Raw genomic sequence first — 144179 nt, forward strand, 5'->3', positions numbered from 1 at the left:
GTGCCAGCCCAGGTGAGGAGCCAGAGGCTCAGAGACAAGTCACACGATGTGGAAGTAGCAGAGTCGGCTCCGAATCCTGATTTCTCCACCGCCTGTGCTCTATAAGGAGTCACAGAATGCTGGAGAAGGGCTCTTAGTAGTCATCTAACCCACTCGCTGGGGTGGGGCAGAGGAGACCTGTCCAAGGTCACGCGGCTCGTGAGTGACAGTGAATTTAGTTTTCTCATGACTCTCATTATAAACGTGCTGGCCTGCTGCCACAAATCCTGCTGGTTCCAAGATAAACAAAACTTGCATTTGAGATTGTGGTAGCCTTTTTTTAAAATAAAAACAAACACGTATTTGAGGCAAGTGCCTTCTACTGCAATAGGAGACCCACAAAGGGTATGAACGCTGAAGCCCCTGCCACCCCCCTCCGGGGTAGACAGTGGCTGGTGCCCAGGCGGCGAGCTCAGTGCCATGTCTTCTCAAGGACGGGAAGGGCAGGGGCTTCTTGGCTGCCTCTGTGGCAGCCTCTAAGTTCAGTTCAGCTCTAGTGTGGAGCTGGAGCAAGAATTGGGCATTGTGTATTCATACCAGCGTGAGTCTTCCAGCAAGAGATCACCCAGCTTGGGCGAGTTTCTCTGCCCTTTGGAGCATCCACGTACTTACTCATCGGTAAAATGGGATGGCAGGACCGTCACTGCAGAGGATGTATCAGGGTCAGTCAGCAGGGAGGTAGAGCCCCTGGTACAAACGGTGTGGACAAGGATGAGGACGAAGACGGTGGGGGGGGGGGGCGCAGAGCAGGGGAGACACCGAGCATGCAAGCACGAAGGCTTCAGGGAAGCCCTACTGAAGGGAACTAGGTTGTTCTGAACCTCGAGGCCAATGTTCACCACTCGCTTACTGCACTCCCCTCCTGACAGGAGGGGAAAGGTGGTGGGATTTGGAGCCTGATGGACCTGGGTTTGAATACAGGCTCAGCCACTTCTGTGCAGTGATCACCTCTGAGCCTCCACCCCTTTCTCTGCCATCCAGACTACAGCCACTAGCCACACACGACCATTTAAACTTCAGAATCCAGCTTCTTGGCCACGCTGGCCACATTTCAAGTCCTCAAAGCCACATGGGATGGTGGCTCCCACATGGGACGGTGCAGGATAGACCAGCTCCATCCTCAGAGAGAGTCCTGTTGGAGGGGGCTCACCTGTGACCTGCACTGGGCGGGGGGTGGACACCTGGCCGGGCCAGGGCAGAGGGCGGTAATGGACGCTCAGCCTGTCCCTCCTGGGGGACTCCGGCTGAGCCCCGAGTCCCCTCCCTCACCTGGGCCAGGTGTGCCCTTCCTTGCAAAGTGAAGGTAATGCCGGTCCAGCTGCTCTGACTGCGTTTCTGCTACTGACTTCCCACGGGACCGAGTGACGTCACCTCCTGAAACCTCAATTTCTTCATCTGCAAAATATTCATTCAAGCCCTTCCAGCCTCAGGGCGATGCTGCCCAGAGTCAAGCAAGCCAATGACTCCAAGTCATGAAGTCACTGGGGGGACCAGAGCATCACAGGGCAGCATGGCGAGGTGGGGAAAGACTCCATCTGGTATCCAAACCATCTCACTAGCTGAGGACCCTTAGGTCCTCAGAGGAGGCTGCATCTGAATTCCTTCACTGGGAAAGGGTAACCGTGAAGATACTGACTCTACGCTTTCACGTCGCCGTGAGGACGGGTGACACAGATGGAGGTGATCTGACAGCAGCAGAGTGCGCCTCAAGCGTAAGGCGTTACGGGTCCGCTGCTCTTGCACACCCCGAGGGCGGCCTAGTCTCCGGGCCAAGAACCTGCCACCTCCTCTCTTTCTGTGCTCCACGGCCCCTCCCCTCTACCCACTCCCCACCCACCCCAGGGCTCTCCTGCTCCAAGCCAAGAGACCAAGTTGGCACAGAAATGGGTCGAGATGACCTATTCTGCTGATGCCAGGACAAGACAGCGAGCCCACTGGGGCGAGCTTCTATCCAGGAAGTGTGCTTGCCCCTGTGACCCTTCCCTTGGGCTGTAGGATCTCGCTCCAGGTGGCCCTGAGGTACAGCAGGGAGGAGCAGCAGGAGCGCGGTTCCAGGCATCCAGACCCCAGCCCTGGGCTTGCTGCTCTCCAGTCTTACATAAGGTGCTCCCTGGACACCAGACATCAAGGAAACGGGGAACGGAGAGACGCCAAGGCCGGGCCCTGTCCTCCAGGGACTCTGTCCGGCTGGCCCTCTTTTTCACCTTCCACTCCCCCACAGAAGTCTACCCTACTTGAGCTTTGGAAGCACCCCGTGGGATCTCTGCACTGGCGCAAGGACATCCCCAGGCTTTGGGTCTCTTGATGAATGGTATCATTTTTAGGGAGCACTTCCTACATACCATGACCTATGCGTGCATGCAAAGCCACTCCGGTCATACCTGCCTCTTTGCGACCCTGTGGAACGGAGCCCACCAGGCTCCTCTGTCCATGGGATTCTCCAGGCAAGAATACTGGAGTGGGTTGCCACGCCCTCCTCCAGGGGATCTTATCAAATGCAGGGATCGAACCGGTGTCTCTTAGGTCTCCTGCATTGGCAAGTGGGTTCTTTACCACTAGCGACACCCGGATGACCTATACCAGAATCTCACAGGTGTTCCTTTTCATCTCCACGATTACCTTGAGATTCTCATTACCTCCAGTTTACAGAGAAGGAAAACAACCAGGAATAGACATGCAAACATGCCCAAAGCACACACCTATCAAGGGACACAGCGGGGATCTGAACTCAGATTTGAGCAGCTCTACAACGGGCTCTGAACCACTGCAGTCTCCACTGTCTCCTGATCCTGAGTTCTCAAAAACAATGACTGCTGTTCTAGGAAACACTGCCTCCTTCAGGATCCCAGGATAAGAGGAGAGATGGGGAAGGCAGAGAGGCTGTGAGGGGGGAGGTACCCTCACACACTCATGCCCGACCCCAAGCTGGGCTCAGCGGGAGCTCAGACAGGGCCTGGATGGTCCTCTGATTTGAAGGAAGAGCCCCGGCTGAGCCATCAAGGGTCCACTGAGGACTGGTGACACTGTGAGAGGTAGCAGGGGCCCCTCAAAGTGACAGTTCCTAGACCTCAAACGATCAGTCCCAAAACAAGGCAAAGGGCATGACTCCTGTTGCTACCAGACACATTTCCAGCTGATAAAAGCAGAGTTTCTGGCCTGGTTGGCTGTCTCAGGCAGGAGAGACAGAGGGGGCGGTCAAGGAGAAGGCAGGTTAGGGGATGCGGTAGGTCTGTGACTGTCCAGGTAGCCCTGACCAGCGGCCCAAGGGCTGAGAAGCTGGCGGCCCGGGTCTCTTCTGGCTAACTGGGTGTCAAGTAGGACATGCCTGGATGTAGCCTGGTGTTTAGGAGTGAACTCTGGGCTGCCTGGATGGGAGCGGGGCTTGGGGGAGAATGGACACATGTGTATGTACGGCTGAGCCCGTTGGCTCTTCACCTGAACTATCACAACATTGTTAATCGGCTATACCCTAATACAAATTAGAACGTTTAACAAAAGATCGAGCTCTGGAGTCAGGCAGGCTGGATCACGTCCCAGCTGAGCTGCTCGCTGGCCATGTACCCGTCAGGCGGCTTTCCTGGTGTGGGTGTCCTTGCCTGAAATGTGGGGCAACAACAGCCCCTACACCATGGTGCTGCGGAAGTAAAACTTACATGAAGCTCTCCATCCAGTGTCCGTCATGTGCTGAGCACTTACTAACAGCAATTATTAATTATGAGAGCATTTCTGGAAAATATTAATCCCCCACCACCACCAGTGAAAAAGACAAAACTGAAAAATAAAAAGGAGACAAAGGAACATACGTTTATGGGCATTTAGGCTGCGCATCTGCACCGGCTTGCTGCTCTTCATCCTTGTTTCTCATACGCAGCGCTTGCCTGGCCGACCAGGTTAGCAGCCCCATCGGAGCAGGCATCGCACACTGTCTTAGCCTGTTGTTGCTGTTGTCCAGGCATGTTGACCATGTGGTGTCTGACTCTTTGCGACCCCGAGGGCTGCAGCACACCAGTCTCCCCTGTCCTTCACTACCCCCGGAGTTTGCTCAAACTCACGGTCCACTGGGTCAGTGATGTTATTTAACCATCTCATCCTCTGCCACCCGCCTTCTCCTCCTGCCCTCAATCTTTCCCGGTATCGAGGTCTGGGTCCTGGTTCTTCCCATCGGGTGGCCGAAGTATTGGAGCTTCAGCTTCAGCATCAGTCCTTCCAGTGAATATTCAGGGTTAATTTCCTTTAGGATGGACTGGTGCGATCTCCTTGCTATATTAGCAAGGTTGATCCATCCTCAACCTCCACAGCTTCGGGCATGGGACCATATACGCAGTAGGACCCCACAGGCTCCAGAACTTCAGCTTGAAGGACACCTGCTGTACCAGCCTGACTGTGTGTGTGTGAACAGAAAGGATAACACACAGTTCTTGCCCTTGAAAGGGTCACAGTTTAGCAAGGGAGGATCTCAAGTCATCCTGTGACAATCTACCAGTCCCATGCTCCCACGCCCACGCGCTCCTACCTGGCGTCTCTCTCACCCCCACAGGCCTGTGTGCACACACACACGTCCCCTTGGCTCCCTGGGCTCACAGGCAGCGCTGGCCGTGGCCTGTCTGGAAATGTGGGCTTTGGTCTGAACTCTGCGTGGAGCACAGAGGTTTCAAAATGGAGTGAGAAGCTCTTTGGTCCTGGGCCGGCCCCGCGGGCCCGCTTCCCCACCCCCTGTCTGTTTTTATCAGACCCTCCTGATGGCAGGTCTGTGAAATCTCTCCTGGAGGGGGACTGTGGGTCCCTGGACTGACCTTGTCCTGATGTGTTTGATCAGCTGTTTCCGGCCTGCACTAGGGGAACCAGTGCACGCAGAGCCGGCAGGAGTGGTGTTTGATCAGAGCAGCTGGGGAGCTCTGGGCTGGGCGAGCTGCTGTCAGCCTTCTGCCTGGCTCTTCTCAGAGGACAGAGAGAGGAGGATGTCCTGATGGACCCGCCCATAGGTAACCGGGACGGGGTGGGGGCCCACTCGCTGGCAGTGGGGAGAGGCGGAAGGTGGGTCCTGCCTGAGAGTGTGAGGGCAACTGGAGGGGCTCTGCGGGTTCCTGGCTGGGCAGGAGGGGCACCCGCCAAACTCCCAAAGCTCCCTATCTGGTGCCAGGCGTGTGGGAAATACAAGTGTCCAGTGGACGTGGGACCAACGCTCTGGTAGCACCAGGTGACAGAGCAGAAGGCAGGACAGACGCACAGAAAGGCCCGGCGAGCATTCACAAGAAGCTGAGCTCGCCGCCCCCACACCAGCCCCCCCAACCATGTCCTATTTCCTCTCTTCTCGGTAAAACCGTGAGTCCTGGAGTGCTTCCCAGCAAAGGTCTAGGGCAGGCATGTGGAGCTGTAAGTTCTTTCTTTTTTACCCAGACACGTGCTTGAGTACCAGCTCGTGCAAGGGAAGATGAACAATGAATCTGAGAGCTCCAGAGGCAAGGCAGAACGGCCGGACACCATCGCATCCTCGGTGTTTCTGCTCCCCGCCCTCTTGCTGGATGCGTGCCCACCAGAGCTCCAGTCTGTGCCCTTCCTCGGATGGGAGCCCTAGGCTGTGGAGCCAAGGAGCTCCGAGAATCCCGTCTCCTTCCTGGCAGGTCCTGTCCCCCTCTTACCGCTGTCCCCCCTGGCCTGAGACAGAGGCTCTGGATTGTTGTCTATAGTGCTGCCTGGGGAGCTCCACAGGCCCGTCTGGGTCTGGGTCTGGGTCTGGGTTTCCCCTGCCCTCTGCTCCAGGCCCTCCGTCTTAGGGCATTTCCTGCCCTTTTCTGCCTTCTTCCTTCAGGTCCAAGTACTAGAATCAGGAACAGACGTCATCTATGAAGCATCTGCACCATTTGGGCATTTTACAGATGTTGACTCTCCCCCTCCAGCCATGGTCAGGAATGACTCACCCAAGGTCACAGTCAGTTGGGAGCTGGGGCTGGGAAGCTGCACCACGGCTCTGCCTCCAGCAGCCGACCCCCTGGCCCAGACTGAAGGTGACGACACCGCTGGGGAATCGCTGGGCCCCTCTCCTACCTCTGCTCAGCCACTCCTGATCCAGAGCAGCACTTCACCTCTGTACGCACTCACCTCCACGGCCAGAGCCCAGCTCCTGGGGATACCCCAGGATCACTGCTCCAGACATGACCGCTGGCTCCAGCCCCTCTCCCCAGACACACTGCTCAGGCAGACGGGCCTACATCCTAGAGGCCTCGTGGGCTCTGGGCAAGGGTCAGGACTGCCCCAGACGTGAGCAGAGACCCCCTACCCCCGCCTCGGGCGGGCCTGAGCTTAGGGGGCTGCGGGGTATGATGGCCCCGCCTTCCCCGCAGAACTCTCACTGTGGAAATCATGAACATCCTGTCCGCGTGTCTACCTCTCGTTTCCATGTTGGCTGCCAGCAACGTGACATTTTCAGCTGTTCACCGCGAAAGGTTTCTGCTTATTTCACAGTTATCTGCTCAGCACTTTGCGCTTTGGGGGCAATTGAGGTTCAAGAGATAAATGGAAAGTGGTGGGTGTTCTCAAGATCCCCAAGGATGCAGAGACAGAGGGGAAGAGGTGAGAGGTGTAAAGGGGCAGGAATGAACGCTCTCCCCAGTGCTGGAAAATGTAGGGAACGGCTGACCTGTATGTGAAGGACTTATTAATAACAACTACAATTTTCAACACCAAATTCATTAAATCCAGGCTTTTAATTAGAACTACAATTCTGTGGGGTGAATACAATAATTTCCTCTATTTGTGAATGAGCGCTGGGAGGAGGGAGCTTAGAAGAGGGTAAGGATCTCACCAAGGTCACAGAGTCACAAAGTGACAGCGCTGGGATGTGCTGAGGCTGGTCTCTGTAAGCTGGACACCAAGCCTGCTCCCTGGGAGCAAGGGCCCAGGAAAAGGAGACTCCACCCGACAGGCGAGCTCCTGGCCGCCCCCAGGCTGCGCTCACATGGTCCACGGGTTCAAGAGCCCCTTGGAAGGCAGGCCTGTCCAGCCTGGTCCCATCTGACAGCTGCCCGCAACCACAGAGAACACGGGTCTATTATCACAGTCCATTTGAAACTCACACAGCATAATTCTTTCCAAAGTACGTATTTTATTTATATAGAGTAGTGCAAGTTGAATGCGAATTAATGGTCTGTAATCGTTTCAACAGCATCCTGTGCTGGCTAGCTGCCCTCACCACGGGTGGTAGCCGGTGTGGCTGGCCTTTGTAAGGCACGTGATCAAACATTTCCCTGATTGGGAAGAAATCTAAATTAGCCCAGGGGATAATTTTTTTCTTTTTTCCAACAATGTCATCCCCAAAGCACAACGTCTTCTCCCTTCCTCCCAGGCCGAGTCAGAGGGGAGCAACTTTCCGACATCTTTCTGGCTGTGCTGCTGAGCTTTGGGCCCAAGTCCTACCAGCCCCAAGGTTTTCCATGGCCTCAAGACACTCCCTTTGACCCCAGATCATTCTTTCGTGCCCACTTTCTCCCTGACTCCCCAGAACCCTGGAACACACTGGGCCCAGTGGAGCTGGGCAGGGGCTGCTCAAGCCCTCCTGTGATGAAAGCACCCCAGGATTTTCTCCACCGCTGCCCAACTATCTACCCCAATTTCACAGCGATACCGCTTGTCCCTGGAACCATTCTGTGTAAGGCTGGCAGTTCCTCCAGCCCTTGGTCCATTCGTAGACCTCAGGGATGTGAGATATAAACAATCCCCCCCCCGCCTCCAGTACTAATATGTAGTTAGCCTATGGTATGGCAGCTGCAGCAGCGCCTGGGATAGAGAAACTCTGGGCCCATCCTTTCTCCTTGGTGCTAGTTATACCACTGGCAGAGAATAGGCTCCTGGTCTCCCTGTGTGCCCTTGTTTGACTGGGTCTCTCCTTTGCCCTCAGCCCGCGGTCCTCAGGACTCTTCTCCAGGGGATGAAGCTAAAGAACACTCCTTGGTTGGGGAGGGGGTCGCGGGGAGAGTCAGACAGCTTCCTCAGAGAGGACTTGAACCACCAGGGGAACCTGCTTTCACACCGTACACTGTGGTGCTTTCTGGGCTCAGAGTTTCCCAAATGAAAAGCTTCTGAGACGGAAGAGACAGGCTTTATCAAATAAACAAGTATAGACCATTGTCTCTGCTTCACTCTCTTTCAGGCTGTTCACACACTTGCCTGGGCCCATCTTCCCAGGGCGGGCCTCGCTCCTGAGCATCTATTTGCTGTCTGCCTTACTCACTTGTGAAGAGCAAACACATTTCCATCACGGATCCCCCACTGTTCCCATGGAGTCAGACTCCAGCCTGGAATCTGCCTGCCCTTTCTTCCTCACCAGGTGCTTCATGAGCTCTGGGATTAGAGAAGGGGGATGGGGGTCTCATGAATAAATCCAAGTGTTCCAAGAAAGCCCACAGACTCCTGGGTACCATGGCCAGTGGCCCAAGGTTCAGCCCTGAGACCATCAGGGCAGCAACCCAGCAGCAAAGGCCACATGAGAGCCAGGACGTGGACAAAGGGACCCGGGTAGCAGCGTCCTCCCTGGCAGCAATCCAGAGAGTCTCTTGGGCAGACAGAACTAGGAAAGTCTTCCTACAATGGGATCCATGCTTGGGGGTCTCCAGGGAGCAACGGTGTAAAAAGTCACTGTTGATGCGGCATATCGCAGAGGTCCGCTCAGAGCAGAAACGACATGCCAGCTGGACCTTCCCCTCGTGCTGACCAGAACTAGCACGGGCCTCCTGCTCCCGCTGGCTGGCCGTGCTGGGGTTCAGAGTGCAGCTGGCGGCAAGGCCCGCTTCCCTGCCTGCTCTCGGCAAAGCAAGCTGCAGGTCCGGCAAGTCTGAGGCAAGGGAGCATCCTGCCTCCACCGGGGTCTCTGTCTGAAACCTGAGAAAAGGCTGTCTTGGTGCTCGAAAAGGATTGGAAAGTTGGGTCGAAAGTTTACAGCTTTCTTTATTCAGAGGACTTTTTCAAGAAGAAAAAAATCACTTTCCCCTACAGGTCCCCAGTCATTAATTTTTACATTTTTTCTTTTTTTGGCTGGAAGAAGTTTTGATGCTGCTGCGATTCCCAAGTAGCCAGGCCTTCTTATCTGCCAGGCTCGGCCTCCACACCCTGCAGGTTGAGCAGCTCCATAATTTCACTGGGGTTTTATCTGGTGCCAAGCGGAGGTTTGGTGTCATCTCGTCACTTGCTGATCAAGAGCAGTCCTGGTCTGACGGCTCACGGGGCTGAGAAAACTTAAGAAGACAGACAGCCCTGGCAGAGGCAGCAAGGGCCTCACAGGGAGGCCAAGTCTTAAAGGTTTGAGCACCATCTTCTGGTCAGTCATTGGCCTTTGAAAACTTCATTTGCTTCCTAACAGGAAGATCCCTGAACTGACAAGCTCAAGCGATTTGCACAGAAAATGAGCACACGGCTGGAGGTGGGAGCGAGCTGCCGAGCTGCCTGCAGAGAGCGGGCCGGTGGTGAGGGCCATACTATGGCCCTTCCGGCAAAGAGTGATGGTGATAAAAGGACCGACCGTGACTCGAATCGACCCCCCCCCCCCACCCCCCTCCGCTGGTGTCTGGTGATGTGAAATGTGCTTAGAGAGAAGCAGTGGCCTTGTCTTCGGGTGGCCTGTATCGTGAGGGTGAGGGATCAGACAGGGGGTCAGCCGCACAAGCTGGCAGGGAGCCGTGCTGGGCGTGGACACGCTGCCCTCGCAGACATCAACCTTCTGGCATCAAGGAAAGGAAGATAAATGCTAGCCATTCCCTCTGAACGGCGGGAACCTATATCTATCTAATTGCACTTCATAATGGATTCCACAAACCATTAATTATCGGATTATATTTTGGGAACTGAAGAAGAAAAAAAAAGCTTTGTGAAATTCAGACTCCAGAGGCCTGCTGGCCAGCACTCCCCATGGCAGCCGGGAAGGGCGCTGCGAGTGGGGCTACACACAGGCAGGGGAGACCGGGGCAGCAGGAGGAATCGCGGGCCAAGGCCTCCAGGCTGGGTGGAAGCGTGAGGCTTTGATTAAGGAAAGGGGATAAGGACACCACGGAAACACTGCGGGAACCAGCCTCCAGTATAGAACACCATGAGGAGTTTCTGGGAGGGCAGGCGTGGTTTGCAGCTACGTGGCTTCACACTGGACACCCCCACGGCTACGGGAAGGGCCGATGGAACCGACGGGGTGGGCCTCGGCCTGGAAATGAGGCCTTCCTGACGGGCATGCTGTTACCAGGCCTACGGCTGCCATGCAGAGGGGCTGTGAGGATGCCAGACATGAGGAAAGGGATCCTGCACGGCCTGACGGTGTGGTTCTCTCGCTTTTCAATGGCCAGAAGGCCTTGGCAGCATGTGCTGGCCCACTCCGCGGGCCACGGTCCCACCTGGAACTGCCCCTCCACATACTGCGGGCTGCCGGCATGTCACACCTGTGCCTCTGACCACCGGCCCTGGCTCCACTGCTCCTTCAGCCTCTGTTTCAGAAGCCTCGCTCCACCTGCAGGAGGACAGGGTCACAGAGGCTGCCGCAGGAGGCCTGTGAGGAGCGGGCCTGCTGGCCACGGGGGGTGGTCGTGTTGGCTGCCAATGACTCAGAAGCTGGTTTTATGAGAACAGCCGTGCTTCTGCCCCCTTCCCAAGGGAGACCACTTGGGTTGGTGCGAAGCTAAGATGCTCAATACTGTGCCAGGGAGGAAGGGCAACAGGCAAGTGTGGAGCTCTTCCTCCACTGCACACGCAGGACCCCCCTCGCCATGAGCAGCCACTCATTTGGCCTCCCCACAGATCAGGGTCACAGTCCCGTCCAGCAAGTCCTCCACGGTCACGGCCACGAGCTCAGAGCTGGTCTGGGCTGTCTGTGAATCCGGCAATGTCACGAACACCTGCGAGCCAGCAAGCTGGGTCTCCTCCAACGTGACCACCTGCTCCGTCGGGGCCACAGGCTCTGGGGTCTGGATCACCTGCAAGGGAAAGACCGTGAGGCAGCGCTGGGCAGTGTCCACGGCTGGCTCCCCAGAATTTACTTGGTTTTCCTCTCACGCTGTAATGATGGTATTTATGTTTTCACCTGAGGAGAGCAATTACATGTGCCTAATGGGAAGAGGCAAGTCTAACACACCCGTGATGCAAAAGAGAAGGCAGGCAAACAATTTAAATAACTCTGTGTGCTAAATTGCTATAATTTAGCTCAGTGCGCCATCTCAGGGCGCCCGGACTCTGTGATTACACACCAGTGAACGTGGGCTCGGTTTCTCACACTGGTTTTCCTGTCTCGGGGATTACACCACAGAGCTAAGTGCCATGTGAAAGGAATGCTACTGAACGAAGGTGGTTCGTGTCATGCTTGGACCAGGGAAACAGGGATGGCTGACTGGAGCCTCGGCTTGCCGTAGGTGGCGTGTCTGGGCCTTGATCAGGCGGAGGGCCTCACTCGGGAGGCTAGGTGGCTACAGGAGGAAGAACAGGTGGGCAAAATGTGGCTTCTGTCAGCTCCCCCACGCAGCTCCCCCGGCTGGAGGCACAGGCTTCTACAGGCCACATGCACCCCTTTCAGATGGGCATCAGCGCTTAGAGATGGCGTCCCCATCACCGGGAGAACTAGCCTGCTTAAGAGCGCCTGCTTCCTGCCTGAGCCTCAACCTTCTGAGCCATGGAGCTCGGAATAGCTGACACTGTTAATGCGGAGCGCCCGCAGAGGGCTCAGCCACCCTGATTCCTGAGGGGTGGCTGAGAGCGGAGAGTGTCCTCCTCTAGACAGGAATGGAGAGACGGGGACGCCAAGCTCAGCCACGTCTCTGCTGTGAGAGGGAAGAGGCTGACTGTGACGCTCAATAAAAAATCATCTAGGACAGCAGCTTTCAAATTGTCATTTTCTTTTAGCAACGGACTCTTCTCTGTTTCCCCCCTGCAAAGGACATCTTACCAAGAATCCTAATATATATATATTATATATATATAACATATATATTTATATATGTATATAAATAAATAAAAGCAGAGCTGGTCTTGAAATGGCAGCACGAGCAGCACCCAGAACCCTGGGCACCTGCCTTGCCCTCTGCTCTGCACAGAGGCCTGCAGGAACTCAGCTAAAGGGACTGCTCAACGGGACGGGATGGGGTGCAGCCCAGCCAGCTCACAGGCCCTCTCTGGTCCATCTGCAATTTACTGTCAATCAACAGAATGGAGCTTCATTTCCTCTTCTGCCCACCCTCTCTGGAGAAGATGGGAAGAACAGTAAGAGTTCCAGAGACAGAAAGAGGGGCAGGAGCAAACACAGCCTTGAGACCGAGAAGGGGCGGGTTTTCCCCCAGAAAAGCCCAGACATTCAAACATGCTCTGAGCCCAGCCCACAGGGGCTATCAAGCTTAGGGCTTTCAACCAAAGGAGCTCCCAACCGAGAGTTCACCCACCTCCTCCCAGGGTTCCTGCAACTCTGACCACACCCGACAGTGGTCCGCAGAGGGTGAGTGAGGGTGTGAATGGGAAGGACAGGCCCAGGTCATTCTGCTTTTAGAATTCTTTTTCCAGCCTCTCTATACCCAGGGGCCGTATCACAGGCAGCCACCAGGTGGTCCAGAGAAACTTCTGCAAGATCCTCCTGGCCATGAAGTCATCACTTACGGGGCCCCGTGGGAGTCCCAGGGAGAAAGGCCAGCTGTCTGAAGGGGCTGCCTCCGGAGAAGCCTCCAGACCCCTGGGTCCGCAACCCCGCATCCAAGGCCCCACAGTCACCTGCACCATCTGCGGCTGGGCTTCAGCGCCCAGCACCTTCGGGTGTTCAGACTCCAGGTGGCAGTCCAGCTGGGCCTGTGAGGTGAAGAGCTCCCCGCAGAGCTCACAGGGGAAGGTGCTCTCCGACTGCTTGAAGTGCTCCGTGGTGACGTGGTGCTGAAGGGCCCCCGGGAAGCGGAAGGTGGCCGCACAGTACAGGCAGCGGAAGGGCTGCGACCCTGCAGGAGGGGGATGGAGGCGTGGCTGGGGCAGCCAGAGCGGGGCGGGGCCGGGAAGGGGCGGGGCGTCCAGGGGCAGCTCTTCAGCTTGTGTGGGGCCTGGAGCTTGAACAACTTGGAGAGGTCTCTTTAGGAAAATGAGTGCAAATTTACACAAACAGGATTAGGGGCAGAGCTTTGGAAAAGTCCCGCCAGTGACAGGCCCCAAGTCCAGCTTCATTAGCATCCGATTCAAGCTAAATCTGCCTCTGCCAAAGCCTATTATTCATTCATTTAATGGTAATGACGCTATTTTGTCACTTTTAACATCTCTGAAATGGGATCAATGACAGCTACCGCTGCTGCAAGCCGTGGAGGTCGGGTGTAACTGTCCACAAGTGCCTGCGCGCACACGCCTGAAGGGGCAGCATGGAGACCTGCAGGATGCTTGTCCACTGCCTGAAAGAAAAGCCCTGAGATGGCAGCGGTGCGTGTTTCTAACTCACAGGAGCCAAATGTGAGTTAAATGAGAGGTCAGCGTTGGACGGTCAGCTGCATTCCCAAAGCAGGAATCAGAAGAGACTAGCTCTACTTTAATGCTCAGGAGATCAAAACCGCAGGCGCTACCACACGCTCCCTGACTGGCGCCCTCGATGGCAGAGGACAATCCCGTGTGGGATAACACGCATGCCAACAATCTCACCTGAGCGCTACTCTGGGAAGCTGAGTTCTTATGTTAATCAACTTACTTAATGGCAGACAAGAGTGCATAAAAATCTACGTCAAATTGAGCCCAGAGCAGAATTTAGGATAAGCAGTTTTTCTAATGGTTTGTTAAAAATGGTGCCTTTTAAATAACTGGCATTTAGGTTTGATGGGACAGAGCAGGAACGCTAATCACAGGTAATGCGTAAGATGCCTCCCTGTGCAGGGCCTGGAGAGTGTTCTGTGCACTAACATGTTCGGCTCTCACAGTTGCCCTGCAAGGTAGGCAGTACCGTCGGCCCTGTGCTGTAGCTGAGGCACAACTCAGCTGTCCCTTGGCCTGGGCTGCGCAGCTGTAAGGGCACGGGGAGGGGAACACCCCGGGCCGCCCTGCCCTGGGGCACCGACCTGAATGCTGGCACTTGATGTGGACCTGCAGCAGCGCTGGCGTGGGGAAGAGCTCCTTGCACTGGTCACACTCATGGAACTTCACGTCTGCACGGCGCATGAGCAGAGGCATGGAAAGAATGAAAGGAAGACTCGCAAGCTGGGGAGTAACGGGGCCGGGGCGAGGGCGCACAGTAGCGGGCATCTGCCAAGTGCTAGGAACCCGACACCTACACTAGGGGCTGCCCCAAAAGGTCGTTCAGTTTTTCTGCCCGATGTTGGCTGCTGGCCAATCCAATACACCAGCGAAATGAGTGATAAAGAGCGCCAGAATGCCTGGATGTAAAGGGGATTACTGCAGAATCAAAGGAGGAAACACCTGGTGCTTAGCGACATGCCATGCGCTCAGGAAACCCTCCCTGAGTGTGAGCTGCTGTCACTATGCCCCCATTTACCGGCCACACAGGTGTGAATAATTGCCCTTCTGAAGAGAAGGAAATGGGTTCAGAGCGAGGGGTCACTTTCCAAGGTCACACACTGGAGTCAGGATTCCCACCCCGGCCTGCGTGCCACCTGGGGATGGCGGGAGTCACGCTGCTCGAGGTTCCAGGACCTCTGCTGCTCAAGCCAGTGTCACGGGTGGACTGACTGATGTGGTGCCCGCGGGTGTGCCGGGGCACGACGGGGGGTCACCGAAGCACCCCGCGCTCCAGCACGGGGAGGAGAGATTTGGGGCTGGAGCCCAGGGCCCTAGGCCACCAAGCCCCTCCCACTCGCCAGCCCCCGCTCCCTGTCCGGGGCACCCCAGCTTCACCTGCATGCTCTGTTTTGATGTGCTTCTTGTGTTCAAGCGTGTTGGAGAAGGTTTTGTCACAGGAGCTGCACTGGAGGGATGAGAACTTGGAAGATCGATGGTTCTGAGCAGCAAACACGTCTGGGTGGTGGGTCCGATTGTGGTACCACAAGCCGGACAGTTGCTGAAAGGAATGTGGCAAGCGTCAGGTCTTAAATGTTCCGGCAAGCTGGAGGGTTCACAAAGACTCAGGAGAGGCAGGCGCTCCCAGGGAAGCTTATGATCTGGAGTTCCACTCTCTTTTTTTTAAGGAGTCTACTTGAGCAAAAATTGATTTGAATAAGGCAGCACCCAATCTTAGCAGACAGAAAAGGAGCTCCGAGGAGTGGGGAGTCCAGTTAGTTAGTCGACCTGGAGTCTCACTCTTACCCATCACCATGAGCGCTGACAGGCGAGGGGAGGCTGGTGTTCATGGGAACAAGGTGCCCGTGTATTTACTGAGGCCACTACAGGGCAGGGCTGGGCCCTTCAGAAACACAGCCTCACAGTAAGTCTAGGAGGGAGGTGCTAGGCTCTCTGCAGTGCCCAAGGTCACACGATTAGCAAACAGAAGCACCAGGAGTCACACCCTGGCCTGCTGTCTCTTGGAGGCCCAGGGTGCAGCCGGGAAACCTTCTGGAGAGAGGCTGCTGTGCCAGCTCCGAAAGCCAGTGTCCCTTCTTCCCAGGTACCGGAGCGGTGCTGTGACACTCTCCCCACAGTTCCAGGGTTTCCTAGAGACTCAGCCCAGGTCTCACCCGGCTCTGCAAATCCAACGTCTCAGCACAAGGCTCAGAACAAAGCTACCTGTCCATTTCAGTTGAGCTGAAATGAGCTGCTGGGCATCTCTCTGCACCCAAATGTTACAGATGCCAGCAAGGGCCATCCTCTGCTCTGTGGTCTCAGAGAGCGTTTCATAGACGCGGTTTCTTTTTAGATCCATAGGGGGTTTCACTTAGTTACATAGCAAACTCTAAGGTAAAAAACCAAAACAAAAACAGAGCTCTTCCCGGGGAGTTAAGGAAAAAGAAAAAGAAACCCACAAAACACCAGTAATTCTGCTAAACAAGATAATTCCAGCTATTGTCATCCTCACATCCCTTGACACACAGATCAATAGGTTCCAAAGAATGTTGAGTATCCGGGGGAAAAGCAGCATTCAGTACAGGACAAGGCTGAACTCTAACAGAAGGAGGGCAAGGACTCTTGGCTCCAATAAAAGCTCCTAGCCAGCCCCACTCTGACCAGTCACAGCAGAGGAGCTGGGTAAGCTACGAGCTGCATGCTTCGTGAGAGCCAGCCCGGTCATATCCTGGAGGCCAGGGGTGTCCCACAAGCCGCCAGCCCTGGGGGGCCGAGGGAGACCAGAGGGAGGGAGGGTTGTGGGGGCCGCCGGGCAGGCTCCCGCGGGGGCCAGGCTCACCTGGTAGGCCTTGTTGCAGATCCCGCAGCTGAAAGGCTTCCCCCCGACGTGGGTCACCATGTGCCGCTCCAGCATGGATGGGGCGCTGAAGATCTTGCCGCATGTCGGGCAGGGGTGGTACTCCTTGGAGTGCACCTCGTGGATGTGCTTGCGGTGGTCCTGCAGGGTGGGGAAGCTCATCCTGCACTTCTTGCAGTCGTATGGGTCTTCGATGTCTGGTGGGCGGGGGAGACACCACAGGCAACAGTCAGCGAGGAGCGGCTGGCTGTGTACAGTTCCAGAGGCAAGACTGCTCAGAGGTCACGTGGGGCCACGGAGCCAAGGGCCGGAGTCACTGCATTTACCGTGCAGCCACTTTCCACCCTCGTCCTGGGGCGGGGGTGAGGCTCCTCTGAGGCTTCTGGACCAAGCACCATTTAAAGACTGAGCATTTAAGGATGGATGCTGAAGCTGAAACTCCAACACTCTGGCCACCTGACGCAAAGAACTGACTCATCTGAAAAGACCCTGACGCTGGGAAAGATTGAAGGCGGGAGGAGAAGGGGATGATGGAGGATGAGATGGTGGGATGGCATCGCCGACCAATGGACAGGAATTTGAGTAAACTCCGGGAGTTGGTGATGGACAGGGAAGCCTGGGGTGTTGCAGTCCACGGGGTGGCAAAGAGTCAGATACAACTGAGCAACTGAACTGAACTGAGCATTAAGCAGTTTACCTCGATTCCTCACTTTGCATCTTACAAGTCAAACTTCATTTTACTGTTTTCCAGAAGTATGGCTCTTCCTTTCCCCTGACAGTGGGGGTTGCTGTGAAGTTTTCAAATTCTCTACAGAGACTACCCACACATCACTCCTGAAGCATCACTACTTCCTTTGCGGTCAGTAGGACGACTCAAGAGGAGGAATGCGTCCTTGATCCCCACTTTAGATTCAATGACAGAAACATTTTCCTAAGCTGTGTCTACTAAGTGCCATATGACGGGTGAGTTTTAAGTGCCTCCATGCCCTCATTCACTTAACCCTTCCAATAACCCTATGTGCAGATGCTGTGATCAGTCCTACTTTACAGGTTAGGAAAATCGAGCTTTAGAGAATGGCGTGAGTAGGATGCCGCGGAGCTGGGTAACCAGGCCCCCCTCTGCACTGCATGCTTAACCGGACAAGGCAACTCCTCGGGGGAACCTCAAGAACTAGAACTAGCACTGAGGAAGGCTTCATTTGCCAGCCCTGTGGCAGGAGACTTCAGTCCTTTCTCTGAACAGAAAGTAAGATGTTTTAATAATAAAATCCTTTGCCCACAAGAAAGGCCCAGCCCACAAGCCAATCTCCCGTGTGCGTTGACTCAGACTGGCTTGGGAATCCTGACATGCGGCAGCACTCGGGATCATCAACTGGTTTCCCCGCGGACATGAGCTCGTGAGATCTCAGAGTCACACTGTCTTCAAAGACACCTGATGGAATTTTCCAGAAGCAGCGAGGAGACCATGAAACAGGCAAAAACAGCCAACGAGAGAGGGGCCTGGATGCTGGACCTGCTGCAGGCGCCGTGTGCCAAGTCATGGCAGAGTGTTCGGGGTCTGCTCTACTCTGAAAACTGACGACGTCTGCCCCTCTGCTGACCCCGCGTAACGCTACTGGGACAACGTGACCGGAGCAGAAGGCCACTGAGAGAGGCTGGGAGGACTTCCCAGTTGCGGCGTCGGCTCTAAGCCAGATCTCACTCGTCTGCGAGCTACCGCAACTAGATCTGCTGGGCAACCTTGTGAAACTCCCTGGGGGGGATGGGGGTCGGGGAGGGGGGCACTTCATGTTTCCTGCCCTGCCCAGTGTCCAGCCGCATGCTGGGCACACGCGAGCTCTGGCCAAGTGCCTTGCTGGCCGCCTGACAACAGGCCTGAATGTGCTGACAGAAAGCACATGTTTGTGAGATACTGTATTTGCCAACAGCTAGAAACTGGTGAGTGGGGAACAGAGGCAGGGAGGGGAAAAGGGAAGAAGGGGATGCAAGGTGCGGGGTGTGAGAAAGAAGACGGGCTCTGACGGTGACAGATGGCACCGGAGACGGCTGCTCTCGTCACCAACGCTATCTGGCATTCACTGTGCGTTTTCTGTGTGTCAGGCGTGGAGCCTCACGCTTTATGTGTGAGATCTCTTCTGCTCTCCCAGCAACACGGTGTGGCAGCGTTAGGATTTCCTCTAGCTTACAGAAGGGGTGGAGCTTAGCGAGATAAGGAAATCTGTTTAAGGCTTGAGGAAGTAAATGGCAGAGTAGCCAAGATTCACACCCAGGCCCGTGTGATTTCAGACCTGGGCTCTTAAGCCCCTGCTGGACTCTGCTGATCACGTGCCTCCTACAACTAGAGCCGCTGCAGACGGGGTGACCGCCCGCGTCTCCTTGCTGAGTTCTTGATGACGCGCACATGCTCAGTTGCTTCAGTCACGTCCGACTCTTGGTGACCCCATGGGCTGTAGCCCACCAGGCTCCTCTGTCCATGGGATTCTCCAGGCAAGAATACTGGAGCGGGCTGCCGTGCCCTCCTCCTCCAGGGGGTCTTCCCGACCTGGGGACTGAACCTGCGCCTCCTGCGTCTCCTGCACTGCAGGCAGGTTCTTTACCCACTGAGCACCGGGGAAGAAGCCCTTTCTCGATGACGGAGGATCACAAAATCTCCTCTCCCTCCCTGCTGTGTGTGTAGAATGGATGTGTGTCTCTACCTGTAGCAGCTCTAGTCGAAGGGGACAAAGACAGGGCAGACTCCACTAACTGAGAGAACACAAGGCATCCAGAAGAGGATACTGGGCAGGCAGCTTTTAAGGAGTACTGCGAGGGGCCACACGCTACACATTACTTCACAAAGTGTCCGGGCTGCTCCTGGGGGAAAGGCAGGTTATGACCAGAAGGAGAGTGGGGAGAGGCGGGGTGGGAGGAGAAGAAAGCAGCTCACTGGGCAAATGGGAAATATTCTGGGGCCCTGCGAGCCTGTCTGTCACAGAGGCTCTTTCCTTCAAACAAAACTGGCTTCTGTCGGCCAAGCAGAGCCAGGTGGGCTAAACCAGAAGACAAGGAAATGGCCCAGACGGGGAAATGAGGCATCACACAGAGACACGGGAAAATGGGATTCTTCCGGAGGGACTCCAGCTTTTTGCAGGAGGACAGGGGAGGGGAAGGCACTGAGCAGGGGCCCAGGAGGGTGGAGAGACAGCTGCTGTGAGGACCACTGTGTGCCTTCCCAGGGCCTGGCCGGTGCCCAGTGCCTGACATCCGCAGCCTCCGTACGTACTGTGAAAGGTGTGCAGGTGGATGGAAAGGCCGTTGGCCTGCCGGAAGCCCTTGCCACAGTCTCTGCAGACATACGGCTTGTCGCCGGTGTGGGTCCTCACGTGGCGGGACAGCTCGATGGACTGGGCAAACACAGCATCACAGTACTGGCAGGCATACATTTTCCCTGGAAATACATGGGAGTCTATTAGAGCCAGCAGCGGACATGTAGGGCACTCATAAAAACACGATCACGTTCTAAGGCACACGGCAGGGAAATATAACCTGGGAGGTGACGGGAGAACATCAGGCAATGTGCAGCGCGCTGGGTGCGAGGTCTGCGCCATCCGATCAGATGGCACCGCCCCAACACAGCTGACGCACAGAGGGTGGCAGTGTGGTCTCCCTGCCGAGGTGAAGGACAGAGTTCTCACCACACCAGACTAGCCGTCTGTTAATCCGGCCACTGCAAGTGTGGAAGAGCTTATTCCATTCCCAGGAAACAGGTATATTCTCAAGCCCAGGAACACCTGAGTCTGGACCCCTTCGAAAACACACAGGGCAGAAATGCACATAAAAATGACAGACACGGCCTCAGAGAGGAATCAAAGTTTTCTGCCAGCAACTTGCTCTCAAGATTCTCTTGCCTTCTCTATTTTCTCATGCATGGAATGAAAATACAACGACCAGACTAGACTGCCAAAGAGTATTAGAAAACACTGGTAAAGAGCGTGTCTGGAAACCTGGTACTTAAAAAAAAAAAAAAAGCTAGAACATCTGTACCTCCAGTCTCCCTTATGGGCCAACAACAAAGGGGGAAAACCTATACGGTTAGGGTCCAGACCCCCCAGATCATAGGGTCGACCTTAACTAGGGGGATCAGCCTCATTTTCACTTTTTGTATGTTTACCCTTTGGAATAAAATTTTGTTAGGAAAGAAAAGGGTTTCTGGAACCAAGAGCTGAAATTATTTGAAGCCCAGGACTCAGGCTTAGGCCTTCTCCACCTCCACCTTCTGGATGATCTCATCTCAGAACCTTGCATTCCATCTGTACACTCACAGCTCCCACATTTAGAGCATCAGCTCCAGACTTAGAGTCACTGCCTACCAGTCTTCCTCCCCACTTGGAGGTCTAAGAGGTATCTCAAATTATCACATACTAAGACAGAGCTCCGGGTTCTCTACCCCCCAACCACGACACACTCTCCTTCTCCCTCTCCAGTTTCCCCCTTTTCCTTAAAGGGCAGCATCACTTGCCTGGTTGCTCCTGTCTAAACCCCTAAGCCATCCTTAATGCCTCTCATTCCCTCACATCCCACATCTAATCCATTCTCCACCCTGTCGCTTCTACTTTCAACAATACAGCCCCCAACTTGAATGTCTTTTTACACCTCCCCAACACAGCTCTCATCAAAAAGCCCATCACCTCCACCATGGATTAACCATCTCTTTAAAGCCCAGCACCTCCACAATGGATTAACCATCTCTAATTTGAAGCCCAGCACCTCCACAATGGACTCACCATCTCTTAAAGCCCAGCACCTCCACAATGGGCTCACCATCTCTTTGTTTATACTATACGCCTGCCTTGTTAGGGTTACTGTCCAGAGTGGTCAGAGTTCACCTGACAGACTGTGCGTCAGATCCTACCCCTCCGTGTGGTAGACAGAACAAAGGTCCCGAAGAGGTCCACACCCTCGCCCCTAAGGCTTGTGCACACGTCACCTTACATGGCAAAGGGACTTGGCAGATGTGACTAAGGAGATGAGGGCATCCTGGGTTACCCCAGTAGGCCCAACTGGAATCTCAAAGGTCCTTCGAAGAGGCAGGGAGGACAGGCAAGGGGGGGCACAATGACAAGGCAGAGACTGCAGCTACGGAACCCTCTCTGGCAGCTGCAAGAAGCAGGGAACAAACTCCCTGAGATCCTCCAGGAGGAACGCACTCCACTGAAACTTTGGTGCTAAGCTTCCTAAGACCCATTTTGGATTTTTAACCTTCAAAATGGTAAAAGATAATACACTGATGCTGTTTCAAGCCACTGTTTCTGGAAATTTTTTACAGCAGCAATAGAAACTAACACTCCTCACATTAAAAGCCAAGTCCTAACCTTGGCTCCTATGATCCTGTAAGAGCCGGCCTTTGGTGACCTCTCTGACCTTACTTCTCAACACTGGACCCTCGTGGACTGTGCTTCAGCCCCTTCTCGTTCGCTCGGGCCCCTCGCGCAGGCGAGGCTCTCTCACTCGCGTGCAGGATGTAGGGGGTGTGGTCCACACCGTGACGCCCTCGCAGCTCTTCCACTGGCCCCATCTCCACTGCATCTGGCTTTCTACTCAGCTCTCACCTGCCCTCACTGTGGACAGGAATATACAGGGCCCGACCCCCACCCCCACTGCTTGCTTGGCTCTACTTTCCCTCACTGCAATGACCACTATCTGACTTTATGTTATACACTGAAATATGGTCGGTTTTACCCACTGGAAGGTAGTTCCATGAGGGTGTGTACAGTTGCACTATCTCTAGCGCCTGGAATGGTGCTCAAGAAACTCATTCCCTCTGTAAACGTTTACTGAGGGCCTCCTCTTGCTGAGTGCTATTCTAAGCTCCACAGACACAGCGGAAGGAGGGGCCAAAAGACTGAGTGCTCTACAGCTTGCAGCTTGCATTCTAACAGGGGGGAGATCAACTATAAACAAAATAAAGGCGGCAGATGACAGACTGAGCCTATGGTAAGCTCTGTGGAGAAAACCAACACAGCGGGGCCGGAGTGCTGAGGGTTCCCACAGGGTGGGCAGGAGAGGCCTCACGGGAAAGGCGAGGCATGCGTGAGGACTTGCAGGCGGGGAGGAAGTGAAGCCTGGAGGCGTCTGAAGGGAAGGCCTTCCAAGAGGAGGGACAGCCAGAACACAGGCCAGCAGGAGGTGCCCCGCCGGTCAGAGGCCTCGCAGGGAGGCTGCGAAGGTGGAGCAGAGCGAGCGAGCGGAGAGCAGCGGGGGATAAGGTCGGAGGGGCATCTGGGGACTTGCTCAGGAGACTAGCAGGCTATCTTCAGAGTTCACACCAACTGGGGTGAAAAACCTCTGTGGGGCTTTGAGCAGAGACGTGGCCTGCTATGGTTTAGCTTTCAGAGGCTCACCTGAGCCTGCGCGTTGAGCATGCTGCCCAGAGAAAGGGGGTGAGGGGGGAGACCAGTTAGGACGCGACAACAGTGACCCAGGTGAGGTGATGGCGGCATTCGTGCTCACACGCATCTGCTCCAAAAGACGCACAGCCTCCTCCGGGAAGCCTTCCCCGACCACACACCTCCTCCCCTCCCACTGGACTAGAAACCCTTACGCCTGCCTTCCGTGTGTCCCTATAATGGTTTTATTCCACCTCACACCAGAGGTCTCTGTCGCTACACTAGAGACACTAGGGATTCCAAGGAAGACACTTAGCACCCACCACTGCCCTGCTTTTCTTATGCTCGACCTCCACCTCGAAGCCCATGGGATTCCTGGCTTTACGTAAATTCTGTAACCGTAAGGTCACCATATTACGTCAGCTGGCCACTCTTTAGAGACTCTCACCATAAGCATCTTACATGTCTGTGCACAAAGGTATTCCCATCGTCTGTGGTCCTGGAGATTCTGTGTCTGTTTCTGCTTTTGATCTACTTGAGATTTTTTTATCATGCCTAACTTCCAGTGGGTTTTTGGGCAGCTCACACTGTTAAGGTTTGCAGGAAGAATGAAGGCATTCTCCACGCCTTACCTTCTGAGTGCTTCTTCTTGGTGTGGTAGGCCAGGGCAGAGGCCTGGGTGAAGGTCATCAGGCAGTGCTTGCACATGAACGGCCGGTCCCCCGTGTGAAGGCGAAGGTGGTTCTTCAGGGTAGAATTGGCCGCAAACTTTGCCCCACATTCTTCACAGGAGAATGGCTTCTCGTCAAAATGCTCCGTCAGTTTGTGATACTGCATGCCTAGGGGAGCCGTGCAAGGGACCAGAGATACAAGTGATGAGAGCTCTGAGTCCAGCAGGACACACCTGAGCACTGCCGGGCCAGGCCTCGAGACAGAGCACGGCGTGAACTCACTTTTCTGTTTCATTAGGCCCCAGGCAAGGGAAAACAATCTACTTCTGCTGGTTTCTAGGACGCTTGTTTGCTCTCCAGAAACCAGTGATACTTGGAAGCCAGAGTATCAGGTCAGAAAGAGCTGGCTGTCGTTATGATAACAACAGCCACAGTTTACTGAGCACCAACTCTACTGAAGGCACTGCTCCAGGTGTTTCAGCTACACTGTCTTAAATCTCCATGAAAGCGAAACGTCGCTCAGTCGTGTCTGACTCTTTGCGACCCCATGAACTGTACAGTCCATGGGATTCTCCAGGCCAGGATACTGGAGTGGGTAGCCTTGCCCTTCTCCAGGGGATCTTCCCAACCCAGGGAAAGAACCCAGGTCTTGTGCACAGCAGGCGGATTCTTTACCAGCTGAGCCACCAGGGAGGCCCTAAGTCTTCATAACAATCCTAAACAGTGGGTGTTAAGCAGGGCACCTATTTCACAGAGGGGGACATGCAAGCTCAGGATGCCGAATCCCAGGCTCCTGCTCTTCTCAAAACTGTCCCCTGCCTCCGCTGTATTTTCTAAGCACTTACACAGTCCTTCCCATATTCTGGAGGCAAGGCCTGGAATCCAAACTACAACACAGTAAGTGCCTTACATACAAATCTTCGGGTCATGAACTTTCAAAGATGTGAACATGCCCCTGTATGCCAACTGCTGAACTGGACTACTGCATTTTTCAAGGTACTGTACTATAAGATTTAAGATGTTTTCTGTGTTTGTTCTTTATGTACTGTTTGTGTGAAAAGTATTATAAACCCATTATAATACAGTACTACACAGCCGATCCTGTTAGCGGGGTACCTAGGCTAACTGTGCTGGACTTAATGCACGTGCTCTCAGAACAGGAGTCGTTCGTATGCAGGGGGCTCACTGTGTTTGAATTATCATCCTCTGTGACCACGCCTTCCTGAACGTACCTGAGGCATGAGCAAATTCTCGTCCACAGAGGTCACAGGTCACCGGGAGCCTCTTCTTCTTCTTCTTGGGGACGCTGGGCTCTCCGCCCGCGCCGTGGGCCTCCAGCTGATGCTTCTCCAGCTCCTTCTTGGAGTCCTTGGTCTCGCTGCACTCCGTACACTGCACCTGCCTGCTCTTGGCCACCCGGCAGCGCTTCATGTGCACCTTGAGGCGGCAATAGAAGTGAAAGCTCTTGTCGCAGGCCTTACAGACGAAGCTCTTCTTGGCCGAGTCTGGGGAGGTGGACGCGTCTTTCTCCTGTTGTTCGGGCAAGGCAGCCGTCTCTCCTTGACCGTCCTGGTTTCCAGGCTGGCAGTCTTCTCCAGCTGGCTTTTCACCTGCTCCGTCCTTGCCTTCAGAGTGAAGTTTACCACTCCCTGTCCACCTTTCCTCCTCTCCCCTTTCCTGAGTGAGGAAACCTGTGCAGGAGAGAGACTGCATGGCTCTGGGAATTCTCCTGGCTTCTACTTCGCTTTCTAACTTTCCTTCTTTGGGGGAGACTGGAAACTACTTAGGACCCTCATCAAACTCTAATGAAATATCATTGTCATCGCTTCTCTCCGACAAACACAAATTAGATCTATGGTCTGTGACTTCTCTAAGTATTCACGAGCACACAGAATAAATAAGGTAGTGATGGATGAACTCGTCCTTGAACTGCTGCCTCTTCTCTCCAACAAGGAGACGAGCTGGGGGCCGAACAGGACCCCGCCCGCCGTTTCTTACCAGTGCACGCTAACTCCCGCATGACGGGCTGCAGGCCTGGGGAGGATCTGTGGATGCTGCACAGGAGCTGACATATTTCAGTGGCTGAGATGGATTTTTCCGCGGCTCTGCTCAGCAGTGCTCCCAGGGAAGCTTCGGGGCTGGCTGTCTCAGAGGAGCTGCTCAGAATCTAAATGAATACCACGAGACCAAGGTTTGTGGTTAACATCAGCAGATTTTCTCTATGGTTTTCAACTTAGAAAACAAAGCTAATTTCAGAGAGGCATTGCCCCATCTATAATAAATAACACATTTCTCGCTATACATATAGCAGAGAGCCCCGCCTCCCCTTTTCTCCAAGTGCAGGGAAATTCACAAAATTTAAACAAGGAGACACATGTGAAGACCACTGCGAAAATGCAAAGGTGCGAGCAAGGAATCGTTGAGGATTTTCTATGAGAAATATCTTCTCAGAAAGCAAGAGTCTCCTAAAGAACTTTTCTAGATCTCAGTATCAAATGCTTGGGGAGAGCTATAGGATGTGGCTGATGGCATTTCTGTCTTGAAGACTGAGATAATTTTTCACTGTATACAATGGTCTCAGTGTTGGGAAGCAATTCTGCATGATCAGTGCAGGCTTCACATTTTTAGATACTTAGATGTACCCTTTTAAACATCATTTTCTTTCATAAAGAAACTCAGCTTTTTAAAGAAGGTTCAAATAGGGGCTTTAAAGAGGCCAAGAATATTATTTCAAAGCCACCCTCTCAGAATGTTAGAGCTATCAGCAGAAAGAATCAGTATGCTGAGAAATAAAACTAAACCATCCGCAGATGGCCAAATGGAATTTTCATTTTGGGGGATATTTTATTTCTGCTCTTTTCAAGTCTGTCTAAATAAACCTGATGTCCCTGGAGGCAGGCATGAGACCAATTAGTGAGGCTAAAACTGATCAACGGCAGAAGCCCCGTCTCTGAAGTGCGAGGCATGCTGGAGAGGGTCTAGCAGACGGATCTCTCCTCTGAAGCCCCACAGAAACGTGTGCCATCTTCTGCCCATCTGAGAGTCAGGCCAAGGTGGGGCTGTCACCTGTGTGGAGGGTTAGAAACCGCCCTTCTACACACCACAGCCACGCCCATCTGGATCAAAAAGCACCATAGGTGAATCTGGAGCTAAATTTCATGTTCCTTTATGATTCTTTTGCACTCAAGATGCACACGATCCTGGGATGAACATCCGTGAATTCCCCCCGCCAGCCCCACCTGGTTTTTCTGGGATGCTGGCCACATTGCGAGAAGCCTTACAGAAAATGAGTTGGCACTATTTGCTACCCCATATGGGCAAAAGCTTTGTTCTTTCTATGTTTATTTTGGCTCTTTCTAGAAGCCAGAATAGAGCGTGTAATAAGACCAATTTTACTTTTCTTCCTCTGAAAAAAGTTGCTTTCTAGAACATGTGACTGGAGAGTATCACGGTTCCCTCTGAGTTTCCTAGGTCCAGTCTGCAATCAGACTCAACCTGCACCTGAGTCACCTGGACCCGCGTTCCAATCCCGACTGCTTCTCTGACCAGCTGGCACATCCTGGATCTGCCACCGACCCCTCGGAGCCCCAGGTCCCTTATCTGTAAAACGTGGGTGACAGCACCTGCCATGCCGAGTTGGGAGGATTAAGCGCAAAAGCGTGACAAATGCCGCTGGGCCCCGGCCCGCCCACGGCAGTCGCTAAACAGGAGCTGGTTTCTCCCCTAGGAGAGAACACGGTCCTGGGCACCAACGCTGTAGAACTCCCCCAGACGCTGCGTTTTCATCCCCAGCGCACCTCTTTCACGGTCTCTGCCAGCTGCTCTTCCTCTGAGGCCAGGCACTTGAGTTGAGCCGTTTGCTGGATGGCCTCTAGGATCAACCTGTGATGCCTCAGGATGGTCTCGAAGGCAGCACTTTCTGGGGTCATCACTGAACAAAGAAGGATTGAAAAATCATGAGCAGAACTCTGAGCTCCATTTTCCCCTTTCCCCTTTTCTCAACTCAATTCTCTAGCATGAGAATCTATTTTATCTGGCTCCCACCTTGGTGGGGGCCGGGGGTGGGGGAATGGCAAACAGCACTGAAGTGGGAGAAATGATATTATTAATAGCAGTGTAGAATAACTGCCCATATTTTACTTTAAAAGGTTTACAAACTCCCATTTCCTTGAACGAAACTGCTGGTCCTCACTTCTACTGGTTGGGATGTGGAAGACTGAAAGAGAGCTCTATTTTCTGGCAAGACTGACAACAACCTCTGGAGGGGCAAAGCGAGCACAGAGTCCCTGACACCCTACCTGCCCGGAAGAAAGCGTTGGCACCGGGCTCCCTTCGTATCTCCTCCATGAGCAGACTCAACGGGCAGGGCTTCATCTCCTGAGCCACCAGGAGCAGTTGCCAGATGGCCGCTGCAGACACCGTGTGCTTCTCCAGAACTGCTGACAGCAGAGCATGGAAACCACCAGAACCAGTGCCACGCCTCATGAGCTTCTCCATGACCTTCAGGACGCAGCACAGACACACACGTAAGGCCCTTTCTAGCCGGTGGTCCAGCTACAGAACTGCGCGTCTGGGCGCTGCGTCACAGTGAATGTTATTTCTTGGGAGTTTTTCAACATCCTTCACCTCCTTCAACCTGAGAGATGTTGATGCATGAGAAGGTTTTCCATTCTTCTTGGAAAGCCCTTCCTTTCACCACTGCAGACATTACAACTACCCTACTTGTCACTCTGCCTTAGAAACGGAATTGCCTTCTATTTCTCCTTCTCTACTGACTTCCTAACCCATCATTTCTCAACATGGCTGTGGTGCTTATATAGAATATGTATTAAACAAACAAACAAACAAAATATATATGTTCATCTTTTCCCTTCTCTCTCATTATGCCCACCCTTCCTCCCTCTCTCTTACCTCTTTTTCTCCAGGGACTATGCTCTTCACGTGTGGGATCATTCTTAGTAACATCTGGTTGTCTGTGAAAATCTCAGAGAGGTTCTCATGATACCGTCTCAATAGTTCAATCCCATAATCATCAGGGTTTGCTTGGGCTGTAAGGATATTAGCAAAACAACAACGTTTGATGCGACAAAGCCTCCTTAAGGGCTTCTTCCAGGTGACGTGAGGGGAGTTGCAAATGCGGGCGGAGGAGCAGATCGGTGTGGGAGCCTGGTCTCCTTTGGAGCACGACTGCAGCTCCCGGCGTGGGGCCTCACACGCATGTGCTCACGTCTCCTCTGGGCTACACTTAATCACGCACTGCTGCAGGGCCACAAAACCCACCAGCACTTTGAAAGTTAGCGCCCAGTGGGAGAAGCTAGTGATTGCTCAACAGGGGGGTAATTAGAAGGCTGCACTTGTAAGAGATTCAGATGTACAGATTCAAGGGATATTATCCATCAGGCCTGAGGTAAAGCATCCACGTGGTGATCCCAAGTATAGGCAGGCAGGAGTCTCGAGTGCGGCAGCGAAGCTGACCCATCCTTCTGTTTGGATGCCCTCGGAGCCAATCTGTTAGCGGCTCTCTTTCAAGAGGTCGTATTTATTTGAAAGCAAAGAAAAATCAAAACTATCGGGCATTCCCTTCAGCTCTGCAGATGCTTAAAAATTTATTCTCCTCTCTGGCCCAGTGACTCCGCTTCTGGGAATCTAGCCTTAAGAAATGATCTGAAGGCAAAAAAAAAAAATGTGTACAAAGACTTCTGTCACTATGTATATCTGTGGCTGATTCACGTTGATGTATGGCAAAAGCCAGCACAATATTGTAAAGCAATTACCCTCCAATTAAAAAAAGATATTTGCCACTAAGAAACTTGAGATGATGATGATGAAGAAGATAACTAACATTTACTGAGTGCCTATCATGTGTGTACTGAAGCCTGTGGTTTTCCCAGTAGCCTTGTACGGATGTGAGAGCTGGACCATAAAGAAGGTGGAAGTGAAGTGAAGTGAAGTGAAGTGGCTCAGTCGCGTCTGACTCTTTGCGACCCGTGGACTGTAGCCCACCAGGCTCCTCCGTCCATGGGATTCTCCAGGCAAGAACACTGGAGTGGGTTGCCATTGGTGCTGACGAATTGACACTTTCAAACTGTGGTATTGGAGAAGACTCTTGAGAGTCCTTTGGAAAGCAAGGAGATCCAATTAGTCAACCTTAAAGGAAATCAACCCTGAGTACTCTTTGGAAGGACTGATGCTGAAGCTGAAGCTCCAATACTTTGGCCACCTGATAGCAAACAGCCAACTCGTTGGAAAAGACCCTGATGCTGGAAAATATTGAAGGCAGAAGGAGAAGAGGGTAACAGAGGATGAGAGGGTTGGATGGCATCACTGACTCAATGGACATGAACCTGGGCAAACTCCAGGACATGGTGAGGGACAGGGAAGCCTGGCAAGCTGTAGTCCATGGGGTTGCAAAGAGTCTGACATGACTTGGCAACTAGACAAGGACAAAATTATGTGCTGAGCTCTGGGCTCAATGTTTACATATTATCTCATAGTAGCCATGAAAATGAAGGAGTAGGTACCATTCTCACCCCTATCTCATGGAGGAAAGAAGGAGGTTCAGAAGGGTTAAGTCACTTACTCCGCGTCACACAGCTACCAAAGAAGGCAGGATGCAAACCCTGGGAATCTTGCCAGACTCCGCCGTTAGGTTACATGTGCTCCTGGATACGGGCACAGGCAAAACGGCCTATGTATCCTGATAGTGGAAACTAAACAGCCTTAAAAAAAAAGTCCAGAACTCTAGGGAGTAGTCTGAAATCTGGAGAATGTTTAGGTTACACTGTTAGGTGGGGGAAATGATAAAATGCAGTAGAGTATCTCAACACTGTAAAAATAATGTGACAGAACGTGTTAATACTGACATCATCAAGTGGGATTTGAGGGTCTTTCCTTCTTTATTTTTTGAACAGTTCAGGTTTGTATAAGGACATGTTATTTCTATCAGCTAGTAAAAAAGTTGTCTCACTTCCCAAATCCCTTTTTCTGAAACCCATCTCAGTCTCAAATGCTCCGGGATGGGAGGTGGGGTGGGGGGGGGGGGTGAGAGTGGGATTGGCTAGCGCTGGGTTGTTTTTCTAAGGGATGGGATGTGGGCCCATTAACCCAAACTGGCTGGACACGAGGGGTGGTCCACTCTGGGCACTGCTGGAAGCAGCCAGCACTCCAGTGGGCGTGAGGGCGTCGGGAAGTGAGTTCGTGCTGCTCATGTCTGTGAGCCCATCTGCTCCACAGGCGTTCAGCCCCGGGAAAGCCGTACTTTCGTAAACCCTGAACCAGGGGAACATCACAGGGGAGTTTAATGGAGAAAAAATTCTCGGATTTCCAATCCTAACTGCAGAAACACTGAGAATCACTGATGGGAGATGGCAAGTTTCTCTTTCACAATGGCCTTTCCTAACACTGTCTTATCTCCCCAGTGAGGAGCCAAATGGGGAGTTTTAAGCTATCGTTTCCTGTTAACAGTGATGCCAGTCCAGAGAGTCAATAATGAACTTATACCTGTGGTGCTCGGCAAAGCGGCTGATTTCTGCAAGTTCTCCAGCAGAAGGCCCAAGTCGGGGAATGCCATCTTCACAGCCTGCAGCAGTTTTACCAGACTCTCAGCACTCAGGGTCTTCTCTTCAGACATTCTGTGCAACAAATTTTCTATCGTCTCCTTGGGTGTTCGGCCCTCACAGCAATTCAGAATCACCTGCAGTGGCGAGCAATCAACCCAACACCAGTCACTGGCAATTCTAAGCGTGTCTGACACACCACTGGAAAGCCCAGCGAGACCGCATTACAGGCTGCCCCGTCTCCAGGTCTTCTCCTGCTCATCTCTAGCGCTAGCTGTCACAGTCTCTTCCTTATTCTGTTTCAGTGAAATCCAAAGCATTCTCCAAGCAAACAGCTCTATGAAAATCCTTCTCTTTCAACTGCAGGGCTGTGCATATTCTTTACCTCACTGCATTGTGCAAAAATATTCTTAGGCTAGGCCTACGTGACAGAGCGAGCAGTTTACATCAAAGCTTTAGACCGGGTCTGTTCAGACACTAAGACGGAGAAATCGACTCCAATAAATAAACATGGCTACAGTGTTTTCCTGTTTTATTCAATAAAGTGCCCAGAAGTTGCAAGTTCAGAGCAATTCTGTTACTTTCCTTCCTTTACTGATACAGCAATTTGGACATCCAGATACTCTGTTCGTCTGTGGTCTCCGAAATAACAGATCTAAAGTGCACTTCCGGATTATTTTCCTTGTGGGTTCCTCATTGCCCCTCTCCTCCCCAGTGGCCACAGGTACCAGTTCCAGGCATCACCCCACGGTTCTACTCACTGGTTCTTCCCTGGTGTTCTAGAGGGTTCTCTGAGTCAACAGGGCACAGGGCTCCAGCAAAAGGGTGAAAAGCCAAATCCCTGACAGTTACTTTATAGCTATAGAACTAATTCTTCATGGGCTGCAATTCACTCTATATAACTTGGTTCTTGTGGATGACTTTGGGGATTATTTCAGTACATGTAGTCTATAGGTTCACAGTAACTGAATCCTGAGGTTTCCTTTGGGAAAATGCCAGCTCTCAGGGGAAAGAGTTAGGCAGATCAGTCATTGTTGCATGTCAGAGGATGCCACTATCAAATTACTCCCATTTAAAAAATAATAAATTCAGGTATAAAACCAAATTGGTGTTATATATGTAAAAGGAGTATTATATCTATGAAAGGCATGTATATATATTAATAAATTAAGTTGTCATATTTCTTGTCCATATAGAACACGAAGGTCTCATACATATCAGATTTCTATCTACTAAATGAGACATAATTTGAAATAAGGGCTTGTATCTAAAAGCTATTCTGATTTCCATGTTACCTCTTAGATCCTAAGCGATAACCTGATCCAAAATGAGGTAGGCGGATACTGGTAAGAGTGAGAAGGAACTGCTAAGCCAGACAGGCCTAGTTTAAAACCAAGTTCTAAAATGTATGGCCTCTGTGACCTTGGGCAAGTTATTTAAGTCTTTAAACCTTAATTTCCTCATCTGCAAAAGAAAATAACAATACCAACTCTTACACAGTTGTTATGAGGATTCTCTAAAATGAAGTTCCCATTTGTAGAGCCAAGCCTAACTCCTAGGACAAGAGATTGCTAGTAAATGACAGTGGTTACCAATATTAATAAGAACCAAGATGCACAGGGGTTAAGAGATATGCTTTGTTCACTTATTTATTAAAAGAAATTTTTTTTAATGTGGACCATTTTTAAAGTCTTTACTGAATTTGCTACAATCTTGTTTCTGCTTTATGTTTCGGTTTCTTGGCCAGGGGCATGTAGGATCTTAGCTCCCCAGCCAGGTATGAAACTGGCGCCCCTTCACTGGAAGGGGAAGCGTTAGCCGCCGGACCAGCAGGGCCGCCCCAGATGTGCTTTGTTTAGGAGTCTGGCTTCCCGTGCTGGCCCCAAGCAGCTGTGCCTTTGGGTGCACCGCTCACACTTCTAAAGCTTCTGTTTCTTCATCTTTAAATTAGGGTAATATGGGAAATGGCAACCCACTCCAGTTCCCTCACCTGAAAAATCCTGTGGATGGAGGAGCCTGGTAGGCTACTGTCCATGGGGACGCAAAGAGTCAGATACGACTGAGCAACTTCACTTTCACTTTCTTTCCCCCCCATAAAGTTACTACAAGGGTAGAATTCAATAAGGCTTAAAAGGTCCTCAGCATGTTGCTTGGCACACAGGAAACAATAAATGCGTGGCAGCTATAGTAATCACTATTTCTGTATCTGTCTCCAAGCCTGAAGTAAAGAAATGCCTATCCACCACTTCTTACAGAGCCCAAGGCATGTTTGCAGAAGGGCCGTGGTACTTGGGATTAGCATCACTCCAGAAGAGAGGACGTTCCAAAGGCCCGAAACAGCACGTTTCATACCATGAAAACACTGCGCCTATGTGATCGACGTCCACCTCTGCACTCCTGCCTTACTACACTCCTTCAGTTTTAGCGAGAAAGAGTAGCTTAATGAAGCTCTGGTGGAACCCCAATCCTAAGAAGCGTTTTTGTGATTTATAACTAATTTAAGTTCTTCTGCTTCAGCCCTTTCTGTCAAGCAAACTGAAAGTGACAGAAGACAATGGCGGGGTGGCCTGCCGGGCTGCGGAGAGCGAGGCTGAGCGTGGGCTCTACCCGGAAGTGCTACTTTACCAAGATAATGAAACAGCTCAGAGGACACATTCAATCTAGCTAATGAGGAAAAGGTTTGAATGAGTAACTGAATGAAATCACTAAACAAGGAATGGGGTACTTCTAGAGCTAGAAGCAACTTACCTAAACTGAGTGCCTAAAATTACACTTAATCTGAAGTCTAAGGAGAAAACAGGGGTTTAATCTTATCCTGTGTGCATATCATCTTTCTCAAGAAGTTCAAAGGAGTTAAATTTTTAAAAATATTATTTTTAAAATACAATTTTGAGATGAAAAGTTTTCCCATTGTATATGAAAAATATGGCAATGCAATATCGTCGAGAATCAGAAAATCTAGGATCCATTGCCTCACTGTCAATCCAATACTCAGCCATCACACCAAGGTTCATAAACATTTTTTCTCCTGAACAGTTAAACCACTTCCCACAGTTTGATGGCATGAAAGTTCTATCTCCCTATTTCTTCCTTCCCAATATCAAAACATTTTTAGCACAAAGTTGAAATCGATAACACCAACAAATACAGTTATCTAGTTGGCTTGAGAAGTCATGCCAGCAGTTTTATGAGGATTTTAGCAGCTGGTGGGAGAGCAAATTGGTACAACCTTCCTGAAGGGCAATTTGGCAATATAGATCAAACACTTGAAAAGCTTGACACTCTCTCTTCCGAAATCTCACTTCTTAGAAATTCCTCTGAGAAAATAATCTGAGATGTATGCGAAGACCTATGTGCAAAATGACCCGTGCAGCATCGTTTACCACAGCAAAATACTGGACCAGCAAAAAATAAGAAAAGGATTCCCAACAGGGAAGCATCAAAGAGTCATGGTATAGCCACTCGAACAGCATACAGCTACCATGATCCATACTGTAGGCATGGAAATACACTCACAATATATTCAGTTAGAAAATGAACTCACAAAACTATATGATACTCCCGTCCCAGCGTGATTTAGACGAGCAAAGCGGGAGCACGGGCTCCAAACTGTTAGCAGTGACGATCTCTGAGTGCTGAGATGCTGGGAGGTTTAGGTTTTCTCCTTTCTGCTTACTTTCCCAATTGTGACTTCTTTACTTATACTTACTTTAGTAAGTGACTACTTACTTTAGTGACTTTATCACTAAAGATGAACAGTGTTACCATTTCTGTAAAAAGTGTCATAATAATTAGAAATGTGCCTAAACACACACATACCTAACTCTTTTGGGGGCAAAAGAGTTACGGAGTCAGAATCTTACGGAGTCAGAGCAGGGACAGCCATCTGTCCATGCATCTAAAGATGCAGGGGATACAGGAGGCGTGAAGTAAGAACCCGAGCTTTCAGGCGCTTACCGTGTAGCATGTGAAGAAATACTGCAAGGGGAAAGGTGCTCTGTGCCACAAGAGAGGCTTAAAAATAAGTGTCACATGAGTTCAGGAGGGAGCAAGAGACACTGGACAGTTACCCTTTTCTCAGAGCCAGGCAGGAATTCCTCCTCCACTGTTTCCAGGAACTCCAAAATGGGTCTCAGCTGTGTTACACACCGGATCAGGTCCTCTTTGTGTTCCAGTAACAGAACAGACAAGGTCTTTCCCTCCTCTGTGCTCCCTGGGGGAGAAAGAGCTGGAGACGGACAAGGGAAGCTAGTCAATTTGAAGAAAATGACAGCGTGGTTTGTCAAGAGAGATCTAACAGAATAGTAAAGTGATTCTCAGCCTGTTCTGAGCACCCGAACACAGAATCTCTTTTTGGAGAGGAAAATACTTTATTATTCCGTTTAAACTCTTCTATGAAAGGGAAAATGTTTCATTTATCTGTCGAAACACAAAGCGGTAGAGCCAGCCAGAGGTTAACGCCTGGTCGGCAAGGCCACCGCTTTGTGCCTAACCCAAACGAGAAACCTCAGCCTTTACATGCTGTCAGGAAACCAGTCCACCCTGGGCATGCCAAACACTGATTTGGACGTGTGGCTTTTGAAGGGCAGGAGAACACGGATGATATTCTGCAACTTCAAGGTGTCAGATTTAGCTAACTAGGGGGCAGAAATGAAAACTCAAATTCAGTTTGTATATGTTAACACGCAGCCTCTGGAACTACAGGTAGAAATTTATGTGCAAATCACTTAATAATAAGCCACTGAAACATGGGATCGCTCGAGCAAGCTTTGTAGCATCTTCCCAGAACAAAATGCAGTCACTCGGGTGGGTGGGGTTCCTCCTACCTTTCGGCCGCACTGCTTCTATAGCCTCCGGCTCTCTGTCTGACAGTGCTGTCTCGACTGCAGGATTGGAATCCTGGTACAGCCGCAACAGGGACACAACGGTCTGAACATCCAGGCTCTCACTTCTCACTTTATCCAGGATTCTCTGAAATGCTGATTGTCCTTCTCCCTCAAGGCATCCCATTATGGTCTGCGGAACACAAGTGCCCAGAAAGTGATGAGGCAGGAATCCTACGCTTCTTGGATTGAGCAAGCAGGCCCTCAACAGTATGATCCCGGCTGACATGGCCTTTCTATGACATTTGATGTTACTATCGCTTCTGCAACACAATTCTCTGGCTTCCTGACATAGAAGTGTTTCGGAAGTGTTTTGGTAAGAACTTGTCTTTCTGAACTGAAGTGAAGTCGCTTAGTTGTGTCCGACTCTTTGCAACCCCGTGGACTGTAGCCTATCAGGCTCCTCTGTCCATGGGGTTTTCCAGGCAAGAATACTGGAGTGGGTTGCCATTTCCTTCTCCAGAGGATCTTCCCAACCCAAGGATCGAACCCGGGTCTCCCGCACTGCAGGCAGACGCTTTACCATCTGAGCCACCAGGGAAGTCCACAGCCCAGTGCCTTTCTGGACACTCTTTCTCTGCCTTCCTCGATGGCTCTTCTTTCAAATCCGTAACCAAAAGCAGTACCTGAGACTGGTCTCAACTCCGTTTTTTCTCCCTTATACACTCTCCTTTTGAAAAGCTCTCACACATGTCGCTTTATGAAGACAACCCTGAAAACCAGCGTGCTTGTCCTGAACTCTGTTTCAATCCAGAGCCACAGTGTCTGCTGGACGCAGCTGATCCTCCAGGGGTCTCAGCACTACATGCCTAACACCAAACCCACCTCCACGACTCTTTAAACCTAGAGCCCTAAAACGCCAACAACTCCAGGGGTAAAATAAACAATGTTAGCATTCGACTGAGCATCTCAGGCAGATGGGAGGAAGGCCAGCTGGAAGGCAGAATTAATATTTCTATCTCAGCAGTAATGAAAAATGTGGTAATCAAAACTTAATTTCATGTGGATAGCATTATGTATAATCTTTATATTCCTACTTGGCAAAACTACAACCTACCTCTGATGCTTTTTCATACTGATACGACAAAAGAAAATAGTTTTCTAAGGAGAGCCTTTAGAGAACAAAAATCTAAGGTTTTCTAGACACACACACACACACAGCAATATACACAACACAAAAGGATCTCATGAATATGTACACTGGCAAAGTTCACCCAGTTATTACATATTCTGACAGTAATTACATGTTTAAAATTATTGTTTAGAGAGACTTGATCTCCTTGCCTCCCAAATAAACAGGATTATAAATGAGTCAGACTCTGTGTTTCTTGAGTTTGCTCGAGCTTGTTTCCTGATCAGAAAGGACTGCATAAAGCTAACTTAAAAAAAAAAAAAAAGGTTCCTATGTTTTTCGGCCATCTCCAAAAGTAAAGAGATAAAATACATAATCCACACTAAGATTTTACTGGAATAAGCAACTTTCATGAACAAAATATAAATCATTTTGTCTCTATTTAAAAAATAATAAATAAGATAAAGATACCAGTTGAATGCCTAATTCTCTTTGGTCTCATTTATTCAGGCTTTCTGGCTTTCAGCAGTTGGCCTACAGTCTCTTTAGAATGGCTCTTCTTTGACAGCAGTAGGGACCTGTGGCAGGCAGCCTCTGAAATGGCTCCTAGTATGCCCGCCTCCAGGTTTTCACACCCTTGGCTGAGCCTCGTGACTCGCTTCTAAGAAAAAGAATAGGGGCCAGGTAGTGAGCAGGCAAGCGTGAGGCTGGGTCACTGTGGCTGCCATCTCGCCCCTGTGTGGACTCTCTCAGCGTCTTTGCTCTGGGGGATGCAAGCTGCCATGCTAGGAGGTGCCCAAGAGAGAGGCCCTCGTGGCAAGGAAGTCAGTCCCTGGCCAACAAACAAATGAGTGAGCTTAGGAAGAGACGTCCCCAGCTGAGCCTCGGCGTGTCTGCAGCCCAGGCTCACACCCTTAGGGCAGCTCCGTGAGGGACACTGAGCCAGGGACTCAGCTGAGCTGTGCCTGGATTTCTGACCCCCAGAAACTGTGAGGGCATAGATGCTTATTCTTTAAAGCTGCTGAAGTTTAAGAGAAATCCGTTCAACGTAGGAACATGGGAACAGGTATCTCCTAAAGACCCACGATTGTTCATACCCTTAGTTTTAAACTGGCTTCTTCCTCTTTATTTTCCACTTCCTCCCTCCCTCCCTCCGACCGACTCGTGCCCGTAGTTGATAACAGCCTACAGCTATCTCATTGTATCCTAGGCCACTTTTCGTTCACCCGAAGCTCTCCGGATATCCCAGGTCCGCCTCTCTCAGCATCCAATTTGTCTGCATTATCATTTCAGCTGGTGGGGAGGAGAAGCTTTCATCAATGGTGGGATCTGACGTGCTGCTCATTATCCTCACCACCGTCTCCTCCTCTGCCGAACTGCTCAGCAGTGAAATTAAAACATTTGTTAACTTCATTGCTCAGCAGTGACACTAGGGTGGCCATCTGGGAAGAGAAGCAGGGCTGGGCTGATGAAAGGGCCAGGAGTGAGCAGTCAGCTGCCGGGACGGCCCTGCTCCCGTCTCCTTCTTCCAGAACCTACTGCGGACCTGCATCAGAGCCAGCGCAGTTAACTGTTAGCTCCATCAGCGCCCCAGGCTGCCTGGGGCTCCACAGCAGAGTAAGCCCTTTTCTGGAAATAGGGAATCTGCCTAAACAGAAGGGTGTCACATATTGCAACAGGCTGGAACTCACTGATTGTTATCATGGAACAGAACTCTAGGAAAATGAACCAAAACAGACTTTTATTCTTCAACCAGACATTTAGAACCCCTTTGATTCTTACAGTTAAAAGCACTTCAATAAATTCATACCAATTCATGGTCACACAAGTACTCAAAGAACTTTAATCTATGAGTGAAATACGGGTCAATATATTTCAAGACGGCACAGTTTTCTTTCCCTCTATTGTCTGTGAAAAAAATTTTTCCCTCACACTCAGATCTTTTAATGGCATTTACTTATTTTCCCAACTGCCTGCCTACTGCCTTTGGACTTGTCTGGGTTACACCATACTCTTGCTTGCTCAGGCCTTCCCTGAATGCTGAGGGCCAGACAAGGGTAACAACGAGACACACCACGACAGCTCAGTGCCACCCCAGACGCTGCGCAATACGTGCCATCTACGTTACTCCTCACGCCAGAGCCTGCAGGCGTTATCACGACTACCTAAAGAAGAGTCAGAGAGGCGAAGTAACTTGCCCAGGGTTGCATGGCTGGTGAGCAGAATACCAGGATGAAAGGCCAGCTCACTTCACTGACCTGGCACCTCTTTCACAAGGTTCATCTTCCAGACTTTGAGTGTAACCATTCACTGGATTTTATTGGACTTATTAGGATCAACATCAGATGGAACACTGGTTAGCCTCCAGACAATCTATACCATTCCTCCTGGTCTCAATGATTAGTGCGGAGACTGGTATAAATAGGTGTTTAATAAATACTTGTTTAACTGAATGAAATTCCCTTCCCATAAGACCACCAGCCCTTTGAGCTATAGCTGCATATCTTAGACTTGATAATTAGCAGATATTTGAAAAAACAACTTATGTTTCTCTCTCATAGATCTGTAAAGTGAATCGTACCCCTTCACGTCTCAAGAAAGTTACCTAATTTTGTCAGTGAGCACAGCCCACAAAACACAGACCTGCACTTCTTAATAAACCCTTGAGGTCATGACACAGTTGAAAATACCAGGTTCACATAAGAGCCTTCAATGTTGTTTGCCTTCGAAACAAAGGTGAAGGAAAAAAGGATGCTACCAGGCCTTTGGTTTGGGAAGTCTTTCTAGAACTTTAGGTGAAAAGTAGATCAAACAGCAAGGAAATCAATAGTAGAAAGAGATATCTCCTTATTCTAGTCAGACTCACTTTGCTATATACACAATGATTTAAAAAGCAGGGCCATGGCTAGGAATGAAGAAAGCAGACAATTAAAGTTTTAGCATAAAAGCTGAAAAAAAGTGTAAGTTTCTGGTGGTCCCAGGCAGTAAAGAATCTGTCTGCCTTGCAGGAGACGGAGGTTCGATGCCTTGCTTGGGAAGATCCCCTGGAGAAGGAAATGGCTACCCACTCCAGCATTTTTGCCTGGGAAATCCCATAGACAGAGGAGCCTGGGGGGCTCCAGTCCCTGAGGTTGCAAATCGTCAGACACAACTGAGCAACTAACACTTTCACACTTTTCTTTTATTCAGCTCAGCCAGAAGCCCTTTAGGTCAGTACCTACTTTTTCTAATGGGTCAGAGATACTTCACTGAGATAAAGACAAGCGGAAGACACTTTCCCATCCCAACACCCCAGAGATTTCTCCTTAATCAGTGTTGGCTTTGGTTTCACACAAGTCAAGCTGCCCAGCCTCTTCTCATGTTGCTGCAATCACTGCTCAAGCAATGGCTTTGCCACCTTTCATCACTCATCTCAGGAAATAAAACAGTCAGGACACTGGTTCATGCGTCCTCCCTTAACTCAATCCAGGCCAACTGCCTATCTCGTATCTGTGTTTTAGGGAAAAAAAAAAAGGAACTGACTGGTCCATCTCAATCAGAATATCACTTATAACCTTAATAGGCCTCAAAATTACACATATAAGTGTAAATTATTTTTAACATTGAGCTATCTTTTTTTAAAAATTATTTTATTAATTTATTTTTGGCTGTGTTGGCTCTTTGTGGCTGAGTGGGCTTTTCTCTAGTTGCAATGAGCAGAGGCCACTCTCCAGCTGTGGTGCATGGGTTTCTCATTACAGTGGCTTCTCTTGTGGAACAGGGGCTCTAGGCTGCACAGGCTTCAGGAACGGCAACTCCTGGGCTCTGGAGCACACACTCGGTAGCTGCGGCGCACGGGGTTACATGCTCTGCAGCATGTGGGATTTTCCTGGACCAGGGATCAAACCTGTGTCTCCCGAATCGGCAGGCGGATTCTTTACCACTGAGCCACCAGGGAGGCCCAAGCTAATTTTTTTTTTTTTAATGTGATGATGATTAACCAAATCACCACCACCACCACCCACAAAAAAAAAAAAACAGTCAAAGCTATCTGGGAGCTAGAAATGTATAAACAGAACAACAGCAAACAAACTGTAGCTGAAATGCAGAATGCCTATGTGCCAGGATTTCTTTGTTGTCAAGACATTCTATAAAGATAGGGATCCAGCCTTATTTATGTTTTTTCCAAGTAACCAGCTCAATGCCTGGCACATACCAGTTGCTTAGTAAATATTTGCTGAATCAAGAGGAAAGCAAAGAATAACAATTGGGAAAATGGGTATTCAGCAACTCCTCAAAACACTGAGAGCTGTCAGCATCGACGCTGTGACATCTGCCATCACACATTAAGAATTTTGTAGGCCGTTAACTTCTCCAGCAACGCTTCTCAAAATGTAGTCTAGAGGTACCAAAAAAGCCATCCACGGGGAACTTGTTCAAGATGGAGATTCCCAAACTCTACCAGAATGTAAGATTCAGACTCTGGAAATGTGGTCTGGAGGCGTACATTTTAACAAGATCATTTTTATATACACTGAATTGTTATTCTAGAGACTGATGGCTTCATGTGAGACACTACACAGGCAGGTCAGGAAACTACTTTCAAGGGTAATGGCACCCATTTGAAAGCATGACTTGCAAATTAAGCTTAAACATCAACAGCAAACCATCTCATGTCAAACGAAGTGACCGCAGTACTAGGATATTACAAGGCATTAAGTGAAAAAGGAGTTTCAAGGCTGACTGGGTCCACAAACACTGAGTTAATGTATCAGCAAACAACAGCAGTCATCCCCTGTTGAGCTCCTTCTATGTGCCTGGCATTTTAGTATGAGTTTTACATAAATCTTAATTAATTCACAATGACCCTATGATGCAGGTGATAACACTCCCAAATTTTACAAATTAGGAACTCAAGACTTACAGAGATTAAGCTGATGAAGGTCACGAGGCTAGTAAACGGGGGGGTGTGTGTGTGCGTGCTCAGTCACTCAGTCCTGTCTGACTCTTCGCGGCCCTATGGACTATAGTCTGCCAGGCTGCTCTGCCCACAGAAATTCCCAGCCAGGAATACCAGAGTGGGGTGCCATTTTCTACTCCAGAGCTAGTAAATAGTAGAGCTAGATAAATAAATGGTATATACATACAATGGAACCCTGCTCAGCAATAAAAAGGAATGAATACGCAACAACCTGGGTGAACCTCAAAATAGTTACGCTGAATGCAAGAAGCCAGACCAAAGGAACACAGACTACAGGACTCCATTTATGTAACACTTGAGAAGATGCACGTTCATCGAGAGAGGAAGCAGACCAGCGTCACCTGGGGAAGGGTGAGTGGGAATGGGCAGGACGGCCAGATGGCCAAGGAATGAGTGGGAAGGGGCAGGATGGCCCGATTGCCAAGGGGCGTGAAAATATTTTTAGGGGGGATGGACATGGTCACTATCTTGACTATGATGATGATTTCAGGTTTCGAAACTTAGCAAACTGCAACCTTTAAATATGTGCACTTTGTTGTATGTCAATCATACCTCAAACTGTCTAAAAGAAATGAGAGTACAAGAGAGAAAGTGAGAGAAAGAAGCGTCCAGGGCCTATGCACAAGGCAGGGACTCCTAACTCTCTCCTGCTTGCTTGCTCTACATATATACACTTTTTTTCTTTTTTTTTTTTTTGGCCCTACCACACGGTTTTCCAGATCTTAGCTCCCCAACCAAGGACTGAACCCAGGACCCCTGCAGTGGAAGCGGCAAGTCCACCAAGGAATTCCTCCTCCAACTCTATGTTTAATTTAATTTAATCTTATGTTCTTACAGTATTTCCCCCTTTTTCTTTCTGTAGCTGAGCAATTTATTATAGAATAAAACAGAATAAGTTTTAAGTGTAGCCACCAAGTGTTTTGTAGAGCTCTTACTCTGACCTCTAAAACTGAGAAAGAAATAACATAATCCTATAAAGATCACCCAGGGAGAATCAGTGTTGTTGCAAAGTACTATTAACATTGTTGCCATCAAAGGATTAGGGCAAGGAGAAGGGGGGAAATGCTGAATGAATCCTTGTACAGCAAGTATTTTTTGAGCACCTGTTATGTGCCAGACACTTTTAGGTACCAGTGTTAAGAAAAAAAATGCATCAGACACAGTTTGAGTGAGTACACAGCTGGCACTAATAATTTGAAGACGACTGGTCTAAGGAGCGATGATGCCCCTCTGTAACTCAAGTTAGTGGACAGGAAGTCATGACAGAAAGCGAAGGTGTGTCTCTAAGCTATCGAGGTAACAAACTAGCGACAAAAATGATGGACTGGACCGTTAAGAGAACATCCAAGTGCAAAAATATAAAACCATCATGTCCTTCTGCATAATCAGTACAAAGAATACCAAGGATTTACAATCTGAAACCTCCCCTAAGAGCGTCATCAGGGTCCACGCAGTCTTGCAAACAGTTTATCTCTCAAGAAAACAATTTACAGCCAAATGTCAGTAAACCATGGTTGTGGTAAACACTTGACCTTGAATTTGTTTTTTCAAAAAAGTAACTTGTGGTGGGGCAGAGCAAGAGAGGCTCAAGAGGAAGGGGATATATATACACACACACACACACACTTAGGGCCAATTTGCATTGTTCAGCAGAAATCAACACAACACTATAAAGCAACTATCCTCCAATTAAAAGTTAAACAATAAAATAAAAAGCAACTTGCTATGAATTAGGGAACTATTCAAACAGTAGAAGGCATGCATTGCTTGGATGAATAGTAACTGGTGATCTAGTTGCTAAGTCGTGTTCGACTCTTGCGACCTCATGGACTGTAGCCCACCAAGTTCCTCTGTCTATGGGATTTTCCAGGCAAGAATACTGGGGTGGGTTGCCATTTCCTTCTCCAGGGGATCCTCCCGATCTAGGGATCGAAGCGGGGTCTCCTGCACTGCAGGCGGATTCTTTACCAACTCAGTCACCAGCAGTAACTAATGGCCACTAACCTGCCCACAGCACCAGAGGAGGCCTCCCCACCAGACCCGCCAGTCAGATGAGCAAGCCTGCAGGGCAGCGCCCGCCCACTCTGCCGGCAGCCCTCAGAATAAGAGGTGAGGCCACGAGAAAGGGGAAGCAAGGGAGTCCTAAGTGGCCATGTGGTCAATCCTGCACCGTCAGGTGTGAGGAGCCGGGTAGTGAGGGAGCCCACTGGTGGGGGCGCATCTCACCGAGATGATGAAAAAACAGAAAACATCAACCAAGTAACAGAGATGATAAGCATTTGCCAGTTTTCTGTAGGCAACACTGAACATTTATACATATGCAACATACACGTATCATTTTTACCCCACTGGGAGGCAATAACTCAGTGTGTAACACAAGAGCTCTAACATCAGAACGCTTAGGTTTGATTTCTTGCTCAGAGTTTAGTTTCATGACCTCTGCAACCTTGGCCAAGCTATCTCACTTCTTTGAGATACTTCTTCTCATCCATAAAACAGGGATATAAAATAATAAAATAGTATCCACTTCAATGATCTTTGTGAGGATTAAATGAGATAACTAACATATGTACCAAGCATAGCACAGGAAAAGTATTCAATGAAAGTTTCCGTTATTGTCTGAAAATAGCAAACGTATTCCTAAAAACTGGATGCAATTTACTATGTAAGTTTACATTAAATCCTTTTTGTATCATGTTTTCAGTATCTATGATTATTTTGTTTTCTGTTTTTATTATTTGATCTATGATTTCGGGTTATCTGTGACTACCTTCTGCCTCATTTTATCCCTGATTAATCAGGAGGAAATGGTAACCTCAGTTAAGTATCCCGGTTCAACACTGGGGATTCACCTAGGGATCAAAACGTGTCTTTGTTTTGAAAGTACCTTGCCTAGCACTTTTGTAAGATTGTCCTTTTAGCAGGTAAATGGCTCCCCCCGCCCCCGCCAAAAAAAAAACTTAAGGTTTGAAAAAAATTGAGACCCTGATACCTGATGCTATCCTGAGAACACGGAACCAGCAAACAAATAAAACTCATGTACCTACCTGCTTCTGCACATCTTTAATTTCTGAACACTCTTCTAGTCTTTTTAAAACATCCTGGGTAATCAAGAGTGCGTCTGAAAAGATTTTTTCATTTTCTAGAAGAAAATTCAGCTGGTAATGTTTCCCCTCATACTCTGAATGTAAAACAAAACAAAATTTAAACAATCAGTGGCTGATTACTTGAAATGATTTTTACAAGCATAAGCTGAGAACTTTTAGGTCACGCACTGCATTTATAAATGGTATCTAACATATCAATTATGAGCAGCAGAAAACACCATTTCTTACAGCTTCCTCCTTTGTGTCATCTTCCTCCTAGTTAAGATAATGGGTAAAAATAAAAAACGGTACATGGTTATTTCAATACAATACTGCTTTTCTGCTCCGTGGTTCACCTTCAGGCTTCCAACACTTAAAACCACAGACGTGCTTAAAAGAAGAATGCCCTAGTACGATTATTGCATTGGATCTTGGTTTCCAATCTAACAGTGGTCTTTGACAAGTTTATCAATGAAACAAAAAAAACTCATAAAGGTCACTGAGTCCATAATAGAAGGATAGGTTACAAAATAACGATTAAGTGAATATTACCTTGTTCTGCTCCCTTTGCCTCCCTAAAGGTTTGTACAACAGGGGAGGAGGGACAAACTTCAGCTGACTGAGCCACTGGGGTGTCTGTGTGCCCCTGAACCTCCTGGGCAGCGGAAGGATCCGCTCTCATCTCTTGCACCGCCGCATGGACCCCGTGTTTCACCTCCGCTCTCACGGGGCCCCCTGGAGGAGCGGAGACCTCCGGGGAAGCGGGATGCTCTCCAGTACCCTCGGAGGAAAGGATTTCCGTTTCAGGCTTCTCCGACTCCTTCCTGGATGGCTCTGGTGGTGCGGAGACGTCCCTCACTACCTGACCCTGGACAGAGCAGTTTACGAGGCTGGCCAGAAGGTTTTTACAACTAACGGCCACGTCGAACATCTGTAGGCTGTCGGCTAAGGAGATGATTTTGGAGAAGTTGTGCTTGCCCACAGGCAGTTTGCCGGTGTACATCATTTCCAACAAGAGGGCAAACTCCTCGGGGCTCACGACGGATGCATCAATGGAGATGGTGTCTGTGTTGTCCAGCAGGGTTTTGAACAGGAGGCTGGCAGCAGCCAGGACCAGCTTGTGGGCCCGGAAGTAAATGGTCCCGATGGAGATGGTGCAGTCACAGAGCTGCTGCTCCTTGCACAGTGTGTAGAGCCTCTGTAGCAGCTGCCGGCTGTAGTTGGGGAGCTCCATCGTGTCAGCTCTGTCCGAGGAACCCCCTTCCTCTCTTCTTCCAGAAACGCTTGGTGAGGGTCAGCACGCCATCCTGGAGGAACCCCCAGAAATGCCACGTTAATGCTTCACAAGCACACAGGGAAATGCCCTGAATGAAATATTAAGATGAACATGCAGTTCACTGGTTCATTCAGCAAATGCTGCTGAATAGGAAGGGCTGGGTGCACTGAATTAATCATTATGATAACTGGTATGGGTTTGACTGCATGAGAGGGACTCTGCTTGGTGTGCCATCTGGATGATCTCATTTGATCCTTACAAGATACTCTAACCTTCCCATTTCACAGATGAGACTGAAGCTCAAAGAGACTGAGAGAACCAGCCTAAGGAAAAACAGCCACTAAACGGCATGCCCATGTCTCACTGATTTCAAAACTGTCAGTCACAACACTGCCAAAGGTGTCTGCTCTCGAGCTCTCAGCCAACCGAGGAGACAAACACCCATGAACAGGTCTGCAGTGCAGCGGCCTGCCTGCAGCACTGGACACGGGCCATCACTCCCCGCCCTCTAAGATGCATCTCTCGCTTGCGCCTGCACTGCACAGGGGCCTCTGCACCGCTCTGGCCTCTAAAATCTTCTCTGCTCCAGGACTGTCATCTCACATCTTATCTTCTCTCCCATCTCATTCCACGCCTCTGAAACATGTACATGCTCAGAGCTTTCAGATTTCTCTCTTTCGCTCAGACCCCCCCCCCCGAACCCCAGATGCACACTTGCAGCTACCTACTGAGCATCTCCAACTGGAGGCCCGATCAGCTTCTCAAACTTAAACTCGAGCTCCCCTGCCATCTTCCCCGTACTTCACGGCAACTCTGTCCCTTCTTGTTGTTCAGATACAAAACCTGGAAATCATTCTGGACTCCTGCTTTTTCTCATGTCCCTTATCCAAGGCTTTATAAATCCTGTTGGCTCTATCTTCAAAATACATCCCAACTCCAACCACTAATCACCACCTCCCCTGGCTCTACTTTGGTCAGCCCACGCCATCATCACCTTTTATGTGGATTACTGCAACAACGTCCTAACTGGTCTCCGTGCCTCTGCCATTCCGAGCCCGACCTCTCTCTACCCAACCCTACCTTCAACCCAGGAATCAAGGTCATCGTTTAGCACAGTCAGGTACCGTCACTTTGTACAAAAGAATCCGTGGTTCCTGGTCTCAGAGTAAAAGCCAAATGCCAGCATCTGACGCTGGCTGTCATTAGCTCTCGAACTCATCTTCCGCCCCATTCCCCCTCACCCGTGTGCTGAAAGCACCAGGCCTTACTTGCTGCTCATGGAACACACGAAGCACACTTGTGCACAGGTTTCTTCACATGTGTGTGTGGTTCACTCCCGCTCCCATCAGGGCTCTGCTCAAAGGCCACAGATCAACGAGGCCTTCCCCGACCATGTTCTTTAAACAATAGCCTCTTCTCCAACCTCAGAACGTTCCATCCCTCTTCTTCTATTTTCCATCATAGCTACTGACACGTTTTTATTACTTACTTATTATGTACCTCCCTTCACTAGGAATACAAACTCCATTAGGAGAGGAGCTTTTCCCCCTCATTGTCTGTTGTATCCCAGTGCTTAAAATTCTGCCTAACACGAACACTGTTAGTTGGTGGATTGAATAAATGAATGAGAAAAAATGTAATGATAGAGATTTGTACCTAGAAGCCCAGCTTGGGGAACAGGGATATCCAAAAGTCAGAGTGAGGTTTCTGAGGAGGAGCTAACAGCTAACCTGCCTTAAGAAATGAATAGGCACTGATGAGGTGAAAAGAGAGGGGAAAAAGGCATTCCAAGCAGGGAAGCCTGTGGGAAGCACACAGATAAGAACACATCACACAGTGGCAGGAAGGAGGTTCAGGAGGCGGGAGCATAAGGACATCAGTGATAGTGGGACATAAAGAAGGGGACAGGGAGGGCCAGGACACAAATCTGGAGAGGCAGGCCGAGGTTTCGCCCACAGAGAGGCACACAGACCACGCTCAGGGGCTTGGATTTAGCCTAACGGCAGTGAGGAGTCGATAATGGCTTTGAGGGACTTTAACTAGGACAGTCACGTGGCCAGATACGCATTTGGGAATATCTCATCCAAGCGACACTTGTATAGAATATGAAGGGGATAATGCTAGAGTCAGGCTCTATTACTGCAGAAGTTCACGGAAAAATCACTGAGGGCTTTGACCAGCAGAAGCGGTAATAGAGGGGAGAGAGAGGTAGACAAAAATAGTTAGAAGTGTAACTGTCATGACTTAGGATCTGAAGAGATGTGAGGGAAGTCAGAGACAATCCCCAGGTTCCTGGTTTGGTGAGGGAGTCATCCAAAATGATCCAGATAACATGAAAGAGATAGTTTAGGGAAGGAGACATCCAGTTCTGTTTTGGGTTTGAGGATATTATGATGATAGCAAAACTATATAATCTCACTTGTATAAATTTTTTAAAAACTACAGAAAGGATGGAAAGACGTTTATCGAAATAACAACGGTGGCCTTTGTTAGAAGGAGAACGACTACCTTATCACTCTACCACTATTTCCTTATTTTCCCACATTTAAAACTGACAAATAGAAATGAAAATATCTCCAACTTCTGGCTTCCAGGTTTCTCGTCTGGCATGTAAGGAGATTAAAAGTCACCATTCTACCCTGACAACAAGTGAAAAGGTAAGTGGAAAAATCAACAACGCTTCTCAGCTCTGTCAGAGAAGCGAAGTCAGTGGGCAAAAGCAGTGCCCCCAAACTGGAGAAACAGGCAGAGAGTCACAGCTTCTCAGAGAGAAAGCCACCAGCAGAAGCTCATGGGAAACAGCACCAGGATAGGAAAACTAAGCTTAAGTTGACAAACTGATAGAGGCTCAGGGTGGACAAGTCTGAGAGTTAAAAACCCCAGAGGGATGGAGGCATAATTTTGTGAGTTTTAACTCCAAGAGTTCTACTGAGTTCTAACAGCATATCTTGGAGAAAAATTCCCTTCTGTTCTGGCAGGAGGAAGGAGAAAGTAATCATTTTAAAATATGACAAAGCATTCTGTTCTTCTCAACAAGGTGTAGAATCAGAAGAAAATATTTTACCAGAGTCTAACCTAACTGGAGGAGGGGGAACACCCAACTTCAGCCCATTCTAGTCATCCTGAGCCACTTAAAGGTGTGGCGGGCGGCGGGTAAAGTACTGCTGAAGTTCATAGTCCGGGGCACAGGCTTGCCAAAAACTGAGACCAACTGCCTGTAAAACACACTTCCTCCTCCTCGCACCTCACCACCTCAGTGTTCTAAATATGCCAGTTAAAGCAGACTGTCAGAGTGGACCAAAAGACAAGACCCATCTCATGTTGTCTATCAGAAACCCACTGAAAGACGCGTATCGATTATAGTCAAAGCTTTCTACCTAGGAACGGTCACGAGGCAGGGATGTCTCATTTCACCACTGCTTGTCAATATCATTCTGGAGAAAGTAAAGGTGTACATATGGGAAGGAAGGCACAAAACAGCCTGTTCACAGATGACATGGCGTCTGATGAGAGGGTGTACAGAAAATCTGAAGGAACTGAAAAAAAAAGTTAGTACTAATGACAGCAAACTTTAGGGTACAAGGTGAATAGAAAAGTTAATTGCTTTCCCCATCAGCAATGAATAAGTGGAATTGGAAGCTAAAACATTCCCATTTCAGCTGCACCCCAAAAAGTAAAATTTAAAAAGTGAAATACTTAAGAATAAGTCTAACAAAATATATATAACATGTATACGAGAAAAACTACTAAACTCTGAGGAAAGATATCAAAGAAAAACTGAGTAAACGGAGAAATATTCCATGTTCATGGACAGGAAGACTCAGTGTCAAGATTTCAGTTCTTCCTAACTTGATCTATAAATTCAAAACAATCCTAATCAAAATCTCAGCAAGTTATTTTGTGGATACTGACAAACAGATTCTAAAGTTTATATGGGGAGGCCAAAGAGCCAGAACAGCCAACTCAGAATCAGCGTAGAAGGGCAAAGCAGGAGGACTCACACTGCTCAGCGCTCAGCTTCGATCCTCAGCGGCAGAGCCACAGCAAACTAAACAGTGTGTGACCGGCGGAAGGGCGGGCAGACCCACAAAATACAGCCAGGTGACCTGTGACAATGGAGCAAAGGCAGTGTGACGCAAAGACAGTATTTTCAACAAATGGGGCTGGAACAACTGGATGTCCGTATGTGAAAAAAAAAGAAGAATCTATTAAATAGACACAGCCTTCACAAATTTAACTCAAAACGAATCACAGACTTAAAAGCAAAACACAATACTATAAAACCCCTAGAAAACAGCACAGCAGAAAACCTAGATGAACTCAAGTATGGCAACGACTTTTTAGATATACCGCCTGAGCCATGATCCCTGAAAGAAATCACACATAGGATGGATTTCATTAAACTTAAAGAACTTCTGCTCTGTGAATGATTATGTTAAGAGAATGAGAAGACAAGCCACAGAGCAACAGTCTAGGAGCAAATATCTGCAAAAGACACATCTGTTAAAAGGCTATTATCCAAAACATACAAAGAATTCTTAAAACTCAACAATAAAAAAAAACCAACCTGATTAAAAAATGGATCGAAGACCTTAACAGACATCCCACCAAGAAAGAGCTACAGATAGCAAGTAAGACTATAAAAAGATGTCTAACTTCATATGTTATAAGGGAATTGCAAAGAAAACCTATTAGAAACACCAAAACCCAAATCACTGACAACACCAAATGCAGGTGAGGATGGTTGGCAACAGGAACCGCTATTCACTGCTGGCAAGAATACAAACTGGTACAGCACTTCGTAAACGGTTTAGGAGTTTCTTATAAAATTAAGCATGCTCTTATCATACGATCCTACAGTTGTGCTCCTTGGTATTTACCCAAACAAACTGAAAACTTACGGCCACACAAAAGCCTGCACGCAGATGTTTACAGCAGCTTTATTCATAACTGCCAAAACTTGGAACCAATCAAAACATCGTTTATCAGGTAAATGGATAAACTGTGGTACATCTCAACAATGGAATATGATTCTGTGCAAAAAGAAATGATGTATCAAGCAATGGAAAGACGTCGAGGAAACTTAAAATGCATATGAGTAAGTGAAAGAATCCAACACAAAAAGGCTACTGTATGTATACAACCATACGATATTCTGGAAAACGTAAAATGATGGAGATAGCAGAAGATCAGCGGTGGCCAGTGGTTAGGAGTAGGGAGGGATAAACAGGTGAAGCATGGAGGGTCTTTAGAGCAGAGAAACTATCCTCTATGGTGAATTCATGTATCAGACACAGGACAAAATCCATAGAATGCATGAAACCAAAACTGTACCCTAATGTACAGGAGACAGGGATCAAGACTATCCTCATGGAAAAGAAATGCAAAAAAGCAAAATGGCTGTCTGGGGAGGCCTTACAAATAGCTGTGAAAAGAAGAGAAGCAAAAAGCAAAGGAGAAAAGGAAAGATATTCTCATCTGAATGCAGAGTTCCAAAGAATAGCAAGAAGAGATAAGAAAGTCTTCCTCAGTGATCAATGCAAAGAAATAGAGGAAAACAACAGAATGGGAAAGACTAGAGATCTCTTCAAGAAAATTAGAGATACCAAGGGAACATTTCATGCAAAGATGGGCTCGATAAAGGACAGAAATGGTATGGACTTAACAGAAGCAGAAGATATTAAGAAGAGGTGGCAAGAATACACAGAAGAACTGTACAAAAAGAGCTTCATGACCAAGATAATCATGATGGTGTGATCACTCACCTAGAGCCAGACATCCTGGAATGTGAGGTCAAGCGGGCCTTAGGAAGCATCACTACAAACAAAGCTAGTGGAGGTGATACAACTCCAGTTGAGCTATTTCAAATCCTAAAAGATGATGCTGTCAAAGCACTGCACTCAATATGTCAGCAAATTTGGAAAACTCAGCAGTGGCCACAGGACTGGAAAAGGTCAGTTTTCATTCCAATCCCAAAGAAAGGCAATGCCAAAGAATGCTCAAACTACCGCACAATTGCACTCATCTCACACGCTAGTAAAGTAATGCTCAAAATTCTCCAAGCCAGGCTTCAGGTATATGTGAACCGTGAACTTCCAGATGTTCAAGCTGGTTTTAGAAAAGGCAGAGGAACCAGAGATCAAACTGCCCACATCTGCTGATCATGGAAAAAGCAAGAGAGTTCCAGAAAAACATCTATTTCTGCCTTATTGACTATGCCAAAGCCTTTGACTGTGTGGATCACAAGAAACTGTGGAAAATTCTGAAAGAGATAGGAATACCAGACCACCTGACCTGCCTCTTAAGAAACCTATATGCAGGTCAGGAAGCAACAGTTAGAACTGGACATGGAACAACAGACTGGTTCCAAACAAGAAAAGGAGTCCGTCAAGCCTGTATATTGTCACCCTGCTTATTTAACATCTATGCAGAGTACATCATGAGAAATGCTAGGCTGGAAAAAGCATAAGCTGGAATCAAGACTGCAGAGAGAAATATCAATAACCTCAGATATGCAGATGACACCACCCTAATGGCAGAAGGTGAAGAGGAACTAAAAAGGCTCTTGATGAAAGTGAAATAGGAGAGTGAAAAAGTTGGCTTAAAGCTCAACATTCAAAAAAAAGAAGATCATGGCATCTGGTCCCATCACTTCATGGGAAATAGATGGGGAAACAGTGGAAACAGTGTCAGACTTTATTTTTGGGGGCTCCCAAATCACTGGAGATGGTGACTGCAGCCATGAAATTAAGAGACGCTTACTTCTTGGAAGGAAAGTTATGACCAACCTAGATAGCATATTCAAAAGCAGAGACATTACTTTGCCAACAAAGGTCCATCTAGTCAAGGCTATAGTTTTTCCAGTGGTCATGTATGGATGTGAGAGTTGGACTGTGAAGAAAGCTGAGCCCCGAAGAATTGATGCTTTTGAAGTGTGTTGGAGAAGACTCTTGAGAGTCCCTGGGACTGCAAGGAGATCCAACCAGTCCATTCTAAAGGAGATCAGTCCTGGGTGCTCCAGTACTTTGGCCACCTCATGCGAAGAGTTGACTCATTGGAAATGACCCTGATGCTGGGGGGGATTGGGGTCAGGAGGAGAAGGGGACAACAGAGGATGAGATGGCTGGATGGCATCACTGACTCAATGGACGTGAGTTTGAGTGAACTCCGGGAGTTGGTGATGGACAGGGAGGCCTGGCGTGCTGCAGTTCATGGGGTCGTAAAGAGTCGGACACGACTGAGCGACTGATCTGAACTGAATGCAAACTAAGGACTTCTGGTAATAATCATGTATCCATGTAGGTTCAATGATTGTAACAAATGCATCACCCCGTTTCAGGATAGTGGGAGAAGTTGTGTGGGGACAGGGTTATATGGGAACTCTCTGCACTTGACTCTCTATTTTTCTGTGAACCAAAAACTGCTCTAAAAAATAAAGCTCTTTTATTTAAAAAATAATTTCCAGTTAGGAATGTACATTTTTCAGTATTAATCACCCCAAACTGTATGTTGTATCTAACACTGCAGAACATACATGAATTCATATAACTTTTTTTTAAGTTTTCAAAAGAGCATCTTGAGAACATCCAGCTATACTGCTTGTGCACAGCTTGTCTGCACATCTGCATTATAGCAACACATACTTTGTGAAGACAGATAAGCTGTGGCCTAGGAGCTACCTGACTTGCTGAAATAGCAGTAGCAGCAGGAATAGGACCGGAATATTTCCTGATTCTTGAGGAAAACGGGGAAAAAAAAATCTGTAAGACTTGAAACAGGCAAACGTAGGAGCTATCTTCAGAAAAAAAAAAAAAGGGAGCTAATTCTGAAAATCTGTACATTATTTTAATATCTGAGAAAAAAAAGTCAAAACAGAATTTGATTTGCAAATAAAACAAAGTAAAAACTACCAAACAAGATGTGGTTTTTCTAAAGAACAAATGCTATCAAGAGAATGTGATTTTCTTCCCAAGGCAAGAAATAGGCCCTATGGATTATAATATGTCAAAAGTAATGCAGACATAAATCCTTTTAAACAAACATATTAATAAGGATTATATTTTTAGGATAAACTAAAACTTTAAAATGTTGCTTTGGAGGGCATTCTCCTGATCATTGTTGGTCAGTCTTTCATTAGATTAAAAAATACAGAGAGCCACCAATGATCCAGAGGGAGGCATTTTGAGCATTAACTACAGGATTTTTGTGGTCAGTTATATCATATTTTTGTAAACAACTAAATTAGATAAGAAAATAATAAAATAACTGTAATAGAAAAAGCAACTGAGCAGGGTTTAAAAAATTGAACCAATTTATGTCTATTTTAGTAGACACTAAAAACATGGTTATAAACTTGAACAAGAAAAGGAGAATGGGGATAGTTAAAGCAGAATAAATTCAAGGGTGATCAAAGGTTACTTAATGAATATGAGTTGGTAAAGTTGAAAGTTTACTGAGATTAATAGGAATACTAATTAAGGAAAGACTTTTGGCAAAATGGCACACTGAGCTGATGTAAATGGACCTTTTCCTCCCACTTCACACACAGAAATGCTAGATAAAACATAACAAAAATGCTTTTAACATATATAGTCAAACTTAAAAAAAAAAAAAAAAAGGAAATCCCCAGGCACCTGAAATGAAAGTAACATCAAAGTCAAAGCTGGAACAGTAAGTGGGATTTGAGACCACGGTGGCCCGTAGGGTTTAAACTCCAAATCAGAACTCAGGCTTGGAGGAGAAAGCACTAACGCTCACGTGGAGACTGGAAATATCGCTTCAGGCAGGTAGAATTTAGGGGAGTTGGAACTGAGACCCTTGCACAAAGCCCAGACCTCAAATACCTATTCCTCCTTGATTTGCAGTCTGAAAAACCTCACTGGCGCAGGGAAACGGCAATAAAAGTTGCTAATTATCTGGTTCTTGAATAGTGGAAAAGGCACTTCCAAGAAATCTAAAACGCAGGCCTATGACATAAAGGGTGAAGGATCCAAATCTATATTCTGTATCACACAAGAATCTTGAGCTGAAAAATTAACATAAAATCTGGTCTTTGACACGCAGGAGAAAAAAAACAGAATACTTTCATAACCCAAAGCACGGAGACACACAGGGAAAAAGAAAAACATAGACAGAAAAGAGCTCACAAACCATACGAGGAAGACCTGAATGTGAAAGGGAAATTTATAAAAGCGACAGTAAAAGGTATCAAACGGGATCTTTGAAGCAGGAGTAGGGAAACTTCTTAAACATGGCCCCAAAAGCTTTTAAAAAAAAATGAATTTGACTATACTGATATTAAAGGTTTCTGTCAAAGAACTCTAGCCTATAGATACGATTAACAGACAATGGACAAATCATAGAACCAGGAGATATTTGCAAAGCTTAAAGACAAGGAATTAATTACTAGAATATATAAGAAATTCCTGGAAACCTTCAGTGAAAAAAATTCAACGGGGAGAAAAATGGGCAAATGATGTAACTGAGCAATTCAGAAGAGAAGCTCACTTAACTGGCTAACAAGTAATAGTAGTTGGTATAGTAGCAGTACAGCAGTAATATTTATTATACATTCAGGGAGTACTTCCTATTCTCAGGAATATGCTCTACATATATTAACTCATTTTATCCTCTTAATAACCTAATGATGCAGAAGCTATTATTATTCTCTCTTACTAATGAGGACACTAAGGTCCAGAGAGGGCAAGTAATTTCTCTAAGGTCTCACAGTAACAAATAGTAGAACATAAAATTGAACCCAGGGTAAAAATTGGTGGTATATAAATTCATATAGCTATTCGGGAAAAACGCTATTAATATTTAGTGAAATTTTCTGTGCATATATGCCTTGTGCCCTAAGAATCATATTCCTGGATACATTTCCTTCAAAAGTTCTCACATAGGTTCATAAGAAAACATTGCCAGAAAGACCACTGAGCCATTGTTTTCGGTAGCAGGGAAACAGGAAGTAATTTAGATGTCAATCATTAAAAGAATTTAGTGATATGCAGATAGATGTGTAGAATATATGGGCTTCACGGGTGGTGCTGGTGGTAAAGAACCCACCTGCCGACACAGGAGACATGAGAGATGTAGATTTGATCCCTGAATTGGGAAGATCCCCTGGAGGAAGGCACGGCAATCCATTCCATGGACAGAGGAGCCTGGCAGGCTACAGTTCATGGGGTCACAAAGAGTCGGACATGAGTGAAGTGACTTAGCATGCACACACAGGCAGAATATCTACTACGCAATAGACAGCATTAGAAAGAAGCAAACAACTAGCTATTAGACAGAATAAATACCCAGTTGAGTGGAAAAAATTACAAACAGAATAAGACCTAGAGCGTTAATACCATGTATGTGAGTCAAAAACACATAATCGAAATAATAAATAAGGTAAAGTTACACTGCAGCCAAAGACACTTTATCAAATACATTAGAGTGGGTGCTGTAAAGGGGAGGGAAATGGGAGTAGGGGTTGGAGGTTAGAGAGGGGAAAAAAAATCAAACACGAAGAGCCTTACCAAGACAGACAGATGTAGAGTGTCACAGATGAGGAGGATTTCTGTACACCCCTAAAAGGCAAACAGTAAAAACAAAAAGTCAGATGAGGAAATGAACTGTCACATGGAAAGACATTAGATGCAGGAAAGAGCCCACACAGCACCCCCAAGAACTGAAAACCCTAAAAATTACAGAACACTATGAAAACACTATCAATTGTTTAGTTTTAATAAACAGGCAAAATGAAGGGAAGTCATAAAGAAAGAAAAAGATAATATGAAAAAAGAAAAGGCAGATGTGAAAAAGAACCAAAAGAACTTCTAGGAATAGAAGTCACTGAAATTCATCCATCAATGAATTAAACAGATTAGATAAAGCTAAAGAGAAAATTGCCAACATCCGCTGGATCATGGAAAAGACAAGAGAGTTCCAGAAAAACATCTTTTTCCGCCTTATTGACTATGCCAAATCCTTGACTGTGTGGATCACAATAAACTGTGGAAAATTCTGAAAGAGATGGGAATACCAGACCACCTGACCTGCCTCTTAAGAAACCTATATGCAGGTCAGGAAGCAACAGTTAGAACTGGACATGGAACAACAGACTGGTTCCAAATAGGAAAAGGAGTACGTCAAGGCTGTATATTGTCACCCTGCTTATTGAACTTCTATGCAGAGTACATCGTGAGAAATGCTGGGCTGGAAGAAGCACAAGCCGGAATCAAGATTATTGGGAGAAATATCAATCAATAACCTCAGATATGCCGATGACACCACCCTTATGGCAGAAAGTGAAGAGGAGCTAAAAAGCCTCTTGATGAAAGTGAAACAGGAGAGCGAAAAAGTTGGCTTAAAGCTCAACATTCAGAAAACGAAGATCATGGCATCTGGTCCCATCACTTCATGGCAAATAGATGGGGAAACAGTGGAAACAGTGTCAGACTTTATTTTGGGGGGCTCCAATATGTAGATGGTGACTGCAGCCGTGAAATTAAAAGACACTTACTCCTTGGAAAAAAAGTTATGACCAACCTAGATAGCATATTCAAAAGCAGAGACATTACTTTGCCAACAAAGGTCCGTCTAGTCAAGGCTATGGTTTTTCCAGTAGTCATGTATGGATGTGAGAGTTGGACTGTGAAGAAAGCTGAGCCCTGAAGAATTGATGCTTTTGAACTGTGGTGTTGGAGAAGACTCTTGAGGGTCCCTTGGATTGCAAGGAGACCCAACCAGTCCATTCTGGAGATCAGTCCTGGGTGTTCTTTGGAAGGAATGATGCTAGAGCTGAAACTCCAGTACTTTGGCCACCTCGTGCAAAGAGTTGACTCAATGGAAAAGACCCTGACACTGGGGGGGATTGTGGGCAGGAGGAGAAGGGGACGACAGAGGATGAGATGGCTGGATGGCATCACGGACTCGATGGACGTGAGTTTGAGTGAACTCCGGGAGTTGGTGATGGACAGGGAGGCCTGGCGGGATGCGATTCATGGGGTCGCAAAGAGTCGGACGTGACTGAGCAAGTGAACTGAACTGAAAGAGAAAATTACTGATTAGGAAATGAAGTGTGAGAAAATGACTCAGAAGGTAGCAGAGTTAAAAAAAAATCCAACAACCAAAAAACAGAAATATCAAAGAGGCTAAAGGACATGGAAAACAGAATATGAAGGTCTCACGTGCATCTAAATAGGTGTTCCTGGTAGAAATACTGAAGAACTCGTGGGAGAAGCAATTTGAATGTAAAATTTCTGAGACTGTTCAAGAATTAAAGTCAGACATGAGTCTTTAGAATAAAAACTTGAAAATATCAACAACACTGAGAAAAAGAAATTGTAAGCAAACCGAAAGAAAAGATTATTAACAAAAGAGTGACAAGTTGACTGATACAGACTTCTCATTAATAACAACAGATATCAGAATAAAATGGAGTTAACAGTTTCAAATATAAAGGAAAATAACAATTAACCATGTATCTATATACAGATTGAACTAAAATCACCTTCAAAGGTAAGAGGCTCAGAGACAGAATTACTGTAAGAAGGATACTGCACCGGAAAGAAGGTACAGAATTTAAGACAAAACACCAAGAAGCAAAGAAACTGCTAAACATATTCTTTAGCCACTAAAAAAGTTAAAATCAGAAAGACTGATAACACCTAATATGTGAGGATGTGGAATGCCTAAACTCCTGTACATTACAGGTGAAAGTAGAAAATGTTACAACTGCCTTGAAGAACTGTGTGGAGGTTTCTTATAATAAAGGATTAACCACTGATACTAGTAACGACATGGATAAACCCTAAACATAGTACGTTAAATCAAAGAAGGCAGGCATAAAAGGGTACATATCTAGGACCCAATCTATAGGAAACAGACACAGAGGCAAAGCTGATCGACAGTGACAGAAAGCAAAGAGCAGCTGCAGAGGCTGGGGGGTTGGTGTGGGGAAGGGAATTAAGCAGAGAGAGACACAAGCCAGCTTTCTCGGGGAATGGAAACATTCTGTGTCTTATTTTGGGTGGTGGTTAAAGAGTAGGTATTGGTCAAAAACTCTTCAAGTAGCATTCATGGTACTGTGTGTTAATCCTATCTCAATAAAAAGGAAATTAAGAAATGTGTAGGTATACCTAAAATATACCAGCTATTTACCCGTGGATAGGGAAGGGGAGGTTCAAAATGCAGGAGAATAATGACAACCATAGTAGCCGCCGCTTTCTGTGTGCTTCTCATGTGCCAGGCGCTGTTCTGAGTGCTTTGCATCTACTAATTCCTTTAGTCGTTTTAACAACTGTAAAGTAGGTGCTCTTATCATCCTCAGTTTACATAGAAGAAGACTGTAGCACAGGGCGGTCATATAACTCACCTAGGGTCACACAACTAGCATGTGGCAGATCTGGGCTCCAAACTCAGGCAGCCTGGCTCTGAGGTCTACATTCATAAAAATCCACAGTCTCCCTGAAATGAAAAATCAACAAGAACACGGAAGATGAGAGAAGAAGAATGAGAGTTAGAATGTTCTCAGGGCCAAGGGGATGACAAAAATAATGATCAACTTTAGCCCTAGGCTTGAGTGAAGGATGGATGTTAACAGGTAAGGAAATAAGGGAATAAAACCCGAACAAATATTTACAAATAAGAGACATAAAAATGAATTAAGAAAATATGATTATTACAATAGTAAGTGGAAGTGGAAACAGTGTCAGACTTTATTTTGGGGGGCTCCAAAATCACTGCAGATGCTGATTGCAGCCATGAAATTAAAAGATGCTTACTCCTTGGAAGAAAAGTTATAACCAACCTAGATAGCATATTCAAAAGCAGAGACATTACTTTGCCAACAAAGGTCCATCTAGTCAAACTATGTTTTTTCCAGTGGTCATGTATGGATGTGAGAGTTGGACTATAAAGAAAGCTGAGCGCCGATGATGCTTTTGAACTGTGGTGTTGGAGAAGACTCTTGAGAGTCCCTTGGACTGCAAGGAGATCCAACCAGTCCATTCTGAAGATCAACTCTGGGATTTCTTTGGAAGGAATGATGCTAAAGCTGAAGCTCCAGTACTTTCGCCACCTCATGTGAAGAGTTGACTCATTGGAAAAGTCTCTGATGCTGGGAGGGATTGGGGGCAGGAAGAGAAGGGGACGACCCAGGATGAGATGGCTAGATGGCATCACTGACTCAATGGACATGAGTCTGAGTGAACTCCGGGAGTTGGTGATGGACAGGGAGGCCTGGCGTGCTGCGATTAATGGGGTCGCAAAGAGTCGGACACGACTGAGCGACTGAACTGAACTGAAGTGGGCTTCCTTGGTGGCTCAATGGTAAAGAATCCACCTGCAATGCAGGAGACCCAGTTTCAATCCCTGGGTTGGGAAGATTCCCCTGGAGGAGGGAATGGCATCCCACTCCATTATTCTTACGTGTAGAATCCCATGGACAGAGGAGCCCAGTGGGCTCCAGTCCATGGGGTCTCTAAGAGTCAGACACGACTGAAATGACTGATTAGACACAACAGCAAGTAGAAAAAGGGGGAAAGAATGGCAAAGCAAGGGTGGTAAATAGAAAGCAGCTTAAGATGGCAGAAATAAGTCCAAAATGTACTAGTAATCCCGGTAAAGAAGCAGATTAAACTTTCTTGTTAATGGCCGAGATTCTCTGATTGGATTCTTAAAAAAAAACCAAAAACAGCCGTACGTTGCTTATCAGAGAATTAATGTGTGGGTGTATTTACACTTAAAACAGTGCCTAGCACACAGTAGAGACTACATGTGCTAGCTGTGTTAATATCAGCAAGACAGACTGAATTTTCCTCATCAAATAGTTTTGAAACTACCCACCTGACATGACAGCTAAAGTACATTTCTGCACATTAACAATTAAACTTTATAATCTTTGTAGATCACTTTCAAGTACAGAATACTGTTATTAAGTGAGTGTAATATATAATCATCAGGGATCCAGCAGCGATTTGGCGGCTACAGAAATGTACTACACAGAGAGGCTAAACTATATGGCCAATCTCACAACTAAAATGTAAAAGCCTTTAACACACAGTTTACTGTTTCCTCCTGACTCCACTTGCAAGGAAGTTAAATGGAGGGGAGAGAATACAGCACTAAATATAATGCCGTAAAAGTGTGCTTTTCAGAGTTAAGAAACTACTGTGGAACATAGTACGTTGAACTGTGTGAGTGAAGTCTCATAGATTCCTACAGAGAGGCAACCTCAGTTATGTTATTAAGCACTTACTGAAATTGCTGGGCTTTGGAAAATTGTCAGAGGTCCCAAGGGAAGAACACTTAAGCAACAAAAAAACACCAGAGAGATGGATGTTACTCAAAGGAACAATACGAAAGCCTCAAGAAAAGACTACTGATATGGAAGGCACTTAGAAAGAAAACACTTAATTGGCTGAACCAAGTGCTGCATAATGACCCAAAACACAAACGGGAATTCAACACAAAGTGGAAACTAGGCCAGCTTTCTAAAAGAAGCACAAAGAGTATTTATTTATTTATTTCAATTTTTATTCTGTCTACTTCCCAAAAAGGATTTCAAAGTTTGAGAATTCTTTAAGTTACAAAGAAACAACAGTCACACACACAGGGGAAAAAAAAAAAAAAAAAAAAACGACAACGGAAAAAACACAAGCTAAGTTAGAGCTGGTAAGAAACATGGAATCCCTGGTCAGGAAACCAGAGCCCATATGCCACAACTAAGACCCAGCGCAGCCAACTAAACAAACACTAAAAAAAAAAACACACAGAAATGAAGACGTAATAGAACACTAAAGACTTATAGTCTCAATATGCATCATTTAATCAAAGTAGATGTTCTGAAATCCACAACTGATGGCAACGTCCTTAGTGAGACTCAAACCAAGGCCTCCGCTGCCAGTGCTGGAGGGGAAAAGACTCTTCTGTGGGCCTCAGGAACTGGACATGCCATTCCCCAATTCACCGTACTTATTTCTCGGTAGGTCTTCAGCCAGCAATACATGTGTCAACCAACAACTATTTACGGGTCAATTGCCTACCATTTACTCAGCCCACTGTTAGGTGCCGTGTGGAAGCCAAGTGAAATATAAAACAAGGTCCTTGTCCACAGGGAGTTTATAATAGAGTTGACAGCTTATTTCGACTAGAATGACTGAAAACGGAAGGCTTAAAAAGACTCAATCCACCAGACACAGAAGAGGGGAAAAAACAGATTGATCTCAGTGAGTGGAAAGGAAAAGGGAAGGGCTGGAGTTGGTAAATGCAAGTTAAGTACAATTTCAACAGGCAAGGGTGAGAAGGGAGGGAGAATATTCTGGGATCATGTGTGTGTACAGGCACCTGGTACGGCACCCCCTAGAAAGGCCTCCAGGGAGTCGTCGTCGTCATTAGACACGAGCCATGGTGGGTCTCCACATGTAAGAGGAAATGTGGGGCACTAGACTGCCCAGGTTAGGGAGGCTGGAAAATGAGCAGGCAAACTTAACCTACACTGAGGGAGGAGCTTCTCAAACAGAAACAGCACAATCAAAGCAGAGCTTTTCCAGCGACGGATGGCACAGTCTAACAGGGAAAAGTGACCAGCAACGGGAAGGAAGAACAGGGATCCTGTATATATCGCCTAACAGTAAAGAAAGCTCCATGGAACACAAGTTGGACCCACCTCTGCCTCGATTTCTGTATCCCAATACCCAAGAAAGAAAAGCCATCTAAGACTTGGTCAAGGTCCTACATTCTGGTTCTCCTACCAATTCTGCACTCTCTTTGGGGAGCATCTTTCCCATGGTCTGAGATCTCTCTCTGGTCTGGCTCAAAGCAACCTTATCTGCCCAAAGTTCTGCTTTTACTGTTGCTATTGATAATCCCATCTCCAGAATAAAATCTTTACTTCTGTCTCAATTTCTGGGCTCTGCTGGAACCAGAGAGCTGGAAAGGGACCTTGGAGAGCCCTATTTACTGCTTTCAGCAAACAGAAGTTCATTACTTTATCTATCACGTATTCTTGTTGCACGACCAAATGACCTTAGTTCAATCCCTCCCCTTTCTAATGGAGGAAACTGAGGTCCTGGGAGGCTGAGCCGCTCTTTGATCCAAGTCAGCTTGAACCCCATGGCTATTTAGTATCTCACAAACAACCAGAGTCAGGTGAAATAACGGCACTCTCAACATAATTAGAGCAAAGATCACACATTCAGAGACAGAAATGGGGCATTTGCTACACACAAAAAGACGATTTAAAATGTAAGGTATCTAAGGAATCAGCTAAGTTAAAAGAAAACCACTAGCAATTATTTCTGAGAACGCAAGTAGGATTGGTGAGGTTACAAAAGGGTGACCGTAGCTTTTAGCGGGCCCACATTTCTCGAGTTCAAAAGCAGCTGTCATTTGGTCTCTTCTTACACTGAGGGCCTGAAAGGCAGCAATATATAGTGTAAGGGATGGAGATTTTATATCTGATACTCCTGGGTTCATGACAGCATCTTTTTATATGTATTGTCATTGCTGTTTCTAATATTATCATCACTATCATCATCAATCCGTCCCAAATGCTAGTCTACTACTGTTCCAAACTTTCAGCTTTGTAGCAATGCCTGAATGGCCTGTGTGCTTTCCTAAGGCACAATCTGGTTATTGGGAGATGCGGGTGTGGATTTGGAACAGCTCTGAAGAACTACAGTACAGCAAGTCCCCTATAGTTGAATGAGTTCCATTCCAAGAGCATGTTCCTAAGTCCAATTTGTAAGTCCAACAAAGTTAGCCCAGGTACCCAACTAACACAATTGGCTCTAATAGAACTGTACTGTAATAGGTTTATAATATTTATCATACAAATAATATACAACAAACACAAAAAAGAAAACATTTTTAATCTTACAGTACAGTATCTTGAAAAGTACAGTAGTACTGTACAACAGCTGGCATACAGGGGCATACATTTGCATCTTTGAAAGTTAGCACCTTGAAGGTTAGAGTGTAGGGGATTTACTGTACTGAAGACTCTAAAGCAACTGAATCAGGCCTAAGATTCACCTTTGGGGATTTGGGAGGCTGTCGAGGGAGCTCTATGGTACATACCAAGCAGGGATAGTATCTTGCTGTCTACTGTGATTTATACGTTGGCACTCCATTTATCTTTGTTTTACAGATGCAGACTAAGGCTCAGGGGTGTCAAATGGCTTGTTGAGGGCCACAGAGCTAACAAGGGGCATAAAGGAGCCCAAGTCTCTTCAGAAGAACTATTCTCAAGACATAGCTCTTTTCTCTATAATGTGAAGGGCTCGCTGGAGGCCAAGACTTAGCTACCACTTCTGCAGATTATTCTCCCTTCTAAGAGCTCAGTGGCCATTAAGAAGCATAGCCATCAACTCTTGGTTACTTAACAAGGACACTTATAGTAGCGCCCTGAGGGCAACTGGTTAGTGAGCCCACCACAGCCACTGGCCCGTCAGCTCAGGAGACCATATTCTCTAAACTGCCAACACGTGTCTCATGAACAGAGTTAGCGCTGATGGTACCTGCTCTCTCTCTTCATATTTTACCAAATTTCACAAGGATATTATTTATCAAATAATGACAAATAAGAGCTGCTAATAAAGTATCATACTATGCTTCTAAGCATGTTTTACATGTTAACCTCTTTAATACTAATAACCCAGCAAGATAGCTAAAGCCAATTTACAATTCAGTTCCAATAGCTGAGAGGTTAAGCAACAGGGCCAAATCAGTAGAAGAATAGACATTTTAATCCAGTCTGCCTAAGCCCTTTTAAAGCTCATGCCCTTCTGCCCACTAGAACAGTCTCTCAAACTTCAATGTATATAAGAATCACCTGGGATCTTGCCCAAAAAAAAAAAAGATTCTGACCCAGAAGGCCTAGGATGGGATCTGAATTCTGAATTTCTAATAAGCTCTGAATTGATTCAGATGTTGTTTGTCCAAGGAATCTTCTCTGACTAGCAAAACACTATACTACACCCTTCTCAAATCACATTTTTTCACATCTAATTATTATCAAATATGTTAATGCAACCCTTTACCCGTAAAGAGTTCTAAGTCATCCTCAAAACCTTCCCTTCTGCACCTGCCCTTTCCTCCAGTCAGGACAGCTCTAAGAACAAAACCTGTAAAATATGGAGGATTCTAATAACCTCAGGAGGATAGCTCTATGACCTGGGACCAACCCAAATTCCTTTAGAATGCATTCTAGAGACCTGGACTTCCAGGGATAGACAAGCCTCCTAGGCTGCTGCCAAAGTAAATGGAACTCAAATTGCTCCTGATCTAGAGTGAAGTGGTCAGCTGAACCTGGCTAAGCCTTGTCACGTCCTGGGATGGCACACCCAGTCCATAAATGCAGGCTGAACTGGACAGAGTGAACAGTTCTGGGCTCACGACACCATGTGTGACCTACTGTGATATTTCCATTCTAACTACTGCGCCCATCTGTCTTCTCCCACTGAACCAGACAACCGTGCTTGTCTTCCACGGCCTTCTACTCAAATCCCCTGAAAGCTGTATCAAACAGCATTTCAAGGCCTATATTCTCTTTTATGGTATCAAGTGTAAAGATCAAGGCTTAATAATCTCTGCTGCCTTGACATCTGGTAAAGTCAGGAGGGCCTCTAATGTCCTAACCACAAATTCCAATACCCATTTTGCTGCCGTGGGCACAGTCCCCTAGCCAAACAACCTTCCTTATCAGAGAGGGCAGGTCCTGTTTCTGTTTATTCCTGGGCAGTGAGTTTCAGTTCCCGGCCAGCCCCCAGAATTACTCAAACAAGCCAATCACATCTTCTGGCATAACTGAGAAGGATCCACTTTTTCGATGCTTGCAAGCCTGCCGCCCACAGCCCTCGGCTGTGCGCTCTGCTCCTGGCACACCCGCTGTGCCCTCCCTGGCTGTTAGTGAGAGTGGCTTCTACACACTGTCGGTCTCATCTGCTGGAGTCCACTGCCGTGTGCTCAGCCAGCCACACAACTCTAGGGTGGGAATCCCTCCTTCCTCAACGGTGGGAAGAGGAAGTGATTCAACCATTTTATTTATTTACTTTTTGCCCAATCCACTGGTCTCTGCCCTTTTCTCTATCCCTGAATCTCTTAATTGGCAAGATCATCAACTGCTCTATGACGATAATGATGCCCAGCATTTGTTCTAAGCTCTGTCCACAGACTTTCCCACTTAATCCCCCTAACATCCCTATGAGGTAGATCTCATTATTATCCCTAATACACAGATGAAGCTAAACTACCCAATAAGGTTATGCAAGACCTTGTCCAAGACCATATAGGTCTGAGCAGAGCTCAAATGCAGACCTACCTGTTCTTAACGACTACCTTAGTCTCGAGAGGATTTCTGGGCTCAATGCCACTGTTCCTCAACCCCTCTCACAGTCAGAGATGTGTGGCTGGAAGGTCCAACAGGATCACCTGAATTTGAGATGTCTTGTCTTTTGGTGATCTCTGCTAAAAAGATGGATGGAAATGCATATCTGGGGAAAAGTGATGCTGGAACAGACCAGCTGGCTTGCCAGGAAGAGACTAGCAAGGGACTTCCCCTTGATGGCTTGAATTTCATTTACCAAAGGTCTAGTTTGATTATCAACCTCACAGATACAAACACCCTAGGTCTCAAAGTTAATCAGACTTGGGGAGTTTGGATCAGTTCAGTTTAGTTCAGTTCAGTCGCTCTGTCATGTCCGACTCTTTGCAAGCCCATGGACTGCAGCACACCAGGCTTCCCTGTCCATCATCAACTCCTGGAGTTTACTCAAACTCATGTCCACTGAGTCGGTGATGCCATCTAACCATCTCATCCTCTATCATCCCCTTCTCCTCCTGCCTTCAATCTTTCCCAGCATCAGGGTCTTTTCCAATGAGTCAGTTCTTCGCATCAGGTGGCCAAAGTAATGAAGTTTCAGCTTCAGCATCAGTCCTTCCAATGAATATTCAGGACTGATTTCCTTTAGGATGGACTGGTTGGATCTCCTTGCTGTCCAAGAGTCTTCTCCAATACCACAGTTCAAAAGCATCTGAGAGAGAATTTGGATAGCACTGTCTAAACTTACAAGAGAAGAAATATAAATCAGAAAGTCAATTTATTAGTTCACTTATTAGTGAAATATGCCTACTCTTTGCAGTCATCTGTGAAAGAATTACAGCAGTAAGGACAAGTATAATGAGAAATCCCAGAAGACACTGCATCTCTCAACATCCAGTGGTGGCCTGGTGTATCTGTCTTTGCCATGGAAGTCAATGAGTGGGCCCCAGACCAGGCAGGTAGAGTCTGAGGGTCAATGTCCACTGCACAGCCACTGACAGTCTGGCTCGTCCCTTCCACTCTCAAGTTCCTCATTTCTACTGTGGCTCTAGCCTCTGTTCCAATACAGTTGAACTCAGCTTTGCCTTTGAGGTGACCCTGTGCAGGTATCTAATTTAGCACTGACCATGGGCTAATTTTTCAGTCTTGTAGAACACAGGGAGGGCCCTCTGGTCGCTCCCACCCACAGGCTTCTCTTCCGATGCTCCAAACCTCTATCCATAGCAGATCAGAACTACTCCTGCTTCAAGGAGGCTAGGCCCAAGGAAGTGCTCAACTTCGAACTCATCCACCTTCCAACTTCTATCTGGGTCATCTGCCTTACATCGCTGAACCAGATTCAGTGCTTACTCCCTTTCCCTTGGTCCACTCACCTCCTCCTTCCTCCCATGCACTTCATTCACCTATTACTCTGCATTCTTTCAGACCACTCTGCCACAAACCACTAAAACTTAAATATATATATATAAAACAAACATGAATGATTCCTGATCAGAAGGATAATAAAACAATCAGAGAATTTTACAACGAGAATTATCTGTAGAGACTGTGTAATTTAGCCCTCTCATGCTCCAGATGAAGAAATGGATAGAAATTCAGTGACCTGCCAAGTCATGTTATCTAGGCAATGGTAGGGTTAGAGCCAGGATCTAGGTTTCTGGGCTTTCAAGCTAGCACGTGAACCAAGTATCAAACTCCTAAGTGCATACAAACAGGCCCTCAGTGGGGAGGGCTTTCTGTGTGTCTGAAAAACTGGCAGCCGCTAGTAGTAGGCATGTTATTTGGTTTGCTATTTTTTTTCTTTGAATGTCGATTTAAATATCAATCATTGATAGCTCTAACAATGAGAAAATAGTTATTCTCAAGCCACAGAACTGCCCAAAAGTATCTCAGGGAATACATAACTGCACATTTCCCAATCTACTGCCAAAGGAAGAACTGTAGTAGGGTGGATTTGTGACTTAACAAAAACAAGAAAAACCAAAAAAATTTTTAAATGACTAAGATATTTAAAAGATATATTAATGAATACTTAACTAAGGTCAGGGTGGAGAAGGCCTTTCTATGCATACAAGAAACAGAATAAATTTACAAATGACCAATAGGTTTGACTACATAAAAATGAAAACTTCCCAAAAAATCAGCACAAGCAAAATTAAAACATAAACAAACACTTCATAGCACATGAAGTGAAAACTAAGCAGTTAATATTAGAATAGAAAGATGATACAAAAATAAGAAAAATCTCAACATTTATATTTCTTAATGGACAAAGAAAAATATAATTCACTAAAGAAATAAACAGTTAACAACGCAACAGAAAAGTTCACCCTGATGAACAAAGAAATGCAAATTAAAACATCAATACTATTTAGGGGCAATCAATTTGGAAAAGTTTTGCAATGATAGTATTTCAGTGGGAAGCAGTGGTTTTAGACCATGGACTCTTGATTTAGACTTTGGTTTGAAGCCTAACTTGGACACTCAATCAGTGATCCTGGGCAAGTCACTTCAATCACCGTGAACCTCAATGTCTCTACAGTTTTGGTGTGAAGATGAAATGAGACAATGCATCTGAAATGTTTTAACAAAGTGCCTGTCAACAGTAAATGCTCAATATGCGTTACCTATTATGATAAAAATAATATTTGTACTCGTAACAGTGGGAAGGGAGCAATGAGGCAGGTACCCATACAGTGCTGATGGAAGTTTAAACTGGTAAAAATCTTTTAGGGATGTAATCTAGTAACTAACCTGCTCCGCTAAAGCTATAAAAAATGTCCTTGGAGTGAGACATGAGAATTTGGGGAGACTGGGGAGAATACACTTTACATGCATTGTTTGAAAGTTTTCCAGGATGTGTTTTACAGAATATATCTGTAACATAAATCAGCTATATAATTACAGATTTAAAAAAAGATTGAGTCCCATGATATTAGAAGAAAAAAGGGTGTTTTTTTAAATGTTTATTCCTTTAGACCTACTTCTAGGAATCTATCTATAAAGACCTACTTAACAATTGGAGATATAAAATATTTCTGCACAGCAATAGATTTAATGGTAAAGAAACTGGAAACTTAAATGTATGAGATTTTTAAACTAAACATGGCATACAGGCACACTATGGAATATTATGCAGCCATTAAAAATCAGGCTCTGTATATGATACCTACAGATAGCATAAGTAATCGAAGGAAAAGTAAATTGGACTTCATCAAATTTTAAAACTTCTGTGGATCAAAGGGCATGATCATGAAAGTAAAAAGACAACCCACAAAATAGGCACAAATATTCTCAAATCATGTATCTGATAAGGGTCTGGTACCCAGAATATATAAACATAGTATATCAGAACAAAGTATCCAGAATTCATAACAACTCAACAATAAGAGGACAAATAAGCCAATTTTAAAATGGGCAAAGGATTTGCATAGGTATCTCTCCAAAGAAGACATACAAGATGGCAAATAAGCACATGAACAGATGCCCCACATCAGCAGTCACAGAGGAAATGCCCATCAAAACCACAATGAGACAGCACTCCGCACCTGCGAGGATGCTAAATAAAACAAACAGAAAATCTAAGCATTGCCGGAGACACGAAGAAACTGCAGACCTTGCACACTGCTAGCAGGAATGCAGTGGTGCTGCCACTGTGAACAGTTTGACAGTTCCTCAAAAAGTTAAAGACAGAGTTCCCAAACGACCCAGCAATTCCACTCCTGGGTATATACCCAAGAGAAACGAAAATATATGTCTACACAAAAACTTGTACACTAATTTTCACTGTAGCAGTATGTATAACAGCCAAAAAGTGGAAACAACTCAAGTGTCCACCAACTGATAAACAAATAAAATGGTGTATGGTTATACAGTGGAATATTATTCAGTCATTAAAAGGAATGGAATACTCATAGTGCTACAAACAGGGGAAAACCTTGAAAACCTTATGCTAAGTTAAAGCAGCCAGACACAAGAGACCACACAGAGCACGATCCCTTTATGCAAAATGTCTAGAATAGGCAAATCCACAGAGACAGGAAGTAGATTAGAGATTGCTGGAGGTCGGGAGGAGGAGGGATTGGGGAGTGAATGCTAATGGGTGTGCGGGTTCTTCTGGAGTGATGAAAATGATCTAGAATTAGAAAGTGGTGATAGTTACACAGGCTTTGAATTGTATACTTTAAAACAGTAAATTGTATGGTATGTGAATTATATCTAAATAAATTTTTTAAATTAGGCTCTTGAAGATTTTTAATAACATGGTGAAATGCTTTCAACATACTAAAAGGAAAAAAAGCAGCATGCAACTGTATATATAATTCCAATGTGGTTTTAAATTATATGTAAATGCACATATACATATGCATTAAAAAAGACAGAAAATATATTAAAATGCTAACAGTGGTTGTCCCTAGGTAGTATCACTATGGGGGACTTATTTTCTTCTTCACATAATTCAAATTTTTCTACAGAAAACATAAATTATTTTTATAATCTGCAAATTAAAAAACCCAGGTATGTTTGCCCAGCTTCAAAGCTAGTGTCATTTCCAACACACTATACACTCATTAGATATTTATTTATCTCCTACCAGGTACCAGGACTTTCCTGGTGGCTCACTGGTAAAGAATTCCCCTGTCAGTGCAGGAGACATGGGTTCAATCCCTGGGTTGGGAAGATTCCCCTGGAGAAGGCAATGGCACCCCACTCCAGTATTCTTGCCTGGGAAATCCCGTGGACAGAGGAGCCTGGCAGGCTATAGTCTATGGGGTTGCAAAGAGTCAGACATGATTGAACGAGTAAACAACTACAACCACCACCACCATGTACCAAGCAAAGTTAAGTAAGATAAAATCAGTGCCCACAGGAATTTACATACGTCTAGTGTGGGGTCTGGGCCCAAGTCCATGGATGAGGAAGGTGAAGATGCATCCATAGGCTCTTCAAATCACCTAACACGCAACAGTGTTCAGCTACAAACTTTCTGGGAGACGATCACGAGCAGCGGTGTAGCTCTCTGGTTACAGGCTGGAAGCAGAGTCAGACTACCTGGGTGTGAAGCCTGAACGCCCAGTTACAAGCTGTGTGATCTTGGGAAAATCACCTAAACTCCATGCGGCATAGTTTCCTCATCTACAAAATAGCGGTAATAACAGTACCTCTCTCACTGGGCTGTTGGAAGATCAAAAGAATTAACACAGCTAAAGCACCGGCATTATATGCTCGGGACATAGTAAGTGCTCAGTAAATTAATGAGCGGCTAGCTGCAGCATCAGCCTCGCTGTCAGCATCACTACCACCACCTCGCCAGCATGCTCTCAAGGAGGCAGAGGCACGGAAGACTAGGCACCCCTAGAAAGGTGGTTTTCCACATCTCAAAACTGGCTGCCTGCATCTGCTTCTTAAAGCCTATAGTAACTGTGACATTCAACTAATTTCTTTGTCCAGATTCTCTCAATCTCTAATGAAACTCTATTTTTGAGATGTTCTATAAAATACAACATCCAACTGTTCGGCATAACAAACTGCTTGTGTCCTCTTATCTTTTGTCTAATTCATAGAAACAAGCGATTTTTTTCAAGGCTATTGTAATGGAAGGCGGCTTTGAGAGGCTTATCTGCCTTTCGGGGTCACGCTGCTCTGATCCAGTAGTTCACCCAAGATGACTCTTCACAGGCCAAACTGCAAAATCGCCCGAGCAACACGTCCATCTAATGAGTGCTGGGGATTGTGACTGCATCACATCTAATGCCGACCCTCCCAGCCTGCAGAGTCTCAACAAGCAATCACCACTTCAGCGCTTTCACAGCCAACCTCTTAGGTGTTACAAAGGATCCTCGGCTTTGTCACTGTACTTCTACCTTGATCTGAAAATGTGGATGAGTTCTGAGTTTTTTGCCAATCTGATTATGAGAATACACTTTTCTGCAGTAGGGAGTAAGTCTGGACCACTCGGGAGCAAATTTCAAATTCAAAGATACCCATCTAATGTAAGAGAGCTCAGGCAGCTAAAGAACACCAAAACAAGCCATGTGACTCCAGAAGCTATGTGTTTACCAGTAAAGCTTTGGCGCACAGTCACAGTCCGGTCTCTCTTAACAGCTATACAAATTTAGGCCAGTTGCTTAACGCTTTGGGCCTCAGTTTCCTCATATGTAAAATGGGGATAATATCAGTCATATCTCATGGGATAGCTGTAAGCCTGGACTATACCCCACCAGGCTCCTCATTTCATGGAATTCTCCAGGCAAGAATACTAGAGTGGGTAGCCATGCCCTTCTCCAGGGGATCTTCCCAACCCAGGAATGGAACCCAGGTCTCCTTGACTACAGGCAGATTCTTTACCATCTGAGCCACCAGGGAAGCCCGAGCATTAATAAGTCACTGTTAATGAGTCAACAGACATGAAAGCCTTTCCCATAACATTGTAAACATTTAGTAAATGTTAAAAGGAAGCATAAAAATACACCTGCCAAATATTCTTTTTACAGTTTTTGGTTGTATGGTCAGTTCACAGAGTTACTTGTTTGTAATCACTTTGCCTCACCACTTGCATAAATCACACATGTATCAGTATCTTCTAAATGCTATATGTCAAATATTACATAATTTCTAAAAAAGAATTTATAGACAATCACATGGCTAGTTTCACAGCTGAATCAGCTAAGAAAGGGAGAGCGTTGGGCCTCTCAATAACAGCATGCTGGACTGTAATCCGAGAGATTTCACAGAAAGCCCTTAATTCACTGAAAATTAATAGCAGATACAAAGAACTGAAACCATCTGCTCTAGTTCTCTCATCTGCAGATGAAGAAACCGAGGGCCTGAGAAGTGTTTTAAGATCTTCCAGTTCACTAATGTCAGAAATCAGACTCTTCTGAATCCTCTGACTCAGATACGTATTTTTTAAGTGGAAAACAATGAGGAAGGCATGATGGAAAAGGGAAAAGGCTGATATAGTTTGAAAGGGTTAAGGCAGCAACCTAACAACAGGAGCGAACATTTTATGAAGATTATAGCCCAGGCACTGTGACAAGCATTTTGCATGGGTGGCCTTATATAATTTTTGCAAAACCTGCGAGGTAGTTACTATTATTAACTCCCCTTTTAACTGAGAAAGTGGAGGCCTAGAGAGATAAAATGACTGGCCCCAAATCACAAAGCCAGTGAGAGGGAGAGTCAGTAAATGAACCCATGCTGTCTGACTCTGGAGCCAGAACCTTTTCCACTGGATATTGCCCAAGTTTGAGAATTTAAAAAGCATGGAAGCTCTTGATCCTTGAGTCCTTCTCCTACTTTTTTTTTTTTAGTAACTTCTCTGTTCAGAGGCAGTGCAGAGACAGACAGCAAATGAAGTGGTTTTTTAAGGAAGAACAGATGACCTTGATTTAGAGCCTACTTGAAGTGAAAGTCACTCCGTCGTGTCTGACTCTTTGTGATCCCATGGTCTAAGCGTCCACGGAATTCTCCAGGCCATAATACTGGAGTGGGTAGCTGTTCCCGTCTCCAGGGGATCTTCCAAACCCAGGGATTGAACCCAGGTCTCCTGCACTGCAGGCGGATTCTTTACCAGCTGAGCCATGAGGGAAGCCCGTAATCCCTGCTATTTGAAGAAGCACCATACACACATTACTCTAGCCCCCTGACTTGTGCAAGGCCACATAGCTTGTAAAAGTGCCAGTGGAGGATGCGAACCCCATGCTGCCCCAGCGAAGCTCCAAGACCCATTTCTTAGACTCGTCAGTGGACAGTGTGTCCTTGTCTGACCAGCAGATCTTTACTGAGCTCAGCCAAAGGCCCGTAACCAGCTTGGAACTACACGGAGTAAGAGGTTCAGCACACTCCCTGCTCTCAAGGAGTTTACGGCAAAGCTGGGAAGGAGAGACCACTTTCAGCTTAAGATCCTTCTTTTCTTCTGCTTTGTAGTTCAGCAGCAGAAACACTGAAGAGACTGTGGAGCCCCAGCTTCCTGCAAGACTGTCCCATTCCGCTACTCAGGCCGCCCTGTGACCTGACACCGCCGTGTCTATTTCACAGATGAACTCCATGGGCCTCTCCTCTCAGTGCTGTAAGCCTTTTCTCTTGTCTTTGAAGAAGTGGCAATTATTTTCATCTCAATCTTTCTCTCACTCATCACCAAGGATTATGACAAGAGGGTTAACTTAAGGAGATAACTCAAAAAATAAAAGTAACTTCTCTATTATCTTTAACTTTTGTAAAGAGCCTATGGGATTCCATAATATTTGCTCAAAAATGTTCAAAGACATACATGGAAAATTTCATCCTCAACATTTTGCTGCCCAGGAAAAAAAAAAAAAACCAAACCCGAACTCTAGGGGCCAATTATTCCGCTGCCTTGGACTCTGACCTTAGAAAGTCTCCCTCAGGTTTAAATCTGACTGGAACTGAGGGCAGCTGACAGCAGCTATAAGTACCAGCTAGAAGAGCAGCTTGTGTCTAGGTGGTCAGACTTAATGACTACCGGGGCTTCTGAGCATCACTCGAAAGTTATAGCACCGCACCAAACCTACGAGTACGGGCTAAATGAGGAAGAGCAGCAACTTTCACTGCTACTTATGTTTTTACTATGTTCCAAACATCATGCTAGCAGCTAGGTACTCAAAACAGTGACAGGCCTTTAAAAATCAGCTAGTATCAACTGCACTAATAAGACTAGATAAAGAGAAGGCAGAGCGAAAGCAGAGAACCTAAGAGAAGCAGGAAAGAGGGAGAGAGAGGGGCCTTGCTGTTTGCAAACGGTGGACTGAGTGGAACACTGTGATGTGAATTAGAATGTAAAGAGGTAAAGAATCCACCTCAATATCACCTCTCAGTGGTAAAGAAACCACCTGCCAATGCAGGAGACAGGGGTTCAACCTGCGGGTTGGGAAGACCCCCTGGAGAAGACAATGGCAACCCACTCCAGTCTTCTTGCCTGGGAAATCCCAGGAGCCTGGTGGGTTACAGTCCCTCAGGTCCTAAGAGTCGGACATGGTTTAGCGAGTAGACAACAACTAGCAGGCGTTTAGAAGCGTGGCTCTTGACCATCTGCCTTGCTTCTGCTTTTCCCTGGCCGGTTGCAGTTGAAAATGTAAAAAACAATCTTAATAAGGAAATAAAAAGAGTTGGGCTCTAAGCCTGACCTTAGCTCTGAAACCATGAGTTACTTAACCTTTCACAATCTGTTTTCTCAAGTGCAAAATCAGTGAACATGTATATGGGAGCTCATAATGCTATACTCACTTTTATGGTTGAAATTTCCATCATAGTTTTTAAAACTGGGATAACAGTTTCTATTGCTTAGTTCCTGTGAGGACTGCAAGAAATAATTAGGTAAACACCTAGCACAGTGTCTGGCACTTTTTAGCTGTTCAACAAATGGTAACTCTATTATCAACATGGTATTTTTTTGTATTTTTTAAGTTCTGGGATGGGGATTAGAGGAGAACAAAATGCTATGAACCAGTGAATTAAGACTGGAGTTCAGTTCAGTTGCTCAGTCATGTCCGACTCCTAGCGACCCCATGGACTGCAGCATGCCAGGCCTCCCTGTCCATCACCAACTCCTGGAGTTTACTCAAACTCATGTCCATTGAGTCGGTGATGCCATCCAACCATCTCATCCTCTGTCGTCCCCTTCTCCTGCTTTCAATCTTTCCCAGCATCAGAGTCTTTTCTAATGAGTCAGTTCTTCGCATCAGGTGGCCAAAATATTGGAGCTTCAGATTCAGCATCAGTCCTTCCAATGAATATTCAGGGTTGATTTCCTTTAGGATAGACTGATTGGATCTCCTTGTAGTCCAAGGGATTTTCACGAGTCTTCTCCAACACCACAGTTCAAAAGCATCAATTCTTTGGCACTCAGCCTTCTTTATGGTCCAATTCTCACATCCACACATGACTATTGGAAAAACTATAGCTTTGACTAGACGGACCTTTGTCAGCAAAGTAATGTCTCTGCTTTTTAATATGCTGTCTAGGATGGTCATAGCTTTTCTTCCAAGGAGCAAGTACCTTTTAATTTCATGGCTGCAGTCACCACCTGCAGTGATTTTGGAGAAAACAAAGTCTGTCACCGTGTCCATTATTTTCCTGTTTGCCGTGAAGAGATGGGAGCAGATGCCATGATCTTTGTTTTTTGAATGTTAGGGACATCTAGCATCCGTCAGAGAAGGCAATGGCACCCCACTCCAGTATTCTTGCCTGGAAAATCACATGGACAGAGGAGCCTGGTAGGCTACAGTCCATGGGGTCACTAACAGTTGGACAAGGGTGAGCGACTTCACTTTCACTTTTCACTTTCATGCACTGGAGAAGGAAATGGCAACCCGCTCCAGTGTTCTTGCCTGGAGAATCCCAGGGACAGGGGCAGCCTGGTGGGCTGCCATCTATGGGGTCGCACAGAGTCAGAAATGACTGAAGCAACTTAGCAGCAGCAGCAGCAACATCTGTAGAAGTAAAACCTCCCTAGAGTAGGTCTTACAGGCTTCCTTTCCACTCTTTCATTCTCTTTCCTTTCCCCTACTGCTTTATTCAATCCATTCAACAAACATGCACTGACTGCCTACAGTATGTAGGACACAGAGCTAAGTACTCAGAGTGGGAAAGAGAGAGAAGAGGAGGGATTCTGAGGGGACAATATAATGGGATGGGCTTTTGGAGGAGGGGATCTATGAACCATTCAGAAATGACATGCAAATTTTTTTGAGTATGTGGGTGTATATAACTTCTCTGAGAAGTTTTGGAGGGATTCTAAAATGATTTTTTTTTTTAAAGAATGAAAAGTATAATCAACTGAGCAAGAAGCAAACAAAATTTATATAAGCAAAAACATAAAATGCTCTTGGAAATTCACAAAATTAGTCTTGAGAAAATAGAAAGATGGACCATGATCCTTGGATAGAAAATTTCAACTTCATAAAGATGTCAGTACTCCCTAAGCTACTTTATAAATTAAAACATAATCTCAATAAAAATACCACCAAGTGTTTCATCTGGAAATTACACAAACTTATTATGAAGCTCATATGGCAGAATAAACAAGCAAAACAGCCAGGAAAACTCTAAAAAGGAAAAACTAATCCCTCCAGATATCAAAACAAATTTCAAGCCACTAAAATTAAGATAGTTTTGTAATGGCGTATTAATTGACAATCAAACCAATGGAACAAAACAAGAAATCCAGGAGGAAACCCAAATGCACATAAGAGTTTAGTAGTGTCTGCTAAAGACAGCATCTCAAGTCAGTGAAGAAAGAATAAGAGCCTTTAATACCTAGTGTTACAATAAATGGCTGGCCGTTGGAAAAAATATAAAATTCGATCCTTCCTCAAACCAAATGCCAAGATAAATTCCAAATGGATCAGACTCTTAGATGTTTTTTTAAAAAAGGTGAAACCGTATATTTTTCTAGAAGAAAACATTAATGAATTCCTCATAAATTAAGAGTGGGGCAAACTTCCTAACTCTGACTCAAAATCTAAAGTAATACACTGTAGGATAATTAGCACTATATAAAGATGTAAAACTTTATAGCAGTAACACAACATACGTAAAAGCCAGGCACGTGACAAACCGGAAAAGATATTTTTGTAACTTATACCACAGACACTGGGCAGATATTCTGAACTCATAAAAGGAGAAAACAAATTAAAAGTATACTGAAATATTATTTCTTACGTATCAGATTGACAAAACCCCAAAAACTCTGGCAGCAAGACTTAAGAGAAAAAGAAAAGAAGGGTCAGGCATGAAATAAAAACTTCAGTGAATGTCCCTTGTTATATAGTTCTGATTTTGGAACCATGTACGTGGTTTTCACAGTTAAAAACACAAAATTAAAATTTAAAAGGCAATTCTTAAATTTTAAAACAAAAATCAGTCTGATTATCAAGTTGGTGGCATAACCACATAGAGAAAATAATTATATCAAGGGACTTTGGGACAGTGTTTGACCATTCATCTCAAATAGTGTATATTCGAAGGACAAAAGAAATCACAGAGAAAAGGAAAACATTCAGCAATCTAATGGTCAGTACAGATAACAGCATCGCTACTTGCCTGGTTAATAATGTGACCAGAGAAATCCAGAGTGAATGAATAGCCTCAAAGCCCCAGAGCATGGCCCAATGAGTGTTAATGACTGACGCTCAAGTAGAAAGGTGAGAGGTGAGTGGAGACAGTGCTAAGAGTTGAGGCTTGAGACAGGCACAGCCAGGGTTTGAGGGCAGCCCAAGCCATGCCAAGGAACAGTGCAGAGGAGTTTCAGCCTGGAGAGTAACATGTTCAGATCTGTGCTTTATAAAGATCCCGAGCAACAGTGTACAGATAGGCTGGAGAGAACAAAGCTGGGGAGTTAGCCGGCCAGCTAGAATACTGTTGTGGCAGTAATTCAAGACAAGAGATTACAGCAGCTCTGGCCCAAAGAGAAAGGGGGCTTCAATGGGCTTGTAGTGTAAACAAGTGGGTGCCATTTGTGGATGGGGAGTAGAAGGAGATGGAGAGTTGAAGAGAAGGGGAGGAACCCTGGCCGACTCCCGGGTTTCTACCTCTGGCAACCCTGTGGTGCCATCCATGAGACGGGGAACCCAAGAGAAGTGGCAGGTGAAAGAAAAACGGCAAGGTCACTGCTGCTGGAGCCCCTCGTGGGGGCAGGGAGCTAAGGAAGTCAGGAAGAAAGACCCAGCTGTCAGGCCACAGTCCTAGAAGGATGGGAAACAGGTGAAACTGGAGAGTTAATTACCTGCGGTAAAATTTTCTCAAAGTCAGAAACAGAACAATATACTGTTCACTTACAATTTTATATTTTTTAAAAAGTCAACCAACCAGTATCTAAAAAGCCTAAAAAGCTATTTAGCCTTGTGATCCTTTGTTTCTAATCTCCCTCAACACTCCTGGGTCTTTTCCTTCACAAAACATACTCTATGGTATGTCCCAGAATCAGATTCTAGCTACAGCAGAGGTCACTTATGCAAACACCTTCAGGGGTCACAGACATAAAATCTCTGATGTTTAAAAGTAAGCAACTAATTGGTAAACACTACATGGCCCAAACTCTGGCTTAAACTGTTTTCTACTAAGGTCCCATTAAATAAATATGTATCCTAACATACAGATGGGCTTTCCCAGGAGGCTCAGTGGTGAAAGAGTCCACCTGCCAATGCAGGAGAGGCAGGTTTGATCTGCGGGTTGGGAAGATCCCCTGGAGGAGGAAACGGCAAGCCACTCCAGCATTCAGGCCTGGAGAATCCCACGGACAGAGGAGCCTGGCCGGCTGCAGTCCATGGGGTCGCAGAGAGCCATCATGACTGAGCATGCACACACAGAACATAAAGATGTAAAAGGTATTTCCTTCTTCCCTGTTACCCACCCCGCTTTGGGTACTAATGAAACCAGAAAACATGTCTACAAGTTGACTTTTTCAGAGGCCCTAACAGTAGCTAAAGTCTGAGAAGAGTCTGGTTTCAAAGCAGCAGCTCTGCTGTCAGAGGAGCCCCAGGACAAATGCAGGGCGGCACCCTCTCCCCTCATGCTGCCTCTCTGAGTCTACCCTTCTCCTCCTCTCTCCCCTTTATCCCTGCTTTCTAACCCTGAGGAACTGACTCTATACGCAGAAAGTTGATGCCTAGAGCCAAAGCACTGGGCTTCTGTGCTCTTCCCTGCACCTGTCGGAAGAAACAACTGTTTTATCTGCTTACCAGGCAGCCGAGACCACACGTCCCCACTCACCAGGCTCGCGTGAAACAACGGCAAGGATCGCTAAGGCACGTCTGAAGCCCTTCGCTGGGTAAAGGCTTCTGCACAAACACTCAACTATGTTCAACCGGTTTAGACAGCAAACAAAGCCAGAAAAGATACTTTTCCATCTTTGAGGTCAAGGGCAAAGAAAAACAGAAAGTTCTGGTTTTAGGGGGATTCTCCTCGCTGTTTCAATTCAGTGGTGGATTGTATGTTCATTGTCGGCTCTGAACTTTGGAGGGGTCTAGGACCCACCCCTCTGAGATCTGACTAAAGTACAAGCATACCTCATTTTATTGTGGTCCAAAGAGAGTGCATTTTTTACAATTTGAAGGTTTGTGGCAATCATGTATTGTCAGATGATGGTTAGCATTTTTTAACCCTAAAGTTTTTATAATGCTATTACATACTTAACAGACTAGTACAGTGTGAACATAGCTTTTACATGTCATGTTTGAGAAATTAAGAATCAAAATTGAAAAATTGAGAAATCAAACAATTTATGTGACTCACTTTATTGCAATGATCTAGAACTGGACCTGCCGTATCTCCGCACTATGCCTGTAACAGGCTCTTTTCCCAGATATAAAAATGGCATTCACACAAGCCTGCAGGCAAATTCAAAGGCTTCATAGGTCCCCTGCAACCTGACCATCTACCCCAGATTAACAAGTTGATGCGGATCAGCAGTAACATATTTACTTTATCTATGGAAATGAAATACTTGATGTCATGATTTTGAGGATATGCACTTAAATAACATCATCAGGGCAATGTTAGGAAAGATAGTTTTCTTTCCCTACCCTTCTCTCCCTTGAGAGCTGTAGGAGTCTTAAAACTGCACTCTGTGTGAATGAAATACCGTACTCTCTGCACAACTTAAAGGAAGTGACAACCTCATCTCTGAATTTAAATGCCCTTAATATTTAATTCTTTCCTCTCTGTGGTTAGAGCTTGCTTTCTCCACATTATTAGGATGATGGCTTTAGAAGGCAGGCTATTGGAGATCCAGAAAACCACATATCCCAATTCAATTTCCTTGTGAAAATCAAAGAGCTCATGCTCTTGAAGAGTTGAAAGAGGCTGAAGGGTCACCGCCTCCCCCCAGGGTGCTGGCACAGGCAGTACTCCAGAAGGGTAATGTAAATACTCAGTACGAGGCAACAGGGCACACCAATTTGTTTTTCAATCTATTTTATTTCAGTTCAAAGCATCTTTGCAGACAGATAGTCCAAGAAAACAAGCCACACTTTGGTTATACTCAGTCTTCCTCAATCTCCAAAAGCAGGTGAGTATTGCCCAAGTGTGGCGTGTTTCCCTGCACTGCCTGTCTGCAATGATGCTTTGAACTGAAATAAAATAGATTGAAAAACAAATTGGTGTACCCTGGCTTTTCCTGCAGTTTTATATTGTCCTTCAAATAGTGTTACCACCTACTCTTTACTGAAACCCAACAGACCCAAATCACAGAGGAAAACTGCAAGCGTTTAAATGCGAAGGTCCCACCCAAACCTAAAATAGTAGTTTAATTCAGGGCTTGCTGGTTAACACTGCACTAACATGCCACTATCTGCTGGGTTCCCTGCTCCATTTGCTGGGCTGGGTTACATCTTCTGGGGACTTATGCAGTATGCTTACTGGAGAGAGTTTAAAAGTACAACTCGACATTGCTGATCTTCCTATATACTCTGTTTGATTTACTACTGCCTCTGTAAATTTTCATGTTTATGAGCCCAAACATCATCAGGTGTCTTTACCTGTGCAAAAAGTCTACCTGCTTTAAAGCATTCAACATTCTGCTCATAGTATGCAACATTATTTTGAAAACTTTTAGAGGAAACCCCAAATCATTTGCAAACAAATTCTAAAACTACTACCAACTACAAGAAGCCTATCATTTTCTTAGAAAGAAGGAATGCAAATATTTTCAAGCTTAAAACACCAAAATGATGAAATACACTCTAAAGACAGCTGTGCAATTTTATTAAAATAAATTAAATCCCATTTGGAAATGTTGCCCTCTTAACATAAACATTAAGAAATAAACGAGACCTGTCCCCACCCCCAAAGATAAAAACATCCACACACACACACACACACACCCACGCACAAACACACCCTCAAATTCAACTCTAACGCACTTCTGAATTGTTATTATTTAGCACTTCGAGTGAGCTTCTCTGGTGGCTCAGACCATAAAGAATCTGCCTGCAATGCAGGACACCCAGGTTTGATCCCTGGATCGGGAAGATCCCCTGGAGAAGGGAATGGCTAACCACTCCAGTATTCTTGCCTGGAGAATTCCATGGATAGAAGGGCCAGTGGAGTACAGCCCATGCCGTTACAAAGAGTTGGACAGGACTGAGCCACTAACACTTTCACTTTCCAGCACTTTAAGTAAGTTTCCATTTGGGGCCAAACTTGACTACTCTGACTGGAATTCAGCAACATGTGTAACAAAAAACACACAAGAGTCTTCTGGTACCATTATCCATTATCCACATGTATCAGATAAGATGATGACTTGCAACTGGCCCAAGAGATGGCCCTTTTTCAGCAATAAAGCTGGGAACAGGGCCAGGACTCAGAGCACAGGACTGTGGAACACAGCACAGTCACTGACTTCTTTCAGCCCTGTACTCTCCAAGTTGTTGCCATCTCACAGTGCTGGAACTGCTGAAAAGTTCTTCCTCTCAACTCCTTCCCCTTTCCCTTCTTCTGAACTGGATCCTGGTCACTGCACGAGTTTCAGCCTAAACTACCCAGAAGAGACACCTCTGGTGACAGGCGGTCTCCCAAGCCAGCATGGCTCTGCTTCTGTTACAGCAGCTGCCGCAGCCTGGAAGAGCTCGGCTATCCCTTTACTGTGTTAGGTCCACGTTCCATCCTGGTAATCCCAGTCGCAGTGCTGTCCGGTGAACAGCAGACACTCAAATATTTGCTCAATGAATGACCTGCATTTATTTAATATTTACTAAATGCCAGGTTGTGGGCACTGGCTAGCAGCTGATGTAAAAACAAGCAAAGTGTGGTACCTGCCCTTGAAGACCTCCCAAGCAGTAGGAAAGATAATAAACAGATGGCTAATGCAGGGTGGTTAGTGTGATCAGTTTAGGTTTAGATCCCAGCTCCCTTAGGCATTAGCTATGTAACCTTGGACGTCTCTTCTGACTGTTTCCTTATCTTTAAAATAGGACTATTAATACAACCTATGCCATAGTGTTGGTGTGAGGAGTAAATGATAGGCTATGGAAATAAAGCACATAATGTAGTTCTTGGCACACAGGAATCACTCAATAAAATTAACTACTAATTTTACTATAAAGATGCTCTGACAGCTGTATATGAAATTATCTTTGATTGCCTGTATGCCATCTGTCCAAGCCTCTACAAAACTTATTTCCACGGAACGGCAGAGATGACATTGATCTTGTTCACCATTGTATTTCTATTTCCAGGAGTCTGAATCATTGCTAGTATTTTGTAGGCACTCCACAAATACTGAATGCTTAACAGATGCATGCATACAAGCATGGGGTGCTCTGAATCTACTTGTTAGTTAAACTAGTGATGAATAGTTGGGTTTGGGAACAACTCCTATAAAAGAACAAAGTCTAAATTAGAAAGTGGGGGTGCAGCAGAAGTTTGATGGTTAGGCCAAGTAAGAGGAAATTTTCATTTTGAGGTTGTAATTAAAATCCACAAACCATTGGCTTCCACTCCAAGGAAGAACCAATAGTGCCAGGTGGACAGATCTAACAGAATAAAATCCAAAGAGAATGACATGGGTCCCCAGGCAGGTGGCTCCCAGGAGCAACTTGCCAGACCCGTACTCTATTTAGGCTCTAAAACAGCTTAACCTCTCAGAACCTGGGCTTTCAACTCAGGCAAAACGGACACATGGACGGACAAAAGTTGCTGGCACAAAAGCGCTGTGCATTAATATAAATAAGCATCTGGCTTGCTGCAGGTGCTCAGTAGATGGTACTGTTATTCTAAGGAGGGGAAACAATTCCATTTGGAATAATAAACCAATAAAACCAGAAGTAATGGAAGCCAGTGTGTGTGGTTAACTATAGAGCTCTGGGGTACACAGGGCAGTAACTCGAGTTTCCCACTCGCGTGAGAAGGGGCCTGAGGAGTCCCTGAAGCCTGAAGGACACGCTGACCCAGCCTACTTGTGTCTACAGCTGGGCCTGCCACACTGCTGCGAAAGGCCAAAGACCGCATCGGCTTTGGGGATCAAAGCATCACAGCCATCAGATTTAAGTCTTGCAACTACTCAAATTCGCTCTTCCACGAGGAAAGCGGCCATGCACAAATATAGAAACCACGAACACGGCTGTGTGCCAAGAAAACTTCACTGATGGACACTGGAATTTGATTTCCTGTTAACTGTCACAAGTCATGCGAAATACTTTCTCCTTCAACCAGTTAAAAAAAAAAAAAGTAAAACCTTCTTAGCTCCCGGCAGACAAAAAAAAGTGGGGGGGAGGGGAGTGGTGGCTTTCGGCCAAGGCCACAGTTCGCGAGGCCGGGGTAGGCGTAGGGATTTTAGGGGGGCGGGGGGGGGGAGTGCGAGGAGCAGCTGCGAGTAGGCCTCCGATCGCGCCGAGCAGTCGGCGATGCTGGGCAAGGGCAAGTCCCCGGCAGAGGGCGGGCCCCAAGCGGGGCCTAGGCCCGGACGAGCATCCCGGTTGGGACCCCGGGGCATACCCCTCGGCCGGAGACGAGAGCGGAGCCTGCGCTCAGGAGTGTGGGCCGCTCCGGGGGTGCGGTAGGGGAGTTCCAAGTTCCCCCAGGGGCGGGAACAGACGGCTGGGACACTCGGCAGGGCGCAGCGGGCTTCACCAGGCCGAAGGGTCTCTGCGCGCCCCTCGTTTGGGGCGCCTCCCGGCCCTCAGCGGCAAAAGGGGTCTCCAACGCGGAGTCCCGGCCCCGTTTCTATGGTTACCTGTTCAGGACCGATTCAAACTGCCGTTCTTTATTGACAGCGCCATAGAGGACACGAACACTCCTACCCGAAGGGAACAATAAAGCTTTCTCCATTCAACAGCGCTAGAGACGCCAGAGGGCGGCCATCTTGAGGCCGGCGCTGAAGGCGTATGAAGAGGGGGAGGGGGCAGCCCGGCCTGCCTCGCGCGCCGCAGTCACGTGCTGGGGGAGGGGTGGGCCTTCCGGGGGCGTGGCCTGCGTCACGCGCGCGCGTGCTCTCTACCAATACAGACAAGTTCGGACTCGCCGGTTGCTAACCCCTTCTCCGACCTCTGACCCTTGACCCTTCGCTCCCCTCCCCACACTCTCTGAGGAAATTCTAACGGGTTTCCACTAGCCTGGGTGAGGCCGCGCTAAGGTTCTCTGATTTCAAACCACGGAGAGCATTAGGCACCAAAGGTTTCTTTCCACTTTTCCAAAGACAAGAAGTTCACTTGAGAGACAGAAAAGTGACCCGAGCCGCGTCCCCAAACGCCTAAGAGGCCATTTTAGGATGCATGGGTTTGGGGTGAAGTGATAGCTTTGGTTTTGCTCTGTTTTTCTGTTAACATGCTGTCGCACCCTACGCATTCCAGTTGGGGGCTCCTCTTGCCACCTTCACGCAGCCGGACAGATGAAATCATATCCAAACTGTCAGATAACTGAAGTCACATGGATGCTGGCCCGCTGAACCCCACAGTGTCATTCTGTCACTGACAGGCAGCAAATCTTTCTTCCACTGCCAGTCATGCTGCTCGAATCTAGTTGTCTCAGTACAAGCCCAAGTTCCCGCTTTGGTTACAGCTCTTCCATCCCAGTGTCAATATTCAGTCGTTCTGAAGGATGTCAATGTTGGACCCACTCGCATCACCTTTTTAATCATAAATTCAGTCTACTGGGCAAAACTGTCATTTGCGGTGTTGCTGCCATCCAGTTCATTATCTTCTACAGTCACTGTCCAGTATGCGACCTCCCCGCTCGGTGACCACAAACTTCCAACAGTTCCTGTGCAGTGTAGCAATTGGAATGTGTGTTCAGCTGCCCCCCTTTCAAGTTGTTTTCACCATCATTATCACTCAGCAGACCCCAGCTGGATAGGTGAGCTTCCCTGGTGGCTCAGACAGTAAGGAATCTGCTTGCAGTGCAGGAGACCCCGGTTAGATCCCTGGATCGGGAAGACTCCCCCCCTGGAGAAGGGAATGGCTACCCGTTCCAGTAGTCTTCCTGCAGAACTCCATAGACAGAGGAGCCTGGGTGGCTACAGTCCATGGGGTTGCAAAGTGCTGGACCGGATGGAGAGACTAACACACACAACTGGGTGTACAGAGTCCTTGTTACTGCCCACTTAGTCACTGTCATTAGTATAGTCATATGGCACTATCACATTAAGAGTCAAATTTACTGTAGATGACAGTCACTTTTGTAATCACTAGACTCACACCTATAGCTATTGTGTCTCCTAATCACTTATTTTCACGATCTCTGCATTCTCCTTTGGTGGGAGCATTCAATACCACATTGTCAGATTTAACAAACACATAGAGTGGTGCTTGACACACAGTAGGTGCTGTTGAAATATCTATCCAATCAGTCAAATTTTTAAAGAGCAGTGTTATTGTCAAGTTACTGTATGGAAATGTGGATGGCTTGAGGTTTATTATTCTCAAGCAACAGGAATAAGTGCAGACACAATCTATGTTCACTATTTAAGATTGAATCCTACAGAGACAAGAAGAAGAAAGCAAGAGAAATGTGGATATGTTGAATTCCTGGGATTATGGTTATATGGAATAGGATGATGTTTTAAATAAGTTTTTGTTTCTTATTTTAAGGAGTATGCATTTGTTGTAAAAGTGAAGAGGAGCTAAAAAGCCTCTTGATGAAAGTGAAAGAGGAGAGTGAAAAAGTTGGCTTAAAGCTCAACATTCAGAAAATGAAGATCATGTCATCCGGTCCCATCACTCCATGGGAAATAGATGGGAAACAGTGGAAACAGTGTCAGACTTTATTTTTGGGGGCTCCAAAATCACTGCAGATGGTGACTGCAGCCATGAAATTAAAAGACGCTTACTCCTTGGAAGAAAAGTTATGATCAACCTAGATAGTATATTCAAAAGCAGGGACATTACTTTGCCAACTAAGGTCCATCTAGTCAAGGCTATGGTTTTTCCTGTGGTCATGTATGGATGTGAGAGTTGGACTGTGAAGAAGGCTGAGCGCCAAAGAATTGATGCGTTTGAACTGTGGTGTTGGAGAAGACTCTTGAGAGTCCCTTGGACTACAAGGAGATCCAACAAGTCCATTCTGAAGGAGATCAACCCTGGGATTTCTTTGGAAGGAATGATGCTGAAGCTGAAGCTCCAGTACTTTGGCCACCTCATGTGAAGAGTTGACTCATTGGAAAAGACTCTGATGCTGGGAGGGATTGGGGGCAGGAGGAGAAGGGGATGACAGAGGATGAGATGGCTGGATGGCATCACGGACTCAATGGACGTGAGTCTGAGTGAATCCGGGAGATGGTGATGGACAGAGAGGCCTGGTGTGCTGTGATTCATGGGGTTGCAAAGAGTCGAACACGACTGAGTGACTGAACTGATAGAAAATATAGAAAGAACTCTTTCCATCTAAAGGTTTGCTTATTTTTTTAAATTTTATTGAAGAATAGTTGATTTACAATGTTGTCTTAATTTCTGCTGTACAGCAGAGATTCAGTTATGAATATTGATGTATATTCTTTTTCATATTTTTTTTCATTAATGGTTTATTATAGGAAAATGAGTACAGTTTCCCATGCGTTATAGTAGGACCTTGTTGTTTATCCACTCTGTATGTAATAGTTTGCATCTGCTAATCCAAAACTCCCAATCCCTACCCCTACCCCCACCCCACTGCTCAGCACCCACGAGTCTGTTCTCTATGTCTGTGAGTCTCTTTCTGTTTCTGTTTCATAGAAAGTTTATTTGTGTCATATTTTAGATTCCACATACAAGTGATAGCATATGGAATTTGTCTTTCTCTTTCTGACTTACTCTGCTTAGTATGATAATCTCTAGATCCATCCATGTTGCTGCAAAAGGCATTATTTCATTCTTATTTATAATGAAGTAATATTCAATTGGATAGAGAAGGACATGGGAACCCACTCCAGTATTCTTGCCTGGAGAATTCTATGGACAGAGGAGCATGGTAGGCTGTAGTCCATGGAGTGGCAAAGAGCTGGACATGACTGAGTAACACTTTCACTTTCTTTCAGTATTCCATTGGTACGTGTGTGTGTGTGTGTGTGGTGTGTATACACACATATACACCGCATCTTCTTTATCCATTCATCTGTCAATGGACATTTAGATTGTTTTCATGTTTGGTTATTGTAAATGCTGCTCCTGTGAACATAGGAGTGCATGTATATGTGCTTAGTAGCTCAGTCATGTCTGATTCTTTGTGACCCCATCAGAGGATGAGATGGTTGGGTGGCATCACCGACTTGATGGACATGAGTTTGAGTAAGCTCTGGGAGTTGGTGATGGACAGGGAAGCCTGGCATGCTGCAGTCCATGGGGTCACAAAGAATTGGACACGACTGAGTGACTGAACTGATAACTGATACTGATGCCATCCAACCATCTTATCCTCTGTTGCCCCCTTCTCCTCCTGCTTTCCATTTTTCCCGGTGTCAGGGTCTTTTCCAATGAGTCAGCACTTTACATCAGGTGGCCAGAGTATTGGAGCCTCAATATCAGTCCTTCCAATGAATATTCAGGGTTGATTTCCTTTAAGAATGACTGGTTTGTTCTCTTCGCAGTCCAAGGGACTCTCAAGAGTTTTCTCCAGCACCATAGTTCAAAAGCATCAGTTCTTCAATACTCAGCCTTCTTTATGGTCCAACTCTCGCATCTGTACATGACTACAGGAAAAGCATGAAAGTAAAAGTCGCTCAGTTGTGTCCAACACTTTGTGACCCCACTACTGGAGTGGGTAGCCTTTCCCTTCTCCAAGGGATCTTCCCCACCCAGGAATCAAAGCCAGGTCTCCTGCATTGCAGGCAAATTCTTTACCAGCTGAGCCACAAGGGATGCCCACAGGAAAAGTGTAAAAAAAAAAAGGGGGGGGGGAAAGTTTTGACAGTATGGACCTTTGTCTGCTAAGTGATGTCTCTGCTTTTTAATATGCCGTCTATGTTGGTCATGGCTTTTCTTCCAAGAAGTTCAGTTCAGTTCAGTCGCTCAGTCATGTCCGACTCTTTGCGACCCCATGAATCACAGCACACCAGGCCTCCCTGTCCTTCACCAACTCCCGGAGTTCACTCAGACTCGTGTCCACCGAGTCCGTGATGCCCTCCAGCCATCTCATCCTCGGTCGTCCCCTTCTTCTCCTGCCCCCAATCCCTCCCAGCATCAAAGTCTTTTCTAATGAATCAACTCTTCGCATGAGGTGGCCAAAGTACTGGAGTTTCAGATTTTAATTTTGTGGCTACAGTCACCATCCACAGCAATTTTGGAGCCCAAGAAAGTAAAATCTGTCACTGTTTCCACTTTTTTCCTATATATTTGCCATGAAGTGATGGGACCAGATGCCATGATCATGGTTTTTTGAATGTTGAGTTTTAAGCCAGCTTTTTCACTCTCCCCTTTCACTTTCATCAAGAGGCTCTTTAGTTCCTCTTCACTTTCTGTCATTGGAGTGGTATCATCTGCATATCTGAGGTTGTTGATATTTCTCCCAGCAATCTTGATTCCAGCTTGTGATTCATCCAGCCTGGCATTTTGCATAATGTACTCTGTATATGAAATTAAAAGACACTCCTTGGAAGGAAAGTTATGACCAACCTAGATAGTATATTCAAAAGCAGAGACATTACTTTGCCAACAAAGGTCCCTCTAGTCAAGGCTGTGGTTTTTCCAGTGGTCATATATGGATGTGAGAGTTGGACTGTGAAGAAAGCTGAGCCCCGAAGAATTGATGCTTTTGAACTGTGGTGTTGGAGAAGACTCTTGATCCAACCAGTCCATTCTAAAGGAGATCAGTCCTGGATGTTCTTTGGAAGGAATGATGCTAAAGCTGAAACTCCAGTACTTTGGCCACCTCATGGGAAGCGTTGACTCATTGGAAAAGACCCTGATGCTGGGAGGGATTGTGGGCAGGAGGAGAAGGGGACGACAGAGGATGAGTTGGCTGGATGGCATCACTGACTCGATGGACGTGAGTTTGAGTGAACTCTGGGAATTGGTGATGGACAGGGAGGCCTGGTGTGCTACAATTCATGGGGTCGCAAAGAGTTGGACACAACTGAGGGACTGAACTGACTGACTGACTGACTGCATATATGTTAAATAAGGGAGGTGACAATATACAGCCTTGACATACTCCTTTCCCAGTTTTGAACGAGTCTGTTGTTCCACGTCCAGTTCTAACTGTTGGTTCTTGTCCTGCATACAGGTCTCTTAGGAGGCAGGTGAGATAGTCTGGTGTTCTCATGTCTTTAAGAATTTTCCACAGTTTGCCATGATCCACCCAATTAAAGGCTTTTGAGTATTCAGTGAAGCAAAAGTAGATGTTGTTTTTGGAATTCCATTGGTTTTGCTATGATCCGATAGGTGCTGGCAATTTGATCTCTGGTTCTTCTGCCTTTTCTAAATCCAGTTTGTACATCTGGATTCTCAGTTCACATATTGTTGAAGCCTAGCTTGAAGGATTTTGAGCATAACCCTGCTAGCATGTGTAATGAGCACAATTGTATGACAGTTTGAACATTCTTTGGCACTGCCTTTCTTTGAGATTGAAATGGAAACTGACCTTTTTAGTCCTGTGGCCGTTGCTGAGTTTTCCAAATTTGCTGCCATATTGAGTGCAGCACTTTAACAGCGTCATCATTTAGGATTTTAAATAGATCAGCTGGAATTCATGCGCCCATTCGTCATCTGTATATTGAAGGATTGCTTTAGACACAACAATGAACGCAATTCCCCAACATACTCACACACAGTCAATGGAAAATGGCAGCAGTTCCCACATAATTGTTCCCTTGAGGTTTTATATTATTAGAAATTCTCATGAAAATGACTTGCCTATAGCCCATGAAGAAGAGCATAAAGTGATGGAGAGCAGTGATCCTGGCTTCTGGCCAGCCATCATATGGGAGAATATGAAACCAAAGGTGGATTCTCTCAGGACCTCCTCTCTTGGGAGAGTCTCAAGAGTTTTGGAGAAATAACTTGTACTTCTCAATCACCAGAAAAGACATAGCTCTTGACCATGAAGGGAAAGGTGCTTGAGGTCTCTTCACTCTCCTTTCTACCTTGACAGAAAATGTTCCCAGGCCGATGCCTGAGGTGGCCCTAGTTAAACTGCCAACTGTCTCCAGAATGACTACTTCAGGCCAAGAACACTGAGGTAAGTAGAACATCAGCCTTGCCCCAGGAGGAAATAACACAGGCAGGACCACTTCTACCACTGGTAATAACAGTCATTATTTATCTCCCTCTTATTTGCTGCCAGGTACCATGCCAAGTTCTACCTAGATTATCTCATTTCATTCCCATAGCCACCAAATGAGGTAACTAATATCATTACCTCCTTTTATAGAGGAGAAACCAGACTCAGAGGAGCTAAATAATTTGCTCAAGGTTACACAGCGATTAATCAGTGGAGTTGAGATTAAAACCTAGGAAGTCTGACTCCAGAGCCTTCACTTCCCTCCACCCCCAGAATAATGACTTGTGGGTTTTACAAAATATATGTGTTTGTTATAAAGAGTTCAAGGATTACAGAAACATATAAAGAAGAGAGTTAGAAACAGAATCACTCTAAATCCTACCACTTAGCAGTAACATATCATTATAGATGAGTATTTCTCCATCTCTGAGCGAATATATGTAGGTAGGTAGATGGGGAGATAATGATGGTAATAAGGACAGTTTCCTTTCAATAAGCACCATGAGCTGGACACTGTTCCGAGTGCTTTCTGTGAATTAATACATTTAATTTACTCAGAAAGAGATGGATAGACATGATTTTATTAAAATGAGCTCATTTAACATATTCAGAGTTCATATCAGCAGCCAACCACCTGGTGATGTTTTTCCCCAAATCTGGTTCTTTACTCAGTCTTCTCTCCGCCTTCCAATCAAATCTTAAGCCCAGAGTCCTTGGGCTGCAAAAGCTGTGTCTTTAAATAGCACTCTCTGCACAGCTGCCGCCTGGTCAAATGTCTCTGCTGTTCCCCAAGGCGGTGGTGTTATTTGTAGAAGTGAAGTTTGCTAGAGGCTCAGCATATGCTTTTTATCTGCTAGAGTAGGTATCTGGGCCTTAGCCTTCTTTTCCCTGGCTTTCTAAGTGTTAGAATTCCACTACGCTTTTCTCCAATCCAAACGAAGCTTGTCTTCAGATCTTGCCCATTGGAGGCCAGAGAGTGTCAGATGAGGATGCTGTTGGAATTTGCCAAATGACTCAGAAAGGTCAGCTTGCTCATCCATCCGAGATGACAGAAAAACCAAGAGAAGGGAGAGACTACCTCGCTCCAAAGGGGCTCCCAGCCAGTAAGAGCCTAGGGTATTTCCATGGGGTCTGGTCTTCTTATGTCTTATATCGTGAATCTCAATTTCTCCTGAGACAAGAGGCTCTGTTGCATTCAGCCTCACGGAATCAACATCTTTGGAGATGGCTCACAGGCCCATCATATCCATCTAATCCAAAACAGAAGCTGTGATTTTCCAGCCCAGTCTGCTTCTCCCCTGCAGCTCCTGAACAGCCCACCCACCACTCTCTACCTGATCACTCGGGTTAGACAGCTGGGAATTGTCCTTGACACGTCTGTCACTCACCCTCAGCTAGTCACCACGTCTTGCTGATTTTACCTCTAAATATACTCTGTTTCCATGGCCAGAGTTTGAATGATTTTATCTCTCACCTATCCTCCTACTGCAGTTTTTTTTTTTTTAATTATCCTTTACTTTGTTCTGCAGACAGAGGCCAGTGTAATCTGTCATCTCATCAAGAATGGACTTTATTAAATATAATTTACATAAAAGAAAAAGTGTCCTCACTTAAAGTACGTGCATGTGTGCCTGCCAAGTTGCTTCAGTTGTGTCCGACTCTTTGCTACCCCATGGACTATAGCCTGCATGGGATTCTCCAGGCAAGAATACTGGAGTGGGTTGCCATTTCCTTCTCCACGTTTAAAGTGGCATTTTGGCAAGTACATACACTCATGTAACCATCACCATATCAAGATATAGAATATTTTTATTTTTAAGAGCAGTTTTAGGTTCCCAGCAAAATTGAGAGGAAAATATATAAATTTCTGGTGTTCCCCTATCCCCACACGTGCATAGCCTCTCCTACCATTAGCATCTCCCACCAGAACAGCGCATCTGTTACACTTGATATACCTACATTCACAGACCCTTATCACCCAAAGTTTATATTAGGGCTCACTCTTGATGTTGTACATTCTGTGGGTTTGGTCAAATGCATAACATGTATCCTACTCCAGGGGATCTTCCTGACCCAGGGATTAACTACTCCAGTACTCTTGCCTGGAAAATCCCATGAACAGAGGAGCCTGGCAAGCTATAATCCGTGAGGTCCCAAAGAGTCAGACATGACTTAGGGACTGAACAACAACAACCACCTAACATGTATTCACCACTAGAGCATATTGCAGAGTAGTTTCACTGCTCTAAAACTCCTTTGCTGTACTCTTGAAACTAACACAATATTGTTAATTACCTATACTTCAATATAAAATAAAAAGGTTTTAAAATCCACAAATGTTGCTTCGTCGCTGAGTCATGTCCAACTCTTTTGAGACCCCATGGACTGTAACCAGCTAGGCTTCTCTGTCCATGGGATTTCCCGGGCAAGAATACTGGAGTGGGTTGCCATTCCCTCTTCCAGGGGATCTTTTGTCCTCCGCTGGATCTCAGTGACTCAGGGATTGAATCTGGGTCTCCTACATTGGCAGGCGGGTGGGTTCTTTACCACTGAGCCACCAGGGATCACTGCTGCTGCTGTGTTGCTTCAGTCGTGTCCGACTCTGTGCGACCCCATAGACAGCAGCCCACCAGGCTCCCCCGTCCCTGGGATTCTCCAGGCAAGAACACTGGAGTGGGGTGCCATTGCCTTCTCCAATGCATGAAAGTGAAAAGTGAAAGTGAAATCGCTCAGTCGTGTTTGACTCTTAGCGACCCCATGGACTGCAGCCTACCAGGCTGCTCCGTCCATGGGATTTTCCAGGCAAGAGTACTAGAGTGGGGTGCCATTGCCTTCTCCAGGGATCACCTTCAGTTCAGTTCAGTCGTTCAGTCATGTCCCATTATAAAATAAAAAGTTTTTTTAAAAGCCCACAAATATATATACTGTTAGTAGGATTTTCTTCAAGGGAGGGAATTTAATTGCTGAAAACAGGGAAAGAGACAATTTTTCCTATTAACTACTTGGTAACTTTTGAATTTTGAACTATTAGCATATATTTACTATTAAAAAATTATTGTAAAAATGAAAACTTGTAAACCCATCAAACTGCTTGATGTCTGTATATAAGGCAGAGCCTGAGATTTGCAGATGGCTTTTCACTTTTCTGCTATATATTTGGTAATGATTGAGTTTTTCTAATAAATGTGTTCATATGCTATGTTTATAATTTAAAAATTAAAGCTTAAAAAAATGACTTGAAAAATAAATAAGTCCTCTGTGTTCTCGCTAATCATCCTCCCTGCCCCCAGACCCCTGAAGGTCACTGGCCTTTTGAGTCTCCATAGTTGTTCCTTTTCCAGAGTGTTGCATAGTTGGAATCATACAGTATATAAGCTTTTAAGACTGGCTTCTTTCACTTAGGTCTTCCTTTGTGGCTCAGCTGGTAAAGAATCTGCCCACAATGCGGGAGACCTGGGTTCAATCCCTGGGTTGGGAAGATCCCCTGGAGAAGGGAAAAGCTACCCACACCAGTATTGTGCCCTGGAGAATTCCATGGACCATACAGTCCAAGGTGTCGTGAAAAGTCAGACACGAGTGAGCAACTTTCACTTTTACTTTCTTTCACTTAATAATATACATTTAAGTTTCTTTTATGTCTTTTCATGGCTTGGTATCTTATTTCTTTTTAGCACTGAATAATATTCCATCCTCTGAACGTACCACAGTTTACTCATCCATTCACCCACTGAAAGACGTCTTGGTTGCTTCCAAGTTTTGACAATTATGAATAGAGGTTTCATACACATCTGTGTGCAAGCTCTTGTGTGGCCATAGCTTTTCAATTTTGGGGGGTTAATACCAAGGAGCACAATTATTGGATCATATAAGAAAAATATATTTAGTTTTGTAAGAAACTGCCAAATTATTTTCCGAAGTAGCTGTACCATTTTGAATTCCACCAGCAGGGCATGAGAGTTCCCACAGCTCCACATTCTTACCAGCATTTAGTGTTGTCAGTGTTCTGAATTTTGACCATTCCAGGAGGTATATAGCAGTATCTCGTTGTTTTAATGTGCATTTCCCTAATGATATATGTTGTGGAGTATCTTTTGATATGCTTACTTGCCATCGGTTTATCCTCTTTGGAGAGAGATCTATTAAGGTCTTCGGCCTATTTTAAAATCAGGTTGTTTGTTTTCTTATTGTTGAGTTTAAAGAGTTCTTTGTATAATTTGAATAATAGTTCTTTTCAGGTATGTCTTGTGCAAATATTTTCTCACAAGTCTGTGGCTTGTCTTCTCATTCTCTCAACATAGTGTTTTGCAGAGCCAGAAAGTTTAATTATAATGAGCCCAGCTTGACTCTTTCTTTCATGGGTTCTGTCTTTGGTTTGTATCCAAAAAAGTCATCACTATAGCCAAGATTATCTAGATTTTCTCCTATGTTATTGTCTAGGAGCTTTGCATTTTACATTTCTGTCTGTGATCCATTTTGAATTAATTTTGTGAAAAGTAAGGTCTGGGTCTGGGTTCATTTATTTGCATGTGGATGTCCAGTTGTTCCAGTGTCATTTGCTGAAACCATCTTTACTCCACTGTATTACCTTTGCTACTTTTGTCAAATATCAGTTGTCTTTATATGAGTTTATTTCTGGGCTCTTTATTCTGTTCTATTGATTTATTCTTTTGGTTATACCACAGTCTTGATTTCCATAGTTTTGCAGTAAGTATTGAAGTTGGGTAGTGTCAGTCCTCCAGCTTTGTCCTTCTTCTTCAATATTGTGTTGGCTATTGGGTCTCTTGCCTCTCCATAAAAACTTTAGAATCAGTTTGTCAAAATCCACAAAATTATTTACTGAGATTTTCCTTGAGATTGCATAGAGTATATAGATCAAGTTTGAAAGAACTGATATCTTGACAGTATTAGGTCTTCATATCCATGAACATGGGATAAAAGTGAAAGTGTTAGTCCCTCAATCATGTCCTACTCTTTGCTATCCCGTAGACTGTAACCCACCAGGTTCTTCTGTCCTTGGAATTCTCCAGGCAAGAATACTGGAGTGGATTGCCATTCCCTTCTCTAGGGTATCTTCACAACCCAGGGATTGAACCTGGGTCTCCTGCATTGCAGGCAGATTCTTTACCATCTGAGCCACCCAGGAAACCTCATAGTCCTCCATTTATTTAGTTTTATGTTTTACCAGAATCTCGTAGTTTTCTTCATAAAGATCTTAAACATATTTTGTTTGGTCTATACTTAAGTATTTACTCTTGTGGGGTGTTAAGATAAGCAGTATTGTATTTTTAATTTCAAAATTTACTTGTCATTGATGGCATGTTGTAAAGTATTGACATTTTAATGTTAACTTTGTATCCTGCAACCTTAATATAATTATGAGTTCTAGGAAGCTTTTATTGCTTTATGCTTTCAGCGTTTCTCGACAGACAATCATGTCATCTGTAAATAAGGAGAGGTTTATCTCTTTCTTTGACAAAATTCTGGCATCTCATTTTAGCATCAGTTTGTTGTTATTATTATTCTGCTATTAAGTTGTATGGGCTTCCCTGATAGCTCAGTTATTAACCCTTTATTAGATATGTGGTGTGCAAATGTCTTCTGTCACTCTGTAGAATTGGTTGTCTTTCACTGTTGGTTTTTCTTGTGCCCCTCAGAGCTTCTTAGTTTAGTATAATCCCCCATGTGTACTTTCACTTCTGTTGTCTGAGCTGTTGGTGTCATATCCAAGAAATAACCACGAAGATCAATTTCAAGAAAACCTTTTTCCTATGTTTTTCTTTTTTTCCAGGAGTTTCGTGGTTTCGGGTCTTGTATTTAAGTCCTGAATTCATTTTTAGTTGGATTTTGTATATGGTATAAGACAGGATTCAGTTTCATTCTTTTGCATGTGAATATCCAGTTTGTCCAACATCACTTATTAGAAGAGATTATCATTTCTGGACTCTCAATTCTGTTTCATTTGTCTATATGTCTTTCTTAATGCTGCTACCATACTGCTTGATTCCTGTAGCTTTGTAATATACTGATATCTCGAAATCAAGAAGTGTAAGGCTTCCAGTTTTGTTCTTCTTGCTCAAAATTGCTTTGGGTCTTTGAGGACTTTTGTGGTTCTATATGAATTTTAGGATTGTTTCTCTATTCCTGAAAAAAAAAATGCCATTGATATTTTGAAAAAAGTTGCATTGAACTTGTAGATTATCTTGAATAATATGGACATTTAAAAAATATGAATTCTTCCAATCCATGTACACAAGATGTGTTTCCATTTATTTGTGTCTGCTTCCTTTCATCAGTGTTTTATAGTTTTCAGTGTGCAAGTCTTTCATCTTCTTGGTTAAAGTTATTCCTAAGCATTTTATTTTTTTGATGCCGTTGTAAGTAAGATTGTTTTCTTAATTACCTTTTAAAATAATTTCTTGTTAGTGTTTAGAAGCATACTGATTTTTGTATGTTGTTATGATCTTTTTAAATTGGTGTGTTGTGTGACTTCCCTGGTAGCTCAGACAGTAAAAGCGGCTGCCTACAATGTGGGAGACCTGGGTTCGATCCCAGGATTGGGATGATCCCCTGGAGAAGGAAATGGTAACCCACTCCAGTACTCTTGCCTGGAAAATCCCATGGACAGAGGAGCCTTGTAGGCTACAGTCCAGGGGGTCACAAAGAGTCAGGACATGACTGAGTGACTTCACTACGCTACTACAGTCTGTTGATATTCAAGTGATTATTATGTAATGGGATTAATAGCTTTCACAGTTGTCACAATTTTCTATTGTAGTGCTTTTTCTTTGTTCCTAATTTTGTCTTCTACACCTTTTTATTCTTTTGTTTTAATCAAGCATTTTGTATTATTCCATTTTCTCTTCTTTTTTAGTATATCCATTATATTTCTTATTTTACTTTCATTAATAGTTACCTTAGATTTGCAAAATATGTTTATAACTAATTCAAATCTGTTTTCAAATAACACTATAACACTTCACAAGTAGTGAATACATTATACTGCTGCTGCTGCTACTGCTAAGTCGCTTCAGTCGTGTCCGACTCTGTGTGACCCCATAGACGGCAGTCCACCAGGCTCCGCCGTCCCTGGGATTCTGCAGGCAAGAACACTGGAGTGGGCTGCCATTTCCTTCTCCAATGCATGAAAGAGAAAAGTGAAAGTGAATACATTATAAGAACAGTCAATACATTATAAGAACAAAATAATCTTAATTCTTCCTTCCTATTCCTTATATCATTGCTATCATTCATTTCCCTGAAACATAAGCATGCATAAATATATACTTGTATGTATTATATATTTATAAAATCAGGTACATCATTGATATTATCATTTTGAACAAACTGTTATCTGTTAGCTCAATATGAATAAGAAAAATAAAAATTTTATTTTACCCACACTCATTTCTTCTTTTATGGTCTTTCTGGGCACAAAAGACACAGTATTCTGATCTATATAGTTTTCCTCTTCTCTAAAGAACTTTTGGCATTTCTTGCAAGGCAGTTCTACTGGCAACCAATTCCTTACATTTTTGCTTGTCTGAGAAGTCTTTATTTCTTCTTCACTTACAGAGGATAAATTTGCAGGGTACATGCTTCTAGCTTTGTGGGTTTCTCCTGTTAACACTTTAAAGATTTCATCCATTCTGTTTTCGCTAGCATGGTTTCTGAGAAGTATGATGAAATTCTTATCTTTGCTCCTCTGTTAAGTAAGGTGGGTTTTTTTCTCTCTTACTTCTTTCAAAAATATTTTCTTTATATTTAATTTTCTGAAGTTTGAATACAGTATGGATTGTGGATTATTTTTTTCATATTTATCATGCTGACATTCTTTTAGATTTTGGATCTGCATTTTGGTATCTGTCATTAATTGGAGGCAATTTTCTCATTATAGCTTCAAATATTGCCTTGAAAAAAGTAACAACTTTTTCTGCTTCTTCTCCTTCTGATATTTCCATTATGTATCTGTTACTCCTTTTGCAGTTGTCCAGCAGATCTTATATATTCTAGGGATTTTTTCTCTTTGTTTTTCAGTTCTGGAAGTTTCTATTGAGATCAAACCAGTCAATCCTAAGGGAAATCAACCCTGAATACCCATTGGAAGACTAATGCTGAAGCTGAAGCTCCAATACTTTGGCCACCTAATGCAAACAGCCAAATCATTGGAAATGACCCTGGTGCTGGGAAAGATTGAAGACAGAAGAAGATGGCGATAGAGGATGAGCATCACTGATGGAATGGACATGAACTTGGACAAACTCTGGGAGATGGTGAAGGACAGGGAAGCCTGGTGTGCTGCAGTCTATGTGGTCTTAAAGAGTTGGACATGAGTTGGTGGCTGAACATAACATATCCTATGCATAGTTTTGTTTATGTGAAATTCAAATTGAACAGGGATCCTGTGTTTTTATTTGTTAAATCTGGCAATACTTTGGCCACCTGATGCAAAGAACCTGCTCATTGGAAAAGACCCTGATGCTGAGAAAGACTGAGAGCAAGAGGAGAAGGGGGCAGCAAGAGGATAGATGGTTGGATGGCATCGTCGACTCAATGGACAAGAGTTTCAGCAAATTCCAGGAGACAGTGAGGGACAGGGAAACCTGGCGGGCTACAGTCCATGGGGTTGCAAGAGTTGGACATGACTGAGTGACGGAACAACAACAGTCTCTAGATCAGAATGTCTTTCCTCTGCCATGTCCATTCAACTCATATACCCTGTCAAAGGCACTCTTCATATCTGTTACCTTGTTTTTGATCTCTTGCATTTTGGGCTTGCTTTCTTATAATTCCCATCTCTATTTGCATTGCTGATCTGTTCTTGCATGCTGTCTACTTTATTCATTGAGCCCTTAGCGTTTTAGTCATAGTTGTTTAAACCTCTCAGTCTGGTAATTCCAATGTCTCTGGCATATGTAACTCTGTTTTGATTTTTTTTTTTCAGTTTTATTTTTTGGCTGCACCAAATGGCATGCAGGATCTTTGTTCCCTGACCAGGGATCGAACCCACGCCCCCTGCAGCAGAAGCATGGAGTCTTAACCACTGGGCCACCAGGAAAGTCCCTCTTGGTGCTTGCTTCTCTCTTAAAATTGTGGGTTTTGTCTTTTCTTATGCCTTGTAATCTTTTTGTTGAAAGGTGGACATGATTCACTAGGTGAAACGAATCGCTGAGAATAGACCTTTAGCGATAGGGTGGTGAGGCACAGTGGGAGGGAAAGTGTTTTGTAGACCTATGACAAGAGTTCAGATTTTTGGTGAGCCTGTGTCTTTGGACTATGAACTTCACCAGTGCTTCTCATCCCCAAACCCCCTTAGGTGGGAAAGGCTGGCTAGAGTGAGCTAGAGTTGTGTGCTTACCTTCACCCATGTCTGTTAGACTGTGATAGAACCCTGCAGGTTAGACTCTGGCTCAGGGGTTTCCTATGAGGGAAGGCCTTATTCTTAAAAACATACAATGCTCTGGTGTACTCCAAAGTGGTTCCTTTCCTCCTCCGGATGCCATAAGGATTAGGGGATTTCTCTGTGATACTCACTGTAAGAATTCCAGGAGATAAAACTCAAAAAAGTGTGTTGCTTCCCCCTTCACTCCACCCCCCTCCACCCCCATCCATTACGGAGTCCCTCTGTACTTTTTAACTTTCAGACTTATCCACAAGAAACCCATCAATTTCTATTTAGTTTCCCTATTCTGGTTCCCATGGAGGTTTCTGTTGCTCTGTAACCTCCCTTCTCTGATGAATCTAAGAAGAGGTATCGATCTTTCAGTTTGTTCAGGTTTTTGCTTCATGTTAGACTGGAGTGGTAACCTCCAAGCTTCTTACATGGCGGACTAGAAACCAGAGGTTCTAGAATATGTTTATCACCTGAAAAAGTTCTCCTGTTCCCCTTCCCAGTTCAACTCCCCTTTCCCCCTCCCACTCCCCAAGCAACACTGATCTCCTTTCTGTCAGGATAGATGACTTTTGACTGTTCCAGAATTTCATGTATTGAAATTATGTAATAGATAGCATTTTATTCCCAGCTTCTTTCATTCAGTGTAATTAGTTGATTTTCATCTGTGTTGTTGCATTTATTAGTGCTTTTCTCTTTTTCATAGCTGGACTCATGGTTATAGATATCAGTTCAGTTCAGTTCAGTTGCTCAGTTGTGTCTGACTCTTTGCGACCCCATGGACTGCAGCATGCCAGGCTTCCCTGTCCATCACCAACTCCCGGAGCTTGCTCAAACTCATGTCCATTGAGTTGATGATGCCATCCAACCATCTCATCCTCTGTTGTCCCCTTCTCCTCCTGCCTTCAATCTTTTTCAGCATCAAGGTCTTTTCCAGTGAGTCGGTTCTTCGCATCAGGTGGCCAGAGTATTGGAGCTTCAGCTTCAACATCAGTCATTCCAGTGAATATTCAGGATTGATTTCCTTTAGGATTGACTGGTTGGATCTCCTTGCAGTCCAAGGGATTCTCAAGAGTCTTATCCAACACCACAGTTCAAAACCATCAATTCTTAAGCACTCAGCTTTCTTTATGGTCCATCTCACATTCATACATGACTACTGGAAAAACCATAGCTTTGACTAGATGGGCCTTTGTCAGCAAAGTAATGTCTCTGCTTTTAATATGCTGTCTAGGTTGGTCATAGCTTTTCTTCCAAGGAGCAAGTGTCTTTTAATTTCATGGCTGCAGTCACCATCTGCAGTGATTTTGGACCCCCCCCCCTCCCCCAAATAAAGTCTCTCACTGTTTCCACAAACTGCAGAACAATTACACCAAATAAGCTCTCGCACTGGTCAGAAAGTTCTGCGACCCACAACAGATTTCCCAACCTAGGGATCTGACAAAGGGATTGAGAACCCCCAGGGAATTTGAATTTGGGGGCCGGTGGGATTTGATTATAGAACTTACACAGGACTGGGGAAACAGACTCTTGGAGGGCACAAAGAAAACTTCATGTGCACCAGGAGAAAGGAGCAGTGATCCCACAAGAGACTGACCCAGACTTGCCTGTGAGAGTCCAGGAGTCTTCAGCAGAGGTGTGAGTTGGCGGTGGCCTGCTGCAGGGTCTGGGGCACTGAGTACAGCAGTGCATACACGGGACCTTTTGAAGGAGGTCACCATTATCTTCATTAACTTCACCATAGTTTGGCTTTAGGCCAAACAACAGGGAGGGAACACAGCCCCGCCCATCAACTGAAAATTGAATTAAAGATTTACTGAGCACGGCCCCACCCATCAGAACAAGATCCAGTTTGTCCCACAGTCAGTCTCTCCCATCAGGAAGCTTCCATAAACCTCTTATCCTTATCAGTCAGGGGGCAGACAGAATGAAAACCACAATCACAGAAGACTAATCAAACTGACCACATGGACCACAGCCTTGTCTAACTCGGTGAAACTATGAAGCATGCCACGCAGGGCCACCAAAGATGGACAGGTGCTGGTGGAGAGTTCTGACAAAACATGGTCCACTGGAGAAAGGAATAGCAAACCACTTCAGTATTCTTGCCTTGAGAACCCCATGAACAGTATAAAAAGGCAAAAAGGTAGGACACTGAAAGATAAAAGCCCTAGGTCGGTAGGTGCCCAATTATGCTACTGGAGAAGAGTGGAGAAATAACTCCAGAAAGAATCAAGAGCAAGAGCCAAAGTGAAAACAACACCCAGCTGTGGATGTGACAGGTGATGGAAGTAGAGTCTGATGGCTGTAAAGAACAATATTACATAGAAACCTGGAATGTTAGGTCCATGAATCAAGGCAAATTGAAAGTGGTCAAGCAAGAGATGGCAAGAGTGAACATTGACATTTTAGGAATCAGTAAACTAAAATGGACTGGAATTGGCAGATTTAATTCAGATGACCACTGTATCTACTAATGTAGGCAAGAATACCTTAGAAGAAATGGAATAGCATTCATAGTCAACAAAAGAGTCCAAAATACAATACTTGGGTGCATTCTAAAAAATGACAGAATGATCCTTGTTTGCTTCCAAGACAAACCAAATATCACAGTAATCCAAGTCTCTGCCCCAACCAGTAATGCTGATGAAGCTGAAGTTGGATGTTTCTATGAAGACCTATAAGACTGTTTAGAACTAAAACCCCCAAAAGATGTCCTTTTCATCATAGGGGAGTGGAATGCAAAAGTAGGAAGTTAAGATATACTTGGAGTAACAGGCAAATTTGGCCTTGGAGTACAGAATGAAGCAGGGCAAAGGCTAATAGAGTTTTGCCAATAGAATGCACTGGTCATAGCAAACACCCTCTTCCAACAGCACAAGAGAAGACTCTACACATGGACATCACCAGATGGCCAGCACCGAAATCAGATTGATTATATTCTGTGCAGCCAAAGATGGAGAAGCTCTATAGAGTCAGCAAAAACAAGACCAGGAGCTGACTGTGGCTCAGATCATGAACTCCTTATTGCCAAATTCAGACTTAAATTGAAGAAAGTGGGGAAAACCACTAGAACACTTAGTTATGACCTAAATCAAATCCCTTACGATTATACAGTGGAAGTGACAAATAGATTTAAGGGATTAGATCTGATAGAGTGCCTGAAGAACTATGGATGGAGGTTTGTGACATTGTACAGGAGGCAGTGATCAAGACCATTCCTAAGAAAAGAAATGCAAAAAGACAAAATGGTTGTCTGAGGAGGCCTTACAAATAGCTGAGGAAAGAAGAGAAGCAAAAGGCAGAGGAGAAAAGGAAAGATATTCCCATCTGAATGCAGAGTTCCAAAGAATAGCAAGGAGAGACAAGAAAACCTTCCTCAGTGATCAATGCAAAGAAATAGAGGGAAGCAATAGAATGGGAAAGATTAGAGATCTCTTCAAGAAAATTTGAGATACTGAGGGAACATTTCTTGCAAAGATTGGCACAATAAAGGACAGAAATGGTATGGACCTAACATAAGCAGAAGATATTAAGAAAAAGTGGCAAGAATACACAGAAGAACTGTACAAGAAAGATCTTCATGACCCAGATAACCACGATGGTGTGATCATTCATCTAGAGCCAGACATCGCGGAATGCGAAGTCAAGTGAGCCTTAGGAAGCATCACTATGGGAACAAAGCTAGTGGGGGTGATGGAATTCCAGTGGAGCTATGTGAAAGCTGACTCATTAGAAAAGACCCTGATGCTGGGAAAGACTGAAGGCAGGAGGAGAAGGGGACGACAGAGGATGAGATGGTTGGATGGCATCACTGACTCGATGGACATAAATTTGAGCAAGCTCCAGGAGTTGGTGATGAACAGGAAGCCTGGCATGCTGCAGTCCATGGGGTCGCAAAGAGTTGGACATGGCTGAGTGACTGAGCTGAACTGAACTGAATTCCCAAAATAAAACTCTTTCATGTCTATACATATCCTTTTGGTTCTGTTTCTCTGAAGAACTCTGACTGATATACCGATGAATAAACTTTATATAGAAACCACTTAGAAGAGATACTGGAAGAAAAGATCATATATGCAATAGTAACAAAAAAAATTATCAATTAATTTTAAGTATAAACTTCAAATATTCGTACAGAATACAACAGAAAACTTGAGAGGAAAGATACATCATTTCTTAAATATCAAGAAGACTAAATATAAAAATGTTATTTCTCAGCAAACACAACAACATATTTTTTTTTTTCTGCAAGTGGACAAGGTGATTTTAAATTTCTTATGGAAAAAATAAACAATAAAGAATATGAAGAACCAGACCTATCATATTAAACTGCATTGTAAAGCCTCAACAATTAAAACAGTGAATAATTAGCACATAAACAGACAAACTGATGGAATGAAATAGAAAGTCCAAGATTAGACCAAAATTCATATAGAAGTTTTAATATATTCTAAAGGTATAAGAGTGAAGTAAAACTTTATAATTAATAGTTTGAGGATAACTGGATAATCATTCGAAAAAAGAGTTTTATCTATACCTCTCATGTTATGCTGGGATAAACTAAAAATAGATCAAAGAACTAAAGCTACGAAATTATCGACATTAAAGTACTAGAGGAAAAAATGAGCAAACTTCCTTATAACCTTGAGGTACTGAAGGACTTTCTAATTGATTCAAAATCTAAAATCTGGAAAAGAAAAGATTGATCAATTTAGCCAGAGTTTTTAAAAGGCTCATAAATAAAGTTTAAACAAAAAATGGCAACCTGGGAGGATTTATTTGCCACACATAGTATAGACGAAGATCTAATTTCCCTAACACACAAAGAGCTTCTAGAAATTAATAAGAACAAGACTGAAAGTCTTCTGAAAATCAAAGGAAAAAAAAAAGACATCAAGAGGCAGTTCACACACATAGAAAGGCATGAAGATGGCCTATAAACACACAAAAATGTGCTCAACCCATTCATGATACGAACAATGCAAATTAAACCTACTCTGAAAGATCTTTTTTTTTAAAACCTATCAAATTTCAAAAAGTTCTGGAAATTTGACACTGAGATGGGAAACAGGCACTCCATCGCTGATTGGAATGTAGATTAGTACCATTCCTGTGTAGACTAAGACTTTGTATTTGTTTGCTTATCTGGGCTGTCCTGGGCCCTTGCTGCTGCTCAGGGCTCTGTCTAGCTGTGGCAGGTGGGGGCTGCTCTCTAGTTGCCCCGTGCAGGCTTCTCCCTGCGGCGGCTTCTCCCGCTGTGGCTCACAGCCCTCTAGGGCATGCGAGTTTCAGTAGCCGAGGCTTGTGGGCTCTAGCACACGAGCTCAGTCACTTTGTAGCTAATGTGGAATCTTCACGGACCGGGGTTCAAACCCATGTCCCCTGCACTGGCAGGTGAACTCTCAATCCCTGGGCCACCAGGCAAGTCCCAACACTAACAAATTTTATCAAACTTTAAAAATGCATTTTCCCTTTGATCAATAATTTCACTTCCAGGTGCTTATTTTGTCTATGTACCTACAGATGTACAAAATGATGCATATACAAAGTTATTCACTGAAATAACCCTTGAAATAGGAAAAAAAAGATGGGATTTAAACCAAAGGAACAAACTTAAGTATGTTGTGATGTGTCCACTCAGTGGAATAGTATACAGCTTCAAAAAGAGTGAGGAAGCACTAACGTTCTCACAGAGAAAGCACTCCTATATATATCACTAAATTTAAAAAGCAAGAAGAACAGAGATCAACAAACTTTTTTTTTTTTTTTTTTTTTGGTAAAGGACCAGACAGTAAATATTTTTGACTTTGCGAGCCATGCAATCTCTGTTGCAGCTGCTTGACTTTCAACTTGCCATTTGTAGCCTGGAAGCAATCAGATAATACATATGGGTGTGGACAGATTTAGCTAGATTTGGCCTGCTGGCAGTCGTTTGTCACACTTCTGCTCTATATACATAGTTTGCTATCTTTGTGTAAATAAGTGTATGTGTTGGAGTGGATAGAGATAGCAATATATATTTGTTAATACAGATGAACTTGCAAAACAGAAAAAGACTCACAGTCTTAGAGAATGGACTTATGGTTGCCGGGTTGGGGGAAGGATGAGGGGAAGGATTACTTAGGGAGTCTGGGATGGACATGTACACACTGCTATATTTAAAATGGATAACCAAAAAGGACCTACTGTATAGCACGTGGAACTCTGCTCAACGTTATGTAACACCCTGGATGGCAGGGGAGTTTGGGGAAGAAAGGGTATATGTATATGTATGGCTGAATCCCTTTGCTGTTCACCTGAAACGATCACAGTGTTAATCGGCTATGTGTATGTATTAGTTGCTCAGTCGTGCCTGACTTTTTGCGACCCCATGAACTGTAACCCACCAGGCTCCTCTGTCCATGGAGTTCTCCAGGCAAGAATACTGGAGTGGGTAGCCATTCCCTTCTCCAGGGGATCTTCCCACCACAGGGGCCCAAACCATCCTGCATTGCAGGCAGATTCTCTACCCTCTGAGCCACCAGGGAAACCCATAATTGGCTATACCCCAGTACAAAATAAAAAGCTTAAAAAAGGAATATATATTTGTATTTGCTCATATTTGCATAAAAATATTGGAAAGTTATATATGAAAAATAGAATGTGTATCATTCATGGGCCAACCAGCAGACAGTAACCAGGGAAATCAGAACAGGAAATAATAAAAAGTATTACTAGTTAGTAATGCAGCTAGTGGACTTCCCTGGTAGCTCAGCTGGTATGAGTATGAATCTGCCTGCAATGCAGGAGATACCAGTTTAATTCCCAGGTCAGGAAGATCCCCTGGAGAAGGGATAGGCTACCACTCCAGTATTCTTGGGCTTTCTTGGTGGCTCAGATGGTGAAAAATCGGCCTGCAATGCAAGCAACCTGGGTTCAAACCCTAGGTTGGGAAGATCCCCTGGAGGAGGGCATGACAACCCACTCCAGTATTCTTGCCTGGAGAATCCCCATGGACAGAGGAGCCTGGCCAGCTACAGTCCATGGGGTTGCAAAGAGTCACTCAGACGACTGAGTGACTAAGCACAGCACAGCAATGTAACTAGTGTAAAATTAATTTGAACAATGCAAAGAATTATTAGCTAATAAAGGAAACTAACTCCTAAGAGAAATAGAGAGGCTGCTAAAGCATCACCAACCAGTAGAACATTCTACAATGATGGACACGTTCCAAATCTGCACTGTCCAGTGATCAACTAGCCGCATGCAGCTGTGAAACACTTGAAATGTAGCTAGTGAGGCTGAAGAACTGAATTTTAAAATCGGTTTTATTTTAATTATGTTTGAATCTAAGTTCCCACACTTGGAAGGTGGCTACCACATAGGACACAGATGTAGAGAGTAAGCTGCTGTGTCTAAGGGCCATGGGATGCTGGAGTGTGTGCACCACTGTTTCCCGCACGTCTGTGACAGAGAAGCCACTGGCTAGCAAGGAAGCCATCTGCTGGCAGCCACACTATAAAAGCCAGAAAGAAAAGCGTCAGAGTCAGAAGATGCGCCCTTTCCTCTTGCAGTTTCCCTCAGCTCTCTCTGCTCGACACGGTCTAGCGTGACACCATCTGCCAAAGGAGAAATGTGTACAGTCTACTTCTAGTATCACAAAGCAACCCGAAGAAGAGTGAACTTAGAGCTGAGAGACAGTGAATTGATGACTGGCATATGGTGGATGGAAACTGGGTACGACTAAAACTGTGCACTGTACACCTTTAAACATCATTTCATGTAAACATACTCCTTTCTCAGCAAATTAAAACCCAGATGATGAAAAGTATATACCAAGCAAATACAAGTTAGAAGAAAGCTAGACCAACAAAACATCCATATGGACTAAAAGGGGCCACAAATATCAGTAAAAAGAACTTTATGCTGAGGAAACATAACAAGTATAACCATATATGCGCCTAATAATATAACTTGGAAATACTTTTAACTGGTAGACTTACAAGGCTCAGTGGGTGAATTTCCAACAGTAGCTGGTGATTTTAACATATACTTCTCAGAAACTGATAAGGAAGGCAGAGAGAATTCTTTTAAAAGTTCAAAGAATTTTTGAACAGTTATGAGTTTAAGCTTTTATATATACCCACACAGCCAGAATACAAATTATTCTCCAAATCATATGAAATGTGTAAAAATGGATCATATATTAAGCGACAAAGGAATGATTAATAAATTTTAAGAAGTGACATCGTATTAAACAGCTATCTAACTCAAATGCAATAGAAGCAGAAATCACTAACAGGGAAAATGGACATGTGTCTGAAAATTAAAAATCATCTCTCTAAATAATCCATGGGATAAAGAAGATCTGACAAGAGAAACTCAGATCTAATATCAAAGATGTTGTTCTGTCGCTAAGTTCTGTCTGACTCTTTGCAACCCCACGGACTGTAGCCAACCAGGTTCCTCTGTCCATGGGATTTCCCAGGCAAGAATACTGAAGTGGGTTGCCATTTCCTTCTCCAGGAGATCTTCCCAACCCAGGGACTGAATCCACATCTCCTATGCTGGAAGGCAAATTCTTTACCACTGAGCCAGCAGACACTATATTTAAAAAAAAAAAAAAAGGCCCATAGATATCCACTTAACATGGAAACCACACATATACTTCTGTATACCACATGTACGTCACATATACTTCCCAGTCCCATTATTGTTCAATGTAGAGCTAAGAACCTGGTATACAGTGGAGATGGTATCATCTCACTCAGCGAGGTATCATTTCCTCAACTCAGCGAGGAAAGAAAGAATTACTGTTTAATAAGTGGTGGTGGGAGAATTGGCTCATAATGTAAAGAAAATGAGGGTAGCCTCCTGAAACAAACCAGAATATTTCCAGATGGATTAAGAACCATGTGGAAAAGCAAAGCTACACAAACCATTAGAAGAAAAGTGTAGGCAAATATCACTGTGACTTTGAGATCAGCAAGAATATTTTGAAGGAGGAAATGGATTTGACAAAGGAGACTTTGCTTGTATCAGTTAGATTTAGGTTTAGCTCTGAGATATGTAAGCAGTCCAGGGCCCGGCATCATGAATCTGGTCCTTCCATCACCGTTTTTCCATCCTTAGCAGATAGCTCCCAACTCATGATCCAGTACTCCAACTGGTGAGAAGGAGAAAAGGAAAGAATGGAGCTCTTCTTCTTTAAGAATATTTTCTGCATATTTCCCATAATACCTTCTCTTACATCGAGATATGCTGGAAAATGTAGTCTTTATGCCAGAAGGCCTGGTGTCCAATTAAAATCAGAGTTTCTTTGTTTGAATTAAGAAAGGAAAAAACTGAGCACCAGAAACAGAGTTAACTGGCAATTAACAGACTGGGACAATATGTCTTCAACATATATGACTGACTTTAATATCCTAAATGTACAACATAGGAAAAAAAAAGGGAGGAGGAGAATTTTATATAAAAATGTGAAAAGAAGAAAGTTCAGTTCAGCTTAGTTCAGTCGCTTAGTCGTGTCTCTGCGACCCCATGAATCGCAGCATGCCAGGCCTCCCTGTCCATCACCAACTCCCAGAGTTTACCCAAACCCATGTCCATCGAGTCAGAGATGCCATCCAGCCATCTCATCCTCGGTCGTACCCCTCTTCTCCTGCCCCCAATCCCTCCCAGCATCAGGGTCTTTTCCAATGAGTCAACGCTTCATCTGAGGTGGCCAAAGTACTGGAGTTTCATTCAGCTTTAGCATCAGTCCTTCCAATGAACACCCAGGACTGATCTCCTTTAGGATGGACTGGTTGGATCTCCTTGCAGTCCAAGGGACCCTTAAGAGTCTTCTCCAACCCCACAGCTTAAAAGCATCTATTCTTCGGTGCTCAGCTTTCTTCACAGTCCAACTCTCACATCCATACATGACCACAGGAAAAACCATAGCCTTGACTAGATGGATCTTTGTTGGCAAAGTAATATCTCTGCTTTTGAATATGCTATCTAGGTTGGTCATAACTTTCCTTCCAAGGAGTAAGCGTCTTTTCATTTCATGACTGCAATCATCATCTGCAGTGATTTTGGAGCCCCCCAAAATAAAGTCTGACAGTGTTTACACAGTTTCCCCATCTATTTCCCATGAAGTGATGGGACCAGATGCCATGATCTTAGTTTTCTGAATGTTGAGCTTTAAGCCAACTTTTTCACTCTCCTCTTTCACTCTCATCAAGAGGCTTTTTAGTTCCTCTTCACTTTCTGCCATAAGGGTGGTGCCATCTGCATATCTGAGGTTATTAATATTTCTCCCAGCAATCTTGATTCCAGCTTGTGCTTCTTCCAGCCCAGCGTTTGGGCAAGCAATTCACAGAAGAGGAAACCAGAGACTAGAATGGCTAATAAATGGATACAGATATTTAACCTTACTAATGATCAAAGAAAGCAAAAATAAAGAAATGGATACCACTTTACAGCCAAAGGAAAAATATGGGATCATATCAAAGTGCCAAAGATGTGGGGAAAATGCAACTTTTATGCACTGTTCAGGGAGTGAAAATTGGTATAGTCTTTAGGAGAGAAATTTGGGGGATATTTAGTAATATGGACACAATGCATATCACCGTACACTGAAAATCCTGTCTTGAGTATAAACGCCAGAGAAATTATTGATGAAGTACATTAAGAGATATAAATATTCAAGGATGTTTATTGCAGCACTAGTTTATACTGACAGAATTAGAAATAACTTAAATGTTCTTTTTGGTCTTTTAAAAATGTATTATGTTGGTGTATCATTGAATAACAAAGTTGTGGTAGTTTCAAGCGTACAGCAAAGGGATTCAGTTATACATATATATGTATCTGTTCTTTTTCAAATTCTTTTCCCATTTAGGTTATTGCAGAATTTTAGCAGAGTTCTCTGTTAAATCTCTGTTAAAACCTGCCTATGGAGTAGGTCCTTGATGGTTATCTATTTTAAATATGGCAGTGTGTATGTGTTAATCTCAAACTCCCAAATACGTGTTAGTCACTCAGTCGTGTCCAACTCTTGGCAGCCTCATGGACTGTAGCCTGCCAGGCTCCTACGTTCATGGGGTTGTCCAGGCAAGAATACTGGAATGGGTAGCCATTCCCTTCTCCAGGGGATCTTCTTGACCCAAGGACTGAACCCAGGTCTCCTGCGCTGCAGGCAGGTTCTTTGCCTTCTGAGCCACCAGGGAAGCCCTGGTAAGGGATAACTAAACAAAACGTGTCAATGATGGAATAGAAGGCTACCATCAAACAGAAGACTAGCTCTACATTAATCACCATGAATGAATCTCAAAGAAGCAGAGTCACATATGTAGCAATATGTCACTTACACACATCAAATATGCACACTTAGCAACAGCACATCTTGTTTATGTGAATGAATTTATACATATAAATAAAATGGACCGAGAACCTGAGAACAGGGCCTATGGGGGAAAGGTGAATGGACTGGAAATAAAAGCAAAACTTAAATTGAAAAATAAAATAAAAATAATAAATATGTGCCAACCTGGGGCAAGATTAAAGCTCTATAAACTAAATCTGGGCTCAAGTAATCTTTCAAGCCATGAAACACAATAATTGGATGCTCTATAACGTTTCTTGAGTAAGTGGATGACTATTCCCCAAACAGAAAATTGCTGAGTTTGATGTGCTCCAGCACAGGATTTGTGAAATGATTCATAGGAATATTTTCCTTTTTGGGGCTTGCATCATTTGCCTCCAACTGTTTAATCTCATCAAGCAGCGCACTCACAATTTGAAGTTATTTCTTGTGAGGCCATTATCATTGCTGGGTTCTTTTGTTTTTCATTTGGAATTGTGTTTCTAAAGCATCTCTTTCCCTGCAGGTTTTGAGCCATCGGCAATAAAGGAGGTACTTAAGATTTCAATAACAACAAAAACAGATTAACTAAAGGTTTGCCTTTCCTGTGGAGTAGATTTCTGTTCAACTTTCAGGCAGTGCACTACAAAGAGTCTTTATTTTGTTTCAGTCGATTGAAAATGAGGCCCAGGTACTGGATAAAATGCATTTGTTCTCTTTTCAACTGTTTTCAAGTGTGGAAAGCTCTTCCCTCAGACATCCACATGGCTTCACTCGTGTGTCTGCTCAAATGTCATTTCTTGGAGAGATTTTCACTATTTATAAGAGCGTCTCCATTACTCCCTAGATCGTTTCTTTTGCTTTGTTTCTCTTCGTGGCCCCAATTACTAAATCACGTTTATTCATTTATGAGCTATCTCCCCACACTTAAATGTGAGCTCCATGAGAACCGAGACCCCAAAGGAACAAAACAGCCCGCTTCGTTCATGGTTCAGTCCCCACACTGGGAACAGTGCCTGGAACGGAGAAAGTGCTCACTAAATGTGCACTGACTGCAAGAATGAGGAATCTTCTCAAGAGTTTTGTAAAGACGTCTCCATTATGCGTCTGTATTTTTTTTTATAATGAATCCAACAAGCATTTTTCCATTTTGCCGTTCATCTTTCCACCCAGTCTACAGTCATTCTTCCAAAATTTATTGAGCACCTACTATGTGCCAGGTACTGTGCCAAGTCTGAGGGATTCTGTGACAAACAGCACAGACCACACCCCATCATTTTTGGTTCTTGCTTTCAACAATGACAGTGACCTCACGTTTCTAAAATCAGCACACGCTTATCAAAAGTTTACTCCATGCCAAGCACAGAGTGAACCTTGTTACATCCATTGTCTTTTTCAAATGTTACAATTCCATGAAGTTGGTATTATTTGTGTGTCTCAAAATTTCTTTCCCCTAAGCATGCAGTTGAGGAGCAATAAATGCAACAACAGAATCATCTTGTCCCAGCTAGAATCTTCCGAAGAGTAGCATACAGGGCACGGCTACGTGTTGTAGTTTAGACAGTAAAGAATCTGCCTGCAATGCAGGAGACCTGGGTTTGATCCCCGGGTTGGGAAGATCGCCTGGAGAAGGAAGCGGTAACCCACTCCGGTGTCCTTGCCTGGAGACTTTCATAGACAGGGGAGCCTGGTGGGCTACAGTCCACAGGGTCACAGAGTCGGCAGCGACTGAGGACTGTACTTGGAACAGGTGCCGAGCCCCCGCAGAGAGCCTCTCCAGTCCCCCAACCTGCACCCAGGCCTGATGCTCTCTGCACGGCAAAGACTTGTTCCCTTCCACCTCACAAATTCTTTTAGTGACCATCTTACCACTTTTATCCAGAAGAAATGCAGACATGAGTGGCCAGAAGGACTTTGAGACATACCTGAACCTGATGTCAAACATGTTTACATAAACTGCTTCTCCATTCCACACTCAGCACGACCCCTTCACGATAAAGGACTTTTGAGTAGTTTTTCAATATCTTTTTAGGACAAACTGATGGTCAGACAGGTTAATAAACTTACTCAAGGTGAATAAGTGGCCAGTTCAGGATTCATACCCAGGCCTGTCTTCCAAACCCATGCTCTCGTCCACTAAGTTATGCCCAGTCCAGTGGGACCATTTTTACCCAGTGAGGCCTCTGCCAATTTCCCTTTCTTATTTCCCACTAACTTGGGAGACCTAGATTCTCTCTAGATTCTAGACTCTAGATTCTCTCTCTGGCTCTGCCTCTAATTTACTCTGTGACTTTGGGTTGTGTTTCCACCCGTCACTGGCCTTCAGTTTCCTCATCTGCAAAATGAGAGGAAAAAGGGCCCCTTTCATGTTTTTCTTGCGATGAAATCACATGTAGAAGCACAATATGCGAATATGTGAAACATGCTAGCATGAGACTTCTCTGGTTGAATCTGGAGTTGGAGTTCTGAGTTCTGTCCATGTGGTCCTCCCCCACCACTGGGGAGAGTTGTGGGTGGACCTCGGGGAATCTGTAAACATCCAAAATGGTAGGCTGAATTGTGTGTGTACGTGCGTACATTTGCATGATCTCACAGGGATCCTGATCCCCATTAAAAAGTGATGACACGATGATCCGAATCTTAGCTGACAAGTACCAGGAGCCATGCTAAAGCACTCATATGCATTAACTCATTCCATCTTTAGAACAACCTGGTGAGTGGGTATTAGGATAGAATCTCCATTTTATAGATGAAAAAACAGAAACAGCATGGTAAGTCAGTTGTGTGAAAGTCGCTCAGTCATGTCTGACTCTGCGACCCCATGGACTGTAGCCTGCCAGGCTCCTCTGTGCATGAAATTCTTCAGAGCAGAATACTGGAGTGGGTTAGCTGTTCCCTTCTCCAGGGGATCTTCCCAACCCAGCAATTGAACCCAGGTCTTGCACATTGCAGGCTGATTTTTTACCATCTGAGTCACCAGAGAAGCCTGATAAGTCAGTTACTGAAGGTTATATAGCTAATGAAAGCTTTTCTAAACATCTCCTAGGTTTTTGCAAAGATGACCAACCAATTCTCTTTGGCTAAGTTTTATACACTCAGAAAATATTATACTGTTTCCTATGGGATATTGTTTTTTATGAAATGAAGCATCCTGTTAGTGCCCAGGACGCATCTCATGTAGCCCTGGGCCCCTACTGCATTCAGATTTCTATTCAAACAATCCTCAGAGGGGCCTTCCTGACCACCCTAGAGAGCGTGGCATTTTCCTCCATCAATAAATCTCCTTCTCTGCTTTATTTTTATTCTCAGCACTTACCACTACTTGACAACTTTCACCTGTTTCCTTGTATACTTCTCAATACACATGCACTAGACTGTAAATCTATGAAGGCAGGGATTTCGTCCGTCTTGACATATTCCTAACCATATAATAAATAACGTTTGGCATGTGGTAGACCAAAATATCTATTGAAGAAGTGAATGACTGACTGAATGAATGAGTGACTGGAAGGGTTTCAAGCAGGAAGATCCAATTCTAATCTTAGAATCGTCACTCCAGCAGTAGAACAGCAAATAGATCACTACGGGATAGGACCTCAGGCTGCCGGACAGGCTACTAGGTGGCTGAGACGGTGCCCAGGCTTGCAATCCAGAGAAGGCAATGGGACCCCACTCCAGTGTCCTTGCCTGGAAAATCCCATGGATTTTCCTGGTAGGCTGCAGTCCATGGGGTCGCTAAGAGTCGGACAAGACTGAGCGGCTTCACTTTCCCTTTTCACTTTCATGCATTGGAGAAAGCAGTGGCAACCCACTCCAGTGTCCTTGCCTGGAGAATCCCAGGGACGGGGGAGCCTGGTGGGCTGCCACCTCTGGGGTCGCACAGAGTCAGACACGACTGAAGTGATTTAGCAGCAGCAGGCTTGCGATCATGGTGGCTTTGACCAGGGTGGTCATAAGGGGTGGTGGAGGAAGTGGGCAGGGAGAGGCTTGGGAGGGAGGGAGCTGCAGGACTTGATGGCCAAGGGGGTGCTGAGGGACAGGCATGAGTCAGAGATGGTCCCCCCATCATTTTGACTCGGACAGCTGGCTGGTTGTGGCCATTTATGGCTTGTGACTATGACCTGCCTTCAGCCAGAGACGAAACCTCAAGCCTGTGAGAATGATGTTGGGGTCACCCTGGTGAGGCCGGGAGATGCTGACTAAAGACTCGTGCCTAGTAGCAGAGTGGCGAGCACCTGCAAGAGAGGGAGCTGCTGGGCATAGATGATGTCAACAGTTTTAGCAATGCAGGATTTCAGACTTCCCGGCATTCACACAATGGAGGCTCCCTTAGGACCCGGGAAGAAATATCATCCAATAACCAGCAAATACCCCTGGCCCCTCAGAGATGCAGTGCTGCCAATGACCTTGGTGTTGATGACATTCAGAGGAAGGTCCAAGTGAGCACAAGGCCAGCTGGGGGGAAAGTCCGGAACCCAGGGGCTGTAGCCACACCAACTGCAAAGGGCAAAGCCTCCTGCTTCTCCGACCTGGTAGCAATCAGCACTGTGCTTCTGCATCGGTTGAGCATGTCAAGATGAGACAGACGGAGATTTGCTAAAGCTCTCCCTTCCGCCGACAGCTTTGATTCTGGTGACTCTCAGGATGTGCTGTGATACCTGGCCTCCATTCCATGGTGGATGAATTTATATTCAAAACAGCACCAAGGGCGAACCCAAGCCTGTCTCCAAGGCAGAGTCCTTCCTTAAGTGTATTGATTTGGGTCCTGCTTGGCAGTTCGGGCTAGCAGTGGTTTCCTTATGACATGAAAGCTTTTTAGGCCTGGCTGTTTATTAACCATGGGGCAGCCATCGCACTGGAGGGAGCTTGCTACCCTTCCTGCTCAGGGCACTGTGGGGAGCATTTGGTTCACTTGCATATAACCCTAGTCTGTCATGGGCCCCTCAGAGGATGGCATGTTTGGGGGTTTCCCTCTAGGCTTTCGCCAGGGCTTCCCTGATAGCTCAGTTGGTAAAGAATCCTCCTGCAATGCAGGAGACCCTGGTTCAATTCCTGGATCGGGAAGATCCACTGGAGAAGGGATAGGCTACCCACTCCAGTAGTCTTGGGCTTCCCTTGTGGCTCAGCTGGTAAAGGATCCGCCTGAAACATGGGAGACCTGGGTTTGATCACTGGATTGAGAAGATTCCCTGGAGAAGGGACTGGCAACCTACTCCAGTATTCCAGCCTGGAGAATCCCATGGACTGTATACTCCATGGGGTGGCCAAGAGACAGACATGACTGAGCGACTTTCACTTCACTAGGCGTCCCTTTGACCTAGAAAGTCTTTCCTGCCCCTTCTTTACCTGGCCAACCACCTTTGTCCTGAGGGGCTCAGATCAGCTCTCTCTTGCCCCTTCGTCACTCTCATCTGCTGGCCACGTGGTCCTCCTCTGGCTTCCACAGGCCCTGGGGTCCCCACTCCTGCTACTAATCACACCAGGGTCTCTTAGTATATATTTGCTTTTCTGTCCTGTGTGCCTAACCCACTGTCTGGCATGTGGCAGTGCCCCCCTGCCTACACCCCCTCTCCAGTCAATGTTCATGGAGGGAATAAAGTGAATTTACACTATTGTATTGGAGAAAAAGAACCAGAAGATTTCAGCTGTGTTAATGATCTCAGAGTAGTAGGATTCCATTGTATCAGCTGTCATGCATGGGGGCAACCAGTGTTGGAAGGTCGGAAACTGGGCTCTTCCCTGCTGCGTGATGTTGATCCCTCTCCTTCCTTTGAGATGGACATGCTCACCCTCAGTGTGGAGACCTGGGACTGAGGGTCGGCTTCGCCACTTACCTGCTGTGTGGCCCCAGCAAGACTGCCCCCTCTCTGGGCTCCAGTGATCCTCTTTGTGAAGTAAAGTGGGTGGACTACACACACACAGAGCTTATATTTATATAAGTGTGTGTGTGTATATATATATATTATATATATATAAAAGGGTGTTTGCAAGTGCCTGGCAGTGTTATAAGAGCAAATAGATAGCTGGGCTTCCCTGGTGGCTCAGCTGGTAAAGAATCTCCTTGCAATGCGGGAGACCTGGGTTCGATCCCTGGGTTGAAAAGATCCCTTGGAGAAGGGAAAGGCTAACCCATTCCAGTATCCTGGCCTGGAGAATCCCATGGACTGTATAGTCCATGGGGTCACAAAAAAGTTGGACATGACTGAGTGACTTTCACAAGCGCAAGGCACTGTTCTAAGTGCAAATATACCGCTGGTGGGAAGCTGCTGTGCGGCACAGGGAGCAGAGCTCGGTGCTCCGTGATGAGCTGCGGGGGGTGGGAGTAGGGTGGGAGGCGCAGGCGGGAGTGGATATAGGCGCGCATATTCTTGATTTGCCTTGTTGCGCAGCAGAAACTAACACACCATTGTAAAGCAATTATACTCCAATTTTAAAAATTTTTAAAAAGTGCTATATATGTATTAGCTCATTTAATCCTTACAACAACCCTACCATGATAGCATTTCCTCATATTCTTAATGGTGAAAGCAAAGCAAAACAAGGTCATTTGCTCAAAGTCTCCCAGCTGATGACGAATAGAGCTTGGCTTTTACCAAATAGTCTGTTTCCGGAGCCCACGTTTTAGCCCCAAATCTCAACCCCCTCTCAGCTGGATGATTTCTAAGACCCTTTCTTGTTTTATAATGGAACCTCTATTATTATCACATGGAGAATATTTCCATTTGGTGCCTTCAGAGACCATGCTAACTGGTCACTTCCTGGACTGAACAGAGGAATTCAGTCTTTTTTTCCCCCTCTGCCCCTAATGTTGATCAGAGAGGAAACTAGTGCAGATTTGGGCATTGGGCAGAGCTGGAACCGCAGCCCCATGCTTCACCTGCTGCACAGCAACCTGGGCAAGTCAGAAGTGACTTGGAACCTTGGTTACGATGCAGGTTGAGGTGAAGATGGTTCCAGAATCTTCCTCCTCAGTGGCTGTAAGGATGAAATAAGACAGATAGGGTTGTCAGATTTGGCAAAGAGAAATACAGTATGCTCAGTGAAATATGGATTCCAGATAAGCAGGGAATATTTTTTTTTTAGTACAAATATGCCCTGTGCAATAAATGGGAAATGCTTATCATAATAAATGATTCCTTGTTTATCTGGATTTCAAATTAAAGTGGGGGCCCTGAATTTTATCTGACAACCTTACATGCAGAGGAAACCCTTAGCATCGTGCCTGTCTCATTGGAAGTGCTGCTGACACCCGCTGGACTGTCCTTAAAATCTGCATCCGCCCATGTTTGGATGCACTGAGCTGGCCGTAACTGTGCACCACCCCTGATTAAGCACGTGGCTCGGTTATCTGTGGATTCGAGAGGACTGACCTAGGATTTCAGTAGAGGAGGCTTGGAAGAGCCTTTCGGATGGAAAGCTGGCTCATCAGAGGCTGGACGGAAACACCGGCTGCCTTGTCTGCCGGCCTCGGGCTCACTCCAGTCAGCTCCCTGGCCAAGGGCGCCACCTTGTGTCAGCCTCTGGGTTTCCAGGCAGGCGTGCAGCGCAGAGCAGAGGCTGAGACCCCAGGAGGGGCCCCGGGGACGCCCGGATTGTCTTGTCCTGTTCTGTCTTGTCCAGTTGCCTCAGTGCAGGGCAGAGCTGCCCTCCTGAGATCTCTAGTGGTTCTGCTTTCTCTCCTCCCATCCTCCTCTGCTGACACGCCATCAACTTTCTAAACAAGACCTGTGCCATACCATGCAGGGTCTCAGAGAGGCTGCAGGTACGTGAGAAACCACACAGATGAGTTAGAACGCCGTAGGTCCGGATCCATATGGCTACCTCCTCGCTGCATGACCTTAAGGTATTCGCCTTACTCCTCTGAAAGTGAAAGTGAAAGTGAAAGTCACTCAGTCGTGTCTGAGTCTTTGTGACCCCAGGGACTATACAGTCCATGGAATTCTCCAGGCCAGAATACTGGAGTGGGTAGCCTTTCCCTTCTCCAGGGGATCTTCCCAACCCAGGGATTGAACCCAGGTCTCCCACACTGCGGGCGGACTCTTTACCAGAAGCTATTTGCTTTGTAAGATTGGGGTACTATCGCCTGCCTTGTATATCTTGAAGGACTTTGGTGAGGAAAAATTGCTTGTGCATGCGAAAGGGCTCTGAAGACTGTAACATGCCAGGACAGTGTAAGTAAGTTGATAGTATATTCCTACACAGCATCTGCAATAATAGAGTATGTTATTAATACCAGTAATAACAGCAGCATCTCCTGGGCGTCCTGATACGCTGGTCCTGAATGCCTGGAGACGTTGGTGCGTCCCTGTCTATACAGCTTCTGACTTTCAGACCCAAGACTCCCCCTTCCAGGTCTGTCCTTCTGTGTGGCATCAGGTACCCTGAGCATCGGGGAGACAGAATGGCTTCTGTAGCAGTAGAGTCAGGCATCTGCTGGCAGTTACCCAAGCTCTCTGTGCCTCAGTTTTCTCATCTGTATAATGGGGATGATAGATAGCAGCCTCCCTTTTTGTGAGGATTAAATGAGATAGTAAGTGAAGCACCTAAAAGCTTTCTTTTTCATTAATCTTTTTAAAATTAATTCATGTTTTGGCCATACCGTATGGAACTTCCCTGACCAGGGATAAAACCCGTGCTCCCTACATTGGAAGGGTGGAGTATAAACTGCCTGATGGCCAGGGAAGTCCCCTGACAAAACTTTAACAAGCTCTAAATAAATGCAGTTATTATTTCCTTCGGGTGCTGGCTGCTATTCTGACTTGCCCCCCTCTTAGGAAGCAGTGTGGAGAAGTGGATATCACGTGGGGTTTGCAGCCAGAGAGGAGTGACTCTGGATCTGGGCTGTGTCACCAACACCATCACCATGGTTTCTGACAGGTGTCTTCACCTCTCTGAGCCAGTTTCCACTCCTACGAACTCGGGAGACAGAACTTGTTTCCGTGGTTGGGTGAGAATTCAAAGCCATCACTCTGCGAAGGGCCCTGTATGTTTCTGTCACTGCCTCATTATCAGATAAGTGGCAGTTCTTACATTTTTCTTCTCTTCTTTCAGTCACATCCATTCATCCTTCCATTAAAAAACATCTACTAACTTCTGCTATGGCCAGAGCCCGTGCTATTTGCTGGGGATACGAAGATAAATAAGATATGTATGTATTAAGTCGCTTCAGTCGTGTCCGACTCTTTGAGACCCTATGGACCATAGTCTGCCAGGCTTCTCTGTCCGTGGGACTCTCTGGGCAAGAATACTGGGGTGGGTTGCCATGCCCGCCTCCAGGGGATCTTCCTGACCCGGGGGTCGAACCCATGTCTGTTATGTCTCCTGCACTGGCATGCAGGCTCTGTACCACCAGCACCACCTGAGAAGCCCAAATAAGATATATCTTGCCTTCTGAGAATTTGCATCTTGTGCGGGGGGTGGGGTGTGGTAATAAAAGGAACCACTTCCATCTGTTGAGTAGCTACTGTTCATGCTATGTGGAAGGAGGAACCACCAGAACCTAATTCTGGATCAAGAGCAGTGGCTGAAGAGGCTGAACAGGGTCAGCCAGCAAGCAAGGCGTGATGCACTGACCTCCTCACTCACCGAGCTGACACAAGGTGGGAGGACGTGAGTCTCGTGTTCTTGGGTCACTGGGTAGAAGCTGCCACCCACCAGGACAGGGACTCCAAGAGAAAAGTCAGACTTCGGGGGCAAAATGCTGAATTTATCCTGAGTTGCTGTTGCAAAACGAGTTGAAGGGCCACACTGCACTGCACCGTCCACCTTCCAGATCCAACAGCTCTGTGCAATCCTGTCATCACCCCACTTTACAGATGAGGAAACTGAGGCTTACAGGTGTCAAGTCTCTTCCCAATATCACACAGCTCTGTGACCAGTAGGGCTAGGATTTGACCCCACATCTGCCTGCCTCCAAGCCTGTTGGGAAGCAAAAAAAAAAAAAACAACCAAGGAGGGATTTTCAAGGCTCTGTCATGAAAGTGGAGCCTGGTGACGTCCACCCGATAGAGCTGGGCCCTTTAGAATCATTCCAGAAGCCCTGGAAGGTATTGCTCGTGCTTGCACCCTCTTGTCCCCAGAGGAACCCTGCGGGGCTTCAGCCCGTCTCTGAAATTCAGCCCTGCTCACCACGGCCTGATGACCTGCAAGGGAGCAGTGTCCATGCTCCAGTTCCCACCCAGGCCACCTCGTCTGCAGCACCACACGTGGAACAGATGTGAAATTCAAGGGCTGGGGATTTCTTTGCCACTTTAAGGCCTGAGGAGAAGAAATTAGCGAGAGAAGGGAGGAGGAGAGGAAAGATATACTTGGGAGGCCTTTTAGCCTCCTGGAAGTGAGCCAGTGAATTAAGGGCAGCAATGATATAAAATAAAAACTGTGGCAAGGGTTACATGTTTGGGGGCTGGTCACTACCTACCAGGAATGTGCCGCTGGTCTTTTCTACCTGACATCTTATTTGGTCTTCAGGGCAACCCTATGACGTAGGTGCTATTATTTCTTCATTTCACCGAAGAGGAAACTGGGGCGCAGAGAGGTCAAGTAACCTGCACAGGGCCACACAGGCATCCAGAGCGTGGGTGCCTGTTGCTGGCGCTTTGCCTCTTCCGCCCGCCCCGCTCTGCCTGGCGTGCTGGCAACCCCGGGGGCAGAGGGCAGAAAGGAAGCAGGTGGAAGGCAGGTGCAGGGCTGGTGAACCCAGCTTCTCTGAGCTTCTGGCCAGGTCTGAATGAAAAGACGGGCAATCTGGGCTCTGGTCTCCACTCACATCCTGCGTGACCTTGGATGTGCTGTCTCCACTCTGCGTTCAATAATTTCCTCTGTGTTGGCATCTTCCCTGAAGGTTCAGTTATTAAGACTCCATGCTCCCAACGCAGGGGGCGCTGGTTTGACCCCTGGCCAGACAACTAAGTCAAGGCTATGGTCTTCCCAGTGGTCATGCACGGTTGTGAGAGCTAGACCGTAAAGAAGGCAAAACACCAAAGAACTGATGCCTTCGAACTGTGGTGCTGGAGAAGACTCCTGAAAGTCCCTTGGACAGCAAGGAGATCAAACCAGTCAATCCTAAGGGAGGCCAACCCTGAATATTCACTGTAAGGACTGATGTGGAAGCTGACGCTCAAGTATTCTGGTCATTTGATGCGAACCGCCTACTCATTGGAAGAGATTCTGATGCTGGGAAAGAGTGAGGGCAGAAGGAGAAGAGGGAATCAGAGGATGAGACAGCTGGACAGCATCACCGATGCAATGAACATGAACTTGGGCAAACTCCAGGAGATGGTGCGGGACAGGGAGGCCTGGCGTGCTGCAGTCCACAGGGTCACAAAGAGTTAGACATAATCAGGTGGCTGAACAACAACAACCATTGCATCTACTACAGCGGGCAGGAATCCCTCAGAAGAAACGGAGTAGCCATCATGGTCAACAAAAGAGTCCAAGATGCAGTACTTGGATGCAATCTCAAAAATGACAGAATGATCTCTGTTCGTTTCCAAGGCAAACCATTCAATATCACGGTATCCAAGTCTATGCCCCAACCAGTAACACTGAAGAAGCTGAAGTTGAATGTATCTATGAAGACCTACAAGATGTCCTTTTCATTATAGGAGACTGGAATGGAAAAGTAGGAAGTCAAGAAACACCTGGAGTAACAGGCAAATTTAGCCTTGGAGTACAGAATGAAGCAGGGCAAGGGCTAATAGAGTTTTGCCAAGAGAATGCACTGGTCATAGCAAACACCTTCTTCCAACAACACAAGAGAAGACTCTACACATGGACATCACCAGATGGTCAACACCGAAATTAGACTGATTATATTCTCTGCAGCCAAAGATGGAGAAGCTCTATACAGTCAGCAAAAACAAGACCAGGAGCTGACTGTGGCTCAGATCATGAACTCCTTATTGCCAAATTCAGACTCAAATTGAAGAGAGTGGGGAAAACCACTAGACCATTCAGGTATGACCTAAATCAAATCCCTTATGATTATACAGTGGAAGTGAGAAATAGATTTAAGGGACTAGATCTGATAGACAGAGTGCCTGATGAACTATGGAATGAGGTTCGTGACATTGTACAGGAGACAGGGATCAAGACCATCCCCATGGAAAAGAAATGCAAAAAAGCAAAATGGCTATCTGAGGAGGCCTTACAAATAGCTGTGAAAAGAAGAGAAGTGAAAAGGAAAGGAGAAAAGGAAAGATATTCCCATCTGAATGCAGAGTTCCAAAGAATAGCAAGGAGAGATAAGAAAGCCTTCCTCAGTGATCAATGCAAAGAAATAGAGGAAAACAACAGAATGGGAAAGACTAGAGATCTCTTCAAGAAAATTAGAGATACCAAAGGAACATTTCATGCAAAGATGGGCTCGATAAAAAAAACAGAAATGGTATGGACCTAACAGAAGCAAAAGATATTAAGAAGAGGTGGCAAGAATACACAGAAGAACTGTACAAAAAAGATCTTCACGACCCAGATAATCACGATGGTGTGATCACTCACCTAGAGCCAGACATCCTGGAATGTGAAGTCAAGTGGGCCTTAGAAAGCATCACTACGAACAAAGCTAGTGGAGGTGATGGCATTCCAGTGGAGCTATTTCAAATCCTGGAAGATGATGTTGTGAAAGTGCTGCACTCAATATGCCAGCAAATTTGGAAAACTCAGCAGTGGCCACAGGCCTGGAAAAGGTCAGTTTTCATTCCAATCCCAAAGAAAGGCAATGCCAAAGAATGCTCAAACTACCGCACAATTGCACTCATCTCACACGCTAGTAAAGTAATGCTCAAAATTCTCCAAGCCAGGCTTCAGCAATACATTGAACTGCAAACTTCCAGATGTTCAAGCTGGTTTTAGAAAAGGCAGAGGAACCAGAGATCAAATTGCCAACATCCGCTGGATCATGGAAAAAGCAAGAGAGTTCCAGAAAAACATCTATTTCTGCTTTATTGACTATGCCAAAGCCTTTGACTGTGTGGATCACAAGAAACTGTGGGAAATTCTGAAAGAGAAGGGAATACCAGACCACCTGACCTGCCTCTTGAGAAATCTGTATGCAGGTCAGGAAGCAGCAGTTAGAACTGGACATGGAACAACAGACTGGTTCCAAATAGGAAAAGGAGTCCATCAAGGCTGTATATCGTCACTCTGATTATTTAACTTCTATGCAGAGTACATCATGAGAAACGCTGGACTGGAAGAAGCATAAGCTGGAATCAAGATTGCCGGGAGAAATATCAATAACCTCAGATATGCAGATGACACCACCCTTATGGCAGAAAGTGAAGAGGAGCTAAAAGCCTCTTGATGAAAGTGAAAGAGGAGAGTGAAAAAGTTGGCTTAAAGCTCAACATTCAGAAAACGAAGATCATGGCATCTGGTCCCATCACTTCATGGCAAATAGATGGGGAAACAGTGGAAACAGTGTCAGACTTTATTTTGGGGGGCTCCCAAATCACTGGAGATGGTGACTGCAGCCATGAAATTAAAAGACACTTACTCCTTGGAAGAAAAGTTATGACCAACCTAGATAGCATATTCAAAAGCAGAGATATTACTTTGCCAACAAAGGTCTGTCTAGTCAAGGCTATAGTTTTCCAGTGGTCATGTATGGATGTGAGAGTTGGACTGTGAAGAAAGCTGAGCACCGAAGAATTGATGCTTTTGAACTGTGGTGTTGGAGAAGACTCTTGAGAGTCCCTTGGACTGCAAGGAGATCCAACCAGTCCATGCTAAAGGAGATCAGCCCTGGGTATTCTTTGGAAGGAATGATGCTAAAGCTGAAACTCCAGTACTTTGGCCACCTCATGGGAAGCGTTGACTCATTGGAAAAGACCCTGATGCTGGGAGGAATTGGGGGCAGGTGGAGAGGGGATGACAGAGGATGAGATGGCTAGGTGGCATCACCGACTTGATGGACGTGAGTTTGAGTGAACTCCGGGAGTTGGTGATGGACAGGGAGGCCTGGCGTGCTGCAATTCATGGGGTCGCAGAGTCGGACATGACTGAGTGAATGAACTGAACTGAAGTGAACTGAAGAGCCTTGGGATAGAGGGACTATTGGGCGTCAAGGAGCCAGTGACCCTGGGACTCAGCTGGGACAGGTGCGGGCAGTCATGGGACTGTGCCCCTGATCTGGGCTGCAGCCCTTGTGAAACTGAGGTTTTTCTGAAAGCGTCAGCGACTCCCGGGTGCACAAGCTCGCATCGCGACTTCAGCTTCTCTCACTGCTGCACGGCAGCCACTTGAGGGCGCTGTGACCTCACAGTTCTCCACGAGCTTCCCGCCGATGGCCCAGAATGTCCACTTGAGGCCTGGGGCTAGTGCCTGGGGGTGCACGGGCCCTGCCCTGTGAGAGGACGTGCCAAAGCCCTGACTGGAGGCCAGACCACGGCCCTCAGCCTGCTGCTGCATCATGGTGAGCTCTCGACACTTGACTTCGCCTCTTTGAGCCTCCACTTCAGCAGCTGTAAAATGGGAACAGTGGTGTCTGCCTTGTGGGCCGGTGGTAAGCGATGCTGTAACGAGAGAGCTCGCGTGAGTGCTTCTCAGAACTCGGACGTTCTGTATGCCTGAATAAGGTATCGTTATTACCCTCAATGGAGAAGGAAATGGCAACCCACTCCAGTCCTCTTGCCTGGAGAATTCCACGGACAGAGGAGGCTGGCGGGCTGCAGTCCATGGGGTCACAGAGAGTCGGACACCACTGAGCGACTCACACACACACACACACACAATACCCTCAAAACATCATTCAGCAACACTTCTCAAGGCAGGAGAAGAACGTTTGATAAAGCCCCACGTGAACTTAGAACTGGCTTGGGCCCTTCCCCTGACTACCTTCCTGAAATTCCAACGGCCCCACGAGGAATGACTCCTAAGCAATTTCACAGTTGGCAAAGCGCATGCCGGTAGGATGATGCGGCTTGCACGGGGTCTATCTGACTTCACGGAGCTCCTTCATCCACTGCCGGGTCCCGCCTGCCTCGTGCCCAGCAGGGTGGGGTTCCATGTGTCTTTCTACAGTGTTGCAGGCTGAGGTTTCCGGTGAGGATTTATTTAGTCCTTTGGAGGCGTGGGCTCCCCCTCCTCACTGCACTCTCACTGAATACTTGACATGGAAGGACGTGTCATTGGGATCAGGGACCCCCTGACTTGACTTTTGCAATTTTCTCTCCTTTTGAATCTGTGCGTAACCCTTCCTCCTCCCTGGGAAACAGAGCCCTGGGGAGTAGCTGGCTTCACCTGCGACTTAAGCTAGCATGAATAAGTGGCAGATGGGTGGGAGAAGCTCAACTTATGGTCCCTCCCCAGGCTCCTCAAGATATTTGGGGGTGCGGAGTATTTGCTGTAATGGAGGAACATGCCTCCAGGAGATGATCTAATAGAGAGCTTGTGGTTTTTCTGTGTTTCTTTTCTATCTTGATAAAAGAAAGATTGTGCTGTTTGCATGGTTGAAGATAAAGAGAAGTGTGGCTGTTTTCACAATTGCTGTTCTCTTTTCTTCCTATCCTTCCATCAGCTTGGGAGGGAAGAGCCAGGTAAACTCTGGAATCTTCCCACCTGGGAGGATCTTAGGGTCCCCGAGTCACAGATCTGTGGTGCGGGGAGGCTCCTGAGAGACCAGATAAGGCAGACCTCTCGGGGCAGAGATGACGCACCGAAGCTCAGGGAAAGAACCAGACTTGCCCAAGATTGCCAAAGTCAGTGATAGGCTGGGATCAGAATGTACCTGTTCTCTCGGTCTCAAGTCAACACATTTGGCTAAGTTACTCGTTGCCTGGAGGGTGGTTAGTTTAGGGAACGGAGAGAAGGGATGGGACAGTGAAGGGGGGGATAGGGAGGTGCTGACCTTGCTTTCTGAAAGCCCTCGTGGGGAGTTGATCATTTTCATCTGACGTCAGGCAAATAATGGCCACGGAAAGCAAATATTATGAGAGTAAATGTGTAAACACGGAGCTGGCAGCAGTTTCAGTGTCAGAAACAGGCCGAGAGCTCCAGGCTCTAGCAGACCAGCCCCCTGATGCTGCCTCTTACAAAATGCTGGGGGAGTAAGATCCATCAGCGAAGCTGCAGCAGGGCTGGGGGGCGGGAACGAGGAGAGTTCTGGGAGAACTGAGAAGAAGCTTGCCCAGGGGTTAAAAGAGAACGTATCGGGATACAGGAAGGAAAGAAAACTGTCGGGACCTCCCCGGCAGTCCAGGGGTTAAGACGTCCGCTTCCAGTGCAGGGGCTACAGGTTGGATCCCTGTTTGGAGAGCTAAGATCCCACAAGCCTTGGGGCCAAAAAAGCAAAGCATAAAACAGAAGCGAGGTTGTAACAGATTCAATAAACTACTTTAAAAGTTGTCCCCATCAAAGAAAAAGAGCACTGTCAATTACTGAGGCCCCAGATCCAACTGAGCGCGTCATAGAGATTTATGCTTAACTTTCCCAGGGGTCCTAAGGCGCAGGCATCGTCATCCCCATTTTGTAGATGAGGCTGCCGACTCAGAGAAGTTAAATAACTTGTGCCCAGTCATACAGATAGGATGTAGAGAAGTAGGGTTTTGATCTCAGCTCTGTCTACCCCAGTCTGTTCCAAAATCTGGACTGGGAACCTCCTTTTATCAGAATCAATGGGAACACTTGTCAAAAAGGAGTTACTCGGGCCTCGCCCCAGAGCTACTGAATGGCAGCCTTGAGGTGGGCCTGAGAGTGAGCTTCTAACTAGTTCCCAAGAGAGGGGGAGGAATCTGTGTAGCTGAGACCTGGGAATCCCTGCTCAATGGCAGGAGCTGGCCACCTTTTTTTGGTAAATGGATAGATGATAAATGTCTTAGACTTTGCAGGCCTTACAGCCGCTGTTGTAACTACTCAACTCTGCTCTTGTAGTGTAAGAGAATACACACGTGAAGGGGTGTGACTGTGTCCCTATAAAACTTTATTTAGCAAAGCAAGAGTTGGGCCAGATTTGACCCTTGGTATTTTGCTACCTCTTGCTTAGTATTCCACATGCAAAGGCCCCTCATAGCCTGTCTCTCTTGTTGTTTCCCTAGCAGCCCTGAGAGGAGGGTGTGATTATCTCCATGCTGCAGATGGGAAAACTGAGGCCCAGGGAGGTTAGATAGCCGTGGTCACACTGACAGTGTGTAGCAGGGCTGGGTTTAGAACCAGACCTCCTGACTCCCAGTCCAGTGCTGCTGAAAACTGTGAAGCCTGATAAGGAAGCCTGGCCCTCAGGGAGTGTTATTATTCATTGAATGCAGCCACCATTCATTAAGCACTTGCTGTGTGCCCAGCGGAGTCATTGGCTCACCTAAGCTGCCACCCAGATGTTGAATGTCATTGTCCCTCTCACAAGGGGCCGTCACAACCTCCCTGGGAGGTGGGAAGGCATCTGTGATGTATCAAAGCCAGCTTATCTCGAGAGCCCCATACACTTTATGTGCCGCAGCTGGACAATGGGAAGATGGAAGCTGCTGACAAGATGTATTTGCCTTTTCATTCTTGAGTCTGCGCACACTACCGCTCTCAAACAAACATCAAATAGACATGTGGTCACTTCAGTGACCTCCTTGTCACAAGTACAAGAACACAAACTCCAAGGCATGGAACGTCTTGTCCGGTTTGTATGAGATGTCCCTGCTGAGATCAGGGACTAGGAAATGCCAGGTATGGGGGAAAGAATGCTGGGCTTCTAGTTGGCCTGGATTCCACACCACTCTCCGCTGCTGGTCTGCTGGATAACCTTAGGCGTCACTTTACTAGTTTATAAGTGAGTGTCACTCTCTGGATGCATACAACGGGGGGAGAAGACAGGTGCTCAGTTGTTTAAGCCATTGGCTCATTCATCCATTTGCTTACCATGTATCAAGTACCTACTATGTGCCAAGCACAACTAAGATCATTTTGATTTAAACTTCCAAAGATTGGAGATTCAGTCCTTCCTGAATAGGAGTTAGTCCATGAATAATAGATAGGTCCTTTAGGTTAAGAATGCCTTGGGCTAGGTTTTCTCTCTTTGTAAAAAGTTTCTCTCTCTCCTTTGCATAAGGTAGGTCTTGGCGAGAATGTAGAGCCAGGACTACCCACCAATCCATACAGCAATCCAAACTTCCATCCGTCCATCTTTCTATCCACCCATCTTTCTGCCTATTCACCTCTATTTGCAACCTTCCACACAGTCGTCCATATATCTAGACCCATCCATTTATCCATCCAAGTACATGTTGAGTACTGGCCTGGCCCAGGACTGTGCCTGCTACCTCCTCATCCCAGCAAGCGCCCACTGTAGTACACACAATAGCCTGGGGTTTTGAGGCAGAGGTGCTAGAAATCTCAGAGCCTGGGTAGCAGTAACTCTTTATGCTCAGAACCCAGGGGATTTCTGGAATGACTTCAGGCACTTGCAGAGTGTACAGGGCCAGAGACTGGTCTGCTCAGGCTGCCGCACACATTAGCATCCAGGCGAGGCCGCTCCTCCTGGCGTGCGCTGGTCTCTCTCACTCTGAGGACACTGGGAGCCCCATCCCTGCGCCTGTGTGTGCTAAAACAGTCCGGCGTGAGCTGGCGAACAGAGCGCAATACGTCCATTCAACGGAATATCGTCCAGCCATGAGAAAGGAACGAGACACCTATGCATCCTGCAACACAGATGAGCCTTGAAACCAGAGAGAAAAGACCACGTATCGCGTGATTCCCATTTATGTGAAGCCCAGAGCAGGCAAATCCGCAGAGACAGCAGACAGATTCGTGGTTTTCAGGGGCTGAGCCAGAGGAATGAAGAGTGGTGGCTAATGGGTACAGGGTTTCTTTCAGGGGGAGGGGGTGATGAAATGTTCTGGAATTAGTGGTGATGGTTGCACAACCCTGGGGCTATAATAAAAACGATAGGATTGTATACTTTAAGAGGGTAAATTTTATGGGATGTGAATCATTTTTAAAAGATTTTAGATTTATTAGAAAACATGAAACATTTCAAAACAATACTCCCCCGTGTTATCTCCTGTGCTCCTCCCAACTTCCGGTCACACAGCCACAGGGGCCAGCCGCGTCGATGCTGTTTTTTTTCAGCTGAGATCCTGGGAGCTCAGGGCTGGTGAGGGGCCTGTCAGGACTGTGTTGCTAATTGGTGCCAGGGGAGCGATGAGAAGCAGAGTCGGACTCCTGGCCGAGGGCCCGTTTCTTCCTCCCTTCCTTTCCTTCTGGCTCTGCGGGGTCTTCACGGCTGCGGGTGGGCCTTCTCTAGTTGCAGCAGGTGGGCTCCTCTCTAATTGGACACGGGCTTCTCATTGTGGGGGCTTCTCTTGTGGAGCAGCGGCTCGAGGATACGTGAGCTTCAGTAGCTGTAGCCATCGGCTTAGTTGCCTCGCTCATGTGAGAACTTCTTGGACTGGGGATCGAACCCGTGTCCCCTGCATCGGCCGGTGGATTTTTAATCCACTGAACCACCAAGGAAGTCCCTCAAGGGCTCGTTTCTTCACATCTGGCTGCCTGATGAGTAGACAGTTTCCTGGTGAGCACCACTGCCCACTCTGTGGTGTTTGCAGGCAGGGACCACCACAGCTAGTGGTTGCCATTCTAGGAGCATTCCTTGGTGCCAGGCATCGGGGAACCATGAGTATTGTCTTACTTTGTCCTCGAAGACCCTGATCCTGAACCTTTGCTGTTAGCTCCAACCTCCCTTCTCAAGAGTACCTGATGACCCTGGGGAATCCTTGGTGAACCTACAGTGGTAGGAAGTCACGTCCCTCCACTATGGAAACCGAAGAAATGGGCAGGGCGTTGGGCCCTGAGCACTGAGAATGAGTGATGGGAGGGTCCAGGGAGGCCGGGGTCATCACTGCACCTGGGCTGCTCAGGCCTCTGCCCTGTCCTGCATCTTTCCTTGCTTTCTGGCTGCTCTCTAGACCTAGTCTTTCAGCGTCCTGTGGATTCTGCGGGCTCCCACAGTCCTTCTGATAAATCCCCTTTGCACTCAGGAGAGAAACAGTCAGCTTCAGTTGCTTGCATCCGTTTCCTCTGACCAATGTGTTCCTATGAGATAGATACTCTTATTTTGTCCATTTTACAGATGAGGAAACGGAGGCCCTGAAAGGCAAATTGACTTGCTCAGATTCCCCCAGATGATGAGTGGCAAAGCTGAGATCTAAACCTAACCTCTTGAGCCAGAGTCTAGTTGCCGAGCATCTACAAAAAGGAGGGGACAGCAGACATTTTCTCTAAGCCAGACCCTGAGCTGGCCAGACCCTCTCAACAGCTCTATGAAGCGGAGATTGTTCGCATTTTAGAGGTGTGAACTTGAGGCTCTCGGAGATAGCTTATTTACAGGTCCTAGAGCTAAAACTCGGAGAAGGCACTGGCACCCCACTCCAGTACTCTTGCCTGGAAAATCCCATGGATGGAGGAGCCTGGTGGGCTGCAGTCCATGGGGTCGCACAGAGTTAGACACGACTGAGTGACCTCACTTTCACTTTTCACTTTCATGCATTGGAGAGAAATGGCAACCCACTCCAGTGTTCTTGCCTGGAGAATCCCAGGGATGGGAAACCTGGTGGGCTGCCGTCTATGGGGTTGCACAGAGTCGGACACGACTGAAGTGACTTAGCAGTAGCAGTAGCAGCAAACTGCTGCTTTTTAAGACTAAAACGGAGGTTTGCAGAATTGAAAGAGACACGTGTACCCCAATGTTCATAGCGGCACTGTTTGCAATAGCTAGGACATGGAAGCAGCCTAGATGTCCATTAGCGGACAAACGGATAAGAAAGGTGTGGTGCATATACACAATGGAGTATTACTCAGCCATTAAAGAGAATGCATTTGAATCAGTTCTAATGAGGCGGATGAAACCAGAGCCTATTATACAGAGTGAAGGAAGCCAGAAAGAAAAACACCAACACAGTATACTAACGCATATTATAGAATTTAGAAAGATGGTAACGATGTTCCTATATGCGAGACAGCAAAAGAGACACAGATGTAAAGAACAGACTTTTGGGCTCTGTGGGAGAAGGCGAGGGTGGGATGATGTGAGAGAATAGCACTGAAACATGGATATTACCATATGTGAAATAGATCGCCAGTCAGGTTCAATGCATGAGACAGGGCTCTCTGGGCCGGTGGACTGGGACGACCCTGAGGGATGGGATAGGGAGGGAGGTGGGAGGGGGTTCAGGATGGGGGACACACGTACACCCATGGCTGATTCATGTCAATGTATGGCACTACAATACTGTAAAGTAATTAGCCTCCAATTAAAATAAATACATTAAAAATAATAATAATTTTAAAACAATAAAATGGAGGTTTGCCTGACAGCGGATCCTATGCTGTTTTACAGAGGTGGGAACAGAGACTCAGAGGGTGGAGCTCGGCTCTTCCCAGTTACAGAGTTCTGATCTCTGCTCTCTGCTCCATCAACACCTCCCGGCCAAGCCTTGTGCAGGGAAACCAGGCTCCCATTAACCCATGAGCTCAGGGGGCGGGGCAACTTCTGGGAAGAATCCTGCCCTGCAGTGCAGGTTCCCTAAAGATCAGGGACTGAAGAAGCCGCAACACTGATGCGTATTCACAGTTGCCTCAGAGCAAGTCTCACTCGGTGTATTTCCCTTGTGAACAGGCAGTCAGTGGCAGGGCCTTGTTCCTTTTGGGCCGGTCCAGCAGAGCTGTTAGGATGCTCCATCTCAGTGGGAGCTGGATCGGCTCCTGCCTCCCTGCCCTGGGGCACCTCCATGTCTCAGCCTCCAACCCTGATCAGAATGGAACCTGGGCTCCAGGGGGCCTCAGGCAGGACTCTGGGGAGAACCCACTAGGCAGGCCTTGGTGGAGAGAGGCATGGGACCAGGGCAATGGAAGGAAGGGGCCCCAGGTCCTATCCCTCCAATAGCCTCAGAACCAGCCTTAGCCCAAATCTCCAGGTCATTCCCGCACCAGCTCAATTCAGGCTGGACCTCAGCACTCATCTCGAAACCCCATTCAGCACCAGCCCTGGCTCTGAGTATCTCCACACACCCCTGCCCTGACTCCGGCCCTGTCCATGGCTCAACCTGATGTCAGTTTTCTCCTAGGCCAGGCCCCAACTCTGCTCCCAGCTCCGCCACGCCCTGCTACTAACCTCAGCTCCAGCTCACCCCCAGTCCTAAGGGTGGACACGGTAGACTCTGGCCAAGGGCAGGAGTGTCACCAGAAGGCTTTCGTCTGCCTCAGGGTCTGAAGCAAATGTTTATCAAATAACTGCAAGAGCCGGGCCTTCTTCTGGGCGCTGGGGACCCCTCTGAGAACATGAACACCAGCTCGGGCACAGGGGACAGGCGCCCCTCCCACATTTTCTCCTTGCCTTCCGCACCCCTCTGCCGCTGCTTGCCCCATCCTCTCTCCTCTCATCGGCCTCCTTCCTCTTCCGAGCCTCCCTCTTGCCCCTGATTCTCCACCCCCACCCATTCTCTGTTCTTCTCCAAAGCCAGGAGGCTCGGGCAATGCTTCTGGGCAGCTTCTATCTCCTTTTGTGATTTAAACAGGTCTCCTCCCCTCTGAGCCTTGAATAAATTTCACGAGGGACAGGGACAGCGGTAGGGTTGGACAAGCGGGCCTCGAGTTTCCACGCTCCTGTGACCATCTAGCCATTCTTGATCTAACGTACAAAGGTTAATATCTGAGTGGTCAGCAGACACTGATCTTCTGGACTGGACTTTGGGGGTTGAGAGGAGGCTCTGGCATCAGGAACCAAACAAGATGGGCTTTTCTCTGGTGCGGTCTGGGGAGCATATATGGTCTCGTCAGCCGGACTCAGAGCCATGCAGTTGAGGAGGCACGCGGCCCTGGTCCCGTGGCCACTCACTCGCTGATTCTCGCCCATCCATCACTCAGGATGGGCGCATCATCACTCATGCCTCGGGGCCCTCGTGGTCCAGCCCTGGGCGGTGGCGGGGCTACCACCCCCGCTGCCCGCGCCTGCCTCCCCCAGCCGCAGCCTCTCCAGTCCTCACCTCTGGTCCCGCCCACTCCTCACCCTCCGTCCTGGCACCCTTCATTCTTTCTGCGTTAGTCTTTCAGTCCCTTTAATTGTCACGGGCGCCTCTCTGCTCCTCCGTCTCCCTCCGGTCTCATCATTTTGCCCAAAGCATTTTTCTTTTCGTTAGCATTTGTCGGTCTCTGTCTGTCTCTCTTCCTTTCAGCCCTCATCGTCTGTCACTTGCAATCAAAAGAATGCCACGGAACTGAAGCATCCGATCAGTGGCGGCTTGGGAAATGTGAAGAATCTTCACTCTCAGTGCTTAAAAAATTCTTACGATGTTGCCCCCCCAGAGTAGGTGCTTATTATCTGTGTTCAGTCAGCTGGGTGACCTTCTGCACGTTGCTCCTTGAGGTTTATAATAAGCTGCACCGTATCCGTATCCTATGAGGAAGGCAAGGCAACCCATTTACGCTCCCCATTTTCCAGATGGGGTAACGGGTGCTCAGAACGGGGCAGTGACTTTTCATGGCAGGTTGGAAGTTGACCCTCAGCCCATTGCTTTTTTCGGTCACTTTCATTACACTGTGAACTCTAGCACCCACCTCACATGCTCGGAAGAACATTTCCAGTTGGCTGTGGGAGGCACAAGGGCCACCAAGGCTGGATAGTAGGTGAGCCTACTCAGCTCTTTGATCTACAGGTCACTGAAGCTTCTACAGGAGTGTGATACAGCGATAAAAGTGAAGTCGCTCAGTCGTGTTGGACTCTTTGTGACCCCATGGACTGTAGCCTACCAGGTTCCACCATCCATGGGATTTTCCAGGCAAGAGTACTGGAGTGGGGTGCCATTTCCTTCTCCAGGAGATGTTCCTGACCCAGGGATTGAACCCAGGTTTCCCACATGGTAGGCATTGTAGGCAGACTCTTTGCTGTCTGAGCCACCAATGTGAGGAGAAGCCATACTTCATCTATCCCCAAAGGGAGGCTCTATGGAGAATATGCAGGAGAGGCTGTTCTTCAAAACCCGGAGAAACGGATTTTCCTTACACAGAGAAGACCCAGTGGGGAGAGGAAGGCTGGTAAGGGGGTGGATAAGAGCCAATGCCTACCCAAGATGTCAGCACTCAGCTCAGAAAAGGGACCACGGAGAAGACACAGCCTGACTCAGGACACTAAGTCGGGTCCAACCCTGCGATCTCAGGGACTGCAGCCCGCCAGGCTCCTCTGTCCGTGGGGTTCTCCAGGCAAGAATACTGGAGTGGGTTGCCATTTCCTTCTCCAGGAGAGCTTCCCAGGAGACTAAACCCACGTCTCTTGCTTGGCAGGTGGATTCTTTACCACTCAGCCACCGGGGAAGCCCCATCAGTATCAACTGTCTGTGTGATTAACAGCGAGCACTGTCCTGCAACCACACATGGAACAGAGAGTTTTGGTATCCATCACGCTTCGAATGTGTGACATCACACACACACACACACACACACACCCCTTAGTTTGAGTGCTGGCTGCCCCCTGACCTCTCCAAGTCTCCATCTCCGTTATACAAAGTGGGTATGCTGCCTCACCTCGAAGTGTGATGGATACCAAAGCTCCCTGTTACATGTGTGGTGCAGGACAGGAGCTCGCTGTTCATAACACGGACTACTGATACTGATTGGCCTTCCCCGGTGGCTCAGTGGTAAAAAAAATCCACCTGCCGAACCAGAGACGTGGGTTCGATCCCTGGTTTGGGAAGATTCCCCTGGAGAAGGAAGTGGCAACCCACTCCAGTATTCTTGCCTGGAGAATCCCAAGGACAGAGCAGCCTGGCGGGCTACAGTCCATGAGATCACAGAGTTGGACATGGCTTAGTGACTACCAGCATACAACATTGATACTGAATGTCAAGGACGTGACATTTAGCAGAGGTCTCTCTGTTTACCTGTTAATTCCACAGTGACTTTAAGTGGCTTGTGAACGTCATCCAACTTGGAAAAGCAGTAGAATGTGAATTTGATGTATTCTACCATCTGGAAAAAACCTGGCAGCTAATAAACTATTAATATGTATCCAAATAGTCTTGTGTATAATCAGATGTTGTGAAGGTTGTGTGTAACTAACTGCTAGAGGATGCAAAGATACTAATTGAAATGAGTAACCACTAATAATTGCCAACTTTTTAATTTCATTGAGGCGTTAGCATCTGCCTGGAACAGGTAGGCCCTTTACATGCATTCTCCATCCTCACAAGGCTATGGAGTTTTGCCCTCATTTTGCAGGTGAGGAAACTGAAGGTCAGAAAGGTGAGGGAACTTGCCCACTCTTGGGCGGTGGATCTAGGATACGAACCCAAGCAGTCTGGCTCCAGAACTCGAGTTTTTAGCCATCGTGCTCTTTTATTGAGTACTGAGGACTTTCCCTGCATTATCTCGTTTAGTCTCCCAAGGATTCTGCTCAGTCAGAATAACGATATTCACTACAGCCAGCATGTGCAGGACTTTTGCTACATGGCAGACCCGGTGCAAAGCACAGACCTGTGTCATTCCATCCTAACAGCTCTGCACGATATCCTAGGTTTATAAATGAGGAAATAGAGGCTCAAAAACAAGATTTAAATCAACTTTATAACAGTGTTCAAGCTCAGCCCAGCATCCAAGGCTTAGGGGGCCCCTTTGGGCCTGGTACCTGGCTCCCTCCATAGCCATATCAGCTGCCTCATCCCCGTCACACGTGACTTTCCAGCGCTGTTCGCAGTTCTCTGAGAGAATCCAGGCATGTTATGCTTATCAGTCTTTGCAAACCCTGTTCTCTCTCCAGCTGAGACACTCAGTCTCTCTATACTGCCTAATGCCTACGTGTCCTTCCAGTTGTAACTGTGATGTCACCTCCTCCAGGAAGCCTCCTCTGATTGCTTACGACTCACTAGGTGCCTTTGTTATGTCCTCTGCTCCCTCACCCCCAATACACTGTGTTACAATCACACTTGGCTGGTCTGCCTTTCCGATTGAACAGGGGGCACCATGAGGGCAGGGACCTGTCACATTCACTATTGCCTCCCTGGTTCCTAACCCATCACCTGACTTCAGGAAATGCTCAAATAATACTTGAGCAAACAAATAAATAAAAAGTATCAAAGTAGGCAAAACACCTGAGTGCTTACTCAGTGCCAGTGGTTTGCACACGTATCATCTCATTTAATTTTGACAACAAGCTTAGGAGGTAGAGACTATGGTTGTCTCCATTTCAAAGGTGGGAGACGGAAGCACAGGGAGGTTAATTATTTGCCCAAGATCGCACAGCTCGTACTGGTGGAGCTGGGATTCAAACCCAGGCGGCCTTCCTCCAGCATCCCTGCATTATCCTGCTTCCCAGACACCTAAAAAGAAATTTAAGTACTTGGAAAGGAGTCAAGTCACAGTATAGTGATCAAGATACAGTTATAACGGATTACTCAAATGAACAAGTGCCTTGATGAAAAGTGAGCTAAAATAAAATGCTTTCAAATACTCAAAAGTAGACAGAATAGTGGGGAAAAGTGTAGCAGGATCTCCATCTCCCGACATGAAATGCTGATTGCGATGGGGAGGAGTGGAGCTGCGGGTGAGCTGACCTCCAGTGATGCTCTGGATGGTTCCTTGCGAGGAGACAGCCGGATGGCTTGCTGGACCAGATGGGTACCTTCTCACTACCCTGTCTCTCCCTGCCACCCTGGCTGGACCCAACCCTGTGCTGGATGGGCAGCACAGGGAGTGTGGGAGCCTCCAACCTCAGCTCTTCTGCAAGGGCACATTCCCCACAGTGCTCTTATGCGTTCTGGGGCTGTTATCTGTCTGGTTTGAATTAGATGCTGGGCTCTGCGAACCTCGGGCTCATTAGCGGTTTCATCGGTTTCATCACCCAGCCTGGCGCCTGCAAGATGGTAACATTTTATTGTTTCCTTGCTTTTTCTTTCTTTCTTGTTTCTGTCACTTTTCTCTCTTTCCTTATTGTTTCAAATTTCCACCTCAGGCCACAAAAATGCAAGGGCTGCCCCTGTTCCTGTGGGACACATTCAAGTCATCAGGACCCCCGGTGCCCACGTCCCTCACTTCTCTCCAGCAGCCCACCCAGTGCCACAGGTTACAGACTCACGGATCCCTCCTCCAGGGTAAGAACTTACGGGGAAGCGGGTCATCTTATTTACCTCCCTCACCCAACGTCCAATGCACCCTTGCGCCTGTATTTCTCAGAGTGGCAACAATGGTTAGCAGGCATTTCCGGAGTCTCTCTGCCCCTGTGTCCCCCTGCCCCCTCCAATCCAGTGTTGAACTCTGATCCACAACTTACTCTTTCCCTTAATAGCACAAGCCTTTTCTCACCTGCAAAACGGACCCTGCAAGAGTCTTTGTCTCTACCGTTGACGTTAGTCTGGAAGAAGAGTGAGCAGAAGGTGCTTATCCCAAACCTGACGCATCAAAAATGCTTAACAAATAGTGGGTTTTGCTGTTGTCCTGCAGGTGGCAGGGACGGCCACTGCCCCGTGAGAGCACCTACCTCGGTGGCTGTAGGGAAATCTAGACGACAAGTCTTGCGAGGCCAGGTGTGGAGAGATGCTCAGTAAGGGATATGGATATTCATCATCATTACCCCCATCAGCATCTCCAACTTCTGTTCCTCCTTCCCTGTTATCTCCTATAGCAGACAATGGGAGTGAATGGGATGAGGAGAAAGGGAGAAGGGCTGGCAGACTTAGAGGCACTGTGACCTGCAGGAGACCCCTGAAAAGGGAGATGGGCTATGTTAGGTGGGGCAGGAGGCGTGGTAATGAATGGTTGAGTTTGGTCCTGGAGGAGCAGGAAGGAGAGGAAAGCAGTTGGAAGGAGGAGTTAATTTCTGATGGCCGAGATCAGAGCTTGCAATACAGTATGTGCCTTCTGCCACCTTTGAGTGGACAAGGACTCTCCTGAGGTTCTTGAACCCTCCCAGCGATCTACCCCTTCCCCGGAGTAGGGCCGTCATCTCAGGCCGCGGGGTGAGTAGGCATGGAGGAGGCGGGCGCTGCAGGCCGGGGCCTCTGGCAAATTGCAGCATTTGTGTTTCAGCTCTTGCTGGCCAGGAGGGCCTCCGTGCCCGGTGGGGTCTGGAAGGGCAGTGCCAGCTCACTGGCCAACACTTATGATCCTTGGCCAGACACCTGGGTGAGCAGAGAGGTCATTATTGCTGCTGGTGGGTCTGTGGCTGGAACAAGGAATTGGAAATCCTCAGTCTGCGGCTGCCAAAGAGAAGATGCCTCACGCGCAGCGGCAACCAGCCGCTGAAGTGGGCCATCTCAGGTTTCATCTCCCTCAGCTTCCGAGCAGTCTTTGTTAAAGCTGCTTTTTCCCTCCCATCTCCAGCACTGCCTTCTAGGACTCCACACCCTTGGTTTCGCTCCCTTTTCCCCGGCCACACCTCTCGGGTTCCCTCCTGGGATTTGTCTCTTCTTCCAAATCCATCAGTGTTGGAGCACCCAGAGCTCTTCCCCACCAGCTCCTGAGGGGGTCTCAGCCAGTCTGAGGTTATGGACAGAGTCCCTACATGCCAACAACCCCCAGATGTCCATCTCCAGACCTGAGCCTTGACTCTGGCCCTTCCCACTTGGAGGAGTCCGGCCACATCTCAAAGCAGGTCAAGTTCCTAAAACCCACTTGCCTTCAAGCTTCTGCTAAGTAGACATCACCCCTGGTCGCTTACCTCACCCCCCTGGAGCCATCCTGCCTCCTCTCTCTCCCTCGCATCCTGTGTCTAACCCATCCGGCAGGGCTGGCAGTGCTAATAGGAATAATGAACCGACTCTCACGGGCCCCTCGCAGCCACCCCGATCTTGTCCCATCAGTGCTAGCTGCCCCCCTTCCCTGTTGTCCTCCAGCCCAGTGATCTCTCAAAAGTGGACATCAGGTCTTGTCACCTCCCTGCATAAAACTTGAAGCCTAGATGCGATATAGTCCCACCCGGCAGCCAAATCCCCCATGCATGTTACGCCGCCTGGCCACCTCTCAGCCAGCATCTCCTACAATTCTGCCTCACTCACTCTGGTCGAGACACACTGGTCCCCTGGGTGTTCTTGGCCTGTCTAAGCTTGCTCACGCCACGAGTACAAAGCCCTCCCATTCTCCATGCTTGGATTGCACCTTCCCACCTGTTCCCAGCACCTTCTCCCTCACTTCATTCAGATCCCTTTTCCAAAGCTTATCTTATCAGAGAGGCTTTCCCCGACAGACTTATCTAAACGCACTACACTGGCTTTCCTGCTCAGACCCCCGCACTGGTCGTGCCAGCCCTCGCCTTGCTTGATTCTTCTTCGTAGGATTTACTTCCACGTTAAAGGAAATCATGCGCTCGTTTGCTTGGTTAGTGTTTCTATCACCCACTCAGCAAGGAGACCCAACCAGTCCATCCTAAAGGAAATCAGCCCAGAGTATTCATGGGAAGGACTGATGCTGAAAAGCTCCAATACTTTGGTCACCTGATGTGAAGAGCCAACACATTGGAAAAGACCCTGATGCTGGGAAAGATTGAAGGCGGGAGGAGAAGGGGGTGACAGAGGATGAGATGGGTGGATGGCATCACAGACTCAATGGGCATGAGTCTGAGAAAACTCCAGGAGATAGTGATGGACAGGGAGGCCTGGCGTGCTGCAGTCCATGGGGTCGCAAAGAGTTGGACATGACTGAGCGACTGAACAGCAACAGCAACACCACCCACTCAAGTGTATGCTGGACTGTGAGGACTTTTTCTTGTTCACCCGTCTCCTTAGGGTCTACCGCTGCATCTGGCACATGGCTGGTGCTCAGCAAACATCTGTTGGATGACTGAAAGAAATGAACAACCACTGGGGCCAGACCGAGAGGATGTATTCATGGGACCGCTCACGTGGTGAATGTTTGTGGAATGAATTAATGTCAGCTTGCTGTAGTTGTCTTTTTGACTGTCTGCTCCTTGGGGCTTCCCTGGTGGCTCAGATGGTAAAGTGTCTGCCTGCAATGCGGGAGACCCAGGTTCAATCCCTGGGTCGGGAAGATCCCCTGGAGAAGGAAATGGCAACCCACTCCAGTACTCTTGCCTGAAAATTCCAAGGACAAGAGGAGCCTAGTGGGCTACAGTTCATGGGGTAGCAAAGAGTCGGACACGACTGAGAGACCTCACTTTCTTTCATCCTTGAGGGCAGACCCTGCTCCTCTTGTATTTAGTGAGCTGTGTGACCTCGGGCAAGTTACACAGCTCCTCTGCATTTTAATCTCTCCATCTGTAACATGAGAATAGTAATGGCCTCCCTGTCCTGAGGTTGTTGGTTGAATTAAATGCATTAACATATCTAAAGCTTTTAGAACAGTGCCTGGCACAGAGTTCCCTGCACTCTGTTCATAACTGTTCACTAAGCATGAGCTGGTATCATGTTGGTTTCACACATGTAGTAGGTGCTTTGAAAGCTGGAAGGCAGGGCGACTGAGCAGACACTGAATTCCCCTGAGCTGAGGCCAGAAAAGCCCGTTCATCTTGCCCTTTGCTTTTCCCAGACCAGGAGCTGGAGAACTGTCTGATAACATGAACTGAGCTGAAACTAGAAACCACATTATGCCGTCAACTCATGCTGAGTTTGTGGTCACCTAAACCCCAAAGCCTTTCTTCACAGTCTTATTGCACAGCCAGCAACCCCTCATCCTGTATTTGCGGGTTTCACTTTATTTTTTGTGGTCTTTCGCTTTTTTTAATGTTCCGGATTATAAAAGTAATATATGCCCACTGTGGAAAGTTTACAATGAGCATAAAATTACAAAGGGCAGGAAAAGAGCAGGTTACAAATCAGCATGAATGGTTTGAATCCACTTGCATAAAACGTTTTTATACATTTATAAAGAGAGGCAGAGATGGGCAGGAACAGAGGGAGAGAGAGGAGAGTGAGAAGCGTGCTGGAAAAGGTGTCCTCTGACGTATTGGCTGCGGCTTTACCCTGTGCGGCTGCACGTCATGATTTTTTTCTACTCTCTCTTACGTTTTCCTTGACGCTGCTTGAATTTGCATAAGCACAGACATGTGTTATCTTTCCAAAGCAATGATACTCCAATAAAAAAATACTTAAAAAATAAATTAATTTTTTAAAAGACCAGGAAAAAACCCCGAACAAAATTACTGGAAAATATATTTAACGAAAAATTTTTATACAAATTATTTTTAAATGGAAATCAGGTAATTTAGCTTCCCTATGTAAAAGCTTTGAATGACTCTTTCTTTCATGGAATGGGTACTAAGTGCCAGGCCAGGTCTCTCTCCTCTGTCTTGCTTTTATTGTGTTTCATCCTCTCAAGTCCAAGGAGAGGCACCTGTACAGGCACAGGAGGGCCGAGAGGAGCTGCTCCATGTTCAAGGTCAGGAGGGGTGGCTGTGAGGAGATACCCCTCATTCAAGGTAAGAGAAACGCAAGTAAGATGGTTGTGAGAGGGCATCAGAGGGCAGACACACTGAAACCATAATCACAGAAAACTAGCCAATCTGATCACATGGACCACAGCCTTGTCTAACTCAATGAAACTAAGCCATGCCCTATGGGGCCACCCAAGATGGATGGGCCATGGAGAAGTCTGACAGAATGTGGTCCACTGGAGAAGGGAATGGCAAACCACTTCAGTATTCTTGCCTTGAGAACCCCATTTCTCCACTGGAGATCAGTGGAGAAATAACTCCAGAAAGAATGAAGGCATGGAGCCAAAGCAAAAACAATACCCAGCTGTGGATGTGACTGGTGATAGAAGCAAGGTCCGATGCTGTAAAGAGCAATATTGTATAGGAACCTGGAAAGTCAGGTCCATGAATCAAGGCAAATTGGAAGTGATCAAACAGGAGATGGCAAGAGTGAATGTCGACATTCTAGGAATGAGTGAACTAAA

General features: G+C 46.2%; 1 protein-coding gene across 11 annotated transcripts; it reads right to left on the reverse strand.

Annotated features, from left to right (window-relative positions):
• Window positions 1–8959: 8959 nt before the first annotated feature.
• On the reverse strand, window positions 8960–85351 carry ZBTB40 (zinc finger and BTB domain containing 40). Of its 11 annotated transcripts, XM_060411462.1 has the most exons (21): window positions 85199–85351; window positions 59557–59648; window positions 56717–56767; window positions 56256–56361; window positions 45467–46221; window positions 44876–45009; window positions 35740–35929; window positions 34984–35141; window positions 30858–31050; window positions 28269–28405; window positions 27656–27857; window positions 27155–27288; window positions 25356–25524; window positions 24590–25048; window positions 23319–23525; window positions 19584–19748; window positions 16304–16518; window positions 14863–15025; window positions 14070–14156; window positions 12760–12977; window positions 8960–10985 (listed from the first exon to the last, which is right to left on the reverse strand). In XM_060411462.1, the coding sequence occupies exons 5-21, from the start codon at window positions 46146–46148 to the stop codon at window positions 10791–10793; spliced, it is 3708 nt and encodes a 1235-aa protein (XP_060267445.1). In that variant the 5' UTR covers window positions 46149–46221; window positions 56256–56361; window positions 56717–56767; window positions 59557–59648; window positions 85199–85351; the 3' UTR covers window positions 8960–10790. The 11 variants fall into 11 exon arrangements, with proteins under 11 accessions (XP_060267445.1, XP_060267448.1, XP_012008032.2 ...); XM_060411465.1 differs by lacking the exon at window positions 59557–59648; XM_012152642.4 differs by lacking the exon at window positions 56256–56361.
• Between the last annotated feature and the right edge of the window lie 58828 nt (window positions 85352–144179).

Source organism: Ovis aries, chromosome 2 (genome assembly GCF_016772045.2).
Source record: "Ovis aries strain OAR_USU_Benz2616 breed Rambouillet chromosome 2, ARS-UI_Ramb_v3.0, whole genome shotgun sequence".
In the NCBI taxonomy this organism is placed as follows: domain Eukaryota; kingdom Metazoa; phylum Chordata; class Mammalia; order Artiodactyla; family Bovidae; genus Ovis; species Ovis aries.

Excerpts from the sequence above, each read along its gene's own strand:
- ZBTB40 (XM_042244599.1), bottom strand. The coding sequence starts at position 46,148 with ATGGAGCTCCCCAACTACAGCCGGCAGCTGCTACAGAGGCTCTACACA. Across the intron at positions 14,157-14,862 it reads CATCAAAACAGAGCATGCAG|ACGTGAAGTTCCATGAGTGT; the intron begins GTGAAGCTGGGG and ends TGCGCCGTGCAG. Across the intron at positions 12,978-14,069 it reads CATCAAGTGCCAGCATTCAG|GGTCGCAGCCCTTCCGCTGC; the intron begins GTCGGTGCCCCA and ends CCCCTCCTGCAG.